The sequence below is a fragment of the Oncorhynchus mykiss genome, chromosome 3 (assembly GCF_057628025.1).
Source record: "Oncorhynchus mykiss isolate SJ-2025 chromosome 3, ASM5762802v1, whole genome shotgun sequence".
Lineage (NCBI taxonomy): Eukaryota > Metazoa > Chordata > Actinopteri > Salmoniformes > Salmonidae > Oncorhynchus > Oncorhynchus mykiss.
In genome coordinates, this window is record NC_143024.1 from 65,394,215 (window position 1) to 65,538,393 (window position 144,179).

General features: G+C 41.8%; 5 protein-coding genes across 12 annotated transcripts; 2 read left to right on the forward strand and 3 right to left on the reverse strand.

Annotated features, from left to right (window-relative positions):
* The first annotated feature begins 13,841 nt into the window (after positions 1-13,841).
* Positions 13,842-18,055, forward strand: LOC110520196 (B-cell receptor CD22). Of its 3 annotated transcripts, XM_090229926.1 has the most exons (8): positions 13,845-13,908; positions 14,140-14,213; positions 14,403-14,488; positions 14,669-14,926; positions 15,023-15,286; positions 15,360-15,450; positions 15,564-15,627; positions 15,745-18,055. In XM_090229926.1, the coding sequence occupies exons 6-8, from the start codon at positions 15,440-15,442 to the stop codon at positions 16,018-16,020; spliced, it is 351 nt and encodes a 116-aa protein (XP_090086052.1). In that variant the 5' UTR covers positions 13,845-13,908; positions 14,140-14,213; positions 14,403-14,488; positions 14,669-14,926; positions 15,023-15,286; positions 15,360-15,439; the 3' UTR covers positions 16,021-18,055. The 3 variants fall into 3 exon arrangements, with proteins under 3 accessions (XP_090086050.1, XP_090086052.1, XP_090086051.1); XM_090229924.1 differs by having other exon boundaries at positions 13,842-13,908; positions 14,140-14,488; XM_090229925.1 differs by lacking the exon at positions 15,360-15,450 and having other exon boundaries at positions 14,140-14,488; positions 15,745-17,802.
* A 1,146-nt stretch (positions 18,056-19,201) lies between these two features.
* Positions 19,202-39,167, forward strand: parp14rs3 (poly(ADP-ribose) polymerase family member 14-related sequence 3). 5 transcript variants are annotated; one of them, XM_090229920.1, is made up of 27 exons: positions 19,270-19,448; positions 19,579-19,704; positions 20,005-20,198; positions 20,294-20,318; positions 20,434-20,613; positions 21,066-21,305; positions 21,423-21,665; positions 21,766-23,834; positions 24,037-24,169; positions 26,594-26,698; positions 26,811-26,885; positions 27,092-27,268; positions 27,398-27,582; positions 27,671-27,725; positions 27,873-27,977; positions 28,110-28,172; positions 28,280-28,456; positions 28,623-28,798; positions 29,809-29,926; positions 30,022-30,141; positions 30,251-30,313; positions 30,437-30,613; positions 30,743-30,925; positions 31,031-31,672; positions 31,885-32,048; positions 32,721-32,895; positions 33,119-39,167. In XM_090229920.1, the coding sequence occupies exons 7-27, from the start codon at positions 21,470-21,472 to the stop codon at positions 33,412-33,414; spliced, it is 5,454 nt and encodes a 1,817-aa protein (XP_090086046.1). In that variant the 5' UTR covers positions 19,270-19,448; positions 19,579-19,704; positions 20,005-20,198; positions 20,294-20,318; positions 20,434-20,613; positions 21,066-21,305; positions 21,423-21,469; the 3' UTR covers positions 33,415-39,167. The 5 variants fall into 5 exon arrangements, 4 of the variants coding, with proteins under 4 accessions (XP_021453022.3, XP_021453023.3, XP_090086046.1 ...); XM_090229921.1 differs by having other exon boundaries at positions 19,314-19,448; positions 20,297-20,318; XM_021597347.3 differs by having other exon boundaries at positions 19,202-19,704.
* A 2,354-nt stretch (positions 39,168-41,521) lies between these two features.
* LOC149984649 (UBX domain-containing protein 4-like) lies at positions 41,522-48,719 on the reverse strand. Of its 2 annotated transcripts, none has more exons than XM_090229923.1 (11): positions 48,587-48,719; positions 47,990-48,108; positions 47,595-47,778; positions 47,252-47,390; positions 47,112-47,166; positions 45,588-45,740; positions 45,287-45,414; positions 45,048-45,150; positions 44,778-44,909; positions 42,748-42,962; positions 41,522-42,290 (listed from the first exon to the last, which is right to left on the reverse strand). In XM_090229923.1, exons 2-11 carry the CDS (start codon positions 48,014-48,016, stop codon positions 42,152-42,154), a joined length of 1,275 nt encoding a protein of 424 aa, XP_090086049.1. In that variant the 5' UTR covers positions 48,017-48,108; positions 48,587-48,719; the 3' UTR covers positions 41,522-42,151. The 2 variants fall into 2 exon arrangements, with proteins under 2 accessions (XP_090086049.1, XP_090086048.1); XM_090229922.1 differs by having other exon boundaries at positions 45,588-45,752.
* ubxd2 (UBX domain-containing protein 2) lies at positions 48,269-51,143 on the reverse strand. Its single transcript, NM_001160552.1, is given in 4 exon segments — positions 48,269-48,888; positions 50,271-50,299; positions 50,421-50,523; positions 51,017-51,143. Coding segments are annotated over 4 exon segments (255 nt in total). The 5' UTR covers positions 51,099-51,143; the 3' UTR covers positions 48,269-48,847.
* Positions 51,144-57,041: 5,898 nt separating this feature from the next.
* LOC110520198 (R3H domain-containing protein 1-like) lies at positions 57,042-92,406 on the reverse strand. The gene is given in 28 exon segments (XM_090229927.1): positions 57,042-59,842; positions 59,845-59,991; positions 60,293-60,386; positions 60,687-60,781; positions 61,061-61,214; positions 61,495-61,664; positions 64,866-64,972; positions 65,928-66,088; positions 66,316-66,467; positions 70,219-70,342; positions 70,712-70,960; positions 72,120-72,242; positions 73,428-73,615; positions 75,612-75,908; positions 77,534-77,751; positions 77,904-77,986; positions 78,070-78,165; positions 78,589-78,697; positions 79,019-79,159; positions 79,665-79,724; positions 79,961-80,039; positions 80,418-80,550; positions 82,582-82,665; positions 83,132-83,167; positions 84,741-84,947; positions 85,103-85,116; positions 85,872-86,120; positions 92,183-92,406. Coding segments are annotated over 27 exon segments (3,690 nt in total). The 5' UTR covers positions 86,047-86,120; positions 92,183-92,406; the 3' UTR covers positions 57,042-59,648.
* Positions 92,407-144,179: the final 51,773 nt, after the last annotated feature.

The following is a 144,179-nucleotide window of genomic DNA, read 5'->3' on the forward strand; positions in this document are numbered from 1 at the left end:
TGCAGGCCAATAACGGACAATAACACAGCATGCGTAAGCAAGTGATGACTCGCCAAAGAATATTGTGCCTAAATCAGAAATATTTCTCAGTCAAACATAATTTGTGTGTTTAAGGGACATCCTTGGCATTATGTCGTCAGCTGTGCATGTGCAACATAAACTTTTTATTGTCCCATTCCACAAGAAAAATTAATGCCAAATTGATACTGCTGGCAAAGACGTCAATATGTAGCCCAAACTCAATCATCAGAGACGGCCACAGACAGACCTTAACCAATCTCATTTCATTCTCTCATTAAGAGAGAGAGTAGCTGACAAAAACATTGTTTTGTAACTGTGCGATGTTGGTGCAATGGGGCGCAAGGAGGCAGCTTCAGGGTGGAAAAAGAAGGAAAGTTGCCAGGTAATGCATTGCACACCTCATTTGCATCTAAATCACTATTTTAAATATTCATGCTGAGGACGGTGATACGGCATTGGCAAGATGAGAGGAGACACTGCTTGCGTCCCAAATGGCAACTTATTCCCTGTATAGAGAGCCCTGTTTAAAAGTAGTGCACTATATTGGGAATAGGGTACCATTTGGGATGCAACCATACTGTACCACCACTGACTTCATCAGAACCTTGTCCAAATATATTTAGCGAATGCATTGTGTATTTCTTCAGGGTCATGTTTAGGATCATATTTTTGCATTGTGTATATTTAAGTGCCATAGTCAGTTTTTTTCTGTCACAGTAGAGTCTCAGACTGATGGAATTTAAAGCACACTACTTATCCTTGAAGAAAAAGGTTTCCAGTGTTTTGGTTTTGTGTGTTGAAATTATAGGGTGTGCGATGGAAATTGCACTATTTCAAAAGATTGTCTGGTCTGCTCAGAAGAATGTGATGGGAAGTTAATCATCCTTCTAGAATAGTCCTGTGGTTTTAACTACTGGCTGAGTCATGTTGCTAAATCCGGAATTCATTTATTTTGAGTATTTCTGGAGGGTTTCGATGGTCGAGAGAACATTAAAATTAGTTGGTCCAAATTATACAATGAAATAACTTTTAGCAACTATTGTACATACCAGAGACGGCCTTCACAAGCTAGTATATGGAAATGGCTGCAAACCATAACTGTGGAGGTTATCGGCTCCAGGACAAAGCTTGGTAAACCCTGGGCTAGGTTATACTCCTCCCGATCCACTCAGTGCCATAGGGTCAATACAAAAGGTGAAAGCATACATCAACCTTGCACTTCATGTCAATGGAATGGCTTTGGGGAAGACAAAGCAGTCGACATTGTTTATTCACCAGCACATCTCAAGCTAATCCTCTACCTTCATTGCTTCCTGTCATACAGACAGACCATTATCGATCTACCAATAATATCTATGATCTGATATTTAGGTTTAGCCAGGGGCTAATCGGAGCTGTGACCTTTGCATGTGTGTCAACAGTAGAAAACATCTACTAATGATGGACTGTGTTTTCTTTCTCGCTTTCCTCCATCGGGCACGTCTTGTCTGGGTCTTTAATCTGGATCGTGTTTATTTTTCCTGAGTGTCCAATTATTGCCTTCACCTGAACTGACAGGAAAGGGTCAAAGACCAATCAGGAAGCCCCCCTCCCCTCCTGCGGCCAATCCAAACAAAGTGTCAACCATGTGAGGGACTGCGTGACCTGCCTCCAAATGTCAACGTGAATGGAATGTAGAAATGAGTCTATCCCCAAAGCCCTCGATTACAACAGATGGATTTACCCCCAACTACATGCAATGTGTATGTACACAACAATGAGTTGAATACATGCTCACAATCATACATGTGAAGAATACATCTCCAGGAGCAGTCTTATGGCATGAGCAGCAATGTGAAAGTGATACATAAAGATTACACTGTGTCACCAAGGTGTGAGACACTGAGGTGTGACAGAATAACAACATCAATCTGTCTGCACCGCTTCCACTGAGCTTCGAGCCCACCCACACAGCCCAATATGCCCTTGCTGACATCCTTACAAGTCATGCCCTGCCCTGTGTCCTTACAATGGTGGAAACGTAGTCCCAACCCTCGTTTGCTATGGTAGTTATAACATCTCAGGGACCAGGCAGTGTGAGCAGGTCCATGGGGTCCATGCATGTGATAAGGTGCCTTGTCAGGAGTCGTCACTAGTGATGGGAAGTTCGGCTCTTTTTACTGACCCCGATCATTTCGACTCGTTCAATCAAAAGAACAAATCTTTCGACTCATTTCGTGAATTTTTTATTAACTTATATTTATTCAGGGGCACCCAAATTGAGAGCAGTGTCTCATTTACAATGGTGTCCTGACGACAATGTGATTCAGTAATGCCCAGAGCAGGCACGACCCCCTACCGGTGAACGATGAACTGAAAACTCAAGAGTCATGATTCTACAAGCCTCTCGTTCACCATGGAGGGCTTTATTGGTGCTGTAATTTGTGACTGAGACGTGTGCTTTAAACAATGTACATTTGTTGATTGCTTGGCATACTAATAAGAATATCTTGATACATTTGAAATGAGGTCAAATTGTGCAGGTTGGAATGTAATTGTCATGAATCTTGCGCTTGAGGCATCTCTGCAGTGGTCAATAGCTGGAACAGCCACAGTCATAAAAACAGATTTTATAGCTAACCCTAACCTTAACCACACTGTTAACCCTAATGCCTAATCCTAACCTTAAATTAAGGCCAAGAGCATTTAAAAAAAAATATGAATTGTTACAATACAGCCAATTTTGACTTTGCAGCTGGCCCATCGAGCAGAAATAACTATGTTTTGCCTCCAGAGCAAGATTATTTTATATTTTGTTGTATTTTTATAATTTAACCTTCATTTAACTAGGCAAGTCAGTCAAGAACAAATTCTTATTTACAATGACGGCCTACCCTGGCCAAACCCGGACGACGCTGGGCCAATTGTGCGCCGCCCTATGGGACTCCCAATCACGGCCGGCTGTGATGCAGCCTAGATCATGACAATAACTGTCAACCTGCTCTAGGCAGTTGTGGCCGCAACCGGACTAGATAGTCATCAATTCTTGGCGAAATGCATTGCTTGGTTCGTGAACTGCAGCCCCCCAAACAATTCGTTCTCGAGTTTGAGTTTGTTGAGCAGAGGCTGTGTATGTTTTAGTTCTATAAAGCTCATCATAACATTCAATAATAATTTCATTGCATGTATCAATCCTGCTGTAGGACTCAATGAGGCCAGCAGGTCGAACCACTAAAAACAAATCCCTAATGAACTCAGAAAAACAAACTATGACTCTGGAGTCTGTAAAAAAAGTTGTTCAAAAAGAACGAATCTGCACATCACTAGTTGATACGCTCACTCATTCTGACAATACCTTGACATTCCCGTTCCACCATCCACCTCAATCCACCTCCATCCACTCTATACCTCAAACCAGGGTGGGGGAGGAAGGAGAGGACATCCATCAAGTTCAGCACAGGTGATAGAGCCTCCAACTTCCCCCCCAGGACCTTGGACCCCCAACCCTACTAACCCCTCCATCACAACCCCCCTATTCCCCCCTTTCCTCCGGGGCCTGTTTTAGGGCTGCCATGGGGTCCTGTCTGGCTGGACCGGATATGCATTCCAGGACCCAGGGACGGCCTAGCACCATCTGTCTTCCAGCTAACAGGGGGACTGGCTGGGCTGGGCCACCATTGTGTCTGAGGCCTGGAGCTTCCACCCTCCACAGCTAGGCCCAGGTCTGGTTGCGTCCCAAATTGCACCCTATTCCCAATCTAGTGCACTACTTTTGATCAGGACCCATCCATAGGCCTCTGGTCTAAAGGAGTACACTATATAGAGAATAGGGTGCCATTTGGGACGTAGTACAGATTTGGCATGCCAAGGTCACAGAGCCCTGGCTGCTGGTGACATTGACTGCCATTTGGTGGGTTTTCCAACTGACCTGCAATTTCCTCATGACAAATTAAAGCCCCTGATCACAGGCTGCAAATGCTTTTAATTTCCATTCAGCCAAAAACTATAATGCATGTGAAACAACACAGCATGTGAAAAAATGGTGTGTGTTTACAAAGAAAGTATACAGAGGAAGTATGCCATGTCATTCTAATAATTTCATTTATTTTCTCTATTATGGGCTGCTTAAGCAAAGAGTACTGGTTAAATGCAGAATACTTCCATGAGCTTACATGGGCTTACATTTCCAGACAAGGTGTGTTTATAGAGTCAATCTGATTCTAATGTGTCAACACATAATTTACTCTGCTCTGCACATTTTTAAAACAGAGGTCTGATTTCAGGAAACCAACATAAATGACTGACTTAGCTAGCCCTGAAGGTCAGAGCCAGCCAGACAGACATCTGCAACAGCATCAGAAAACCCATTGGCACATTTGCTCCTTTACTATTTAGTACGGGGGGGGGGGGGTCAGGGGTACCATTTGGTAGCCATTACTGTTGAAGAAGGAAATCAGGGGAGGCGCAATGGTGCAGAGGAGGGAGCGAAACAGGAAGCAGTCCATATGCAAACCATTACCCTGGCTCTTATCAGACAGCCTCAATATCATAACCCTGGCATAAAATACAGGAGAGATTTAATACACACATCTGAAACGCAATGCGGATCTTTAATGCCTGTTGCTTTTTAATGAGCTAAACACCATGCTCAAGAGATCGATGTATCCTTCTACTGCATGTGTCTGTTTTTTTTCTCTCTAGGCACCATTGCTTGAAATAGCGTGTGTGTGTGTGTGTGTGTGTGTGTGTGTGTGTGTGTGTGTGTGTGTGTGTGTTTACGCGGTCTAGGATTCAGTTAGATGGTCTGACAATGTTTAATGTGGTGTGAGCGCAATTACCGCAGCAGTTCTGTCTGTGCTAGTGTGCCCTGTTACACCCGTCACTGGCTCCAGGTGTTGCTGTAAACACTACACCCTCTCTAAGTGTTTGGAATACCACAGCCCTCACCGTCTCCTCCCACTCTCCAGATGTCTATAACTGTGGGTATGTATTAATTAATAGAACAGAACATGTATGAAATATGAATGAGCTTGTATATGAGATGTAAGTGGTGAAAAATATGCATGTTCATATCTTTATGTATCTAAGTGTGAGGTTTCAGGCATGGGTAAATAGTCATCCATGTTATAGAGCAAGCACAGATCAACCTGTTGGCCTTGTGCTTCAATAACTCATTGCCATTTGCCTAATTCACTTTCACAATAGTTTATCCCCAATTTCTAAGACAGGAGGAGACGTCTGCACTTTGTACAACAGAGGAAGGGACGCTCAGGGCAGATATGCTGCCAAATACAGGGATGACACATGGATGACACAGCACGGATGCTCGGGGTCTCCACAGTGACCTGTCCCGTCCCGCTAGGGACATTGAAACAACGTACCATAGCAGATGAATCCTCTTTATCTCTGAGCAGTCAGCAGTTGAAACACTTTATTATCATACACTGTGACACTGCCAGGGCAACCAATGAAACGAGGCATAGAATGGAAACGAAGTGGACAGAAATGAAGTTTTCAGATAAAAGAAACAGCAGCGAGAGTCTATTGTTTTCAGACACTTCATACATCTGTACCTCTGCCATTTGTCTCATGAATCAGCTAACCAAGCACCAAGCTTTAGGTTCTATCTGATTATCTGCATAATCATTATTATCATTCTATGCAGCGCACCAAAGGGCCAAAAGTTCCCCACCCTAAAACTTTTGGGTCCCTCATTTTTCAAACCTTGATTGCGTTTGAAAAGTTTCCTCTAACGAGGCCCTCTCCTGTCTCCTGGCTGGTCGGTGGCAGTCCATGCAGTGAAGTCACTGTTATTCCAAAATCAGCTCTGGAGCCTCCAGGCCTACCATCCAGACCTGAACTAATGAGATGGAGCAGTCACATACAATGAGTGTCTGATAAGCCAACACATTGTTTCTACGTCCCAAATGGCACACTTTCCCTATAAAGTGCACTACTTTTGACCAGAGCCCTGGATAGGGTGGCGGCTAGATGGAGCATCAGTGCTGGAAGTTGAAGAGGAGTCAGATTCCATATTAAACTTGAAGGAATGGAGTGTATTTATTTTGGAAGAGCCTTAGGAGGGCAATGAAGCTGCAAATACTCATATAACGCCAATGAGGCAATGCTTTTTAGGATTAGATTTTAGCATTAATCTCTTCATTAAAATATAATTTCACCATAGCTGATTTTTAACACGGGATCCAATTTTCTAAATGTCACAAAGCGCTAGTCTTTCTCCACCACATGCCAGCAGTTTGAAATCTTAAAATCTTAATCGTGCATTCAAAAGAATGATCCTATTCTTGGGGAAAACTATAGTATTCAACTGAAAAGTTGTCTAAAAATAGATAGCTTAATCAGTGTGTGTGGCTCAGCGGTTTATCCAAAAGAGATGCTCATTACTTGACACTTTTGATGTTTCAATGAAATGCCAAGTGTAACAATAATGAGTCCAATCTCATTCATTTCAGTGTCGCAGTGCTAGACTACCGTCTTTCTACATCTCAACTCACATTGCAAAAAAATAGGGAAACATTTGAAGTGCAGAGTCTGTGTGAAACAAACAGAATGACAGTGTCTGGTCACTCGAGACAATTTTGTAGTCCTTTTTTATCATTTCTGTCTATCAATTTATAAATCATTCAAGCCTGTCCAACATAGCCAGTCTCTTCAGTACTAGGACTGTATAATGAAGATCAAAAGGAATGAGGATATTACGTGTGACTCTAGATATTCCCCCAGGGACTGGCATGATGGCATCCACCATCTACAAAACATCATCACCTCAGAGCACCGCAACCTTTACCCCTATCGGACAAATCCTGGCATATCGCCAAAGCATATTTAAACAGGATGGATTTCTAGAAGTCATGTATTACATTTTTACCATTTATTTTGACAGGTAAGTTGACTGGGAACAAATTCTCTTTTACAGCAACAAGCTGGGAAAGAGTTGCAGGGGGGAGGAATGATTCAACTGGAAGCTGTGGATGATTAGGTGGTGGCCAGGACATGGAGATTAGCACACCTACTCTTACGATAAGTGCCATGGGACACCCATTTTACCGTCCCACCCAAAAGACAACACACTACGCAGGATAATGTCTCCCTAACTACCCTGGGATCTCCTGAGACCAGAGTGCCCCCTACTGGACCTCCAACAGTTTTTCCAGCAGCATCTGGTCTCCCATCCAGTGGACCGACCCTGCATGGCGTCATAGGGAAGCCAGCAGTGGGATGCAGTGTGGTATGCTGCTGGCTAAACATATTGACAGACTTGGCAATGTTCTTTCTCGCTGCAATATGCTGTATGTCTACGCACCAAAGAAGACTTGAGGAGGGATCGATATCTAATACCTCTCCTCTCTCAAGAGCTCTTTAAAAATATAATTAATTTTTGTTTTCTTAGATTACAGTCATTCCTAAGAGGATAAACTAGAACAGCAGTATGAGAGAGAGAGAGAGAGAGAGAGAGAGAGAGAGAGACGCTCTCGCTCTCCCCCATAACATCTGTATGTTTTGTGTAGCTTGTTTCAAATCAGAACGGTCAGAATGTGTTCGCATTCTAAAAGATTCGGGGAGGAAAGCAAATGCTGACTCAACGTGGAGAAGAAACACTTGTGGGTGTGGCTTTTGGCCAGAGCGATGTGGATGGGTATTCAGGCTACAGTGGGTATATCACTAATCAATACTCTGAGTAGTCTGTACACAATGTGACAGCGTCAGACAGAAACGAGACAGAAGATGGATATTGAAGGGATGAATGTGACTGTTCTGTCACAGAGGGATGGATGTCACCTAGATCTCTGAAGGTCGGAGTTGTTCATCCTCAGTCACGATCTGTCGTTAAGAGGACCCCTACACCTGTGTCCAGTGTGGTGACTGACTTGTGAGAATAAGTGGGCCTCAAAGAATCATAAATCCATCTGATGTTCAGCCGAATCCCTATCTGTGACCTTAGAGGAATTAGTAGCTGACCCCAGCACATTGGGGTTCTCTAGTCATTCAATCACACCCCTCTGTCGTCCTAACAGACTGCACTGCTCAGACAGTGTCTCCCTTCTTGGGCCCTTCGCTCTCCCTTCATTTGTGCATCCATCAGCTCATTTGGCGGGTAAAGAACAACACAGTCTGAGCCGAGGGAGCAAGATTAGATAGCTCCCTATTTTAGGGCGCCCAATATGTTGCCATGACACTGGTGGAGTAATTGATCTGGTTAAGTCCTGTTTTCCAATCCTCATCAGTACCCGGACTCCAAAGATGTATGCATCAAATGGGCCAGTAAGTGGTTTTGTATCAGCCGGTTGGCCCAGCTAAATTGGCCCTGCAGACCACTTCAGTCATACATTATTCACTATGGGGAGACATTAATCTTATTTGAATGACTGAGTGGAGGCTAAATAATCCACGGCAGGAAATGTATTTGGCTTATTTTGGCTCCATTCAGGGTGCCAGCGGCTTGTCTTGGCAAAATGAGATAACAAACGTTTTAATGAGGAATATCCTTTACAACCCAAACAAGGGGAATCTAATCAGGGTTGGTGATGTGCTGTTTGGAAGAACTTCAATTGTCACACTGTCTTTCAATTTCTCTCCCTGTTTCACACTTTTCAGCATCTTACCCTGTCACAGTGCAAATCTCTCTTAAATTCAACTCGAGGGCATCAATCACATCACCACCTAAAATGTTTGTTAAAGGGGTAATTTTTACCTTTTTATTAAACTAGGCAAATCAGCTAAGAACAAATTCAAATTTACAATGAGGGCTTTCCCCGGACAAACCCGGACGACGCTGGGCCAATTGTGTGCCGCCCTATGGGACTCCCAATCACGGCCGGATGTGACACCGCCTGTAGAACCAATGACTGTAGTGACGCCTCTTGCACTCTAGCACTGAGATGCAGTGTCTTAGACTGCTGCGCCACTCGGGAGCCCCCAAATGGAAGAATAAAAATGTCACGCTCAAAGTCCGGCTTCATCCTTCCTATCCCCCAAGATATCCCCTGTAGAGATTTGGACAAATGCATCTATTCTGACATTCTTAACTCACACTGGCATGCGACATGGATCATACTGTATCGAATCCAGGGGTGTAGGGACAAGCAGTCACCATTCAACCAATTAGGCGCTGTAGTAGAGGAGAGGCTGGGGGAGGCAGAAGGAGGCACTGAGGCAGGCAGGGAGGTTGGGGGGAGGCAGGAGAGGGGAGGCAGGCGGAGGTGAGCAAGAGAGAGGAGTCTCTCTCTCTCTCTCTCTCTGAGGCACCTGCCTGCCTGCAGTGACAGACGGGTTAAATCATTAAGGGATCTTTCCTCCCCATTTCACTTTCCAATTATGGTACAAGACAGTCTCCCTAGCATGACTTACTACCGTCTCACAGTACATACACAGCCTCAATGTCTCGTACTGTAGATGTTCATTACTGTACCTCCCTCAGAGTCAGCCAGGGCTGGAAGATAGATTTAAAGTGACTAATGATCTTGCCAGGGTGTAAGGTTATACTGGGCATTGTTTTGGGTCCTCAATGGTGTTCAATTCAATGGAACAGCACACACGAAAGCTTAGACTGCCATAACAGTGTTTCCCCTAGGATTTTTTTCAGCAGTGACAAAGTTGGGTGGGGGAGAGGTTTCAGAGGCCTTCTTGGCCACAGAGGTAAAATGTTGCTGTTTTATTAAAGCTAATTTCCTCCAATTCTACACGTTGCCATGGGGCGGAGAAAACATTTACAGTTGTAAAGCTGATTTTCTGCAATTCTACACATTTGGTCATGGGTCTAAGATAAAAATAAAAGTTTCAAAGCTAAGTTCCTGCAATTCAACACAACTAGCCATGACTTATGTTATCTGAGTGACTCAAACATAACAAAATGAATGTGGTCCCCATGTCCTTTTTTAACATTTGGATTCTCCCTGACCGTCTATTTTTTATATTTTGGTGAATTGTTGCTTTGTCGCAGTGGCGGCCACGATTTAGCAGCGGCGGTGCTTTCATACCTCCATATTCACATCAGGGATTGATTTACAGTCAGGGTTAAGTCAGGGAAAATCTAAAAATATTACAAATAGCCATACTTCTTGACTTATGACATGGCATGCTGTGATTGGAGGCGATAACTGCAGTTGTAGGGCGTTCAATGATGAAAAAAACCTTGAATGGCCACTGCGAGATGTATGAGTGCCAATAACAGAGAATAAATAGCACCCTATTCACTTTAAATAGTGGTCTCCTTTAGACCAGAGCACTGTAAGAGGGGCACTATATATGGAATAGAGTGCCAATTGGGATGTGTTCAATGTATCCTACATGTTTCTTAGATGCTGTGCATTTCTGATGATGCCATTTCTAATCAAATTATCAGCATTATGGGATGTTTGTAGCCCTCCTATGCTGACGTAACAAATAGCTTATTGCCTGAAATAGCCCATTCAAGGTCAGTTTATGATGCATGGCTAAATTGGTAAAGATTTGTAATCTCGTGTTTGATGAAGGTTGGAATAATGACAAGGCCCTGCCATCTAGTGGCCTTCAGCAGTCATTATGAGCTGAGCGGTACAGTACCTTAGACCAGGTATTCCCAAACTGGGGTACACGCAATGCCACCTGGGGTACGCCAAATAAAAATGTGATTCACGTTTTTTTTTAAATATATATATGTAAATAATCTTCACATTTTCAAACAGTCCATTTACATTTTCCAAAGTGCCTATACATTTGGGTGAGGTTTTTCTCTCTCCTGATTAGCCTCGTTTCACTGCCAAAAATAAAATTAAACCATCTAGTGTTCAGCGAAATAACAAGACCATGTCAAATACAGGTATCCTAGTCAAATAATTAACATCCAATCACATTAACCGTTACTCTCTCATGGGAATTCCACTTAAGGTCCGTATGTAGCCAAACGTAGCTGATGCTCATGTTGGTATCTGTACTGCTGACACAAAAGCCATGACAGGGAGACATAGTGGAGTGGTAATGCGTGTGCAAGCAGTTGCTCCCATGCCACTTGGGTACACTGCAGCATCCACGAGAGGCTCTTGCTGCCAAGGGAATGCCTGACAGCTTGAAAGATGTTTTGGACACTACAGTGAAAATGGTTAACTTTGTTAAAGCAAGGCCCCTGAACTCTCGTGTATTTTCTGCACTATGCAATGATATGGGCAGCGACCATGTAACGCTCATTTAACATGATTATCAAGGGGCAAAGTATTGACATGTTTTTTTTATTGAGAGACGAGCTTAAAGTTTTCTTTACTGTCTATAATTTTCACTTGTCTGTCCGCTTGCATGATGACGAGTTTCTCACACAACTGGCCTTCATGGGTGATGTTTTTTCTCGCCTGAATGATCTGAATCTAGGATTAGAGGGACTTTCCACAACTATATTCAGTGTGCGGGACAAAATTGAGGCTATGATTAAGAAGTTGGAGCTCTTCTCCGTCTGCATTAACAAGGACAACACACAGGTCTTTCCATCATTGTATGATTGTGTGCAAATGAACTCAAGCTTAAGGACAATGTCAAACGTGATATAGCGAAGCACCTGACTGAGCTGGGTGCGCAATTACGGAGGTACTGTCCCGAAACGGATGACACAAACAACTGGATTCGTTATTCCTTTCATGCCCTGCCTCCAGTCCACTTACTAATATCTGAACAAGAGAGCCTCATCGAAAGCCACTGCCAGATTTCTGGATTGGGCTGTGCTCAGTATATCCTGCCTTGGCAAATAGAGCTGTTAAGACACAAATGCCCTTTGCAACCACGTACCTATGTGAGTGTGGATTCTGAGCCCTCACTGGCATGATGACGAAATGCATGCAGAGTGTCAGTGTGGAACATGACTTAATACTGAGACTCTATCCAATACAACCCAACATTACAGAGTTATGTGCATCCTTTCAAGCACACCCTTCTCATTAACCTGTGGTGATTTTTTTCACAATTTTCGATGAACAAATACAGTTTTATATGTAAGATGGCTAAATAAAGAGCAAAATTATTGATTATAATTATTTTATTATTTGTGCCCTGGTCCTAATAAGAGCTCTTTGTCACTTCCCACGAGCCAGGTTGTGACAAAATCACACTCATTCTTATGTTTAATAAATGTATCGTATAGTATGTGTGTGGCAGGCTTACAATGATGGCAAAAAATGACATTTGAGAGTGCACTGACCCTGATGCTAGAGGGGGTACGCAGCTGGAGGTTGAATGTTTGAAGGGGTACGGGACTATAACACATTTGGGAACCACTGCCTTAGACAATACAATTCTCAAATGTATCACGGTTTTAATACTGATCAATAAGGTTACCCATCAAATATATTGATGACTAATTTCTTGATGACAGATTAAAATCCTTGGTTTGAAGTTGAGCATAACAAATGTGTCCTTGATTCATACCAAAGATGCTTGGCACAAAAAAAAAGAGACATAGTGTCCTTAGATGTAAACAACAGTATTGTGCATTTTTATTTGCATCAGGCTTAGGTATTCACCAGTTATAAAGTGTGTTTAAGTTGTCTACCTTTTGTGTTTCTAAGACTGCAGGGAGGGAGATGCAACAAAGGACAGCAGACAATGGACAGGTGAGTTCAGATCAAATAGTATTTGTTTTCTATCAGATGATCGACATTATATTACTGTTATTATTTTACTTTAATCGTCTTATCAAGGTAAAATAGCTTTAGCTTGTTAAGAAAAAAACAAGAAAAAAAGTAATTATCAGTCAATAAAGGATATTTAGGCTTGCTTCCTTTTTGCAACTTGATAATAGCTTGTTCCGTGTGATTGTACTGCATTTGATGATTTGTTCTGCACATGAATCTCATTGTAAAACGTTTTGATTTGCATTACTGTTTCCATATGTGGTATGTACTAGCATGTAATACAACATTAGTCTCATTGCCTGATACCTCCTAATTGCAGTATCAGGTGCAATCTATTCTTCATCATAGTAACCATATTTCTTCTATCATGTTCTATTCAATCTGCTCTGTTAACAGATCTGTAGGCCTAAGTGACATCATCAGTTGTTCTGCTTCTAGCGTCTCTGGGTCTTTGAAAAGTGCCATATAAGTCTGTTGTGGTGTTCTGATTATTATAATGATCATAATGAGGATGATTGTAATTATCATTATTGGGTAGAATGCATCTGTCACATCTGCTCCTGCTGCGCCCTCTGGTGGTTGTCCGGTGTCTCCTTTACCTCCAGTTCTTTCCCTGTGTTCTCTCTCTCCCTCTCCCTCTCTGTTTAATTGTGTGATTGAAGACAGGTGTGCTGGAGTCAGAGCAGATCCCTACCAGCTGCAACTCATCCATAAATTAAGATCTCTACATATACCCACCCATTCCTGCCACTTCCACTCTGCCAGAACGTAATCTCTGCTCAATCAGTTATTATTCTAGCCTTTTGTCTTTTCACAAGATCCTGTTGCTCTGCTGTGCTTGTTTCCCTGCCTTAAACCATTTTTTGTCCTCTCCTTACAGTACCGCTCTGTTTCTGGCTCCTGTCTCCTGTTCCACATCTCACCACCTTGCTCTGGATTTCACTCCCCACCATTACATTGGATTCCCCTCAGGACCTGTTTCCCTGTCCTGCTCAGGCAACTCCAACCTCATTCTACACTCCTGTTTTTTTTTGCACTCATCTGAGCTACCCCAGTTCTGCACTTCATATTTCTCTGTGTTCAATAAACACATTCATCCCGACTTCCTCTTCTGAGTCCGCTCTTGGGTTCCCCACCTTCGCTCCTCGTAACAGCATCATCTATGTTAATGTCTAAAGTGGAAGGACAGCTCTGTATCAGCTAATTTCAATATGTGCCAACCACACTGTTAGTTCCTGTTTCCACACACTGCTAGTCAGTTGATTTACTGTACAAGTCCTTTCCACTTCACTCTGTAAGTACGTGTGACAATATCTAATAACATTGTGTTTAATTTGATGTTTTTAGTAATAAACAATATATTGTGATAATGATAGGATCTTTGGCCTTAATGATATGGTCAGAATTAGAGGGGGAAATGTATTTAGAGCAATACATATATATAATACCGTTGTGTGCTAAGTATCAAAGTGCAGTTATTCACCAGTTATAAAGTGTGTTTTAGTTGTCTACCGTTCTGTTTAAGACTGCATGGAGATGCAACAATGGCATTGAGAACAGCAGGAAGTGTGTTGATGGTCTTTATCTGGTCTGAGACAGGTATGGTCTCATTCCTAACCTTTCAGTAACCATCCTTTTCCTATCCTTTGCTATTCAATCTATAGACATTTCTAAACAATTCTAACAATTCACAATAAGTTGCTTCTCAATGTTCATTTGTTGTAAATTATTAATTTCCTTGTTAATATTTAGATTTGCTCCTCACACCTCACACTGTTTTACATTCAGGACTCAGATCATACAAGGTTATGTCTTTCAAAGTGTGAGAAGTGAGAGCTATTCTGGCAGTCCTGGAGTCAGGCTGTCCGTCACAGGTACACTATTTTGTAATACTTTATCAGTTTACATTCAAGTCTTTGGAAATCTGTTTTAATTTGATATTATACAGTACATTAGGAATGACAGTCTGTATATAATATGGACGTCTTGTGTAATTTGCTTACAATGGTTGTTGGGTAAGTTGATAAGGTTATAATGTTTGTTTTTAATCACAGGCCTGGAGGCAAAATTTCTAACTATAGTGACAGAGGGAGAGCCTGTGACACTGACCTGTAGCACCACCTGTACTCTGACTGACAACCCCAACCCCACCTACATCTGGAAGAAGAACAGACAACGTCTCACAAACCCAAAGACCAAAAGTAACTACCTGTACCTAGATCCAGTCAGCAGTGAGGATACAGGCAGATACTCCTGTGCTGTAAACGGCCATGAGAATCTCCCCTCTGCTGAAGAGACTCTCACTGTCAGATGTGAGTACAATAAATATATAGAATCTAACCAATTTAATTCTAGTATTATACTTTGGTTACACTGTGTGTTCATTTGTATGTCATTCCCAACACTAGATGGCCCAAAGAGAGTGTCAGTATCAGTCAGTCCTTCTGGTAAAATAGTGGAGGGCTGTTCAGTGACTCTGACCTGCAGCAGTGATGCCAACCCACCTGTGGTCAAATACACCTGGTACAAGAAGAACATAACCTCACCAAAAGCATCAGGACAGAGTTACAGCATCACTAACATCAGTTCTGAGGACAGTGGAGAATACTACTGTGAGGCTGAGAATACAATTGGAGCCCAGATATCTACACCTCAATTGATCATTGTAGCCGGTAAGATTGTGTTTTTATTTTAAATTTCAAGTTACACTATCAGATAACATTCACATCATTCTTTATGCTTTAGAGAAACAAGCTTCTGTGAAGAATGCATCTATAGGAATCATAGTGGTTGTTCTGGTTCTCATCCTCTGTCTCTCTGTCCTTATGTGGTTCAGGTGAGTGAATAATTTACCTCTTTTTTTACATTGTGTTTTTTATAATTGATCTTGATTGATTTGAATTGATTCATCCATTCATATGTTCATTCATTCTTTAATTTACAAAACAGGAAGAAAGCCTCCAAATCCACCTCCGACACAAGAGACAGAAGAGACACAGTAGACAATGGACAGGTGAGTGTTGGAATCAGTTGACTGAGAACTAAAGTGGTCTTTGAAGAGATGGACTCAATGTCTGTGGTATTACTTTATTTTTCAACTCTCATGTTGTCTGCCCTCTCTCCTCATCAGCAAGACTCTAGTCCCGTGTATGACAACATCTCAGGCATGGCCATAACCCATACTGCAGCACCGACAGCGGACACAGACAACCAGGATAACGTTCAATACGCCAGCATTCAACACAGAAACCAGGAAGTGCCTGAATACTCCACTGCCCAACCGTCTCAACCCCAGAAACAGGAGGAGGATGTCCAGTACGCTGCTGTGAAATTTAACCACACCAGTGCTGTTGACATTCCAGTAGAGACCACTGTGGTACAGTACACTGGAAACACCAGGTTTTAGTGTAGCTGGTGAGACATACAAAAGTAAAGAGAAATAAGCCAATTGTTATGGACGAATTGTAGGGATATTTTCCAACTATTCTTCTTGTATAATATGTTTGCTCCAAAAATGCATTTCTTGTAGAACTTCACTGACGTTTTGGTAGTTAGAAAGAGGCCTCATGAAGACAGGACGTCAGCTCTGCATCCCAATTTTAGTCCCTCAGTACTTCTAGTTGGTGTCAACCACAGACATCACATTATTATTATTTCAGTCAGTAGGTCCCCTTCCACACCTGGTGATATTAATTTGCTACATCACTACACCCTAGTTACACCTCCACACCTGGTGACATTAACCAGGGTGTAGTGCTGTAGTAAATGAATGTCACCAGGTGTTGAGATGGAGGTGTAACCAGGGTGTAGTGCTGTAGTAAATTAATGTCACCAGGTGTGAAGGTGGAGGTGTAACCAGGATGTAGTAATGTAGTAAATGAATGTCACCAGGTGTGGAGGTGTAACCAGGGTGTAGTGATGTAGTAAACACTGTCTGTGTGGGTGGACCATTTCAGTTTGTCCGTGATGTGCACGGCGAGGAACTTAAAACTTTCCACCTTCTCCACTGCTGTCCCGTCGATGTGGAAAGGGGGCTGCTCCCTCGGCTGTTTCCTGAAATCCACGATCATCTCCTTTGTTTTGTTGACATTGAGTGTGAGGTTATTTTACTGACACCACACTCTGAGGGCTCTCACCTCCTCAATGTAGGCAGTCTTGTCGTTGTTGGTAATCAAGCCTACCACTGTAGTGTCGTCTGCAAATTTGATGATTGAGTTGGAGGCGTGCATGGCCATGCAGTCTTGGGTGAACAGGGAGTACAGGAGAGGGCTGAGAACGCACCCTTGTGGGGCCCCAGTGTTGAGGATCAGTGGGGTGGAGATGTTGTTTTCTACAGGAAAACAACAACTTCTACAGGAAGTCCAGGACCCAGTTGCACAGGGCGGGGTCGAGACCCAGGGTCTCGAGCTTAATGACAAGTTTGGAGGGTACTATGGTGTTAAATGCTGAGCTTTAGTCGATTCCTCTTGTCCAGATGGGTTAGGACAGTGTGCAGTGTGAGTGAACATGCACACACACACACTAATGATTAATATAATAGATCTACTGTACCTCCAGTGTTGAGGAAGGTGATTTTTCATTTCCCAGAGTACATGTCATAGTCCAACCTCTCCACCTCTCCTCCCCCTCAACTGGGCTTGGAGAAGCTAATCTCCAGACAATCTCTCATTTGCTCCTCAGGCATTGGGGGCTGGGCATTGATGAAGTTGACTGTCTTTGTGGAGACATCAAGGTGCACCTGCACAGCGACAGCCACAAACCTTGTTCACAATGTGTCACCTTGTCAACAGTACAGCACTAAATCAGCCATAAAATAAGTAATGGTGGACAAGTGCCAGGCGAATGGCATAATTTTCTTGAACGTACCCCAACTCCTAACTCAAAATAGATTGGAACATGCCTTTACACTTTGTAGTAAAGACGGTTATTCCCTAGCCTAGCACACACACAGACTCCTTGGTAAATGAAATCATTATCGGGTGTAGGAGATTGTCTTTTAAGGGCCACTAAACACACCGATTGGCACGTGTGTTTTTCTGTTGCTCATTAGAAAAACGAGATTTCAGTCTTGGAGGTGTGTTTCATCCCCGTTTGGTTTTTGACGTTTGTCCCCCATGAGACACTGTAGGCACAGAATAAAATAACCATGATGATGTTTTTGCCAAGGATGTTTTAGTTTTACATCTAACTAAGGTGTTTGGTGCATTATTTCTCAAGTAAGAAAATGTGCAATGTTTTGTCTTATGAAAACAAAGTTGGAGGTGCTGGTCAGGTTTGTCTCACTGTCTATGCTATTGGATAAAGAGCAATCACTGCAGCTGTTCACCCCATGTTAGTGTGCAAATGGACATCATCGAATCAAAACCCAACCTTCATTTACCCGTTGTGATGCACAGATGTTCCAAACTCCGTTTTAGAAGAGACTGACTTTATGACCAAAATTAACCTATTTACACTTTGTAGTCAATTTTGACAGTAGAATAACTGTTTCTGACTCGAATCGATGCCACATCGTCCATTTTTAAAGGGATTTGTTGCTTTTTAAAGGCAGTCACTCTTTAATGTCTTCAAGGTACTTAAATATAACATTAATTGTGTGAACTACTGTACCTCAAGCTTCACAGAGGGGTCAAGTGTAAGGCTTTTAGGCTTCACATACACTTTGTCTTTGTCATAGGACACAGTGCACTTGGCCATCTTCAGGATCTGTGCTGCCACTAGGGAAAAAAGGGGAATCCCAGTATTACACATACAATGAACATAGATAACTCTGGAATAGGATCAAATCTGATTTGTACCATACATTACTATACATTCATTTGTCCTTTATCAAGCCACAAAAGTAAGTGATCTATCCTATTATATATCAAAGGCTAATCCAAAATGAGAAGACATGGTCCCTTTGTCTGTTCATATCTGGCCGCCCTGATTCCTGTACCTTTTTCCTTGATGCACTGACCGCTGTCATCACTGCCCTCGTTCTCCTTACTGGTAAACTTCACATTCTTCTCAGGGATCTGGGCATAGATCTGAAGCTAGCAGAGTCAATACTGTGAGTGTTTGTTTCTTTTTAGTTCCCTCATATTAAGTTCATATCAAAGCAATATGTTGTTACAGCCTGCTGGTCAAATTGACAGAGGGGTGGACATTCTGAACCTTGTTTGAGGTCAGTAGGTCACATGACCAAGGAGCTATTGAAATTAGAAACATTGAAAAACATTGAAAAATTGCATGAGATGAAAATAGACAAACTAAAGGGTCTGCAATGTGTAGGCCCACTGAGTGGACATTCTGAACCTTGTTTGAGTCAAATAGGTCACATGACCAAGGAGCTATTGAAATTCGAATGTAGAAAAAGTTTCAACTTTGTTTACGCTCCCTAACTAATTAATCTAGGAATACAAAATGCTGCTTGCTCACATTTCCACATGTTTATTAGCTTTGGAAAGCGAATGAATGTCCAAATCGTGAAAATAAGACCTGTGCAATGTTGTGCGCAATTTGTCCAAAATCATGATACTTATTTGGAGTCTGTGGCTCAAGTGGTTTGAAAGCGCGAATATCCAATTTAAAACTGGTTTTACCTCGGTGGAGAACCGATTCACTTTCTTGTTCACTAATAATTCAAGTTCCTTGAAGTCACGAGGTTAAAATCAAAAGTGAAAGTTATTTTATGCACTATACAGGGCGCAACCATCTGGGCTCAACACAACATATTAGCACGGATTTTCCATAATAACCGAAATAAAAAAAGACACTGTAGCACGATTTCAGAGTGTGGAATCTCAGAATCCTCGTTCCTCTGAGACACGAACTGTCACTTCAACAGGACAGGTGAGCAATCAAAGTTTCTGAAATAAGAGTCATACAAGTATGATCACGCTTCAATCAATATAGGTCGACCTAATTTTCTGAATAATGACGGAAAAAACACTGATTTTGGAGGGTCTGCCTGTCGACCTAGACAAAATTAGATCCAAGTTGGATTTGTACTTCAAAAACAAAAGGAGGTCTGGAGGAGAGGTATTACAAATTCAAGACTATCCTGGGGACAAGAAGAAGGCTCTGCTCGTTTACCTCGAAGATGCATGTAATTATAAAATTATTTTGAAATCAAAATATTTACATACTGTCAATTTAGACACAAAATCTGATTGTGAATAAATTAGCCTAATTATACAGTTTATCTATTTTGCTCAGGCCTATATCTGAAGTATTGTGATAAACAGTTAATGTAAAGTATTTTGACAAACATCTGAGGCACCAAGATTGTGTTCAGTAATGTAATGTCTTAGGAGCCAAAACAGCAGAATCTGGTTTTGTACAATGGGTTAATTAGGCAGAGACTACATATACTGTACCTAATGATGGTATTTTATCATTTTCCCAGCTCTGCAGAAAGTGTTGGCTAAAAGAGATCATAAGATAGATTTTAAAAAACCCATTGGGGTGGTTGAGCTTCAAGTGAAACTGAAGGAGAATGGCGGTGAAACAAAAGTGAAGAATGTTAAACCACCTCTCTTACCAAAAAGAGACAACAATCTGACTCTTGTGGGAAAATCTGCACTCAACACTGAAGAGAAGGTGATTCTTTGTTTATTTGTTATATTGCATCAAGTTTGCCATATTACAATATTTTGACATGTGTTTTTCTGTGCTTGTCCTTATCTGTGATGTAGCAGCCAGTGTCAGACAGTCAAGCAGGTAAGACTGATATTCATAAAGACACTTATTCATCAATGTATAACATCAGTATGGGAATCATATTCATGTTAATGCTCTCTCTCTCTCTCTCTCTGTGTTTCTGTTTATTTTTCAGATTCAGTGGAGGATAAGGATATTAAAGCAAACACACATACACTGCTTGTTAGAACCACAAAGGAACTTGAAAAGGAGCTCCTTAAATTGTATTTTGACCAGTTTGCATCAGAAGAAGAAGGGGTCAGCATTACAAGACATGGCAATAATAGCTGGATCCTCAAACTGTCCTTTCAGTCAGGTAAGGAGTTTTTTTTTACATAGACTTATATAATTTAAATATTCTTTCCTCCAATTAATATTATATGATTTACTGTACTGTATATGATTTACTGTATTATTAACCACACACTTGGATTTATTTTACTGTAATCAGTGTACATTTCCACTTTGTACCTGTTGGAATAAACACTGTAATTAGATCTGCCATACTTGTTTATCATTCAGAAGTTACTTTGCTATGACTGTAAAATGGAATGTCTCATCACAGCTGGGAATAGGGGTCATGAGGAAATGCTTCCTTCCCAGTCACAAGAACACAATGGCTGCTATTTGAGTCTTTGCATTTTAGAGAATTTACATTGTTACATTACATGTCATCTACTTATATCAACAGGTGAACATCATATTAGTTTATTTCTTGAGTCTGTTTGGACAATCATGCCCACCAATAAATTATTTACCTCCTGTCAGATGCAGAGAAAGTCCTTGCCAAGAAGGAGCATCAGTATGACATTTCTGTGGAGGTGTACAATGAGTCTGCTGTGGAAGGGAAACTGGACAACAGGCGCTTCGTCCTGACTGGGTTTAATGAGAGCTGCAAGTGCGACATCATCTCTCTGTTCATCGGCAGCTGCAGCCAAGGGGCTGAGCATGCCTGGGAGACCCTGGACGATGGAGACAGAATAGTGGTCAGTTTCAAACAGAACATTGGTGGGTCCACAGATACATCAAAAACATGTATACACAATATCTCTAATATTACGCCATTAAGTGACCAAAAAACGGCATACAATACTAATCTAACTATTAACATTTGATGTTACGCAGACGTAAAGTCCTTCCTTAGGAAATGTTCATCGAAGAAGTACCAGGGCATGGAGATCGGGTCGTGTCGTTTAGAGCTGACAGACTCTGTGCTTGTCCAGGGGGACATGAGCCAAATCAAAGGAGGAGTGGAGGAGGCCCTCAATCTCTACTTCTCCAGCAAAAGGAGCAAAGGAGGAGATATCAAGTCCCAGATCTGGGTTACCAAGGGCAAGAGCATGGTCATCACCTTTGAAGACTGTCATGGTAGGCCCCTTTTCAATTACATTATCCTCTAGAAATAGGATGACGTTTTAAGCTAAACCTGTTCAGTAAATAATTCTGCCCTCTGTTCACCTTATTTCAGTTGCCTATCAGGTTGCGGAACACAAGCATAATTTCGGTGGGGTGGACCTCATAGCTCAGCTATTCTACTCCAGTCTGCAGAAGGCGTTAACAGGGCAAACAGCCCTCCCATCAGACATCCCTTCTAACATAGCCCTTTGTCTCAGTTCAGCACTTTTCGACTTCATTAAATGTGATGAAGCCCGCAAGCAGGATTTAACAACTGGACTACGTAAGGTCAATGCTAGCGTCTCCTTCAATATGATCACAGAACCCCCACAGATGGAGCTGGATATGACCATGGAGAAGGAGTCCTTGGGCATGCTCAGACTGGGCCCTAAATGGGGAAGAATTGCCCAGAGAGAGGCTCTGGCCTTGCTAGAGAAATACAAAGAGGTTCAGCTACCCACAGCGGTGGAGGTCTGGGAAAGGGTTGAGAATAGTTGTCTTGGTTTCAAATCCTCTGATGCCAGCATCTCTTACAAGAAGAGCAATGGTGAGATTGTGGTGGTAGGAGTGCAGAATGAGGTGAAGACCCTTGTGGAGAAGATTGAGCACATGGTGAAGAAGGTCAGTGATGAGCTTCAGATGGAGAGGAACACAATAGTAAGAAAAATCTCACTGGACTCCAAAGAGAAGTTTGAGATCATCTGGGATCTTGTCTCTGGCAAACTAGTGGACGTGGAGTTGTCCAAAGATGAAGAAAGCTTCATCATATGTCTAAAGGGTTTGGAGAACAAGGTGAGTACCGCAGAAGGTGTTGTCCATGAGGCAATGGGGAATGTTGAAACCAGACTGCTTAATAATGTATCAGTGCCTTTGATGGAGTTCTTGAAATCTCTGGACCTGAAAAAGTTTGAGAGGAAGCATTTTGCCCAGAACCACATATCGTCTGTATTCCTCCTTAGTGATGGTTCCATCCAGATCCTTGCAGAAAGAGCTGACATCCAGAGAGCTGAAGACACATTACATGAGGTCATCAAAGAGGAAGTCATCAAACTCACACCAGACCAAGCCCATGTGACCAATGGCGAACAATGGGCACAGTTCTTTGCCATACTTAATGGAGACCTCAAATTCACCAAGAACAACCACAATGTCAGAATCTCCGTAACACAGGAGAAGATTGGAGTCTGTGGATTCTCCAGTGTGGTGGCAGATGTGGCAGGGAAGTTGAGGGGATACCTGGACAACAAGAAGCCGGAAACAGTGGATGTCTCTCTCAAATCAGTCCAGGAAGTAGAGTTTGTGGCCTCTTGCATGAACCTCTCAGAGGTCCCTGAAATCAAGGCTCTGGGCGTGACTATACTGCCATGCAAAACACTAGGATCTCCTTGTCTGAAGATCACGGCAGCGAGTGATAAAATCAAAGAGGCCGTAGATGCAGTGAAACAGCAGGTCAGTACAATTACAACGGAGAGGTACACATACTCCAAGGCCGGGGAGTCCAAAGTCCTAGAGAAAAACCAAGCGGATCTGCAGGCCAAGTTCAAGGATTTAGGGTGCAAACTCTACCTATCACCAGTGATTACCCACTGTCAGAAATACAGATACAACATTGAAGGTTGCGTCACTTTAACTGTTGGTCAGGGTAACATCTCCCAACATGCTGCAGATGCTTTGATCTGCCCTCTGAGCAGCAGTCTGTCCTTTGATACTCCGATCGCTAAGCAGTTCCTTCAGATTGGTGGGCCTGATATCAGGAAGGTGTTTGACAAGTTCCTGAAGGAGAGGCAGACTCTACAGCCAGGAGATGTGGTCTTGTCCAACCCAGGCACCCTTGGAGCTCAGCACCTCATCTATGCAGTGCTTCCAGTATGGGGGAAGGACACCTCAACTCTTAGAAATATCAATCTACAGTCGACGGTCCAGGACAGTTTACTGAAAGCAGACATCAAGAAGTGCGTCTCCATATGGATGCCAGCGATGGGGTGCGGTACCTTTGGTTTTCCTGTCACAGAGAGCTGTGCAGCAGTTATCAAGGGAGTCCTCGGTTTCATTAAACAGAAACCCCAACACCTGAGGAACATATTTGTGATAGACTCCGATGCCAAGATAGTGGGGGAGTTCCAGTCAGCCATTGAAGGAGAGGTAAGTCCGCTTCTCAACATTCCATTCGGTGTTTAGTGTTCCTTTTATAATGCCACCTGGCTATATCTGTGATTAACATACCATGTCAAACCTTGGTACATGCTTAGGTTTGATTAAGGAGGAAATGTGCAGTGTTATTGTAAATGGGGTCAAGTATTCCCGTTGAAAGTCAAACCTCTTCTTGTCCTACTTCATTCAACAGGGTTATCGTCGACAACAAATAACCAACAAAACAGCAACAGGCACAACTCCAACTGCTCCCTCTGCAGCCACTGCCCCACATAACACACATCCACCACCACCCCTAGTGGCTAAGCCAGGCTCAGACATCAAAGGTTAGTTCCTTCAACCATACTTTTTGTATAATCATACCATATGGTTGAATACTGCAGGAAACCTAAAGCGTGCCCTGTCCTCACAAATTGATTTGTGTTTGAAGTGTTTGAAGTTTTTAGTATAAGGTTTTTCAAGATGAGTGATGAGAAGAGAATCATCCAGCCCAATGCTTATCTCACTACACCACCTTATGAAATATGCAGACCGATGGATTAAAAGTATGTTTTCCTTGTAATTTTTCTGACAGCCAACTTTCTAGCTCTGCCCATAACTTTTGGACTTTATAGCATTCCCAGAAAGCATGGATAATTGGGTAATTGTTAGTTTTACACTTAAGACATTATGACCGTTATGCTGTAGAATTTGTGAATTTTGTCTTTTGTATAATAAATTATATACATTAGTTTATACTGAATTAAGCATACATTTTAGTTACCTTTAATTTCATTAGTTATGCTCCAACATTCCCTCCATATTGTGCCAACATCAATTCTTTTTAAGTCTTGGTTCCAATAGTTTATTTATTTTTTCTGAGATTGTCAGTTGGATATGTTCTCTGCAAGGTTTTGTATATCTTACCTATCATATGAGCATCATTTTCTGACTCAATGTCCAAAAGATTTTAAATCAAAATGTTGTGATATCTAACTTTTAAGTTTGAAAATATCTTCATTGGTCAGTCCAAAACTAAATGTATTTCCTGTTACCAAATAATTACAGTTTCTGTGCCTTTAATTTTCCAGTTGGACCAATTTATCGGTGAATTCTGAAAAGCCATCCAAGGTGTTCCTAATGTCTGGTATACTCAGTGTATATTTCGCAAGTAAAAACATTGGGTAGCGAGTTGATACAAATGATCATCTAGAAGGTTAAAACCACCCTCAGGCTTGAGCAGGCTTGAGCCTGTTTCTTATGCTGAGGTCTATAAAGCATTGAAGGCAATAGACACTAAAATGTCTGCAGGTCCAGACAACCTGGACCCTACCGCTTAATAATAGCAGCTGGTGTTATTACTGAAGTCTATGAATCCCTAGTGAACTCAGTTAATAACAACTTCTTCATTAAAAATAACATACTGAGCAGAGTTCAGTCTGGCTTTAGATCGGGGCACATCACCACAACTGCAGCTATGGCAGTGGCAAATTACATCATTAATGCACTTGATAAAAAGCAACATTGTGCTGCTCTGTTTGTGGATTTATCAAAGGCATTTCATTCAGTTGACCATAAATTGTTGCTAGGATGACTCAGTAACATTGGTCTCAGTGAAGGGGCAATAAATTGGTTTAGGAACTATTTTTCTGACAGAACGCAATGTGTACATACTGACAATCACAAGTTTAGCTTTCTTGAGATGAATAAAGGTGTGCCCCAGGGTTCCATTTTAGCTCCTGTGTCCTCAATTTCTATTAATGATTTGGGAAGTGGGATGCAACCAGCAAAGTTACATCTAAATGTAGATGATACAGTCATATACTCATGTTCTCCTTCTCTGGTTCAGGTTGTTCAAGAGCTCTAGACTGCTTTTCAGTCTCTGCGGTCCTCCCTTTATGGTCTCAAACTGGTCTTGAATGTACAACAAACTAAATTCATGACCTTTACCAGAGCTCAAACTCTGCCAGAGAAGGTTAGCATTTGGTGGTTTATCCATTGAAAGAGTGTCATCCTACAAATACCTAGGTATATGGTTGGATGACAAGTTGTCCTTTAAAGTTCATTTAGATAATCTTGTGAGGAAGCTTCAATTGAAATTGGGTCTTTATTTTCGTATTAAGGCGTGCTTCCCGCTTATTGCTAGAAAGAAGCTTGTTCAGGCCACTTTTCTCTCTGTAATTGATAATGGTGACTTGTTGTATATGCATGCAACCTCCTCCGTCTTACAGAGACTGGACTCTGTTTATCATGCATCCTTGAGCTTTATTACAAATGCCAAGTCACTCACTCACCATTGCACCTTGTACCGAATGGTAGGTTGGACCTCACTTTATATGCGCAGGAAGCTACATTTGTATGTGTTCATCTACAAAGCCCTTTTGGGTAAACTCCATCTTTACCTCTGCAGTCTGGTTTCTTTCACCACCAGCAGTTACCATACCCGTTCTGTAAGGTGGTTGCCACTCAAAGTCCCCACGACATTCACAGTATTAGGCAAGACTGCCTTCTCTTCTTGTGCACCAGATGCATGGAATAGTCTACAATCTATGCTTCATCTAGATATGTTAGTGCCACTGAATTAATTTAAAATATTGATGGGAGACTCTTATGGAGGAGTGTAAAATGCTTTTTTTAGGCTGGATAATGTTGTGTGTTTTAATTCTGTAATGTATTGATTGTTGCTGCGTACTTTTTTAAAGAATGTCTTCGGTGGGGTAATTGTTCCATTTGAATTAGATCTGCTTTCTTAATTTTTCTTCTATTAACAGTGATTATTAGTGGAGTGTCAGTGTTCCTGAAGAAGGGAGACATCACCAAAGAGACAGTGGATGTCATAGTGAATTCCAACAACCATCATCTGAATCTTAAGTCTGGCAAGTGTGTTTAATTCTTTTTAATGGCATGTTCACACAGTTTGTTTTCAGTTTGTTTTCATTTGACGGTGTACGGTAAGTCTCTAACTTAATGTATGTCTTATCTCAACAGGTGTGTCTGGAGCCATCCTAAAGGAAGCTGGGAAATCAGTAGTGGATGAATGCAGAAGAATGGTACAATCACTTGGTAAGGCATACTTTTTTATTCAACCTTAATTTATCCAGGAAGTCCCATTTACAAGAGGACTAAGTCAAGCGATAATACTTGATATGATAAGATTAGGTTATAAAATCAACATTTCCAGAAATAATATAGTATTCAGCTTGCTACCAGACCATTAGTGTTGAACCTTAATCACAGAATACTGATTTGTTTTGTCCCAATTTCCCCAGGTGTCCTGAAGGACAATGATGTTGTGTTCTCATGTGGTGGGAAACTGAACTGTAAGAACATAGCTCAGATAGTTGGGCCCAAGAATGCTGCAAATATCACTACCTCCATAGAGAAGGTCCTTAATCTGTCTGAGCACAGGAAGGCAGTCACAATGTCCATTCCTACTATTGGCACAGGTGATTCAACTGAAATATATTATAAAAATAAATGTTCCATTCCAGTGTCACTTGTACTGATTAATCAATCAATTTATTTGTTTCAATTGATCTTTTTCTCACTTTGGATGCTGATGCCTTGTGCTTCAGGGAAAGGTGGCATTGAGCCCAAAGATTCCATCAAGGCCATACTAAAAGGACTGGAGAGTCACATATCACAGATGCCTTCATCCAGCATCAAAATCATCTTCATAGTGGCCTTTGAGCAAAAGATCTTTGACCTCTTGAGAGATTACTTTAACGAAAGGAACCTGGGCCCACACAAAATCGAGCAGGTAGATTTAATCCACCTAACGCTCATTTGAAAATGTTTTGTTGTTTTGTTGATGAGTGTGATGACTAGAGGTTATGGGTTTTATTTAGGCAAAGGCTGCATCACCATCTACACCTTCTCAGTCCAGTCTTCCCCCAAATCAAGGTCTGACTTTGATACTTTGTTTGAATTTGAAATGAATTCATATTTGTTTACATTTTAAATTAATTCATGGTGTCCTATTTTAAAATGTGCATTGGTATCATTATCACAATATGTGAGTGTGAAATGTTGACCTTTTCCCTCCCCTAGTTAAAATCCTTGGTGTCAGAATTGAAGTGAGGAGAGGCGACATCACTCAAGAAACTGTCAGAGGTATCGTGAATACCACCAACTCAAGAATCAGCTTAACAAGAGGTCTGTATACTGGAAAAAAACGGCAAAAAATGTTACATTGTTAGCGCACTCCGGAAAATATGATTTATTCTGTTAATATAACTTTCATCCTACCTACTGGATACAACCTCATTTTAAACATGTTCTCTTCAGGAGTTAGTGCTGCGATTCTCAAAGCAGCTGGGAGCGCAGTTGAACAGGAGTGCAAAACCATTTGTGAGTGTCTCCCATCTAAGGAAAAATATAACCAGTGGTGTATCTCAGCCATTCAGTCTGACTCTTTTCTCTCTCTCTGTCGTGTGTCATCTGCTTTATTTCTCCAGGCCCTCTGAGGGCTGATGCAGCAGGGGTGACCAGTGGAGGGGCCCTGCAGTGTGACTTCATCCTCCACATGCTGGGGCCCCACTCTGTGGCTGACACTACACTACGAGTCACCAAGGTGTTGAAGTGCTGTGAGGACAAACAGATCACAACCGTGTCCTTCCCTGCTGTGGGCACTGGTAGGAAATGGTTTATTAGTGGTTCAGTGTTATTACAGGTTATTATAAACAGTTGTTATTGTAGACTCCCAACATGCAGGCATTTTAATTTGTTGAGTTATCCACAGCTATTGTCCTATTTTTCAGCTACAGCTTCAGCTATTTTTTTTAAATGTTCTCATTGTAGGAGGTGGCGGCCTTAATGGTGCCGACTCCATTGGTGCCATCCTCCAGGGCATCCAGGATCATCTATCACAGTGCCTCGTTCCTACCATCATCAAACTGATCTACATTGTCATCTACGAGGACAAGGTCCTGCAGGAGTGTCAGCTGGGGCTCAACCAGTGGAAGACTAGACAGATGGTATGTTAAAGCTAGAATCCTTAATTGAAACGATAACAAAGCCCCTGTTTCGCTAAAAAGCTAAGGGGTAGGGCTGGAGAACCACTCTCAGATCTATAGACAGAGCTATGGATGCAAGGACTGGCCATCGATGATTCAAATGATAGTTTTAAACATGTTTTGAGGATAGTGTTTGTTTATGTTGTTTCTAAACATTGGAGTAAAACAAGCTTATAATTTGGGTTCTGGTGGGGTGCAACATTTCAACTAAGCTCATGAGGCATTTATAAGTTATATTCTTCAAGAATCAATGGGTACATATCATTCATTTTATAAGTCCAAAAATGTATGTAGCTAAGGATTCTAGCTTTAAAGAAATATTGAAAATGTACTAACTTTGTAATAATAATGTCATAACTGCCATTGTTAATAGAACTTAACTTCAGACATACTGTGGATGTATAGTATACTTACACTGAGTGTACAACACATTAGGAACACCTGCTCTTTCCATGACAGACTGACCAGGTGAATCCATGTGTAAGCTATGATCCCTTACTGATGTCACTTGTTAAATCCACTTCAATAAGTGTAGATGAAGGGGAGGAGACAGGTTAAAGAAGGATTTTTAAGCCTTGAGACAATTGTGACATGGATTGTGTATGTGTGCCATTCAGAGGGTGAATGGGAAAGACAAAGATTTGAAGTGTCTTTTAATAGGGTATGGTAGTAGGTGCCAGGCGCACCGGTTTGAGTGTGTCAAGAACTGCAACACTGCTGAGTTTTTCGTGCTCAACAGTTTCCTGTGTGTGTATCAAGAATGGTCCACCACCCAAAGGACATCCAATCAATTTGACACAACTGTGGGAAGCATTGCAGTCAACATGGGCCAGCAGCCCTGTGGAACGCTTTCCACGGGGATGGGGGGTGCAACTAAATATTAGGAATGGGTTCCTAATGTTTTGTACACTCAGTGTACATTACTGTGTATAGTTATTGTTTTTAAACCCATTCTTTGGATTCTCAACCAGGATAAAGATGATCTTTGTAGTGATGATGATGATGATGATGAAGACAGTGACTCTGAGGATGATATTTATGATGATGACACCAGCTCTGGGGAAGGAGAGGGCAGCAGTGGCCAGACAGGTTTGTACAGTTCCAATGTATTACGGCATGTGATGTTATGCGAGAGTGGATGTCTGCTACCTATTCTTCCTCTGTAACCTTTTCCCTTTATCCAGGAAACACCATTGAAGCAGTAATTGGGCCAGTGAAGGTCAAGGTGGTATGTGGGGACATCACTAAGGAGAAAACCGACGCCATCGTCAGCAGTACAAACTCAAGCCTCGATCTGAACTCAGGCAAGATCCCTATTCCAACTTTCAGATCAGCTGAACATATCTGATATTCTTTCATCAGAAAGGTCTTCAAGTGAAGATATTTACACTCATGTTGTTCCTCACTGTGTAGGTGTTTCAGGAGCCATTCTAAAAGCTGCTGGACAGTCGGTTGTGGACGAGTGCAAAGCTTTAGGCATGAGTCTTCCATAAATACACACAAAGTAAACGAGAATTGAAATATGGGTAGCTGGGATAAAAAAAAGTGGTGTTTGTGTAAGAAGTTAGACATGCTAATGCCTTTCTTTTCTGACCCCAGGGACCCAACCCAATGATGGTGTTGTCATGACCAAACCTGGAAACATCCAGGCCAAGCACATCATTCACATGGTGGGGCAGACCAAGGAAGAGGAGATCACCAGCTCCATGCTCAAGGTGTTGAAGATGTGTGAAGACAAGAAAATCCAGTCGGTCTCCATCCCAGCACTTGGAACAGGTAGGCGTGATAACATTGTAGTATCATTGTTAAAAACCTAAAAAGTGGCATTTATTATTTGCTTTGCATGTACTGTAATGACAAAGAAATACAGGCACCAAAAACACAAATGTTTATGCTCCTGTACAGGTGCTGGTAACCTGGGAGCAGTGGAGGTTGGGAATGCAATGTTGCACGCAATAACTGAGCTACAGAAAACCATCGGAAACCCATCAGTTAAAACTATTCACATTGTTATATTCCAAACCAAGATGATGAAGGACTTTGATGAGGTTATGAAAAAGTTCAAAAAGGTGACACCCAAGACTGCTGGTTAGTAGTAACCTAATCGTAACCCAAGTGTTTAATCTTTTTCCACAAGTATTACTATGCATGTTTCTCATACATTATTTCTGTATTTATTTACTTCTACAACAGCCAAAAAGTTATCAAAAACGGTCCAACAAACCACACCAACCCAGCCTGCTCCTACCAAACCAGCCTTGTGTTTGGCCAGCGCCACAGCAGCGGTGGTCTTCCCCAGTATGGAGGCTGAGGTGTACGGGTCCTCCCCTGCCAGCCTGGCTCAGGTGAAGAAACTTCTGGACGAGCTGGTCTCTGAGGAGTGCGTTAGCCAGGACCTGCCCTCCAGCCACTTGCCCCTGCTGCTGGAGCCGCAGAAACAGGCCATCGTGGCCCTGAGCCAGAATAACCAGGTCCGTGTCCTGGTAGCATCCCCAAACAAAGTCACTGTCTCTGGGAAGAAAGACAATGTTTTTTCCGCTGTCCTCCAGATTAGGGACTATCTGCTGGGGGCGAGGGACAGGGATAACCGGGAGGGAGAGGAGAAGAGGATGAGGGAGACAGTGCGCTGGGAGGCCGGAGAGGGAGAGGTCTGGGGAGAGCTGGGTCAGAGTCTCAGCTATGACCTGGAGCTGGCCTGCCACAGGAAAGACAAGAGTTTTAAATATAACCACCAGGGGGAGACATTCACTGTAGATCTGAGCCGAATGCAGCAGACTGACAGCAAAGGGACCATCACCAGGGTCAAAAGGAGCCTTGTGGCAGATTCTGACACAGGTAATACCTTGGTTATATGTTTAGGAAAAAGCTTTATAGTCAAGCATCATTTATAGTTCATACAAATATATAGTTTATCAAAAGTGTATAATACAGAACATCAAAAGAATATGAATTGAAATAATAAACATTTATTTGATACTAACTAATTGATCCTGAGTTTTTACATTGATGATCTGTTCAATGGTTTCCTCTGTGCTTCTGTTTTTCAGCTGTCATTCAGTTCCCACGTAGCTGGACCAGAATGGATGGCAAGGATCTGGAGATAGTCACTCTGGCTCCTAACTCAGGGGAGTACCAGAGCATAGAGAAGGAATTTGTTGCAACCTCCAAGAAACCAAATACTAAAACACAATCAACCGTTCAGATTGTCCAGGTAAATTAACTATTACTGATATGATATACACTGAACAAAAGTTTCATCAGCTGTCCAGGTGGCTGTTCTCAGACGATCCCGCAGGTGAAGAAGCCAGATGTGGAGGTCCTGGCTGGGCTGGCGTAGTTACACATGGTCTGCGGTTGTGAGGCCGGTTGGACTTACTGCCAAATTCTCTAAAATGGTGTTGGACGCGGCTTATGATAGAGAAATTAACATTCAATTATTAGGCAACGGCTCTGGTGGATGTTCCTGCAGTCAGCATACCAATTGTACGCTCCCTCAAAACTTGAGACATCTGTGACATTGTGTTGTGTGTCAAAACTGCACATTTTAGAGTGGCCTTTTATTGTTCCCAGCACAAGGTGCACCTTTGGAATGATCATGTTGTTTAATCAGCTTCTTGATATTCCACACATGTCAGATTCATGGATAATCTTGTCAAAGGAGAAATGCTCACTAACAGGTGTAATCAAATTTGTGCACAACATTTTAGAGGAATAAGCTTTTTGTGTGTATGGAACATTTCTGGGATCTTTTATTTCACCTCATGAAACGTGACCAACACTATACATATTGCTTTTATATTTGTGTTCAGTGTAGATTATATACAACCAGGAGAGGAATGTAGTGCTTGTATCACTGACAATATCTATAATGCTTTATCTACAGATCCAGAGGATACAGAGCAAGGACCAGTGGCAGAGGTACGCAGTGAAGAAACAGGCATTGGATAAGAAGTATCCTAGAAACAAGAATGAGCTGAACCTTTACCATGGCACCACCAAAGACATCTGTCAGAAAATCAATGCCTGTGGTTTCAATAGGAGCTTCTGTGGGAGAAACGGTAAAGAACATTCTTTATCAACTCATACACTGTCCTCTCCATTATCATAACAGTAATGCTCTGTAGAGCTTAATCAAACAAAGATTCAAACACATTTTCACTTAAACTGTCTCGTCATTATAGATTCCTGTAGTGAACCCCTCCATTTCATTTCATTTTTAACTTCTTGAACTTTCTTGAATCATTCGGTTTCTCGAATCTTTTGGATTTTCTTTGGTTTCAGCTACTGTTTACGGGGATGGGACCTACTTTGCCAAAGAGACGTGGTACTCGTGCCAGGATGCCTACTCCAACCCAGACGCCAGTGGGCTAAAGTACATGTACCGTGCCAGGGTGCTAGTGGGTAATCCCTGCCTAGGGGTGAGGGGCATGAAGGAGCCGAACCCTCTGAACCCTACTGATCTCCATCAGGGCCTGCATGACTGTGCTGTCAATGACCTGCAGAATCCCTTTATCTATGTGGTGTTCTGTGATGCAGGGGCCTACCCCGACTACCTCATCAGTTTCAAGACTGTCTGAGAGAGACAGTGAGGCGCATGTTGGCCTTTCTTTTTTTTTAAGAATACAGAACTGAAACGCCAATACTGCAAAATGTAACATTTGCACTCTGTAGAAACTACACTATATATACAAAAGTATGTGGACACCCCTTGAAATTAGTAGATTTGCGCTTTCAGCCACACCCATTGCTGACAGGTGTATAAAATCGAGAACACCGCCATGCAATCTCCATAGACAAACATTGGCAGTAGAATGGCTTTATTCAAGAGCTCAGTGACTTTCAATGTGGCACCGTCATAGGATGCCACCTTTCCAACAAGTCAGTTAGTCACATTGCTTCCCTGCTAGAGCTGTTCCGGTCAACTGTTAGTGCTGCTTATTGTGAAGTGAAAACATCTAGGAGGAACAAAGGCTCAGCCGCCAAACAATCAAGGCCAAAAGAGTTGGCAGAACGGGACCACCGAGCGCTGAAGCGCGTAGCACGCAAAAATAGTCTGTCCTTGGTAGCAACACTCACTACCGAGTTCCAAACTGCGTTTGGAAGCAATGTCAGCACAATAACTGTTTGTCGGGAGCTTCATGAAAGGAGTTTCCATGGCCGCACACAAGCCTAAGATCACCATGCTCAATGCCAAGCATCAGCTGGAGTGGTGTTAAGCTCGCCGCCATTGGACTCTGGAGCGGTGGAAACGCATTATCTGGAGTGATGAATCACGCTTCACCAACTGGTGAATCTGGACGAATCTGGGTTTGGCGGATGCCAGGAGAATGCTACCTGCCCCAATGCATAGTGACAACTGTAAAGTTTGGTGAAGGAGAAATAATGGTCTGGTGCTGTTTTTCATGCTAGGCTAAGCCCCTTTGTTACAGTTAAGGGAAATCTTAACGCTACAGCATACAATTCCATTTTAGACGATTCTATACTTCCAACTTTGTGGCAACAGTTTGGGGAATGCCATTTCCTTTTTCTGCATGACAATGCCCCTGTGCACAAAGTGAGGTCCATACAGAAATGGCTTGTTGAGATCGGTGTGGAAGAACTTGACTGGCCTGAACAGAGCCCTGACCTCAACTCCATTGAACACATTTGCGATGAATTGGAACGTGACTACGAGCCAGGCCTAATTGCCCAACATCAGTGCCTGACCACACTAATGCTCTTTTGGCTGAATGGAAGCAAGTCCCTGCAGCAATATCCCAATGTCTAGTGGAAATCCTTCCCAGATGAGTGGAGGCTGTTATAGCAGCAAGAGAGGACCAACTCCATATTAATACCCAGTGTTGTCTTACTCAAGACCTGTCTCAGTCTTGAGTCCGGTCTGGAGATCACATATTGAGTGTCTTGGTCTTGTCTCGCTGTCGGTCTTGTCTCAGACATGGAGGACTAGTCATTTCTTCTCCAGACCAGAAAAATGTTTGCAGTCAGAGTGCAGTATAACTGTAGTTAGAGTCAGTATAACTCCAGTATACTGCATCCAAAATGTAAGAAATTTACTGCAGTAATTTTGCAGTGTGACTGCAGTTACAGTGCAGTATAACTGCAGTAATTCTGCAATTACTGTGTCCGAAATACCAGTCGACTGCAGTTTCAAAACTGCTATCTTTTTTTGTAAGGGGAGTAAAAAAGCTCATTATCAGCTTCCATTCAGTCAGCACATAAAACCGCATCGCCAGGCCAAATATATACACACCTTTCTTGAAACTTTAATATCTTAACATCATCTATTATAGACATGTTTGCACAGTGGTGAACCTTTTGAAAGGCCTTCAGTGTGTGACCAGTTTGTGATTCTGAAAGGCTAGCAACCGTAATAACAGCACATTCATGTAGGAGATTGCACTTTTTGTAAAACACAAAGGATCAGTAGTGTAGTGGAGGGTATACGCAGGTATAAACCATACAACCACCTTTTTATACTCACTTCTTGTAGAGGAGGTACGATTTATCAATAATATAGTACAATAGAGAAATCATGCACAAAGTAGCCTACACAATCGCAAAGCAGTGAAATAAATGCACATGGTGCCGCTCATATAGCCTAGTTTCAGCGGAATATCATCTGCAGGCAGAAGTGTGCAGCTGACCACTTGCGCAATGTAGCAGCTTACGGGTATTCTTCAACATAAATACGTAAAACTACGTCACAATGCTGTAGACACCTTGGAGAATACGTAGAAAAAGTAATCTGGTTGATAGCCCATTCACTGCATAATAGGGACGCATTGGAACACAGAGCTTTCAAATCATGAGGCACTTCCGGATTGGATTTTTCTCAAGCTTTCGCCTGCAATATCAGTTCTGTTATACTCACAGACAATATTTTTACAGTTTTGGAAACTTTAGAGTATTTTCTATCCTAAGCTGTCAATTATATGCATATTCTAGCATCTTGTCCTGACAAAATATCCCGTTTAATATGGGAACGTTATTTTTCCAAAAATGAAAATACTGCCCCCTAGTCACTTTGCAGCTATGAACAAACAGACAATCATAATATAATATCTGTCAAAAATATCAAGTTCTGCTACAAAACCAACTTCATAAGAGGTTTTAAAAATAGGTTCTATTTGATTTTATTATAAATATCTAAATTATTATTTGCTATAAAATGTGATTTATATTACAAAGTATGTCATTGCTCTTTAAGACATTGCCCCTTTAAGAACTGTTACACAGCTGCATCTAAGACAACTTATGCTTGATCTGAAAATGCTAAAAATAACACTATCCATAAGTTAAACATTGATGGTGTTATTACAGATGACCAAAAATGAATCGCTAATTACTGTAGCAATTTTTACAGAACATTTTATAGCTCTACATATTGTCAGGAATCCACAAATGTGTTTTTTAACTCACTGAATAATTTTCACTCTATCAGTGATATAGAATCTAAACAGTGTGATGAACCCATCAAAGTTGAAGAGATTATAGAGTATCAAACATCTAAAGAACAATAAATCACCAGGTGTTGATGGAATTACATCAGAATTTTACAAATTATTTTCTGAACAAGTTCCTATTTGAAGTCTTAGAGAGTATTAGAGAGTATTGTATTAGAGAGTATTGAAAACAATGTTCTCCCTCCCTCAATGAGTCAGGGGTTAATAACACTGATACCTAAGCCTAAAAAATAAGTGCTGCTCATCGATAACTGGCGTTCAATCTGTCTTCTTAATAATGACTATAAGATATTAGCCTTACTACTTGCAAAAATAATTAAAGAAGTCCTGGATGCAATCATTGATGAAACACAGTCTGGCTTCGTGAGGAACAGACATATTTCTAACAATGTCAGACTAGTATTAGACGTACTTGACTACTCAGACCTAATAACTGAGGATAGCTTCATATTATTTTTAGATTTTTATAAAGCATTTGACACAGTAGAGCATCAGTTTCTCTTCCACTCCCTTGAGAGACTTGGCTTTGGGGATTTTCTGTAAGGCTATTAAGACTCTCTATGCAAATAACAGCTCTATCAAATTGAAATATGGCACCTCACCTAGATTTGAGTTAAAGAGAGGAATTAGGCAAGGTTGTCCTATCTCTCCGTACCTGTTTTTATTAATCACCCCAAACTTTTTATAATAGTCCTGTACAAGGTATTTCCATAGCTGGTAAAGAAATTATTATAAGCCAGTTGGCTGATGATACTACACTTTTTCTGAAAGACGCTAACCAAATTCCCATATCGATCAATGTGATACAATCCTTTTCCAAAGCGTCTGGTCTATATCTTAACATTAATAAATGTGAACTCATGTCAAAGATTGTGACACCTTCATATTATGGTATTCCAGTAAAATAAGAACTTACATATTTAGGCATAACCATTACAAAGGATCAGAAGTCTAGAGGCTTACTAAATTTGAACCCTCTTATTAAAAAAACAGAAGAAGCTAATTATTAAAAAAACAGAAGTAGCTAAATCAATGGCTAGAGAGGGACTTATCTTTAAAAGGTAGAGTCCTAATAACCAAGGCTGAAGGTATCTCTAGACTAACATATGATGCTCTATCTTTATATCTGGACAGTAAAATAAGCAAGGAGATAGACCAGATGCTTTTCAACTTTCTTTGGAGAAACCGTACCCATTACATTAGGAAAACTGTTGTAATGAACACTTATGAGAATGGTGGACTGAATTTTCTGGACTTTACTACTTTAAATAATACTTTTAAGATCAATTGGATAAAACAATCCCTAAGAAGACCCACTTCTATCTGGAATGTTCTTCCTCATCATGTCTTCTCTACTTTTGGTGGCCTTAACTTCATGTTGTTTTGCAATTATAATATTGACAAAGTTCCACTGAAACTTTCTGCTTTTCATCGGCAGGGTTTCTTGTCATGGTCCTTAATATATAAACACAATTTTCTCCACACAGATATAATATATAAAAGGCAAATTAATTACTTAAAAATCATACAATGTGATTTTCTGGATTTTTGTTTTAGATTCTGTCTCTCACAGTTGAAGTGTACCTATGATATAAATTACAGACCTCTACATGCTTTGTAAGTAGTAAAACCTGCAAAATCGTCAGTGTATCAAATACTTGTTCTCCCCACTGTATGTCCCCTCTTGATACTCCCCATCCCGGATCTGGAAGCGTAATCATCGACTGACACTAATTAGCATAACGCAACGGACATAAATGTTACTAGAAAATATTCCTATTCATGAAAATCACAAGTGAAATATATTAAGACACAGCTTAGCCTTTTGTTAATCACCCTGTCATCTCATAATTTCAAAATATGCTTTACAGCCAAAGCAAGACAAGCATTTGTTTAAGTTTATCGATAGCCTAGCGTAGCATTATGTCCAGCTAGCAGCAGGTAACTTGGTCACGAAAATCAGAAAAGCAATCAAATTAAATTGTTTACCTTTGATGAGCTTCGGATGTTTTCACTCACGAGACTCCCAGTTAGATAGCCAATGTTCCTTTTTTCCAAAAATATTATTTTTGTAGGCGAAATAGCTCCGTTTGTTCTTCACGTTTGGCTGAGAAATCGACCGGAAATTGCAGTCACAAAAACGCTGAAAAATATTCCAAATTAGCTGCATAATATTGACAGAAACATGGCAAACGTTGTTTAGAATCAATCCTCAAGGTGTTTTTCAAATATCTATTCGATAATATATCCACCGGGACAATTGGTTTTTCAGTAGGACCGATTGGAAAAATGGCTACCTCTGTATTTTACGCGAGAATCACTCTGAGAGCCATCAGGTGACAATGTAGCTGCTTACGGGTAATCTTCAACATAAATGCGTAAAACTACGTCACAATGCTGTAGACACCTTGGGGAATACGTAGAAAAGGTAATCTGGTTGATAACCCATTCACTGCTCAATAGGGACGCATTGGAACGCAGAGCTTTCAAATCATGAGGCACTTCCGGATTGGATTTTTCTCAGGCTGTCGCCTGCAATATCAGTTCTGTTATACTCACAGACAATATTTTTACAGTTTTGGAAACTTTAGAGTGTGTTCTATCCTAAGCTGTCAATTGTATGCATATTCTAGTATCTTGTCCTGACAAAATATCCCGTTTACTTTGGGTAAGTTATTTTTCCAAAAATGAAAATACTGCCCCCTAGTCACAACAGGATATTATAATTAAGGTCCTTGTGTAATTGTAATGTGATATTGTACCCCCTAGCTCGATTGTCCATTGTTTGTCATCTATGTATGCTCGTGTTCCCTCATGTGCTTTATGTATTGATTTGTTGTTAATAAAAAAATAAAAAAATCTGAAAATGTAGTCGGAGGCGCCGTAAGGAGTGTGTGACGCAATTGTTGAGCCTCCAGAGTTATGCCGAGGTCAAATTGAACTTTGTACTTCATCGCCGTGCTCCACCCAAATGTATCAATGCGGAAAGCTCCTTATAGCTCCACATTGATATGATTGGTTGACGGTAGGTGGGGCGGGAGGTCCTGTATAAACACAAACTCACTTCCCTTGACAACAGCTCTGCTACGTGAAGCAGAACATGTAGGAATGCCCCATAAGTGCTAGAAACTCTGGTAGTAAAATGTGTATTCTGACCTTGAATTTAAGCATGAAGAATAGCTGTTCACCCCGCCATTCGTTCAAAGTGGAGTTCTAAGAAATGAAGGTGTGTCTACAAATACTGTATTCTGACCTTGACTTCATTCCCTAATAATTCCACCACCTTTACAAGGAAACCATGAATAAATGCTATCCAACCTACCAGTTCCAAGTGGGAAAAGCATCTACTTTTTATATATTTATTATAGAAATAACAGCATTCTCCATGCACTGTAATTTCTGAATGTGTAAGAGCTATTGATAAGAGCTAGGTACACATAGCAATTGTTTTAGGTGATTTGTCCTTATGATCCCTGGTGAGTGGAGATGATTGTTAAACCAGCCATATGAAGGCAAACTGAAAATCATATCAACATGACATGTATTGTGGACCCTTTTCCACTGTGAAATAGGCTATATATTGCTGCACCATTACTCAGATGTGTTTTGTGTATCAATATATTTAGTGCGTAAAGGCTCTCCAGGTTGTTTTTTTATGATTCATACTTTCCTAACCCTAAAATGTGCCTAAATAATCTACAAGATTGGAATATGTTTAATTCTACCAGTTGGCGCTGAAATGGAGACGAAGGTGCATAGATGGCATTCTTTCATTGATCCCTATTTTCTGAACCCCTTCTCTCAATGTATTCTAGTCTGTCGACAAACGTCTAATTAAAGGTATACCATATTTAAAGGGATGGCTTAAGATAAATGTAATAAACTACATGAGCAAATCTGTTGGCCAGCAAGTAGGAAGGTTCAACAGTTGAATTCCATGTATGCGTGCACAAGGGACCCACGCCTGCAAAGCCCATTATGCACCTTCAAAGGTGATTCTAACATGTCAGGGAGGTGAATAGTTATGTAAATGAGATATTTCTGTATTTAGTTTCCAATACATTTGCAAAAATCACTAAAAACATGTTTTCACTGTCATTATGGGGTATTGTGTATCGATGAGTGAGAAAAATAAATAAGAAATGTTGAATTCAGGCTGTAACAAAACGTGGAATAAGTCAAGGGGTATGTGCATTTGGGAAGTATTCAAATTCCCTTGACCTTTTCCACACTTTTTTACATTACAGCCTTATTCTAAAATGGATTAAAAAAACATTTTTCTTTCATCAATCTACACACAACCCATAATGACAAAGCAAAAAAAAAAAAATATTGTAGCAAATGTATTATAAACTCACAAGTATTCAGACCCTTTACTCAGTACTTTGTTGAAGAACCTTTGGTATCACGCTGCAAGCTTGGCACACTTGTATTTGGGGAGTTTCTCGCAGATCCTCTCAAGCTCTGTCAAGTTGGTTGGGGAGCGTCGCTGCACAGCTATTTTCAGGTCTCTCCGGAGATGTTAGATCGGTTTCAAGTCCGGGCTCTGGCAGGGCCACTCAAGGACAATCAGAGACTTGTCCCAAAGCCACTTCTGTGTTGTGTGCTTGGTGTTTTAGTCCTGTTGGAAGGTGAACCTTCTCCCCAGTCTGAGGTCCTGAGTAGGATTTCATCAAGGGTCTCTCTGTACTTTGCTCTGATCACCTTTCCCTCGATCCTGACTCATCTCCCACTCCCTGCCGCTGAATAATATTTCCACACATGATAATGCCACCACCATGCTTCACCGTAGGGATGGTGCCAGGTTTCCTCCAGACATGACGCTTGGCATTCAGGCCAGAGTTCAATCTTAGTTTCATTAGAGCAGAGAATGTTGTTTCTGAGAGCCTTTAGGTGCCTTTTACTGAGGAGTAGCTTCTGTCTGGCCACTAACAGGATGCACCTGAGCTCAAGTTCGAGTCAGAGCAAAGGGTCTGAATACTTATGTAAATAAGATTTCATTTTTGTACATTTGCAAACATTTCTAAAACCTGTTTCTGCTTTGTCATTATGCTGGTTGTTGTGTGTAGATAATTGTTATTTATTCAATTTTTTCTTTCTTAATGCACTGCAGGAGTCTTTACTAATGTACAAGCAACAAAGATCTTAGGTTCACTGTGATATCACTGCATGACATAAAAGACCTGGCTTCCACTTAAGGCACAAAAATCACACAAAGGTATAGAGCCAGCCAAATGCTTGTTTATTGAAAAACATGTATTTTTATTCCCATAGTTAAATGAGAGCGGTACAGTGGTTTCCCATGTTCAACTAGTAGTAGAAACAACTAATTCTACTGCCGAAGGAGGCAGGTTATGCCAAGGGGGCCACAGCCTTGGTATAAAAACACGCAGCCACACACACAGCCCCTTCCACCAGACCAGAGAGAGCCCTCATACATTTTCATTAAGTAGAGTTGTGTCATCTGGGTTACTGACTTGTTAATAATGCAGCTGTCAACATATCCTTTAGACAAGAACTTCAATCAACACCTCTGTCTCAACCCTTCAACCCACAGTACAGTAGACATGTTTAGAACACTGAAGGAACCCCTGGCCAGTCGTATTCTAAGAGGCTGAATTCATCAAATAACAGTTTCAACACAAATCATGTCTGTTCCAAGCCCAACGGTCAGGAGGTTAACTTGATTACATCTACCCATGCAAGGGAGGAGCAGAGTACAGGCTTGGACAAGAGAAACATAAACATCATAGCCCTAATATCAGCATTATCCTCCGTTAGACCGACTGACACGCACTCAGGAAACTCACCAGGTCAGATAGGGAGGACAGAGTGAGACAGTGTTATTGCACTACATCTGCTGGGTAGAGTTGCCGTTCCAAGTGTTATTCTCATCCTCACTGTCCTCGTGATTCCGTAGCCTGTGGATTTTTCCGTCTTGTTTGAAGTCTGCTGGTTGCTTCTCCAGTGTGCGTTTGCGAAGGGTTTCTCTGAGAAAGTGGAAATGGATGTGAAATAACCCAACTAGGCCTTAAATGTTTTATTGGTATGTAACTTATGAAAGTTGTATTGTCAATTTTGTATTTAAAACGCCACTTTAAACATGTACATGACACTGCAACAAAATGTCCCCATGGGGACAATAAAGTCAGTAAGTAAGTAGGCTTTAGAGCACCCAGCCACACTGCTCAATCAAACCCCTACATTCATTCTCCAAATTCTTTGCACTCTGGTTACAACAAATCATGTTAAATGTGGCTGTTATGACCCCTGACAACAATTAACCTGGACCAGTAGACCAGCTTAACCATTCAATTACATTGTAACAATCTGGCAACGTTGTGTTACTAACTCCTAACCATAATGTACCACCACAGCAATCTCAGCTACTCTTAAAAATATGCCTGTACACCATGAGTACATAGACTCTGCTGGATGGGGCCTTACCTCTTTGGTTCACCAGATGAGGAGCCAGAGGCAGTGTTGGGCCGCTGGCCTGGGCCTCTGGGGCCTGCTGCTCCAGGGATAGGGGGGCTGGTGAAGAGGAAGCCACTCAGGAACCTCCACACAGCCAGCAGAGGGTAGAGGATGGTACCCAGTACAGCCCAGATACCCCCTCCAGAGGTCGACTGGACTACCATGTTGCTTGGCCGTCCCGTTTGCTGGAAGGATTTAGAAGGAGATAAACACTGTATTCTCAATGCCATCATTCTACTGGGGAAACCAGAGAAAAAGATGGGAAAACAAGCAAAAAGTCCCCAAAACAAACATTGGGAGCTAGATAACATTCGGAAAGTATTCAGACCCCTTCCCTTTTTCCACATTTTGTTACGCTACAGCCTTATTCTGAAATAGATTAAATAATTTTCTTCCCCTCAATCTACACACAATACCCCATAATAACAAAGCGAAAACAGGTTGACATTTTTGCAAAAAATAAATAAATAATTTAGATAAGTATCGAGACCCTTTGCTATGTATGAGACTTGAAATTGAGCTCAGGTGCATCCTGTTTCCATTGATCATCCTTGACATGTTTCTGCAACTTGATTGGAGTCCACCTGTGGTAAATTCAATTGATTGGACATGATCTGGAAAGGCATACACCTGTCTATATAAAGTCCCACAGTTGACAATGCATGTCAGAGCAAAAAAAAAGCTAGAGCTCCGAGACAGGATTGTGTCAAGGCACAGATCTGGGGAAGGGTACCAAACAATGGCTGCAGCATTGAAGGTCCCCAAGAAGACAGTGTCCTCCATAAACTTAAATGGAAGTTGTGAACTTCCTAGAGCTGGCCACCCAGCCAAAACTGAGCAATAGGGGAAGAATGGCCTTGGTCAGGGAGGTGACCAAGAACACAATGGTCACTCTGACAAAGCTCGAGAGTTCCTCTGTGGAGATGGTTGTCCTTCAGGAAGTTTATCCCATCCCTGCAGCACTCCACCAATCAGGCTTTTATGGTAGTGGCCAGGCGGAAGCCACTCCTCACTAAAAGGCACGACAGCCCACTTGGAGTTTTCCAAAGGCACCTAAAGGACTCTCAGACCATGAGAAACAAGATTCTCTGGTCTGATGAAACAAGGATTGAACTCTTTGGCCTGAATGCCAAGCGTCACATCTGGAGGAAAGCTGGCACCATCCCAATGGTGAAGCATGGTGGTGGCAGCATCATGCTGTGGGGATGTTTTTCAGCGGCAGGGAATGTGAGTCTAATCAGGATCGAGGGAAAGATGTACGGAGCAAAGTACAGAGAGATCATTGATGAAAACCTGCTCCAGAGCACTCAGGACCTCAGACTGGGGGCGAAGCTTCCAACAGGACAATGACCCTAAGCACACAGCCAGGACAACGCAGGAGTGGTTTTGGGGCAAGTCTCTGAATGTCCTTGAGTGGCCCAGCCAGAGCCCGGACTTGAACCTGATCGAACATCTTTGGAGAGACCTGAAAATAGTGGTGCACCAACACTCCCCATCCAACTTGACAGACCTTGAGAGAGAAGACTGGGAGAAACTCCCCAAATACAGGTGTGCCAAGCTTGTAGTGTCATACCGGAGAAGACTCAATGCTGAAATCGCTGCCAAATATGATTTAACAAAGTACTGAGTAAAGTGTCTGAATACCTATGTGGATGTGAAAGTTTTTTATTTTTAATAAATTTGCAAAAATTTCAACACAACTGTTTTTGCTTCGTCATTATGGGATATTGTTTGTAGGTTGATGAGCGGGGAAAAAACAATTTCATGCATTTTAGAATAAGGCTAACGTAATAAAATGTGGAAAAAGTCAAGGGGTCTGAATACTTTCCGAATGCACTGTACACAAAGAAACCTAAGAGGTGTAAATATAACTGTGCTGCGATTCTATGACACTGTCTTGTTGTGAATTCTCAAAATGGGAGATGTAGCTATGGATTCTAGATACCAGTAGTCATCAATATTAGCAGAAGTTTACAGAGAGAAATAGGGAGCTCACTCACAGGCAGCAGCACTATTGAGGCACTGGGGGCCAGCTCAAGCGCCAGAAGAGTCTTGTCCAGGTCGTCGGCGGTAAACTCTCTGCGAGGGAACACGGTTGCCAGGGAGAAGTTGCCATACCTATTTCCCACTTCCTGAGAGGAAAAATAAACTCTTAAGTGACAGCCAGCATTATGATATTTAATATCATATTCCAACAAAGAGGATGAACGTGTTCTTAATAGTCACTTGTCCAAATCTTGAATTATATTGAGTTAGAAAAAGTATCTTACATTGACAGCGAACTGCCGAGCTTCCTGCAGTCTGGCCTCTGAGGGGAACTGGTTGGTGAAAAATGACCCATCTGGTAGACGGAACTGTATTCTGGCTATGGCGCTGGAGGACAGTAACACACAGTTTGATGACAATCTAGAATTACATTAGTAGTGACATACAAGTGACTGCTTTAAAACTTCCTCATAGATATATAACCCCCCCCCCCCAGCCCTGTGACTGTAGAATAGCTCCATACCTCCTCTCCCTTTGTGCATTCTCCTTCTTGGCCTCTGTCTCTGCCTGTCTGGCCTGCAGTGCTGCCAGCCGGGCTGCCTCCACCTCATCCTTGTTGTTGGCATAGCGGGCAGCTCTGTCAGCACGGTCCTGTGGGGATAAAGGTGCATCAGCCAGCCACTACCCTCCTCCCACAACAAACAATGGCTATTTCATCAAACTCTGCAGTGCTCATTTAGGCCACTAGAGGGAGTTATGAAAGTTCAATCAGAGAGGCCCAACCAGGGATTAGTTATGAGTGAAAGTGTGATGTGTTTGTTTACCAGGGCGATCTGTGCTTTGACACGCTCCCTGGCAGCCTTCTCCTCTGCCTTATCCCGGTTTCGCTCATCCATAATGCGTTTGGTCTTCTCATCCTCATTCTTCCTCTTGAAGTCAAGCATCTCCTTCCCCATCTTCCTCCTCTCCATCTCCTTCTTTATTTCACCCTGACCATCATCACACAGAAATAGATACAGGCGCACACAAGCATTAACACCAGAATCGCCATAGGCCAATGACGTTTGATTTTGTAAGTAAAAGGAATCGGCCCAAAAAAGAAGCAACGTCCAGCTCCTCGACTTTCCTTCAAATGTTTGTCTTTTACATTGCTCAGTTATCAGAATGTTTTAATCACAAAGAGTAAAGTGTTAATTAAGGGCTTTTTTTCACCTATTCCCACCTTAACAGCCAGGGCAAATGTGCGGTAGGACGTTGGTACCCAGCCATGTGCGTCTCTCTCCTCACTGAATTAATTACATAGGCTAAATGGATGAATGGTTGATAGAAACTGATCATTATGCACATTACTTCACAAATGTATTTAAATTAGGCCTAACTGACTGATGAGGGAGAAGAGGGTGATTTAATTGTGTGTAATGATGAAGAATTGTGGCCATTGTGACTGACATCGAGAGCGTCGAGTAGAGAAGACGAGATTGATTCATGCGTAAAAGGCACGGTTGGGGAACAATACAGAGTCCGATACAATCAGAAACTAATTCCACACATAAGAGTTAGCCTAAAGACAAGACTAAATTGACAATAGTATGATGAGTGACAATATTATCAGTTGTCAAATTGTACATGACGATGGGAACATCTTGGAATTGACAGAGAAAGGAGCACCACTTTATCAAATTTTCCTTCAGAGTCTCATTCACGTAAAACTCTTTGATTGTATCAGCAATAGCATATTCTGCAGTTTCTAAGACACTTTTGTCAAATAACTCAATTCAAGAGCTGCAGCTCTATTTCCAAATATTACTTTTTCAAACCATAACCGCGCTTTCCTTGGGGCAGCATTGCTCAGGATGCTAAGCAAAGACTAGTAACACAATAAACATAAAATATGCTATTCTGTCTATTTTTAAATAAATGTTATTATTTCCACAATGTTTTTTTGGGCATTCCAACAACAAAAAAAATGGCTTTCTTTGTGATGGATTTAACTCTTGAACTAGTGGTTTTTCATTTCTACTTATAGCCTAGAGTAACAAACTAATGAAAATTGCATTATGTTCTTTGAAATAGCTTTTTTCATATTCTAATGTTACCTAAGACCTTCATAAACACAACCACATGATTATTCTTCCCATAGCATATATGAAATGTATTTATTAGACTGTTAGAATGTTGACCCATCATTGGTTGGGAGGGGGATCCAACGAGGCCGGGCATATGCTTATGGAGCCGCAAGACAACGTTCTCTAATGGATACTTATAGGCTGAAAGGCCAGGCGATTCTATTATTATTATTATTACTGTGGTGTCAATATGGGACACCAATGTCTACAGTTATTCTTTACCTCCTCCTCTCCTTTCTTTTTCTGCTCCCGTCTTTCCTCCAGTTTCTTTGTTAACCTACAGAAGGAAAGGTTTCAGTTTGAAAAGAAAGCAATTCTCTACTTTTTATCCCACCTCCGTTGTGTGTGTATATAGGTCCTACCTCTCCACCTTGGCATCGAGGCCTTCGTCAGGCTGAGAGCTGGTTGACACGTCCTCTGATGATGCGCTCCTGTCATCCCCAAGGGTCACAACCTCTGAGGCCGAGGGGCCGCCTTCTTCTGCTGGCCTGGACAGGGATTCTGGGTTGGACCACATCAAAGCAATCATTATCAGCAATCATGACAGTGTCTCAACTTCAATTTCTCAATCAACAGGACACATATCAAATAACACGCACAGACATGCATTTACATATAGCGCAAGTACTTGTAATTTCGTTGCATTGCTTTTCAGTAAAATTACTTTTCATCAACATTCCAAAGTGACCCCTCACACAAACATACCTTTAGACATTGCTGGTGCTGCTGCACTGTCTGTGTCTGCTGGTGGTGTGTGGCTGGGTTGGAGCTCCTGTGAGGTTGAGGGGGTCTGTGCTGGGGCTGGCTCTGAGGCTACCGTGGCTCGTGGGAGCCCCTCCATGGGAGCCCCTGCATCCGCTCCCTCGCCTGCCATCTGCTGAGCGTGCATCTGTTAGGCACAAGAAATGCATGTTAAGTGTGACACGCTCTAGGCTGGCTGATGCGCAACGCACATGACTACACAGCGAGCTGGAGACTTCGAGAGCAGGTGTCAGGCAAACTAGATACCCTCTACCTTACATCTATCTCAGTGCTCTTGGAGACCATTTACTGATGTTGTTTAAGTGTTTTCGGTGTTATATTTGGCTATCATACCATACCTGTTTGACTTTGTTGATTCTTTTCATGAGTTCCTCTGCAGAGACACTCCCGGCAACAACTTCGAGGGGGATTCCATTCTCTCCGATAAAGAAACTGGACGGGATGCACACCACTGGGTCTTTTGCAGAAAGTTAAAGGCAAACCAACCATGCTCATAAAAATAATTTTAAAAAATGGGATTGGACTTAATTGCATGATGTCGAACAGGTATTCCCAAACTGGGGTACGCCAAATAAAAATGGGATTCACATTTTTTTTAAATAACAATTTTTTCTTCTTCGCATTTCCATCAGTACATTTATATTTTCCAACGGGGCTATACATTTGGGTGGGTTTTTTCCCCCTTGCCTGAGTAGTCTCATCTCGGCAGTTTAATTAAACCATCTATTGTTCAACGAAATAACACAATGTCAAATACAGGTAGCCTAGTCAAATAATTAAAATGCAATCACATTAACCGTTACTCTCTCACGGGAAACCATCACTCTTGAGCAGACATTTAGAAACATGACAATTTGAAAAATAATCAACGGGAGTTTTTGGAGCAAGAATAAAGACGACTTTCGAGAAGTAATATGTATAAAAGCAACAGATACCATTAATAAGAAGGGGATAGAAGCATCTTTAATGGTGAGCTACCAAGTGGGTAGGACAGGCAAGCCCCATACTATTGTGGAGGACTTAACTCTTCCTGCTGCCACAATGCTGGGGGAAAAAGAAGAAAAAAAACTACACAGACAATGCCTTCATCCAACAACACTGTTTCATGACGCATCAGTGACACGGCAGGAAAGGTTTTGAAACAATTACTGCTTCGCATACAAGACAGTGCATTACATGCGTTACAGCTGGATGAATCAACAGACGTGGCAGGCCTGGCACAGCTCCTGGTATATGTCTGTTACGTTTATGTGGGGTCAATTAAGGAAGACATCCTCTTCTGCAAACCAATGGAAACCAGGACAACATGAGAAAAGCAATGGCAATGGCCCTGGTTATCAAGAGGCAAAGTATTGACTTTTTTTTTTTTTAATTGAGAGACGAGCTTAAAGTTTTCTTGACTGACCATAATTTTCACTTGTCTGACCGCTTGCATGATGACGAGTTTCTCACACAACTGGCCTACCTGGGTGATGTTTTTTCTCGCCTGAATGATCTGAATCTAGCATTACAGGGACTCTCCGCAACTATATTCAATGTGCGGGACAAAATTGAGGATATGATTAAGAAGTTGGAGATATTTTCTGTCTGCATTAAGGACAACACACGTTTTTCCATCATTGTATGATTTTTGTGTACAAATTAACTCAAGCTTACGAACAATATCAAATGTGATAACGAAGTATCTGAGTGAGCTGGGTGCTCATTTACGCAGGTACTTTCCCGAAACGGACGACAACTGGATTCGTTATCCCTTTCATGCCCTGCCTCCAGTCCACTTAACGATATTGCGGTTCTGTGAAAATGTAATTTAATCAGAAGCCACTGACAGATTTCTGGATAGGGCTGCGCTCAGAGTTTCTTGTCTTGGCAAATTGCGCTGTTAAGACACTGATGCCCTCTGAAACCACGTACCTATGTGAGAGTGGATTCTCGGCCCTCACTAGCATGACAACTAAATACAGGCAGAGACCGTATGGGAAATTATTTAAGACTGAGAATCTCTCCAATACAAACCAACATTGCAGAGTTATGTGCATCCTTTCAAGCACAGCCTTCTCATGGCCTATTTATTGCCTACCTCCTCATGCCTTTTGCACACACTGTATATAGACTTTATTTTTTCTACTGTGTCATTGACTTGTTTATTGTGTTATTGGCTTGTTTATTCCATGTGTACCTCTGTGTTGTTTTCTGTGTCACACTGTTTTGCTTTCTTGGCCAGGTCGCAGTTGTAAATGAGAACTTGTTCTCAACTAGCCTACCTGGATAAATAAAGGTGAAATAAACATACACTCATTCTTATGTTTAATAAATGTATTGTATAGTGTGTGTGTGTGTGTGTGTGTGTGTGTGTGTGTGTGTGTGTAGTAGGCTTACAATGGCAAAAAACAACATTTGAGATTGCGCCAACCCTGGTGCTAGAGGGGATACGCAGCTGGAGGTTGAATGTTTGAAGGAGTACGGACTATAAAAACTTTGGGAACCACTGATCTAGAATGTCTGAAAGACAAAGCTTGGTGAATAATTTAAAGGAAATCAAGCCTTAGGGACCACAAACACAACAGTCTAACTCTAAGATAAGGATAAGGATAAGAACCCTTTGGAGAAGAAGGATACAGATTTGGGAGAACTGTGTGCATGTCTCACTGCAAGAAAAGAAAAACATAAAATGCATCACATTTGTTAGCATTTCCATTTTGATAGTGCTGTACAGAAAGTGTACATCATATCCACAAAAGTGTAGGAGGATTCCATTATAAAGGCTACCTCTTGGAATCAACCTTGATTGCAACACAGCAGTTATAGGAGGCCTCAGCCACTCTGTCGTCCTCCCAACTGGACATCATTTGTCCTGACACCTCATCGTCGCCTAGTAGAGAATAAGAATGTCAGATTCAGAAGTGGTGAATCACTCGTCCTACGACACTCAATGCCCAGTTCCCACAATAAAAGTCTGTGCTGTTGGTGTAGCGGACTAAACTCCATTACATGGTGAAGGAAGGAGTTTAGTCCGCTAGTGTTGGTGGTGACAGTCGCCATCCAGAATAATTGCGACTCGTCATCTAACGATTAACACACTAACGTTAGTAGGAAGCTAGCCAGAGCGAACTAACGTTAGTTAGCTGCGATTTGACAGCTGTCATTCCTTTTCGTTTTTACAAGTTAGCATTGGCTACATCGACACTTCGAGTTTCATGTTGTTGACATGCATAGCTAGCTAAATAGCTGACTGACAATGACAGGGCTCGTTTGCTCTCCCGAGCTTGACACAGTTTTATTCGCTACTATGGCGAATCTTTCGACTGGTTAAGGTTAGCTTTGCTAGCATTCAAAACTGCGCTAGCTAATCTACAAAACAATACCTGTTATTACGACGACGAAGATGGAGCTCTGTTGTTTTGCGGAGATGATGGCTGCTGGAATAGAGCCTTCAAACCAAATCATTTTTATAAAATGTGTTGGCTTTTCCTGTTTAATCGTTTCAATCCTGTAAATGCCTAGAACGTTCAAGCTCGTCACAGGAACTAACGGAGAATGATGGAAGTTGTAGTCCATAGATACGTATCGTGCTTATGGGACTTGAAGTCTGTTCATTATGTTACCAAATGAACAGTAGATGGCGCTGTGGTACTGAAAGTAATTGGTGCAGATAACTAACTGTCCACCACGATGAACTCTGAGGGGGGGAGACTGGATCTCGCTCAGTCCGTTTGTACATAGTTAGTCACACGAGATCTCAGTCACCACAGGTACGATTTTGACAAAATGTTGGTGAATGATGCGTCTTGCCATAGAGATCCGGCATTTACAAAATGAAAGACTATATATTATGACACTAAAACAATGGAAATAAAGTACCACAGTATTAGTCATAATACCCTTAAAACCTAGAGGTCAAACAAGGAAATGGTTCCAATCGTTTTGCACCATTCATTCTTCCCATAGGGGTTCTTAAATACACTTAAAATAAGGGCTGTGTTTCGTGTAGGCTTACTCTGGCGTGACGTTTTGATAACTGTGTAAATCTCTCTAGGACTTTTATCAATATATTCACCTTTATTTATGCCACAAAAAATAAACGCTAATCTGCTGATAATGAGGCTATCCTAAAGAACTAGAAATACCATGATAATCTGGACAAGACTGCCGAATCGAGGCAAAGGTAAGAATCTCTGAAATTAACTAATGTTAGATAAATGTAGTAATTAATAAATTGGCTACATCTCTTTAAATGGGCAATTCTGTGAACTGTGTCTTGTGCAATTTTTAAATGGACAAAATACCTGTTAGCAAAGGTGTCAATTAGAGATGATGCGCAGGAGCCTGCAGGCATTTGCATGATGTTTGTTTTGATGCTATTTCATATTTTCGAATCAGAGTAAATATAGCCGAATATATTGATGTCACCTTGTCCGACATAAATGTACATGGTTATCAAAACGTCACACCAGGGTAAGCCTACACGAAACAAAGCCCTTATTTTAAGTGTTTCTAAAAATAAAAAAAAATGGGTAGAATGAATGTTGGAAAAATGATTGAAACCATTTCCCTGTTTGACCGCTGGGTTTTATGGGTATTATGACACCTCCACTGTGGTGCTCTATACATGTCCTCAAAGATGGAAGGCAGGCGGGAGGCGAGATCAGGTGGGACCATTCTAGCCCATGAGAGGGCAGATACGTGTGTGAACATACCATAGCGATAGATAGACTCATTTTTGTATCTGTGCCATTATAGCGTCTGTAACACATGGGCAGTGCCATTAAGGCTATCTCCATTTTAAAGTAGTACATTTTCTTCTTCATTGGCTGATTGCTCCCAACTTGTAGATATCCCCATCGAGTCGACTACTTTAAAATGGTGGAAGCCCTCAATGGCATTGTCCATTTGGATTTGAAATCAAATATGAGGTTAAAGTGCAGACTGTCAGCTTTAATTTAAGGGTATTTCCATCCATTTCGGGCAAACTGTTTAGAATTTACAGCACGTTTTGTACATAGTCCCCCACATTTTAGGGGAGCAAAAGTATTGGAACAAATTCACTTATGTGTATTTAAGTATTCAAAAGTTAGGTATTTGTTCCGGTAGCATGCAATGACTACATCAAGCTTGTGACTCAACAAATTTGTTGGATGCATTTGCTGTTTGTTTTGGTTGAGTTTCAGATTATTTTGTGTCCAGTAGAAATGAATGGTAAATAATGTACTGTCATTTCGGATGAAAAATCCAAACTTGGAGTATAGACCCAAAAGAAGAACAAATGCTTCACTGTCCCAGTAATTACGGAGGGCACTGTATATCAGTGGTGGAAAAATACCCAATGGTCATACTTGAGTAAAGATACCTAGAAATACTGTGACTCAAGTAAGAGAAAGTCCTCCAGTAAAAGTACTACTTGAATAAAAGTCTAAAAGTATTTGGTTTTAAATATACTTAAGTATAAAGTATAAATTATTTCAATGTGCTTATATTAAGCAAACCAGACAGCACCATTTAATATATACATACACACTGCTCAAAAAAATAAAGGGAACACTAAAATAACACATCCTAGATCTGAATGAATGAAATATTCTTATTAAATACTTTTTTCTTTACGTAGTTGAATATGCTGACAACAAAATCACACAAAAATGATCAATGGAAATCAAATTTATCAACCCATGGAGGTCTGGATTTGGAGTCACACTCAAAATTAGTGGAAATCCACACTACAGGCTGACCCAACTTTGACGTAATGTCCTTTAAACAAGTCAAAATGAGGTTCAGTAGTGTGTGTGGCCTCCACGTGCCTGTATGACCTCCCTACAACGCCTGGGCATGCTCCTGATGAGGTGGCGGATGGTCTCCTGAGGGATCTCCTCCCAGACCTGGACTAAAGCATCCGCCAACTCCTGGACAGTCTGTGGTGCAACGTGGCGTTGGTGGATGGAGCGAGACATGATGTCCCAGATGTGCTCAATTGGATTCAGGTCTGGGGAACTCTTGCAGAAACTGCTGACACACTCCAGCCACATGAGGTCTAGCATTGTCTTGCATTAGGAGGAACCCAGGGCCAACCGCACCAGCATATGGTCTCACAAGGGGTCTGAGGATATCATCTCGGTACCTAATGGCAGTCAGGCTACCTCTGGCGAGCACATGGAGGGCTGTGCAGCCCCCCAAAGAAATGCCACCCCACACCATGAGCTGCACTACCTGAGCCACTTGTGTGGGTTGTAGACTCCGTCTCATGCTACCACTCGAGTGAAAGCACCGCCAGCATTCAAAAATGACCAAAACATCAGCCAGGAAGCATAGGAACTGAGAAGTGGCCTGCAGAACCACTCCTTTATTAGGGGTGTCTTGCTAATTGCCTATAATTTCCACCTGTTGTCTATGCCATTTGCACAACAGCATGTGAAATGTATTGTCAATCAGTGTTGCTTCCTAAGTGGACAGTTTGATTTCACAGAAGTGTGATTGACCTGGAGTTACATTGTGTTGTTTAAGTGTTCCCTTTATTTTTTTGAGCAGTGTATATAACAGATAGCCAGGGGCACACTACATGTAACAGTACTTTTGGGTGTCAGGGAAAATGTATCGAGTAAAAAGTACATTATTTTCTTTCGGAATGTTGTGAAGTAAAAGTTGTCAAAAATATCAACCATAAAGTACAGATACTACTTAAGTAGCAGCCCCTCATGAGCTACATGTTTCCCATAAGGACATAAACTACGCCCATTAGATGTTCAGCAAATTACTAGTTTTGTCCCGCAAGAAACATATTATTTTTCGGTGAACATTTTTTTTTATTATAATATTTTTTTCACACTGTCGGATCAAGCATAAATAGTATTTCATGGTCAATATGGCTTCTGTATTGGCCCTACAGCATTTACGGAGATGCATCCTTTGCAGTAGTCCGGTAAATCATACTTATTGCGACTCGTGGAGGTATTTTCAGCATACCCCTATCTGTCGTGAAGGAAGTTATCAAGGAAGGGATTTTCTGTTTATACAGGACGTATCGCCTCCACCTACGGTCAAACAATTATCTCAATGCGGAGCTACATGTATATAGAGCCCTCCGCATCATTTGTGGGGGACGACATGTTTACTGTTGCATTGTAACTATGGAGCTTTGATTAATAACAAGACCCTCTAAAAAATACACGGGTGTGGTAGCTCACCAAACTCAACACATAATAGAACATTGCATTTTATTAGTGCTAATAGATCAGCCTCCACTACATTACTTTGTAATGCCATATTAAGATAGTATGGGTTAAAATACGTGCACTATTTGTATTCTTACTCTTTACGGGAAGAAAAAAAATTCACATAAGGCAAATAGTCACAAAATGTCTGTTTTAGCATGTCAAACATCCCAGTGCTTTTCCTATTGATCATTTCCCCACACTCTAGAAGGCTCTGTATGGTTACTGTGATGGTCTCTGCAGAAGTCAACGCATTCATACTTCTTGCAATTCGTGGAGCAGAGCAGCGCTGTTGTCAATAAAGTGAGTTTGTGTTTATGCTGGACCTCCCGCCCCCACCTAGCGTCACCCACTCATGTCAATGCGGGGCTAATGATAACAATTCACTAGCTTCGATTGCAGTCCGAGACCAATGTGTCGCAGGGGGGAGACTATACATTTTCACCACTAGTTTGCTTTCTCTATCAATAAGATTAGCATTTCAGTGACATGCATTCTTTATCAGGTTGATAAAGAAAATCTTATTTGATAGTCACCATGTCTTTATTACTTTCAAAACGACAGATGAGAATTCAATCTAACCTTGTTCTTCCTTAGGTTGGTTGTGGTCCCCAGATGCCAGATACTCAAACAAGTAAATCCTGAACAAACATTTACCCACATCAACCTAGATTCAGCATACCCCTCTCTATCCAAGCACCTATTCCTATGGTCACAATGCTTTCCCTATCTTATTGCTGAACCATCAGTTTTAAAACAATCAAAACGACCACCTGTACTGTCAGGGCCTTAGGGCCAGTTTCCTGTCCCAAAAGCCTAGTCCTGGACTTAAAAAGCTTGTTCAATGGCAATTCTCCATTTAAAGTGCTTTTTAGCCCAGGACTAGGACTCATCTGTCAAGGAAACAAGCCCTCTGTGTTTATAGTTTAATAAAGGCGTGAAAACCTCCACCACCCCATTTTAATAGTAGGAATACAACCGAATTGGCACAGCTATTAAAGCTGTCTGTAACCTTATCTACTGTCTATGGAGCCCTTTCCAACCTGCCCTAATTTTAGCTTTACTCCTACTGTGTCTGAGCTGACCAAGTCATACAACAGTGGAGAGGGTAATGGCAGCAGGTTGTCACCCGTCTAACAGTGGGAAGGGCTGTTTCATAGCACCGGGTGCTTCACTACACATCAGAGAAAAGGACCATTCTCAGTAAGAACTATGAGCACCTTTCACAGAGAACAGGGTTGTATGTAATTTCCTTTCATGGAAAACATACCCCTGCTCACAGCTTTCATTCAATGATTTATGCATGTCTGGGACTATACTGGAGGTGCTAGTGAGTGCAGCTTTGTTCAATTGGTTTTGTACAGACTTACCATCAATTCTCCATGGTCTTCAGTGCATGTATACATTATAGAGCAACATTTATTAATATTACATTTGCTGCTTGAAATAACTTCACAATGCATTAATATGCTTGATATCAATCCCTGTGCTAGACGTCAACCCCTGGGCAGAAAAAGAGGGTAATTTATTGCTGAGAGAATTTCCTCAATAAGGCTCCATTTCACCAGCCTTGGCTGCAACACTGAGCTAGGTCCTCCAGATGTTGGCTTAATTATCTGTTAATAATCTCACTGTCAGTATGGAGATCCTTAATGCCATGACCGGACACCTAACAGGCTCCTTCACATAACAGATAACGCAGATATTAAGCCATCCATTTAAAACGGTTTCTGGCTTCACTAGCTTCCCCAGGCTCTAGATGAGACATGGGGCAGGTGGTTAGATTTTTCTTGCGGTAAATTGCTTTATTGTTATTGGAAAGGAAAAATATGACAGTGGAGGAAGGAACTGTGTGGCATTGGGTGAGATGAGGTTGGTGGGAGGTTAATGTAGCAGACAAATTACCCTATAAAACCTGGATTGAGATGAATAGCACCAACCAAAGACCAAATTAGATAATGCCAAGTATAAAACCCACATCCCCACCAATAGCAAAATAAACCACTATCTGCTTACACTGACATCTGAGGTAGGACTATACTTAGTGTTGATGAAAAATAATGATTTTATCATAAGTTTAAACATCATGAGAGGCCATCCAAAGCGGTTCGGTGATGGACAGAGAAAGAGAAACCCAGAGGACCCTCATCCATTTCAAAGGACTTCTTGTGATCTGAAAAAGCACATATTTTGGTGTAAACATTTATTGGTTTCAAACTGAAATAAAAATGACTTGCACCAGCACTGAACAGCCTTTCAGAATCCACACATTTTTATCTTTCGAGAGAAATAAAAAGGAAATATATATATCTCGTACCAGTCAAAAGATATGGTACCAGTCAAAAGTTTGGACACACTCATTCCAATGTTTTTCTTTATTTTTGTTATTTTCTACATAGTAGAATAATAGTGAAGACAAACTATGAAATAACACATGGAATCATGTAACCAAAAAAAGCATTAAACAAATCAAAATATATTTTATGAGATTATTCAAAGTAGCGACACTTTGCCTTGACAGCTTTGAACATTCTCTCAACCAGCTTCATGAGTTAGGTACCTGGAATGCATTTCAATTAACAGGTGTGCCTCAATTTGTGGAATTTCTTTCCCTCGTAATGCTTCTGAGCCAATCAGTTGTGTTGTGACAGGTCAGGGGTAGTATACAGAAGATAACCCTCTTTGGTAAAAGACCAAGTCCATATTATGTCAAGAACAACTCAAATAAGCAAAGAGAAACGACACTCCATTACTTTAAGACATGAAAGTCAGTCAATACAGAACATTTCCTTCAAGTGCAGTCGCAAAAATCATCAAGCGCTATGATGAAACTGGCTCTCATGAAGACTGCCACAGGAAAGGAAGACCCACAGTTACCTCTACTGCAGGAGATACGTTCACTAGAGTTACCAGCCTCAGAAATTGCAGCCCAAATAAATGCGTCAGAGTTCAAGTAACAGACATCTCAACATCAACTGTTCAGAGGAGACTGTATGAATCAGGCCTTCATGGTTGAATTGCTGCAAAGAAACCACTACTAAAGGACACCAATAAGAAGAGACTCGCTTGGGCCAAGAAACACAAGCAATGAACATTAGACTGATGGAAAGCTGTCCTTTGGTCTGGAGTCAAAAGTTGAGATTTTTGGTTCCAAACGCCGTGTCTTTGTGAAACACAAAGTAGGTGAACGAATGACCTCCGCATGTGTGGTTCCCACCGTGATGCATGGAGTTGGTGTGATGGTGCTTTGCTGGTGACACTGTTGGTGATTTATTTAGAATTCAAGGCACACTTAACCAGCATGGCTACCACAGCATTCTGCAGCAATACGCCATCCCATCTGGTTTTGTGCTTAATGGAACTATCATTTGTTTTTCAACAGGACAATGACCCAACACACCTCCCGGCTGTGTAAGGGCTAATTGACCAAGGAGAGTGATGGATTGCTGCATCAGATGACCTGGCCTCCACAATCACCCGACCTCAACCCAATTGAGATGGTTTGGGATGAGTTGGACCACAGAACCACAGGTGAAACTCGTTGAGAGAATGCAACGCTGTCATCAAGGCAAAGGTTGGCTACTTTGAAGAAACTAAAATATATTTTGATTTGTTTAACACTTTTTTGGTTACTACATGATTCCATGTATTATTTCATAGTTTTGATGTCTTCAATATTATTCTACAATGTAGAAAATATTTTTAAAAATAAATGAAAGTAAAACCCTTGAATGAGTAGGTGTCCAAACTTTTGACGGGTACTGTGTATTCAGTTGTATAAATGTGCAAACTGTCTTTTTTCCCCAGTGACCCAGTAGGTATATCATTTAAAAATACCTAATGAAAGATTTTAAACCATTGGCCTTGTAGGAGGAGAGGAGAAAGAGGGAGAACAGTGTGGTGGAGAGAGGCCCTCCAAGCAGAGGATTGCTAAAATATGCAGTTGCAGTGGAGGAGTGTCATTTTTATCTCGACTTTTAAATTAAGTTAAAAACTAGGTGTGTCAAACAAAAGCCTTTCTTTGCTGCACTCATCTGTGCCCGCCTGTGACCAACACATACAGACCATTCACTGTGAAATGACAAGTGATTGAGATATTTAATTACCAATCCTATATAAATTATTTACAAGGTGCAGGCAGGTCTTTTCATTTAACAATAGACTGACTGGGGTGTCATTTTGTGTTTCTTGGAGAATAAATCAGTAGACTCTCAAGAGAAAGGCACAAGAGACCCATTGTGTAGCTAAGGGCGACTCCATGATGTACTGGCCACAATATGGGGCAAGTGGCTGGTGGCAGGGTGGCCGATAATCAGCTACCCTGGGGTGTGGGGAGGCTTTGGTTGAGTTAAACGGAACCAGGACAGACACTGCAACTGGGCTGGGGAATAATAATGAGCTTTGGGTCTGACTCAAGATTTCAACTATTCAACTATAAAACAAATTAAAAAATAAAACAAAAATACAGACTGCCCTTTTGATATGTTCCGGCCGGTTCTCAAAACAGAGAGCAGACGGGTTTATAATATTTGGAACTCCAATAATCGTGGTTTTTAAATGTTTGTTCACGTCAGATCAGTGTTACGTTTCGCTCTTTTGTTCCTTTTCATCAAATCGTTAGTAAGAACATTACAAAGTACAACACAATCCCCCTAAGCAAGTCTCTAGTGGAAAAACAACCCTTAACAACAAGCCAACTTAGTGAGGAGTGGGGCTGGGGGGAGTGATGGCAACAGGAAGTGACTGGCGGTGCTGGTGAGGGGTGAAAGGTCAAGCCAGGGGTCCTTAGCGCCCTCTACTGGGAGCTGGCCCTCTCCAGGGGGTGTCTGTGGCCCCTGCTCACTGTGAGTCTGAAGGAGGCTTGGGGGCCATTGTGGTGGAGGAGGGCGTCCTGCGCAGTGTATCCGGAAGGGAACATGGCCAGGATGGTGTAGACGAAGGCTGGGTCAGCAGGGGCTTGACCATGGGTTTGGGTGGGGGACACCGTTAGCCCCCCGACTGCCAATCTCGGAGGCTGTGGTGCTCTGGGAGCCATCCGACTACAGCCCGGGCTCTGGAGAGCTCACCTAGCAGAGAGTCCGCCTCGGTCCTGCTGATCTCTCCCGGCAGGTCAGTCACCTCCAGGACTTGCCCACTCACTGTCACAGACAGAGCAGCGAGACAGAGCAGCGAGAGACAGAGCAGCCAGAGGGGGGGAGCAAGAGAGAAACTGTCAAAACCAACTTGGAGACAACCTTAGGCCCATGACCCAATTAGTGTTAATGGTACAGACTAACCCTAGCGTCATTTGCAATCAGTTTTGTTCAATGTACAAATCTGTGGGAATTCAAATCAAAGAAAAATATAAGATAGATCTAAGAGTGAGATATGAGGGTTTTTTTAGGCTTGGAGGTCCACATCTCTGTCCTCTAACAGACAGAGGGTGTTCCCTACCATTACCTGGATCACCTACACTGAGATCTGTAGACAGAGCTTTCCTTGTCTGCTTCCTCCCTCTGCCCCCTCCACCGCTGTGCCGCATCCCCATGGGTACCTGGGTGCAGAAAGAAGGACAAAAGCATGTTCAGATTACCATCTCTCGCAACTATACTTTCTTTGGACTCCAGCTTAAGGTATCGGAATGATAATGATTCAATTGGAAGACCAATGAGGAACAAAAGAATCAGAGACCAATGTTTGACTTCATCTTTTGTTTTATTTGCACAGTACTAAAGATATGTTTCCAGGCTTTGCCAAGCATTTCAGAAGGGTATATCGAAATCCCCACATAATTCCTCCTATAAACAATAGGTAGCTTCAACTTAAGTGGATGATCTGTATTGTGTAGACTCACCTGATGGTTGGGGACCATGGGTGGAGCGTGGAGAGGAGGACGGATCTGGGGGTTGTACTGGAGGGGCTGCCCTAGTAACGGGTACCGCACATCTCCTGGGAAACACAGAGATGACAACACACTTAGTTTGACTCAATTTCATTAGGGTTAAAATTTTCCATAAAGATGGAGCAACTGAGCTGTCCTCAGGGACCCTGAGCATTCCACACATTTGTTGAATTTAGTACTAGCACACCTGATTCTTCTAGTCAACTAATGACTGCAAGCCCTTGGGATATCATATTCCTATATAATTGGAATAGATTAAATATGTAGAAATATCTGGTTGAAGGTCCACCAGGACTGGGTAGAAAAACACTGGGTGTCTCCCTCACCTTGCCCTGGCATAAAGGGTCTGGAGAACTGGGGCATCATGGGTACGGGGGCGAGGCCTGGACGGATGCTCTTCACATTGGTTAGGTGGTGTGGGTGGGAGGGAGTTGGCGACTGGGCGGGGGAAGTTGAGGGACTGCCCAGCTGGGGAATGCTCTGTACGGACAGTTGGAGAGGACAGGGGATAGTTAGTGCGTGAACACGGAGCTCACAGACACCATTACATTTCGTCTCAGGGATACTCCCTTCTTAGAAAATTACAGACCATGGTCACGACTGTCCACATCATCAAGCCAAACCTCATTACTACATTTACACTCAGCATGTGATACTGATAAATATATATTTTTTTTTAATTAAATTGTTTTTGTTCATATATATATATATATTTTGATCTGCAGGTTCTCTCTAGGCTCAGCTGGGTCCCTGCACTCACCTGTGAGGTGTCTAGGGTGGAGAGCTCTGTGGACTTCTGTCCTCTCGTGTGGTCCAGACTGTAGTACTTGCTGTGTTTCCACTGCGGGGGCGAGTGAGGCCGTGGTTGCTGGCCGGGGGGCAACGTCAGCTGCATCATCACCATCCCACCGCCTGGGGGAGGGGGAACGCCTAGGGGGGCACAAAGACATCAAGGACAGACATTAGAATCTCATATTAAATAAACGTTTATTCATCCCCTCAGGGGCAATTAAAGATTTAATGTGTATAAACATCTTGTCCGCCTGTTAACGTGGGAATTCCATTATGTTCATCCTGTGTGTAGCAGGTTTACCTTAAAGATATTTATCAAGTTCAATAGGATCAGCATACGTCAGTGTGACTTAAATTATTTCCTTCTGTTTGTATTTCATTAGTGCATTAGAAAAAATAAAAATGTCCACGTTCACTGTCTCACCGTTAGAATCCTTTGTAATCTATTTGTGTGACGTTAACCTCCACTCATTTGATATGTAATATGTTATTAGTAACTAAATTCCATGTTTGAACAAAGTGTTTGTTGATATGCGTATTATTCTTGTCTGGTCGCGACTTTCAGCGTGTCTTCTTTCCAAGGACAGCGCCAACCACTAATACATAATCATATCTAAAACCTTCAGCCGTCAAGCATCCATTTAAAGTTGTTTGCCCAACAATGAAGGCTTAGGGAATTTACTAGACCTGCACTTGGCCTTATTAAAAGAAGAGTTCTGACTGCACTTAGCCTGTCTAATGATTTTTGGCAGTGGTTTAAAAGTAAACAGTGTCTATATAATGCTCTTATCCTGACAGGGTGTAAACCACTGTATATGGCTAACTCATGCTTGAAGAAAAAAAGTCTTCAAACAAAGTGTGCCAAAAAATCTGTACTTGTAATAGAAAACCAGGCAAAATATTAAATATTTAGGCCCGTCTTGGTGCAATATGATGCAGTTTATTGGGATTTAAATTGCAAATTAAGAAGCTTAAGGACCAAAACACAATTCCACATTTAAAGAAAGAGAATGCCATTATAATTTTGTACTAAGGACTTATCTAACTCCTCGTAAGCTGTTTAATATAAACATTTTGAATGATGCATCCTGTACACTGTGCCCTCTTAATGAACCAGTTACCTTTATACACATGGTTTAGGAATTCCCTCGTATCTCTACTGAACAAAAATATAAACACAACATGTAACAATTTAAGATTTTACTGAGTTTGTTCATTGAAGGAAATAATTCAATTGAAATAAATAAATTAGGCCCTAATATATGAATTTCACATGATTGTGCGGGCATCACCCACCAGGCCCAGTCAATCAGAATGAGTTTGTTTTTACAAACAAAAAAACTCCTCAGCAGAACTTTCCCCCCTTAGATGATCCCGCAGGTGAAGGAGCCGGATGTGGAGGTCTTGGGCTGGCCTGTTTACACGTGGTCTGCAGTTGTGCCAAATTCTCTAAAACAACATTGGAGGCGGCTTATGGTAGCGAAATGAACATTACATTCTCTGGCAACAGCTTTAGTGGACATTCCTGCCTGCAGTCAGCATGCCAAATTGTACACTCCCTAAAAAATGGACACATCTGTGGTATTGTGTTGTGTTACAAAATTGCACATTTTAGAGTTGCCTTAATGTCCACAACACGAGGTGCACCTGTGTAGCCAGCATGCTGTTTAATCAGCTTCTTGATATGACACACCTGTCAGGTGGATGGATTATCTCGGCAAAGGAGAAATGCTCACTAACAGGGATCTAAACAAATTTGTGCCCAAATTTGAGAGAAATTTCCGGGATCTTTTATTTCAGTTCATTGAACATGGGACCAACACTTTACATGTTGCGTTTTATATTTTGATTTAGTATATATTCTGAGATGAAGTAGCTTTGATCTTGTCCACTGATGTCCGAAAATATTCCTGCATCTCCTTTCGTTTTACTTTTAAATTATTTCTCTGTACTTCATTTCTTTGTCAGTGGCACATTCTTCTTGCTGGCCTAACGGCTGCAAAGAAAATGATTGCCGTATGATGGAAGCCTCCACACACTATCTGGCAATGGATCCTCACTTTTTTGGATGTAATTTATATGGAGCTGTCTACCTCTCGCATTCATGGAGCTAAAGAAGTCACTTTGAACCAATGGTTCTTGCCGCTGAAACACTTTGTGATGTGTTGCTTTGAGTTTCTCTTTTCCTATCATTTATTTTGATCCATGTATGTTTATTTAATTTGATACCTTAGGTCCTCGGATGGGATTCGGATGGGGGAGGTGTAACTTAATTTTGTATGTATGTATTCATGTTTGCTGACTATTATTACTAAATTTAAAAAACATTTGATAAAAAAAATAAACAGAACGCAACAAAATACATATTTTAATTTGATAGTATTTGCCACAAAAAAAAATGAAGGGAATTATTTTTCACTTGGTAATCCCTGCATGAAATTAAAACATTTACCACCTCACTTCTGAACGGAGCAAAATCTAATTTCAGGATTTGAAAGAACATTTCCCTTTCCATTTTAATTAGATATTCAAGGAGAAAAGACAAAAAGAGAGGGAGAGATGGAAAGGAGAGAGAGAGAGATGGGGTGACTGACGATGGCTATACTGATTCACAGGGGCTTCGCCACAGAGAGGAAATTCACATTAACTGAAATTAGAACACCCATGAAAGCCCTTACTTTTTTAAGATGGCCATAACTGGGAACAAAGCAGCAGAGGAATTACTTTTTAATTACCAGCCTATATCTGTTCAATAATTAGATCGTTAAGACTTGGAGTGTCATTTCAATTAGCACCTTAACGCTTCACAGCTAACAATCGAGGGGGGGGCTGGCAGGGTGTTAAGGCGTCTACATGACTACCTTTCTTTTGTTGTTGCCACGCCGTATAATTATAGCTTTGGCCCTGGGAGATGAGAATGCTGCCTGCCTGTCTGTGCCCCCTCACCCTTTTAGAATCGATTCAATCCATTTTGAATTGCCAGAGAATTCAGTCTGAAGTAATTTCTCCTGATGACACCTGCCTCTGTTAAGTGGGGTTCTAATTCCAGGGTTTGGTGAAAGGTTATTTTAGGCTATTACACTCCAGTGTTTCGCACAGGGGGGATTGGATTGAAGAGAGTATTAAAGAACAAAAAAGTACAGGTAGCAGAAAGGTTTAAAACAGGGTGCGAAGAGAAAGTCGTACAGGGAAGCTAGTGATCTGTGGGTTTTGTTCCAGAGACGACCTATACGGCAGCTAATTTTATTGACGGTGATTGATATTTCATTCCTAGTTGAGACCTGGTTGTAATGGATGCTGTGGCTCAGGCTGGATCTGTGCTGTGACTGGGCTGTGTACCTGAGCACTGCTGTGCCTGATGGAGGGGCTGCTGGGAGCTGCAGGGAGAGGACGGCCGAGGGAACTGCATCTGCTCTGTTCCAGGAGGCAAGAACCCAACAGAAGAGCTGCAGAGAGAGAAACACACACACATACTTTTTAAAGCTGAGCAGCAGAGAGGCAAAGCTCTGGCAGCGCTTCACTCAATGTAATCAGAATTTGGCTCATCAGTTTAAAATGGGCTAAATTACTGAAGTGGAACAATGTACACAGGGGCATTAGAACTACCACTAATATCCTCAATCGGAAACGAGTAAAGGCTGGCAATCGCTACGGACCTCATTTTCTACCAAATCAAAACAAATCAAGGGCAATCATCATTTTTTACTGTGTCTCCGTAACCAAATTGTGGTTGCAGTGTGGAACTTTGGGTTTTCTGCTTTCCAGGCTCTTCTTTCGCTCATTTCAGTTGTGATTTAATAAGGATAAAAGCAAAGCGAAGGCAGGCAGGAGGCAGGGTGATGCGTCAGCCCAAAGCACAGAGGCAGGCAGCTGCTGCTGGAGACAGTCGGCTCTTCGCTCCGCTCGGCACCCTGAGGAATAGTGTGCGTCTGCACAGCGGACCAGAGGGCTGGGCATGAAGGATGGTGTAGAGAGAGCAGCTCACCACATGGGACCAGCAATGTTATATTAAGACTCAGTAGATATCTGGCCTTATAAATCATCTTGAACATGGCCTACTAAAGAAGAGGCCCCATGAGGGGGAGGGAAGAGGGGGGTGGAAAGTGACCCCTTTCTTTGCCATGCATAGCCCAGTGTGAAGCATCACAGAGACGGGCTAGTTATCGGTTAAAACTAAAAACGTCTCACTGTAAAATAAGGAATATATTAACGGTCTGTAATATTGTAATTCGTCTATAATCAGAGTATGTTCACATTAAAACATTGTGATTTCCTACATGGTGTTTTGTTAAACTGGGAATACATTTAGAACCGGAATTCAACAATGTAATGGGTCTACAATAAGCGTAATAATTGGTATAGGTATTTCCATGTTAAAACAGTGTGGTGATGATGTCCAACCTCATAGTGTTCTGTTGATTGGGTGTGATAACACTGTAGTAGACCTGGACACCAGAGCCAGGCATGGGCCCCTGGTTGGACTGGTTGTGGTTGGGGATGATGATAGGCTGCTGATATGTCTGCTGTGGCACACCCTGTGAGCCTTGGGGCTGCATGGATACCTGCCAAGACAGACCCAAATTACACATGGTCAACATGGGATGCCAAAAAATATACAATATCGTTATTGTAAAAGTGAATGGTTCTTAACTTCCAAGATACTTGGCTAAATAAAGGTTTAAATAAATATACTTTTTTTTAACGTCTTAATAATGTTCATCATTGACAATTGTGTTTTGACATTATAGACTTACACTGACTTAGTGTTGGTGAAATGCCAAGTACCCACCTGATAAGATGGCATGGAGGGATACTGGACCATCATGCCTTGCATCTGATTTCCCATATTGCTATGCAGGCCACTGACAGTGTTCTGACTCTGTGGCACTCCAATCATACTCTGATAGCTCTGTGGCTGATTTGGCATCACAGTTTGGTAACCTGGAGAAATAAAGAGAGCAAGTTGAAGTTGATACAATCAAAAAGTGGACACAAATGACTTGAGGATCTTAGATTTCAGCAGACTTGCATTGAAATTAAATGCAAAGTTCCTTGGCACAGGACAGGCTGTGTGCTTATTTATTTGAAAAATGATCAATGATTCAATGAAGTCAACATTAAAATGGCTCGGTGAATAAACAACCTTTAAGAGCCCAAGTCATTTCAATAGGATTTATCCTCTGCTGGTAAGATTATGGGAGACGAGAAGAGAGAGAGAAAAAAAACTTCATAGAGTTTGTTAGAGAAATTATCCTCTTTTTTTTCACTGGGTAAAATACATCAGTGTCAAGGTTACCAGAGTGTGTGTAAAGCTCTGAGAACGCCATTGAAAAACCCTCCAAAGCAGGCGCCCTGAGGAGAGGTATGGGGGGATGGAGGGGAGAAAACTGCAGGAGGTAAAAAGGAGGAAGGGAGTGAGGTGGGGGGCTGGGCAATTTTCAATTTCTCCTGGCTTTTGGCCAGAGCGACAGCAATCAATTTGGTCCAGATGAGAAGAGAAGTGGGACAAAAGGAATGGATGGCCCCCGGCAGGGAATGAAGGAGAGGCAAGCGATGAGAGAGGCTGGTCGCTATTTTTAGTGCCATTCTCTCGCCTCCACTTACAAACTGAGCATGAAGCGAATATAATATTAAACACTCTCTGCTTCAGCTGACTGAGCAGAGGAAGGTGAGGAGAAAGGAGACGCATTGCACTATGGTACCACCCAGACTCTGAACCTGGACATAGGGACTCAAAAGGATTGAATCGCTTGCTGCTTGCAGACAGTTTTGCCTGCCTGGTTAAAAAGGTACTGACTGTCAGGCGGCTATAGCAGATAAGATGAAACGGGCACGCCACCCCTCTCCTTGTTACAGCAGATAAACTGAGGCTTCCGCTGCCTTTCTCAAGTTCAAAAGCTTAATCTTTGCTTACAAGAATAAGGGAAAGGACTAGGCTTTCTCAGACGCCTGGGGAAAGGAGTTTTCAGACGGTACTGGTGTCCTTCAACTCAGATCTACCACAACATTTTTCTTCCTCCCTCTTTTCACCAAAAAACATTTTCCTTCAGCTTTATTTGACCACATGTGGAGAAGTAATAGTACATGTTCACAGACAATGTCCAGTTTCAGCTGACATTAAGAATTCTGCTAATATTTTATGATTACAACAATTATGAATATAATACTTTGTCTTCATAATTGCAGTTGAGACTCTTGCACAAGCCTTTTATAGTTAACAGAATCAGCTAATATTGAGCAGTATAATATATGTTAACAGAATCTGATTTTATTATGAAATAATTATAGAAGTGGAGCACACAAAAAAGTCGAAGCCTGATGTAGAAGTCAAAACCAAAATGGAGGGCACTTTTTATGGCAAGAACATTGAGGATAAAAACCTAAATACACAGAGTCTTCACAAATATTCACAGCGAGATGCATTTAAAGTCTCAGTCAAGTCAGAAGGCCTTCTGATTTGATAGTCAATAATCAAGAATGCCCAGAAGACAGGAGGGCTTTAACGTGCGAGTTTTACAGCAGTTTGATTTATTGCGTAATCGTTCGTGCCGAGCGATTAAACAACATTTCTGTTATTTTTCATTTTTTAAAACAACTATTGTCCAACATTGGTTCAATTATTTGGATTCCATTTCATTCAGGGTTTTTTTGCGAGCTCAATGCAAATTATATCATTGCAGATTCTCTAAAGACAAATCAGATCAACCCTGAACTGTGCGATGTAGTAGGGAGTTATAGTTTCAACAGGCCAATATTCTATAGTTTAGCGCAGTGTTTCCCAATCCTGGTCCTCGAGTACCCCTGTTGTAACCCTTGACAGACACACCTCATTCAACTCATTAAGGGCCTTACTTTTTATTTTATTTAACTAGGCAAGTCAGGTAAGAACAAATTCTTATTTACAATGACGGCCTACCCTGACCAAACCCTAACCTGGATGACACTGGGCCAATTGTGCACCGCCCTATGGGACTCCCAATCACGGGCAGTTACGATACAGCTTGGAATCGAACGAGGGTCTGTAGTGACGCCTCTAGCACTGAGATGCAGTGCCTTAGACCATTGTGCCACTTGGGAGCCTGATGATTAGTTGACAAGTTGAATCAGGTGTGCTTGAGGACCAGGGTTGAGAAACACTGGTTTAGCGCAGAAAACACAGCAATTAACTACAATGACCATAATCCATTGCACGCCTACTTGTCCGGAGACAACGCATGATGGAGAGGGATAAAGAGCAGTTGCTTTGCGAGGCACTGTATCTCTACCTGAAAATACATGATCTAACGGATTAATAGTTGGTATTCAGCAGTCAAAAGTATGCCTTATTTACTTTGATGAACAAATCAAATTTAGATTTTGTCAGACAGCATAGACAGCCACTCTAGAGATGAGATGACTAGGAATTAAATAAAGTAATCAAATAAAACAAATGTAATATACACAACTGAAATATTAAATTAAATTAAAGTAATGTGAATAAAAGATGGGTAATAAGTGATAAGCAGTAATTGGTAGTCACTACCATCATGGGACTTTTATTAATTATTTTATTCTGTGTTACAGCATAATGCAGTGTGCTTCTGCTGCCTTTCATTAAAAATGTCTACAAAAATTCTGTAAACTGAAACCGACCTCAAAAAGCACTGATTGCTCAGCACTACTAGCGGTAGGATGTGGTTGGCGAACAGTTCTGTCTGAAGAGGTGAGAGTGAGGGGCTGGAAAAGAGACCGGTTCACTGTGAGAATCATAGGCCTCTCAGACAGTGCCCCGGCCCCGTATCCTGAGCCTCTGGTTTTACCATGGAGGGCCAATACCTGGTTCCACCCATGGAGGGTCTAGATCCACCAGTATCCAGGACAGGCCTTTCGGTTCTAACCCAGTCTGGAGGGCTGATATCCAGGTAGGAAACCCATCTAAACACCTGACTTTGGACCCACAGGCATATAAACGTTCTGACATTTCCCTGCTGGAATTCACCATCATTTAATCATTTTCCCATTTGAAATCCCCATCCTTTTCTCCACTGCCAACCTGCATGACAGATGCATGTACAAAGGCTGGCAGGTAATTAAAACAAAATTCCCCATTTCCTTTCAGAGATCAGATTGGCTTCTGGATTTCAGTGGTGCAGCGGAGCATCTGTTTCTCTAGACAGGCCAGTGAATAATGCCTCAGCGATACACAGAGGGGGGAGGGAAACAATGCTAATAGTGTATTTGATTGGGAATTGTTATTATGGGGTAAAAGGGTAAGGCAAAACAATGGCCAAAACTGCAGAGAAAAGCATTCCAACACAGTAGCTTTTCGCTCTGCCCCAGGGGCACTGTCTAATTTCCCCTCTGCAGTTTACTTAAATTAGCCTATTGTGTACCCGCCATAAAAGCAGATAACCGGAGAGAAGAAAGTGCTGAGTGTAATAGAAAAGAAGTGTGAAAAGGGAGGGAGGAGCGGTAACAGCCATCTCCCCGCAGCTTGATATTAACTGTATTAAAATAAACACACAAGGAGGTGTGGTATGGGGTATTTTACCCCCCATGTAGATACCTTCAATGCAAACCACTCCACTGATGGTATTACATATATTACACCAGAGAAATAACACACCTGAAAGTAACACCTGTTTTTAATAGAAGAACTTGGCAGCTGAGATGGATGGTTGAGTTACTGGTTCAGCCTGTGCTAGATACCTACCTGTCTGTTGTGTGGGCGGGGGCATTGGCTGACTCTGTGGGGCGCTGAACTGCACTGTGCCCACAGGCCTGTACTGCTGGTTGGACAGGGGGTACTGGCCTGGCGCACAGTAACATGCTGGCATCTGTAGGCAGAGATAGAGCAGTCTAAAATGGCATACCATTAATACCAACACAGCTATCCATCTCTCTGAGGTCTCTGAACATACAGTACAGTACCTCTGCTGGTGTGAGGTATATAGTTACCAAGTGCCATTTAAATGCTATTTTAAGTAGAGAGAGAAACTATTTATGAACAAATGTATTGTACATGTCTCTCTCAGATAGTATTGATGGAACATTACAATCATGTAGTTGAGGGAACAAAGATACTGGCCAGGCATTGATTAAGATAGTCAGTTAGATGGAACAAAAGTATATTAGTACTAATGTAACAGAATAGTGTAAAGACTAAGAGGAGTAAACCAGGTTAGGCTCGGATGTACAGAAACTACCTGCTGCTGCATGTAGCCCTGTTGCTGCAAGACCGGCTGGTTGACAGGCGGAGGGGCGGGGGTGTTGTAGGCCTGGGGTGCCGGGACGGGCTGGACTGGAGGGGCCACCATGTAGCCCTGCTGCTGAGGGGGGGTCTGGAGCACGACGGAGGAGGGGTACATGGCAATGTGGGTGTCCCGACCTGGGCCCTCTCCAGAGACCTGCCGGGCCAAGCTCATGTGGCTGAACTGGGCTCCCAGGTTATTTTGCTGTGGGAGCATACAGAAACGTGTTAAATTGCTACATTACATTATTACATGTCTTTTATATATTTATTAATATAATGGGAGTTCAGTAATGGCTCTACTTGAACTACAACAGAACATTGTATATAATTAATAATACATCATACTTTTATATAGCGATTTTCTGAAACCCAAAGACTTCTATAGAAAACTATAGGCTAGTACTAACGAATGACTACTGCTGGATACAGCCACCCATGCAAATCAAAAATCTGAAGGCCCTAAAACTGAATTCCTCCTGACCTGTTTAAGTGTGGTTTGGTTTACTTTACAGGGTGGCGGGTGGTTAGGGACTTTCAGCATTGCTAGTCATAGAACATAAAATTCCATCATCTGCTGTGAAATTAATTATTCAAAGCAGCCTTCCACAAATGTAAAAAATGTAATTAGTTATTAAGGGATGTTTATTGGTAGAGGGAGGTCAGGAAAGAGGTTAACGGAACACATGATTTGCATCAATGGATGGAGTGGGGTAGAAATACATAACACATGAAAATAAAACTGATTCCATTTAGCATTAATTGGCATATTAAGTCTTACTAAGGGGGAAAAACACTAACCATTGACTAACTGCATTCGATTAGCTTCGAGAAGTAACGCTAAGCAATGCCTGACACTAGTGAATATAAGTTCATTAAGGAACTTTTGCAAGTCTTGTTTGAAATTCTGTCCTTGTGTGTATTATTTCATGAATATTAGCCTACATGTTACATTCAGAACTTAATGTGGGCATATAGCAAGAACAGAACATTAGCTCCATTCATTTTGCTGTAGAGAATTTCTATATTTTATTAATCACAGTCATCTATCATATAGCTGGAAAATGACCCTATAATATTCCCATTTAGCAGTCTCAGGCACCTACAGTAGCAAACACCAGTTTGGCTCTGTACTAAGTTCACTATGTATTTACAAAAAGTATCAACAGATTCTATGGCTTTGTACTAAGTTCACTATGTATTTACAAAAAGTATCAACAGATTCTATGGCTTTGTACTAAGTTCACTACACATTTACAGATTTTTTTAAACAAGCCATAAGAGGGAAGATGGGATAGAACCCAAATATTGAGGTTGAAGGAGGAGGTGAATGAAGGAAGAGTAAAGAGATGAAAGTCAAGTACCACAGTGTATTGTTGGTTAGGGGAGACGGAGAGCAGCTGAGGTGGGTAAGAGACAGATGAGTACTGGACAGGCTGAGCAGAAGGCTGGAGGGGCCGGACCGGCTGAGGAAGGGATAGAACAGACTGAGAAGAGGAGGAGAGGAAAAGAGGTAGAGGAGAAGAAGAGGTAGAGGAGGAGAGAAGAAGAGGTAAAAAGGCAGAAAAGACAAGAGGAAGATTAAAGGAGAGAAGTAGGTGTAGAAGGTGAAGAGGAGAGGTAGGAGGAGAGAAGTACAGGAGAGGAGAAGAGGAGGAGAAGCGGTAGAGGGCAATGGGTTTAGTCAAAGACATTAGGCAGAAGATGCAAACACTGCAAGAGGAGAAAGCATTGCCATCTCATAAACAAAATAATTACAGTAGGGGAAAAGGATATTAGTTTAGTGCTAGCTCCTGGGGAAATACAACTAAACAGTAATGAAGTTAATTAAGACAAAGAGCTCAGTCAATAGATGACCATGGATATGAATATCCTCTATCTTCTACCAAGGTTGACTGGTGGAAATCAATTACAAGACATAAATATGAACACCATGGGACAGCTCTTAGTTCAAAATAAATATCCTCCAATTTGCAAACCCCTCATCAGCCTTATCCCCTGTGTCTATAATGATGTCTTTATTAGAAAGGGACATTGCTGCTTCGCGTCATTGGAAAGGCATCCTTGTCCTGCCCCTGGGTTGTGCACCCACACTATCAGAGGTCAACTCATTTTCCTGCCCTGGTATTTTCACTAATGAAGCTCAACCCCTCTGGCTCCGGTTTATTTTTTTAAAGGACCTCTCCATGACAGGTTGTGTTGATGGGGATCTTGCTATTAGAGATTGCTATTCCTACCACCGAGGGCCTGTATAAATTCTAATGATTACCGTTTGGGCTGTGTGCTGCACTAGGGTCACAGTGTTTAGCCGACACTCTGAACTCAATTCATTTACTCTGACAGGGGTGGCGACTAAGGAGAACGGCAGGTTGCAAAATTTCCTCAATGAATTACACCGTACCAATGTCAAGCACCGCCATGGTAATGTTTTGAAATGGGGGCCATGTCAATCACCAGGGTGTTTTAGGATGACTGAGTAAGAATTGAACATGTACATCAGTTGTTTTCCTACTTTCCCTTGCCCTGCTAGGAATTAAACAAGCACGTTAATGGTTTGTAATGTGTAAATGTTATGAATAAGCCGGTGACATCTACATTTTCTCCTATGCTTCAATTGAATTGAATTAAATCTCAAATTAAATTCAGTGCCCTGCTAAAGGGTGTTAGCGGACCTGTGAGAGTACGTGGTTGTGATTGGTGGGCTGGTGTTGGTGGCGGCCAGGAGGGTGTGGAGGAGGGAGCATGGGCTGCTGGGTCCTGCCCTGCTGATTATGATGCTGATGATGTTGATGCTGAGGAGCCATGCTGTGGTTGGGGTTGTATACCACAGCACTGCCATCCGGGTTCACAAAGGGCTGGCCTGTAGGTAGAGAGGAAGGGCTGAAACGCACTGGAAAACCACCAGCACTGGTATCTCTATTAACACATTAATGATCAGAATTTTCAGCATTATAATCAACACGAACCATCTTTTTAAATCACATCAACCATTATTGTCAACATTCTCTTCATCCCTATTGATATTGGCCCCATTATCAACATTAAACATATTCTTCAACGCTTTGATATGAATTTGCCAAATTGTTAGGTATCCAGAAATGTAATTTGGCTAGCATTATCCTTACAGCAGTTGTAGACAGTATAGTGTCCAAAAGGCTTCATTTACATAGCCTATTTCTGAATTCACACAGTGAAGTGAGTAAATATTTATAATAAATGTGTACCTTTGCATGAGCAGGAAAAAGACGAAGAATATTGTGTGCGGAGGCACCTTGTGTAGAGAGAATATGAAAGAAACATCTAGGATAGATTTCTGCCCTCATTCTTTCCTAGGGCTCATTTCTCCTCTGAATCGCAGGTGAAAAATGCATTGATGGTTCTGAGGGTTCACTGTGAAATAGGCTGGCTCCGAATGCCGAATATCCTTTTGTGAAGGTATTTTTTAATGCAGAAAGGAGGTTATTGCCACGGAGCAGTGCAGACACTCAGCTCCAGTGTATGGCTTATATATCACATTACCTGGTAAAATCTTGGGTGTTTTTTCCTTACATTTGTATTCTACACACGTCTAATGAAGTGCCTGTTGGTAATATACATTGTCATAAGGACAAGGTTTCACACTCCACAGACATGTTTGCTTTGTGAGCTCTACAGTTACTCATATACTACGAGGATTAGAGAGGGTTTGGCCATGCTCTTATTTTACTAAATCTAATATCGGTGAGTATCTACTATATTAGCATTTTTTTTTTTTTTTTTTCTCCTACACATTTGGAGTCATAATAAATTATTGAGAAGAAAATATATAGGCTATACATTTGCACTCTGGGCTCATTTGCCAGTGGTGAGAGGATGGGTTTTCCTCAACTTTTTGCACGTGTGACGCACACATGGACCTGAAAATAACTCCTCTTGAGTTTTGAACTATCAGGTGGCTAAATTAATTCATGGGTGCTACACAAGACATTTCCAAGTCCTTAAGAAAGGTCAATAAGCAATTACACACCCCTGACTGGCTCTTGAAAAACATATTAGTGCCAGCTCCATATACCCGGGCTTATCAGCCAGACCCATGCATATTTAAGAACTAACCTTCTCTATGTCGGCCGCTGAACGAGCAGACTGAAGAAGAATGCATTATACATCAGAGCGCCGACTTACTCTCTAGTTTTTCTATATTCAACACCGTACAGTATGGCTCCATTATCCCTTGTCTCAGCAACACTTTAGGGAATTTGTTTTGACCAACGTCGGGAAATATTGATCTTGCGAGCGTGCTATCGTTTTTCAAAGTGCTTCTGTTCTGACCTCATCTGCGGGCAGCAGAGAGACGGATCCTCATTTGAATGCAAGCCGCCTCAGACAGCAACTCCCGTGTCAAATCTAAATAATTTGAGGAAAGTGATACACATTCTGTCGGTTGGGTTTACTATTTAAAAGGACAATCAAAGCGAGTTCTAATTTTCACCTCCCCCAAAATACTCAGAACTCAAATACATCATAAATAATGCATGAAGAAATGCCTTGTGTTCTGCTGTGGCGTTCCACCACTTTTCTTCCAGATACCCACCCCACCCGAGATACATCACCCTCCCCAGCTGGCTCCAACGTTACAAACTACAGTACGCTGTCTGTCTCTCTATGCACCACAAGAAGAAGAAAGCAGTCAAGGAATAAGCAGCAAGTTGTGAGAGTTTGTGAGTCGTGTTAGTTTGAAGAAGAAGATATCGGTTTGTGAAAGAAACCCAATGGCAGGACACAAGACACATTTTACATCCCCCACGCAAGCCCCCGTACTGTACAACTAACTTATTCCTAACCAACCTGGTCCAATGGTAGGGTTAGAGGGTACCAACCTGTGTGTGGGTTGACCAGGATACTCCCTGGCGGTATCCCTGTGGCTTCCAGGGGAAGCAAATAGTAGCTAGTGTTAGCTGTATTTGCTGGTGGTGGCGGCACCGGGCCGCTCCTGCCTCCCGCCTCATAAGTCACAGTACTACTAGTGCAGGTGGCTGGGTAAGCCACTGGGCAGGGGGGCACGGTGTGGTTGTGAGGGTGGCCAGCCTGGGTTAGAGCTGGGACGGTGAGGGGCAGCTGGGAGCGAGAGAGCGAACCCGTGGAGGACCCTACACTACTAGAAGACTCTAGTGAACCTAGGGAAGGAAGGAAGGAAGGAAGGAAGGAAGGAAGGAAGGAAGGAAGGAAGGAAGGAAGGAAGGAAGGAAGGAAGGAAGGAAGGAAGGAAGGAAGGAAGGAAGGAAAAGGAAAGCCTTAACCTACAGACACAGCAGAGTTAACACACCATGCTTAGAGTTGTTATATGGGGATGGAAAGGGAGTCAGTCGTAAGATGCATGCCAAGGGTCAAAGGAGATACTGATGGTATCTACTGGAGAAGCTGCTTGAATTCATTGGATATTTATATTAGTCTGGCTTAGACAATCACCTTTAACTGTATAATGCATCAATGGTTGAGGCCATTGCCATAATAATCTTTAGTTGACCCAAGTAGAAATCTAATGTTTTTCATTAAGAAACGCACTACTTTGAAAGGTCAATTTTGAAATTCCAAACCTACACAACCAATGATCTATTCTAATTACCTGTGGGACTGATGCGGTCATAAAATAGAAAGAGGATGATGATATCGTCAGCAGCTCTAAATGACAATTCAATAAATTTCTTGATTAACGTCTTCATTTAGCTATTCACTTTGTGTGTCCAAGCACCACCACCATGTCCATGGTGGGCAGAACAGAACACAACACTTAATGAAACTAATAGATTCTTGAACTGTACATAATTAGATCATTAAGACTAGAATCTAATCACTGTCAGGTAAACAAAATAAAACATGATTGACTAAGACATTCTACTACAATTCTAAAAGAATGGCAAACCACTGATAGCATATTACCATAACATTTGTAGAACTATGGTTCAAAGAAAGGAAGAGAAAATGCATAAATGCTAAAATAATGCTTTGTTGAATTGGCTAGCTACTTCACCTATTAAACTGACCATTGTATGTTTGAGATGGGGCTCTTCTTTTTGTGAACGTAATAACCAATGAATTCACACTCCAGATACCAAATGGTTGTAATAAAATGAGAGAGGAGGAGCGGCAAATGTAATAAGAGGAGAAAGTATGCTGGAAAGGCACGCATTAGAAAGCACACTGTCAAAAATGTACACACTGTCAATATGTGAGTGGTATGTTAAATGCCAGCAAGGTGTGACAATGCACTAAGACCTGCATCACTGTTGCCAAAAAGAAAAATGCTCCGTCAATATCTTGATCAAATCAAATGGGGGGGGCACACAAAAAGCATCCTATATCAACGCAAGGAGACAGGAGATGAAATGTGCATGGTTTGGTTTTCCTCATCTGCCGACATCTGTTTGAGAATACACCTACAGCACAAGACCACACAGTGAAGCACCCATTTCACATGGCAGGAGTCGTCATAGGGAATTTGTCTCTTTAAAGACTGAAAGCATTCAAACCCTTTGATAGAATGATGGGCATTATTCTAGAATCTGCCTTTGTCATGTCACATGGCTTCTCTAATTGGACGCTCCTCTAATGGACAGGCCGTTTTGACAGGTGCTGCACTGCTGATTGGCCAATATAAAAGGTGGAGATTTAGAGTGAAGTGAACTGTGGTTGGTGGTTAGTTTGGTTAAACCAGACTGAACACTGCACTCACCATGGAGGGTGGCATTCAGTCTGGTTTAACCAGGCTAGTTGATAGTGGAAGTAGTGGTTATTTATTTACCAGTCTTAGAGAGGCGACCCATGCTCTTGCTGCTGCCCGAGCTGTCTCCCCTGATGAGGACAGAGATGCCGCTGAAGCTGCTGGCCTTGGTCATGGCTGGCCTCAGGTTACGGTTGGAGCTGTCAGAGTCTGTGCTGCTCCACGGCCGAGGGTCAGAGTACTTGGGTTCGTTCTCAGAGCTGCTCTGGCGACTGTTGGCCGGGCGGCCATCTTTTAACCTGAGGAAGGAGCCATTTTAAACCATTATGGGATTATACATTTATTAGCTATTATAAGAGATATAAACTAATTAATCGCATAACCATTTCCTAAGCAGAGAGTAAGAGATTGGTGAATTTGTCATGGCTATGTTATGGTGAGAGATAATTACCTAAACATTTGCCGCCTTTGCTGAGTACTGTTACAAGCATCATCCTCCTGTTTCCTTTTTTCAAGAGCCAAGCCATCTGGACCCTGGAATAAAATAAGCTCTGTTCGCTACTTGTATTTACTGACTCAAACTATATATTAAGGGAATTCTATGGGATGGTTCTTACATCTTGAGCAAATATCCTGTCTCTGGCCCTCTGGTACTCCTCCTCTCGTTCCTCTATAGACTTACTCCTCCGGTCGTCCTTCAGCCGCATCCGCATCTAGACACGTCAACACAATGCTTTAGCACTAACATCTGACACATACATCCAATGTCTCCTTTAGCAATGGTTTGTTAGTTAACAGTAACAAAGGGCTAAGGGAATATACTCTAAGAAACGCTGAACAAATCACCATTAATACCATTTGTCCATTGACTACTGCTTTTACTTTGTGCATGGAGGAAAAACATTCTGAGCTGTGCTAGTAGTGAAGACACCATTAATACCATTTGGCCATTGACTACGCTTGGCGCATCAAGGAAATACACTCTTCAAAATGGGGTTTTGTCTTTTTAAAACTTTACTGGCTTTCATGGAGAAAAGCAAATAATTTATTTTCACATTTTAACTTTCTTTCTTGGAAGCTAATTGATCATAATGAGGTCTAGTATTGGGGAGCCTCACATCAAATGACTATCTTACCATGTTGTCATCTTTGTCTGAGCCGGAGTTGTCCCTTTTGAGAATGTAGCGCTTTTGGAAGTCGTCAGTTTTGTCGTCTTTGATGTGTTCTGAAAACTTTTGATCAGGGCTACAGAGAGAGAGATATGGGGGGGAAGAGAAAAAAAAAAATGGAAACTTGAGTTGTAGTACTAATTCGTTCCAAGAAACCTGAGATGTTTACACCATCTCCCTTCCGCCTCAAACGCTGTTGCTCTCCTCCTAACTTTCATCACCCAATATTGAAAACGCAGATAATTACGTTTCCCCAAAAACTCATTTCGAGGGCTGCAAAGGAAAATCTCTTTTGCCTTGGCAGAACATTTCTGCAGGCTTAGCCATTTGAATTAAGAGTAGGGATGAACATTTAAATTATTGGTTGTGGCAGAGAGGGACGAGAGAGATTACTCACATTCTTGTATTGCTAGTTTTGTTGATGATTACAGATTTCCCGGTTTGGTCGACGTTGTGGTCTAGGCCGAAGTAGGCGGCGACGCGGTGCAGCAGCATTCTGTGGTAGGAGGTCATTGGAGGGAACTTTCTCTTCTGGCTTCTGAGGAGGCGGATGAGGAGAGGACAGGACAGGGAGGAGAGAGGATAGAGGACAGGGGGAGAGGACAGGAAGTGGGAGAGGATGGGAAAAGAGTAGGAGAGGACAGGGAGAGAGGAGGATGGAGGAGAGGACAGGGAGAGAGGAGGATGGAGGAGAGGACAGGGAGAGAGGAGTATGGAGGAGAGGACAGAGAGAAGAGGGCGAGGGGCGAGTACAGGGGACCAAATCAATAATTCAAAGAGGGACTACAGGACAATTAGGAACAGTCGTTCTGTGCAAAACGGTCCAACATAGCCTGGAGTGAAATCTCATTAGTTCTCCCCAGGCAGAGAGAGACATCACACGAAATTATGCATGAGGCTTAATAAATGAACAGAAACAGCTTATTCTGTTTAAATGAACCACCCCCCCCCCCCCCAAAATCCTCAACAAATCGAGACACAAGAGACTCGTAAATTCAGTTGAAATGCACCCAGAAAAAACTTGACTCAGCTGAGCTACTCACTCGTTATTACTGATAAAGTCGAGAATGTCCTGTTCCAACTTCAGCAGCATCATTCTGTCCCTGTGAATATAATGGATTGAACATGGAGAGAATTAGTTTGGAGTCTGTTTAGTCATTTGAGCATCCATCTCATTACCTCAGGGTATGAAAAAAACTGCAACTGATGACTGATGAAGATGCCAAGTGTTCAAACCTTTTAGAGAATGAGTCTTTGCTTATTCACCAGTGAAAGAGAACAACAGCTGGGCTTGTGGGAACAGACTAAATATTTTCAAATGACTAGCATGGGTACACACCTGGGGTTGTTTTTCAATGTGTTTACTAAGAATTCATGGATATCGATCCCGGTAGAATCTGTGTACTCCTGACTGGAATCTGGAGGGGAAAAATAGGCATTAAAGAAAAACTTTTCTATTGTGTCTCCTCATTTCGCAGAAACTTCGCAAAAGTTAGAGCATTAATGAGCAAGAAATATTTTTTTTTTTAAAGTAAGCTGAACTTGTAGGACATAAGACCATCCATTGCTTTTTCACTTAATTTTACAGAAATGTTGAAGGTTCATTGAGTGCTGACTGAGAAAGCTGTTATTGTGGTTTATTTTAAATCAACTTTACAACGTCTGAGAAACCTCTGATTCCAGACAATAGCCGGTGCTTACCCACACAGGATGATGTGTGTCCCAAATGGAAACCTATTTTGTATTTAGTGCACTTATTTGGACCAGGGCCCATAGGGGACGCAGACAATGCCTACCTCTGGACAGCATCTTCCTGGGCATCCTCTCAGTCTTCTCTAGCAGCTTCTCCACACCTTTGTCCTCCTCATCCTTGATGGGTGGCACCTCCTCTTTGTCAAATGACTGGGAGACCTGGATCTCAACTTCATCCTTCAAAATAAAAGACTGTTGGAGTCACCTTTTATAATGAAACAAATGGGATTAGGTGATTTATCTTCCTTAAGGAGCTATCCATCAGGATAATGATAACGACCCCACCAACTTTCCAAATGTACAGATTAGGTAGCTAGTAGGGTGGCATGGTAGGAAAGCCCATGTGTCCTAAAGGTTATCAGTTTAATGCTATGATCTTGAGCATTCACACCCTACAGAGTAGCCCAGCCTACTCTTTCTCTGATTAAGAATCTGAAGCACCCAGAAAGGCTTTCATTTAATCTTTTGGTCAATACAAAAGTAGAAGTAAAACAAGCACACAACGAGGCCGAGGGACAGCAAATGTTTTTATTTTTTATTTAATTTTTTTAAATGGGGAAATCTGCTATGTTTACATTGGAAGAAGAAAAAAAATGCCCCTGTAAAAAGTACTAGCCTAGGGGAGTTACAGCTTGCTAACAACGCTTTGATGCTGCACAGACTGAGTGAAAGCGAGAGAGCGAAGGATAGTGAATAGAGTGGGGGGAAAAACTCCTGGGAAAGGAAATCTCAATCACACACCAGTTCAAGGGCATAAATCTGACTGAATGAGTCTTCGTGACACCCTGCCAAGCGTATTCTTTCACAGGTGGGAGATAATTTGACAAGCATTTGTTTAATTCACTCACACAGTCAGGGAGTTTCCATACTGCTCCTGATTTAGGGTTTTTATACAGTAAACCAGTTAAACGAGACACTATTTCTATTATGGAATGGGTGGAATGAAAGAAAGTTGGCCTAACACCTAATAAAACAAACGTGTTCTACAGAAGCTTGCATTCAAATAATTCAACAGATTTGAACCCCTGCTGTCAGATTAAAACCAATTATTTTAATAGGCTAATTCTAGTATGACCTTTTGGGTCTTAAAAAAAAAATCTGATTTCATGTTGAACAAAAAAATGTGAGAATCTAGACCACAGCTAACACGGAACCCAAACCGGCTGCGCACGTGCGCCATCGTGCACTATCGTGCATAAATTTATTTTGTACCCCTACACCAAACGCGATCACGACACGCAGGTTAAAATATCAAAACAAACTCTGAACCAATGACATTAATTTGGGGACAGGTCAAAAAGCATTAAACATGTATGGCAATTTAGCTAGTTAGCTTGCACTTGCTAGCTAATTTGTCCTATTTAGCTAGCTTGCTGTTGCTAGCTAATTTGTCCAGGGATATAAACATTGAGTTGTTATTTTACCTGAAATGCACAAGGTCCTCTACTCCGACAATTAATCCACACATAAAACGGCCAACCGAATCGTTTCTAGTCATCTCTCCTCCTTCCAGGCTTTTTCATCTTTGAACTTAAATGGTGATTGGCATCTACACTTTCATAGAATTACCACGACAACCGGCAAAACATTTAGTCTTTCAATCACCCACGTGGGTATAGCCAATGAGGAGATGGCATGTGGGTACCTGCTTCTATAAACCAATGAGGAAATGGGAGAGGCAGGACTTGCAGCACGATCTGCGTCAGAAATAGAAAGGAGTTCTATTTTAGCCCTTGGCAACACAGACGCTCGTTGGCGCGCCCGAGCAGTGTGGGTGCAATAATTGAATAACATTGATTTCTACATTTATTTTGCGACGCTTGCGCACGCGACGTGTCCGGTCTGGTCAGCATGTAAAGCTAAATATGAATCATGTGATGAGTGACCTGAAACAAGGTAGGTGCTTCAATAGTCAAAAATCATTTCAAGCAACTGGAAACGTCGTGTTATTCAAACAAATTCCTTTCTGAAGCTTTTGTTGCGGGGAAAATGTTGTTCTGGAAGCTGAAGATAACCAAAGAGGGGAACTGTTGGTGAGGTGTGGAAACTACAGGAATTTCTTGTGAACCTCTTTCTTGACGTTTCACTATTAAAAGAGATGCACTTGTGGGGTATAAATATGCAATGAAATTATGGTTGACACCAGCTGATGGTTTGGGGAGGGGCAGTGAATTGTCATAGGAGGGGCGTGGGGGATTTGCAGTTTACCTTGTGTTCTCGAGGCAGATCAGTGGTAATAGGGGGAGGAGGAGAGGACTCTTCGCAAACAGCCAGGCTCCGAACTAACTTTAACTTTGAGTTAGACAGGGGATTGGAGAGTGGTGAGGGTTAAGAAGAGAGTCAGGATGGGACAAATACGGTGCAGGCAGAGTTTGAAAACACACCACAAACCAAGCGCATGGAGGGAGGGGTATCAGAAGGAACATTTTTAAAAGAATCCAGAATTCCCATGCAAGCACGGCACACACTGGCATGGCAACCCAAGCTCAAGACAACACCATGCACACGGTCACCTAGGTTAGATTGACCATTAACTGGTCACTGGTTAGATCACTCGTCATGATTCTAATGCATTAGAATTTACACTTGAATAACTGAAAATCACAAGCTTAAAAAAAGCGTAAAAAATATATACTACACAAAATGGGGGGGGGTGCAGGCAGTGTAAATTAAAAGGGAAAAACAACTCATTGTCAGCTATTAGATGGTGGGGTTCATCAAGCAAACACTGTTACAGACATGCCTCTTGCCACTGTACCTTGGGCCTTTTTCCCATCTGTCCCGGTGTTTGCCGCTGTACGGTAGGCAATGAGACAAAATGGATCACATGAGACAAGGGTCTCATTGTCTGTAAGCCCTGGGATGAGTCCCCTTAATAACAAAATGACTGAGGACAATTACATAGTAAAGATGAGAATCTGCTCTTGAAACCATTTAATCCATCTCTACAAAAACAGATCCATTAAATGTTTTTGTAATGAAGAAATATTAAGATGCAACCTTTTCTTTTGCCTAAATATCCAACAGATTCTAACCCTTATTTATTAATGGTTGATGCACAATAACATTTTAATTTGTTTGCCCTAATGCATCAGGCTAAATTATACCCAAGTCTAAATAAGTCACTGTGGTAGAGGATTTGGAAAGAAAGTGTTCCTTGCCCTCCATGCTACTCTGAATTCTAGACTTGGAAGAACGGCCGCGGGGAATTGTAAAATAACTGTTCTCTCCTGCACACACATCTAAAACAGCACCTTGTGTGCAGTGAGGCGCCTCGATCTGCAAAGTGGAGGAGACAGATGGCAGTAAAGGCATTTGTTCCGCCTCCCCATCCCCCTAGGGGTGATACAGGAGAAGTTTGTGGATAAACTGGGATTTGAGATCGAGATTATCTGCTTTTCCGCTCTTGCATGGATCTCCTCAGCAGACTGACTGCATGGCTCCTGGCCTTTCCATTCCCTTACAGGTATATCCCCCCCTCCCCCTTATCTCAACTGCCTTTAGTACTATACAACCACCTTTACAAGGGGGGGGGGCAGCCAGGCTAAGATACAACTGAAGTGGCAATCTTTTCCATATAAAGTGCACTACTTTTGACCAGAGCCCTATAGGCCCTAATCGAAAATAGTGCACTATATAGTAAATAGGGTGCCATTTCAAACACAGCTCTCCTCTGACTGCTGTAATACCATATATAACCACCTATACACATGGAGACAGGTTGAGAGAAGACTGGTGGTGCTGAGATATGAAAAGGGTCAAGGCTTTTCAGAAAGGGGGATAGCATGAGGGAAATGTTACAGCATGAAAGGAGACTAGCCTAGCTGTTCAAATCTTTCACGCACTACCTGTCAGAGGATGGGAGAGAAAAAACGATATAGGCCGCCTGCCATATAAAACCTCCACAAGGTTAACCTTCAAGCGTATGATAACTGAGTAGTGGTTTTGCGGTACACCGCTTCTGCGGGTTCTCACAACTCAATTATCTGACAATTGATTGGTTGTGCTTTGCCAGGGACTCCCCAGGGCCCCTGAGCCTGTGCTGTATCAGAAAGCAATTATTTCTCCCCGCTCTGCTAACCATTACAAAGCCCACCGATACCCCCAACCCTCACACGTCTGTCTCACTAGTCCCCTACCATTTCTCGCTGCATATACATTTAGTGTAGTCCTCTGGTACATAACCCAACCCCGTCAACGGACATGCCATACTTTGATACGGAAATTGTGTTGGGAAGGATGGTTGATTTTGTGGGGAGGGGGGGTTGCAGGCATTGGTAAAAAAAAAAAATGTAAAAGGCTGACTGGTACGGGACGGTGTGGGGCCCAGGTGGTAAGATACAACCCTGCTCTGTGATGAGATTTACCTGAGTTTCGTTCTTGTCTTGGCAGCAGCTCTCTGGTTGAATCTCGGGTTGGAGCTGGGTTTGAGCTTTGGCCTGTGGCGGGGTCTCTGCCTGCTCCCTGCCGTTTGTCTTGGTCAGGCTTGGTTCTTCTCCCCCCGCTGGTGTCGGTGTGGCACTGGCATGGTGGCTCTCCTCCGTCTCCACACCTCTCATAGTGGCGCTAGTCTCCTTTACAGTGACAGTATCAGACATCCTCATTAGAGAAGGCTACTTGGAGCTTCGTCTACCAAGAGCTCGAGACCTAGAGAGCAGAAAGAGATGGACAACACACGACACGGTTCCTTCGGTCAGCCTCAGCCACTGCCTGTCCTCCCCGAGGCTACTGTTTCAGCAGCAGCTATTTGTACTAACAGATCAATGAAGTTTCCTCAATGACAAATCACCCAATATTATAGCCAACTGTGTAATAATGCATAATTTTAAACTCTTAACCTCTCCCCCTTTCCCTACACCCCTAAATTGATGAAAACCGTGTCCCTGAGAGTGTGAGCAGCACCTGGCCCTCAGGAGAGCCCAGCCAGCTCAAAGGTGCTAATGAGAATCAGTGGCTTCTGAAGCGCTTCCATTAACACTATAGAGGGTGAGATGTGCTCTACTCCTGTGTGTGTGACGCTCCTCTACTCACACCGTGGTCCTGCCTGACAGTGCGTGCCTGGTGCCAGGGCGGACGTCAGCATGGCCAGATGGTGCAGCGAGCTGTGACTGCTCTGCCTGCCAGGCTGCCTGCCTCGCAGGGAGGAAAGACACGGTGGTGGTGACACTCCCATATGTGGGCCTGTAGAGACTGCAAGCAGCACTGAGGCCTCCAGGGATCCCGATCTTCCTTATCGTGAAAACGGGAGAAGCAATCTCCCTGCGTTATCTCCTATCTGGCAACCTGTCACCACACTGGCATCCTATTCTCTCCCACCCAGTCTCTCTGGCTGTCACTGCCCGCTCTACCCTGCCTATCCAGTCTGCCATCTCTAGTCTGAAATGGACTGCCTTTTTAATGCTTTGTCCTGAGACATGGGCTGTGACTATTACTGCAGAGGCTGTAATGTCTGTGATGCGAGTGATGTCTGATTGTGTGTGTGTGTATTTACCGGCTGCGGTGCTTGGCCTGCAGGTCAGTGGCAGCGCCGAAGAGAAGGGCGAGACCCACTGAGGCGGGGTCCCTCTGCGTGCTGCTGCCGTTGGTGTCTGGGTGGTGCTGGACCAGTTGGTGGCTGAGGCTCTGACTTGTGTGGAGCTGGGTCGTGCTGGAAGCCCTGAGGAAGAGGCCCATGTCCCCGTCACCAGCACTGGGTCCGGCAAGCAACAGCGCTGGCCTCCGACAAGGCTCTCATGCCCCTCAGTGACCTGGGGAGCGGGAGAGAGACAGGTGGAGGGAGGAAGAGAGAGAATGGTTTGTTAGTATGTGTGTTCACTGGTGATTTATGTATTTAAATGTAAACTCATCTTTAACATATTTGTAGAACAGGGTGTTGAAGTTATCAGTTGCATACACACTCACAGAGTAGGAGTGATACTAAAACAATCATTTTAAATCAACTCTATTTGGCTGACCGAACGGCCACTGTCTAGCTGAGAAGACGTGGATTTGTTGCTTCTCTGATTCTTTACTCTCCTGTGGTTGGAGGCCAAACTGCAGTGCAGGAGGCTGTCACAGAGAGCTAACGTTTCCATCTCTCAGCTCCCTCAGAGCTCCGCCACGCTCTAACCCCGCTAAACTCTGCTCTCTTCTGGGTTAAGAAGCTGCGTGGAGGAAGTCCCAGTCAGAGGGGTTGGCCAGGAGGTCAAGTGGATTTCCAGCTCGCTCCATAATCCAGTTAACAATGGCTCCAACTCACCTCATAGCCCTACGGAGCCCCAGGTAACCGGGCACTGTGTCACCTCGTAGAGGTTGCCATGGGCACCAAGAAGCATGGCGTCATGGTAGCTAGTTCATCCTAAATCTAGTCTCTCTCTTCAGTCCAGTTTACTGAACAGTTATCTGATCTGCTCTACACTGGACAGATGACTCTGTTGGTGCTTCTCAATTCACATTTTTAGCAGAATTCAGCAGTGGAAATACCAGTCCAAATAGAGGCCTGAGATCATTGGGACGTGTTGACTTGAGAATGGCAGGGTACAGCTAAGCAAACACTTGCTGTGTACCTGACTGACAACGTAGCACATTTATCAGGCTAATGGAGGTAGCGCAGAGCTGAAGCAGAGGCTGCTGCATTATTTAATCCTCCGATGGCCTCGCCTGATTGGGATTCATGAGATCTGTAGCCCAGGGCTGGTGGGGGGCTGTCAGTAGAGAGGACAGGTGTGTGCGCGTGTCTGGTTGACTTTTAGTGTCTCACACACACACTTACGGTCACACAAATGCTTGTCAACACACACACACCCCCGTCTGTCGGTGTGCGGCAGCCTCCTGTCTGTCAACAGGGCGTGTGGTGTCTGTCACAAGTCCCTCTGCTCAGTCTCTTTCCCCAGGCCTCCTGCTGTCTGGGCTGCCTGCCCTGTGCTTTTTGGGAGTGACAGCCTGCCATAAGCCCTCCACATCTCAACTACGCAAGCTGCGCTGTGGGGGGGGTCACAGGGACCAGACGTCGGCGAGGGGCTGAACGAGACACTCTGCATATTTTCCCACCTCTTCTCTAAGCGGACTCACACTCAAGGACAATTATGCTTTTAATGCGACCAGACAAGAGCAGTTCTGGAATTCATGAGAGCTCAGTAGTTCACCACCCCACCCCCTCCCGTTTTTTCCGCAGCACATCCAGCGTCAGGAGAGCAAGGAGAGCATGCCTGGCCAACCTTTTCCCTCCCACGCCCCTGCTCTGGAGTGGCCACAGATGGAGGCTCCCCCGGGCTGAGAGAAGGGGTGGGCTGGTGGTGGAGGGCTGGTGGTAGAGAGGAGAGTACAGTACCGTCTCTTCTAGTGGGAGGACCAGTGCTGCCTGACTGAGGCCCCATGAGGATCAACCTCCATTAAACAAGTTTGTGGTGCGTGCAGTGGAACAGCTAAGAAGCAGGTCTTTCTTGACCCTGGATGTTGAGCCTTGTAGTCACATGACTCTTCTGGGACTTCTGGTCTCAGCCGGAGCAATGACTGGACGTTCCGTAGAATTTTCGGTGTCTGTCCATATGCTTGTGGTTTGTGTTTTCTTATGAATTTATGAGTGCATCATTTCTACGGCAGATGCTTGTTCACCTCACAAGGTGACTTGGTTCACACAAATGCTTTTGTGGATGACAGATGGACAATATTAAAGAGGCAAAGGGCATCCCCTCCCCCCCTCCCCCTTGGAGACGCAAAAGGTCCAATTCATGGAGCTTCATGGATCTTCCTCCAGGGGCTTGTATTTTGTTACTTTTCCTTCTTTCCTCTTCAATGGGGGGGTCTGAGTCCACATTTCACACTAATTGGCCAGGGTGTTCTATCCGAGCAGCTAGCCGGAGCCAGACAGAGACAGCACCGGCCATCTCTTCTCCTCACAGTTGACTCGAGGAATGCTTAGGTTGTTAAGGATTTACATCGAGCTGCTCAACCAACTGTGGCCGACCAGTGAGCAGAGGGAAAACTAAGAGTACAAATAAGGTTGGAAGTGGCGAGTTTGTGAGTGATTGTAACGTGCGTTTGTGTGTGTGCATGCCTCTCTCTTTCCGATCGGTCATCCAGTCGGCGAATGGATGTTGGAGATATAAATGAGATCTGTGTTGGTGTCAACAAGTGACAGCTAAGAGTGGAAACGGTATTGATTTTGTCAGGCTGGATAAATAAGCTGTTTGCTGCTTCCTCATCCCTGCTGTGTACAAAACAAGAGGCAGGGTAGCATCCCAAATGGCACCTTACTCCTGTATAGTGCACTACTTCTGACCAGGGCCTGTCCAAAGTAGTGCACTAATATAGGGAATAGGGTGCCATTTGGGACCCATGCAGGGAGGTGTCCTATAGACTTAAATAGTGACGAAGCATGGCACGAACATGGGCAGGAGGAGAGGAAAGCGGGAGCAGTCCGCTACGGTCGATCTGCAAGTTGACACCGTAATAAACCACAGAGACAAATGGACTGATCTGTCTGTGACAGTCCAATCATGTGTTAACTAACCATGAACATACAATTTTATTTTCCAGAATATAAACTAGGTAAACAATATTTCCTTCTTATGAAAGCATGTGACTCACCAAAAATACATTTTACCCTTTATCTGTGGGGAAAGCATTTATGACAATGCAACAAGGAAACATTTTTGGGGTCAAGAATAAAATAGTAAATTTATATAATTCTGCAAGATTAGAATACTTTGTGATATTGAAATAAGAACTGAGGGAGATGAAAACTTTAATTAAATTCCTTCCTTTCAACCTTTGTTATCTTTTAAGCACATAGACCTGGAGAGAGTTTCTCTTTTTTTTCTTTCTTTTTTTTAACCACCCACACACAGGGGGATGGCGTCCTTATTAATAATCCCCATCAGCACTGGGTGAACTATTTTTTCATAGCCAATTATATTTACGGATGATTGACAGTTGGCTGACGTCAGAACGAAATATAAATTGCAAGAAGAGGGGGGCAGGGGGGGTGCTCTGAAGCCTGACACAACTGTGCCTTAACTACACACACACATTTAAAACACAAAATTAAAAGAAAAATACCATAGTGATGCCAACTCCGTAACTGCCCCGTTTTACTCCCACCGTGACCCCTTCCCTTACATACAGCACCATCTGAAATATGTAATTCCCTGGCTTCCGTTTGGAACTGCGCCAAGAAGTACAACGTTCCATTGACAGACTCTAAGATTCCTGTGCATTCAACACTCAGAAGGCTCAAAAGACAGTCCACCTCTAGCCCCAGGGTGCTTTCTTTAATGACGCTCTCTGAGTTAGGGGAGTTTTTTTTTTTTAAATGCCCCCGAGGCGGGAGGTTCAACTCTCAGACCCCAGTGGTGCTGTTCATTTCCATCTGCTTAAACACAAAGCCGTGATCAAAAGCAGAGTCTTGCCGGCCAAACATTTTTTTTTATTGAATGCAGGAATAAAGAAGTCTATATCTATGTCCGAGCCAGGGCTATCAAAAATGAGATGGGAGAATTCCCAGTAGTGCGGGGCAATATGGACAAAAATCCATATCACCATAAATGCAATGAAATTACCACGATAACGATACATTGAACGATAAGTTTAACATTAATGTGCACCAATTACTTTTTATTATATTACCCTTAAAACTACTACTTTAAATGTGTCTATCATTGTCCCGTTAGCAATAGCCCCTTTTAGCAGACTTATTTTATTTCAAACTTCACATTCCTCTAGTAAAGGCTACTTATCGTTCTTATTAATATCAGTAAAAATGTCCTCGATAAATGGTCGGTATTGATACATTTTGATTGATCGTCCCAGCTCTAATTTACAGTACATCGAGCTACACTTATGACTTCAATAGCAAATCACAATATCCACTATCCATCATCTCATCCAGCAGAGAGAGGAGACATGGTGAATCTCTCACCTGCTGTGTGAGTTTCCTAATAGATGGGCCAGGTGACTTCAGGGCTGCCGTCAGAGGTGAGGCTACCTCTAGCTTCCTTTCAATTACCAACGGGGGAGAAAGAGGAGAAAGAATGAATGAAACATAAGGGAAGGAAGGATGGATAAGGATCAAAATCTTGGTGCAGTTCTTTCCTTTGCTGGACGGCAGCAGCCGACACTCAGCACACAAAGGAGCGCTACTTTTCACTAATGAGGACTTCCTGCGGAGGTTAGAGCGCAGTGCGCCGGGCTACGCTCCCTCCCCGGCTACATCCATATAGCAATTACACCACTTAATTGCCTTCATGAGCCAGATATTCCCCTGCCTTTTGCCCCAATCATAATGCAATTACGCCAGGTTTCTGGGCAATGTTAAACGCCATCTCTGGAGTGCATCTCTGGGGCATTGTGGCTTGCAGTAGCATTGGGTTCCGTTATGTTATTAATTTCAACCCCCTCTTAGAGTGAGGCTGGAGGAGACTGAACTGAATCATTAGCCAGACTCTGAAAACGACCCTTGTCGCCTCGCTCCGGCCGTCTGGGACTGTGATGGGAGCCAAAGCTCACTGATGGCAAGTGACATTTGGGCTAGGCATCAAATTAGAATCCTTCGCTTGTCCCCTTCATTAGATGTCCGATCAGTAGAGATAAAAGGATATGAGTTGAAGACTGGAGGGGAATTGATGAGAATGGCTGACTCAGAGTAGCCGTTAGGTGTGCGCTGCCAGTGGTGGTCTGACGGACTCCATTCCCATCGTAACCTTGTCCCACTTTACCAGAACTCTGATTGCCCCATTTAACAGAAATTAGATGCATAGTATTCAGGGAAACTAAATACAAGTGGCCCCACTCTACCAATTACGACACAGTTCGCACACACTTAGCATAAAAATAATTTGCTAACAGTCCCCTAAGGTATCATATGGGGAAATGGAATAAGAGCAATTACCAGTGAACTATTAGCAAATAAAGCCAAGCTCGTAACGCTATAGAATAATCTATGACAGGGATAATAACCAATTCATCAGCCAGCCAGAGGACGATTGAGGAAACAAACACACCTGGAGACACAGAAATGAGCATGAAAATGCTGACAGAGGCACAAGACAAAAACAGCAAACCTCTACACTTCTAAATGGCTTATGAGCTGATTGAGCACTTACTAGTAGAATTGCAAAAATTACAGAATAAAAATAGTAAGCGCACTCCTACCAGACAATGTAATAATATTCAGAGTTGCAAAAGATCTGCATATTCCACGCCCCATTAGACTCAACAACTTTTCCGGTGTGAAAAAAGCCACCGTGTCACAAATTGACAACGCCATTGAAGGAGAGAGATGGAGACTGTCTTACTGTTGCATGCATTTCCCTCCTGGTCCAAGCATGGCACAGCGAGTAAGGTTTTAGAGAGGGACTGAGCAGCTTGGGTCCGAGTGTCGTGGTGCTATTCAGCACACATCAAAAGATCTCAGCAGGGGTTCAAGCGCACCGCTTCCTTCCCCCTCTCCATCCTAAGGGAAAAAGCCCTTTGGGAAAGAAACAACGTCGCAGCAGCGCAAATAACAATATTTTCAAAGGGGAAGTTAATGGGACTATGGCCAAATACAACCTTGGTGCAAAAAACTCACAAAGCTCCAGACAGCTAATCATATTCCTCCTTTTTCGAACGCAAAGCTTGTGAACTTCTAGAAAAGCCGCAGCATTTCCCCGGCAAACTCTGCTCTCTCACTACAAATTGCTGAATACTACAGCCATGCTCAAACAGTCTCAGGTTTATTTCTCTATGTACAAAGACAATACCCACTTACACAGGGTGCTCATATATTGGACATTGTTCTGGTAGGTACTTGCACCTCTCGAGCGGAGCGTGCACAGCACATATCACTCACCTGCCACATTGTAGCCACCATTATTTCCATTGGTCAGGGGTTTAGTTTCCATAGTACCAGAGGCTGCATTGGCTGTGAAAGTTGCTGCTCAGAGAATTGTCCCCGAGACAGCCCCCTTCTTTCTTCCTTTCTTCCTCTCTTTGCAGCGCAATCTCGCTCTGTCTGTGCCGGGCTGCCTAAGTGCCAGAGCCCATGGTTGGGTTGAGACTCTCACTCCGAAGCCTCGGAGACAGAGCCAAATCAACGACTGGGCTGTATGATGTCAGAGCCGGGCTCAGCCACTCAGGTGGCTCGGCTGAGCTCGCGGCACGTCACTGGCTAAATTGAGCTCTTTATTAGCGATACAGCCCGAGCCCACGGCGTTGAGAGGAGCCAAGGGATGTTTACCTACCCCCCCCCATCCCTCCCACTTCATAACCAACCCCCCCCCCCCCCCCCCCCCCCCCCCCCGCAATAAAATCACAACCCAACCAGAGTGTGTGTGTAGGTGTTTGTGTAGGAGTGAGTGTGTGGGAAAGGTGGGGGTATGTTGGACCACAGTACATGCCTTACAGAGGAATAGTGTAAAGAGGTAGTGCGATGTAAAGAAAGCTTGAGAGAATTCTACTGTCTAGGTGTATTTGATTGATTGACCGTAGCAGTCAATTAAGGGGGAGAAACAAGGTTTTGACCCGTCTCTTCTGCAAGTCTTTTAGTGAACAAAATGTGTTTCTAAAGAGATAGTTACGACAAGATAAAATATTTGATGCATTATGCATTAGTGATGAAGAATTGTTTATCAAGGAATGCTTGGCCTAATCAACCAAATAGGACAACATACAGATAGATGCTCAAGCTTACGCATGGCTGCGCCCCTGCCCAGTCATGTGAAATCCAAAGATTAGGGCCTAATTAATTCATTTAAATGGACTTATTTCCTTATATGAACTGTAACGCAGTAAAATCATTGAAATTGTTGGCTATTGCGGTTATATTCCTGTTCAGTATAGTTCTGTACGATGGCGAGTGGTGGGGTCGATAAACCAGGACGATTCTCCAACGTTTAAATCTCCAGTTAGGGAACATTTTGGCTTCACAGTAGACTGCAACGGCGATGGAAAGAGTGGGTATGTTGCCACTTCTTAATGAGAATAGCCTACGCAGCTGCCAACACCTCAAACATGTTGACACATTTACACCAACACCACCCACGTGTACATTGTACCTCAATTACCTCAACATCGGTGCACCCCCCGCACATTGACTCTGTACCGGTACGCCCAGTATATAGCCCCGCTATTGATATTTACTGCTGTTCTTTAACTATTTGTTATTCTTATCTCTTACTTACATATTTTTTTTGGGGGGGGGGCTGCCTAAGTGCAAACTGCATTGTTGGTTAAAACTTCTTATGGCTGCAGGGGCAGTATTGAGTAGCTTGGATGAAAGGTGCCCAGAGGTGCCCAGAGTAAACGGCCTGCTCGTCAGTCTCAGTTGCTGATATATGCATATTATTATTAGTATTGGATAGAAAACACTCTGAAGTTTCTAAAACGGTTTGAATGATGTATGTGAGTATAACAGAACTCATATGGCAGGCAAAAACCTGAGAAGAAATCCAAACAGGAAGTGAGAAATCTGAGGTTGGTCGATTTTCAACCCAGGCCCTATTGAATTCACATTGGGATATGGATGAAGTTGCACTTTCTAGGGCTTCCACTAGATGTCAACCGTCTTTAGAAACTTGAATGAGGCTTCTACTGTGTTGTGGGCCTGAATAAGAGCTGAATGAGTCAGGTTACTGCCAGAGAGCCATTTCCTGGTCAGGCGCATTCCACATGATATCGACCTGCGTTCCATTGCTTCTCTAGACACAAAGGAATTCTCCGGTTGGAACTTTATTGAAGATTTATGATAACACCCTAAAGATTGATTCTATACTTAGTTTGAAATGTTTCTTCGACCTGTAATATAACTTTTTGACCGACGTTCGGCTGGACCTGCACGAGCGTTTGGATATGTGTACCTAACGCGCTAACAAAAGTAGCGACTTGGACATAAATAATGGACATTATCGAACATATCAAGCATTTACTGTGGAATATTTCTGTTGAATCGATGTGGCTATGCAAAATCACTGGATGTTTTTGGAACTAGTGAACGTAACGCGCCAATGTAAACTGAGATTATTTTCTATAAATATGAACTTTATCAAACAAAACATACATGTATTGTGTAAAACGAAGTCCTATGAGTGTCATCTGATGAAGATCATCAAAGGTTAGTGATTCATTTTCTCTATTTCTGCTTTTTGTGACTCCTCTCTTTGGCTGGAAAAATGGCTGTGTTTTTTAGTGGCTTGGTGGTGACCTAACAATCGTTTGTAGTGCTTTCGCTGTGGTGGGATTAACAACAAGATTACCTTTAAAACGGTATAAGATGTAAGTATGTAAGTAAGTAAGTATGTATGTAAATAAGTAAGTAAGTATGTTTGAGGAATTTAAATTATGATATTTCTGTTGTTTTGAATTTGGCGCCCTGCACTTTCACTGGCTGTTGTCATATCATTCCGTTAACGGGATTGCAGCCCTAAGAAGTTAAGGGCTTGTAAGTAAGCATTTCTGTTGTATTCGGCGCATGTGACGGCAGATAGCCTAGTGGTTAGAGTGTTGCACTAGTAACCGAAAGGTTGCAAGATTTAATCTGACAAGGTAAAAAAAATCTGTTGTTCTGCCCATGAACAAGGCAGTTAACCCACTATTCCTAGGCCATCATTGAAAATAAGAATTTGTTCTTAACTGACTTGCCTAGTTAAATAAAAAGGTTAAAAAAAATTAAAAGACCAAAAAAAATTGACAAATAAAATTAGATTTGAGTATTCCTACCAGCGAAGCAAGACGGTAAGGCAAAAAAAAAAAAAAACTCCCACACCTCTGCATTCAAGCAGCCGTTTGCAGGGGATTCTGACCAGGCCAAATAAATAACAAGAGCGATAGTTATGTTAATAGCTGGGGATATGCGCCCATTCTCAGTGGTTGAGAAGAATAACCGATTTCAGCACCTTGTGAAAGTGCTATAGCTACGTTATTAACTTTGCCCTCTCCAACCCATTTGAGAAAACGGTTAGTACCAGCTCTATATAAGCAAGCTAAAGCCAAAGTTGTCAATGAACTGGCCAACGCACCCTGTGTTGCAATGACAACAGATGGAAGGAGCTCAAGGGCTACAGAGATAGCCCATCACATTACCTCGGAGTGGGAAATTAGAAGTAACCTGCTACAGACATTGGTGCGCATGTTTTTCTCTTTGTAAGAAAACATGGCATAGGCCTATATAATGTCTGAGCCATTTTTACATATTGATTTCATACACATAATGCACTGTGTTTTAATGTTACAGAGTAATCGTGTATTAATTTCAGAAAATACAAAGTGATGTTATTCCTGATTGTGCTCTCATCAGGCATTATATGACTCATGATCATATATGGAATCAGGAATACCAACACTTTGTATTTTCTGAAATAAACAAAAATCAACTACAGTACCAAAACCGAACAGTTACCCCAAAACAACAATACTACTGAACCGTGAGTTTGGTGAACCTTTACATACCTACTAAACAAGTAATTAAAATCTATATGGTATTAAAATAAACAATAGCATTTCTCTCAAGGATAGGGCACAGGCAGCGAAATCCTTTCTTACCCCTCTGCCATTGATCTACGTGGGGTCCTCACAACCCCCCCGGGCAAACACACCGACACCTAAAAAAAACATCCAATAAACAATTACTGCACATGAGTGCGGCACCCTGCCTCTACTGTAAACAAATGTGATTCTCACACCTTCAGAATTATACAGTTCTAGCAGGGAATGAATGCTTACTTCCTCCATCCTCCTCCAATAACATACTACAGATCCATGTCATCAACCATCAGGAGTCTGTGTTCATTAAATGTGTTTACATTATACTGCAACGACATGGGGAGTTGAGCCCAAAGTGATGGTGTTTGGCAATAACAGACGCTTTGAATGCCTCAGTAAGAAGCAGATGAGAAAGTTTGAGACAATTGGAGGGAGAGGGAAAGTTAGTAAAAAAAAAATGTTACCAAGTGTTTGTTTTTGCAAGCATTTCCCTGAAACCTTGTTGCATTATCCCTGGCAGGCTCGAGTCCTAGATTAAAACATGTCCCTGGGTGTCCCTGACAATATTCATATTTGATGATGGCTCCTGAAATGATTGAAACTGCAAGTGCACACACCTTCCCTAAACTGTAGGAAAAATATAAATTTGGCTATGGCTTAAATTATCTTGAAAGATAAATTCTGCTGAAAGAGAGAAGAGGCTACTCCTGTATATCCAACCCATTAGACTTTACTCTGTAGTTGGAAGAAAACTGCACCCCTGAAACCTGTGCGGACAAACAATTATTTCAGAGAAATAATGACATAAGGTATAATTAACTAAATTGGTCAAAGAGCCTGTTTTTTTAAGCATCACACCATTGAGCTGCAAAGTTTCACCGTCACCTCTGGGTGGACGACTATAAGTGGAGGTGCGAGGGATATAGTTGTCATCACTCTTGAATGCTAGAGCAGGTCTGGTTGGGCGAACTGTGACAGGCTCACAGGGCTATTTGCATACACACCAACAGGCTACACAAGTACACACAAAAGCTATACTTACAGGCACACACGCTCACAGCATGGTGCGGTGGTGATGGAAACATCTAGGCACACAGGTGCTGGTGCCCTCAGCATTTCATACTTCACCAGTGATTGGAAGAAATTGAGTTACATACCGCAATATTATTTTTGGCAATATTATATTGATATTTTTTATACTATTTCCTCCTGCTCTCTCGTCTTTCTGTAGCCGACATATAGTGAGCAATATGTTTGTAATATCAAATCTTAATACATATAGAATCTCAACACATCGTTTTGGCACCTAAGAATTGTGATATCGTATTGTGAGTATCTGGCAATTCCCAGCCTTTCAGCTGAATAGATTGGTTAACAAAAGATAAAATCCACCCGGTGCACTACACAACACACCCCTGGCAAATAAGGTAGTTCCTTTCGCCGCTGTAATTGGAGAATATTCACTCATACTAATTAACTGAATGCATTGCAAAGCAAGCTGGGGTTGGAAATGGATTCAGATTAGGGCTGGCGATATGACCAAAATATCATATTACAATATTTCTCACATTTTTTTCAGTATTTTATGTTTTTGAATAATAAAAGTTGGACATTTGCTTTATGAGTAGCGCTTGTCCCTAGGGTGGCAACACATACATTCTAAGTGATTTCAAAATGGGGCTTTCTATTCTGATAGTTTTATACTGTTCAATTAAACTTCAACCAAAAATGTTTTTCAGCATTATCAATTTCCTGCACTCATTTCAGACCACACTGCCACTTAGGGCTGTACGGATGGGCAAAAAATCTAGACCTTATTTTAACTAAATATTGCAATTGACTTGTGATTTAGATCAAAACACTTAAGCTGTAAGAAACTGTTGGAATCATGGAAATAGAACAATTATTCTCATAAGTGGGCACCACCTAACGTGAGATTAGCATTAGCAGTTTACATAATTTGGCAACAAACTAGCTGTTTATAGACAGTAAGAAACAAACAGTGCAATTATAGAATGCTTGTGGATTTAAATTAAGGAGCAAAGTGGAAACAGCATCGTCGTCATCATTTTGTTGCATGTGCCCCATTGACCATGCAGACTGAACGCAAGTGTTCTCGTGGTCGAGTAACATCTGCGATCCTTGAGCTTGAGTGACAAGGGACGGGCAAGGTCTGTGTGGAAAGCGGCAGGGAGAGGAGAGAGACGACTCAAGTAGCAAAGTAAACTATAAAAATGGACATTACACGCGGCTGAGTAGCGCATCACATTTAAACAAACCAAACATTGAAATAAGGTTATAGAAGGTAAAGTAAAAACCTAAACCGGTCCTTGCATCAATACCGGTATATAGTAAAAAAATGTATACCTCCCAGCCCTAATTCAGATTAGCACTGATTTAGTTCAAACTGACAAGTGTGGTAGTGGAGACAATGTATTTACAAAGAGCAACCAACCCATGAGTGACTAATTCTAGTAGTGCAATACATCCTGCAGTCAATTTAACATGAGGAACATACAGGTAACTGTGAAATTTAAGGAAACACCAACATAAGTGTCTTAATAGGGCACTGGGCCTTCATGAGCCAGAACAGCATCAATGCACTTTGGCATAAATTCTACAAGTGTCTGCAACTCTATTGGAGGGATGGGACACCATATTTTCAAACAAGAAATTCCCTAATTTTATGTTTTGTTGATGGTGGTGGATGGGGGCATTGTCATCCTATGCAGGGATAGCCATGGGAGCCAAATCAATAGCCAAAATAATGGCCTGCTGTAAGGGTGGATGGTAGGCCCCTTACTTAATCTGGTGAGCAAGGAGAGGCAGGAAGCAGAAGATCCCGTGCACTGTATTTATTTAAGGCTCTTGGAGCAGGTGCAGGTATTTACAAAATCTATAAATCATCCAACAAGATGGTGGACCAGGCTCAAAGTAAATAATAAACTGAAACTAGCCAAATGAATATAAAGACGGAAGATCAAACAACTCTACAGTAACAGTTGAGATACTATAACCTGTACGATACAGAAATATATATAGAATATATAGAGCAGAAACTCTCCCCCCCAATTAGTAATGGAGTGCTCCTTCTTAATGAGCAGACCATGACCACGCCAAACATTTGTGGAGACAAATCTCACACAAAAAAATGTGTAAGTAATGCTTCAGACTAGCAACATAAAGTTTATTAGTTATCTAATTTAAAGTTTTGAAATTATTTGGACTAGATCAAAACACATGAAACTTGTAACTTAACCAAAACGAATGTTTGGTGATATGACGAAGCAATTATATATCACTGTGTATACTGTGAAATGGGACCAGTGAGAAAGCACAACTAGCTTTCTCACACCTGCCCAACATTTTTATACATGGCTATAAGCATGATGAGATGTTAATCGCTTAATTAACCACATCTGTGTTTAAGAAACTGCTTTCAGCATACTTTGTATCTCTTATTTATTCAAGGGGTTCCATTATGGAGGCCGTTACCTGTACATGTAGCGGTAGCAAATGAGAAAAATACGGTCTACAAGGCAACGTCACGTATACTCACTCCCTCTCTGGCACTCGAGGTCACCAGGCTGCTCATTATTACACACACCTGTCACCATCGTTACGCTCACCAGCGCCTCAGACTCCATCACCTGCCTGATTACGCTCTCATGATATATATATATATATATATATATAGATATATATATATATATATATATATATATATATATATATAGATATATATATATAGATATATATATATATAGATATATATATATATAGATATTATATAGATATATATATATAGATATATATATAGATATATATATATAGATATATATATATATAGATAGATATCTATATATATATATATAGATATATATATATATATATATAGATATATATCTATATATATATCTATATATATATATATATATATATATATCTATATATATATCTATATATATATATATATATATATCTATATATATATATAGATATATATATATATATATATATATATATCTATATATATATATAGATATATATCTATATATCTCTCTATATATATATATATATATATTATATATAGATATAGATATATATATATCTCTATATATATATATATATATCTCAAGTCAATCACACTTCTGTGAAATCAAACTGTCCACTTAGGAAGCAACACTGATTGACAATACATTTCACATGCTGTTGTGCAAATGGAATAGACAACAGGTGGAAGTGATAGGCAATTAGCAAGACACCCCCAATAAAGGAGTGGTTCTGCAGGTGATAACCACAGACCACTTCTCAGTTCCTATGCTTCCTGGCTTATGTTTTGGTCACTTTTGAATGCTGGCGGTGCTTTCACTCTAGTAGTAGCATGAGACGGAGTATACAACCCACACAAGTGGCTCAGGTAGTGCAGCTCATCCAGGATGGCACATCAATGCGAGCTGTGGCAAGAAGGTTTGCTGTGTCTGTCAGCGTAGTGTCCAGAGCATGGAGGCGCTACCAGGAGACAGGCCAGTACATCAGGAGACGTGGAGGAGGCTGTAGGAGGGCAACAACCCAGCAGCAGCACCGCTACCTCTGCCTTAGTGCAAGGGGGAGCACTGCCAGAGCCCTGCAAAATGACCTCCAGCAGGCCACAAATGTGCATGTGTTGCCTCAAACGGTCAGAAACAGACTCCATGAGGGTGGTATGAGGGCCCGACGTCCACAGGTGGGGGTTGTGCTTACAGCCCAACACCATGCAGGACGTTTGGCATTTGCCAGAGAACACCAAGATTGGAAAATTTGCCACTGGCGCCCTGTGCTCTTCACAAATGAAAGCAGGTTCACACTGAGCACTTGTGACAGACGTGACAGTCTGGAGAAGCCGTGGAGAACGTTCTGCTGCCTGCAACGTCCTCCAGCATGACCGGTTTGGTGGTGGGTTAGTCATGGTGTGGGGTGGCATTTCTTTGGGGGGCCGCACAGCCCTACATGTGCTCGCCAGAGGTAGCCTGACTGCCATTAGGTACCGAGATGAGATGATCCTCAGACCCCTTGTGAGACCATATGCTGGTGCGGTTGGCCCTGGGTTCCTCCTAATGCAAGACAATGTGGCTGGAGTGTGTCAGCAGTTCCTGCAAGAGGAAGGCATTGATGCTATGGACTGGCCCGCCCGTTCCCCAGACCTGAATCCAATTGAGCACATCTGGGACATCATGTCTCGCTCCATCCACCAACGCCACGTTGCACGCCACGATGCTTTAGTCCGGGTCTGGGAGGAGATCCCTCAGGAGACCATCCGCCACCTCATCAGGAGCATGCCCAGGCGTTGTAGGGAGGTCATACAGGCACGTGGAGGCCACACACACTACTGAGCCTCATTTTGACTTGTTTTAAGGACATTACGTTAAAGTTGGGTCAGCCTGTAGTGTGGATTTCCACTTTCATTTTGAGTGTGACTCCAAATCCAGACCTCCATGGGTTGATACATTTGATTTCCATTGATCATTTTTGTGTGATTTTGTTGTCAGCACATTCAACTATGTAAAGAAAAAAGTATTTAATAAGAATATTTCATTCATTCAGATCTAGGATGTGTTATTTTAGTGTTCCCTTTATTTTTTTGAGCAGTGTATATACAGTGGGGCAAAAAAGTATTTAGTCAGCCACCAATTGTGCAAGTTCTCCCACTTAAAAAGATGAGGCCTGTAATTTTCATCATAGGTACACTTCAAATATGACAGACAAAATGAGAAAATAAAAAATCCAGAAAATCACATTGTAGGATTTTTTTATGAATTTATTTGCAAATTATGGTGGAAAATAAGTATTTGGTCAATAACAAAAGTTTATCTCGATACTTTGTTACATACCCTTTGTTGGCAATGACAGAGGTCAAAAGTTTTCTGCAAGTCTTCACAAGGTTTTCACACACGGTTGCTGGTATTTTGGCCCAATCCTCCATGCAGATCTCCTCTAGAGCAGTGATGTTTTGGGGCTTTTGCTGGGCAACACGGACTTTTAACTCCATCCAAATATATTCTATGGGGTTGAGAACTGGAGACTGGCTAGGCCACTCCAGGACCTTGAAATGCTTCTTACGAAGCCACTCCTTCGTTGCCCGGGCGGTGTGTTTGGGATCATTGTCATGCTGAAAGACCCAGCCACGTTTCATCTTCATTGCCCTTGCTGATGGAAGGAGGTTTTCACTCAAAATCTCACGATACATGGCCCCATTCATTCTTTCCTTTACACGGATCAGTCGTCCTGGTCCATTTGCAGAAAAACAGCCGCAAAGCATGATGTTTCTACCCCCATGCTTATTGCTTGGAGCCCCAGATCGAGGGAGATTATCAGTGGTCTTGTATGTCTTCAATTTCCTAATAATTGCTCCCACAGTTGATTTCTTCAAACCAAGCTGCTTACCTATTGCAGATTCAGTCTTCCCAGCCTGGCGCAGGTCTACAATTTTGTTTCTGGTGTCCTTTGACAACTCTTTGGTCTTGGCCATAGTGGAGTTTGGAGTGTGACTGTTTGAGGTTGTGGACAGGTGTCTTTTATACGGATAACAAGTTCAAACAGGTACCATTAATACAGGTAACGAGTGGAGGACAGAGGAGCCTCTTAAAGAAGTTGTTACAGGTCTGTGAGAGCCAGAAATCTTGTTTGTTTGTTTGTAGGTGACCAAATACTTATTTTCCACCATAATTTGCAAATAAATTCATTAAAAATCCTACAATGTGAATTTCTGGATTTTTTTATTTCTAATTTTGTCTGTCATAGTTGAAGTGTACCTATGATGAATTTACAGGCCTCTCATCTTTTTAAGTGGGAGAACTTGCACAATTGGTGGCTGACTAAATACTGTTTTGCCCCACTGTGTGTGTGTGTGTGTGTGTGTGTGTGTGTGTGTGTGTGTGTGTGTGTGTGTGTGTGTGTGTGTGTATATATATATATATATATATATATATATATATATACACACACACACAGTGCCTTGCGAAAGTATTCGGCCCCCTTGAACTTTGCGACCTTTTGCCACATTTCAGGCTTCAAACATAAAGATATAAAACTGTATTTTTTTTGTGAAGAATCAACAACAAGTGGGACACAATCATGAAGTGGAACGACATTTATTGGATATTTCAAACTTCTTTAACAAATCAAAAACTGAAAAATTGGGCGTGCAAAATTATTCAGCCCCTTTACTTTCAGTGCAGCAAACTCTCTCCAGAAGTTCAGTGAGGATCTCTGAATGATCCAATGTTGACCTAAATGACTAATGATGATAAATACAATCCACCTGTGTGTAATCAAGTCTCTGTATAAATGCACCTGCACTGTGATAGTCTCAGAGGTCCGTCAAAAGCGCAGAGAGCATCATGAAGAACAAGGAACACACCAGGCAGGTCCGAGATACTGTTGTGAAGAAGTTTAAAGCCGGATTTGGATACAAAAAGATTTCCCAAGCTTTAAACATCCCAAGGAGCACTGTGCAAGCGATAATATTGAAATGGAAGGTGATCAGACCACTGCAAATCTACCAAGACCTGGCCGTCCCTCTAAACTTTCAGCTCATACAAGGAGAAGACTGATCAGAGATGCAGCCAAGAGGCCCATGATCACTCTGGATGAACTGCAGAGATCTACAGCTGAGGTGGGAGACTCTGTCCATAGGACAACAATCAGACGTATATTGCACAAATCTGGCCTTTATGGAAGAGTGGCAAGAAGAAAGCCATTTCTTAAAGATATCCATAAAAAGTGTCGTTTAAAGTTTGCCACAAGCCACCTGGGAGACACACCAAACATGTGGAAGAAGGTGCTCTGGTCAGATGAAACCAAAATTGAACTTTTTGGCAACAATGCAAAACGTTATGTTTGGCGTAAAAGCAACACAGCTGAACACACCATCCCCACTGTCAAACATGGTGGTGGCAGCATCATGGTTTGGGCCTGCTTTTCTTCAGCAGGGACAGGGAAGATGGTTAAAATTGATGGGAAGATGGATGGAGCCAAATACAGGACCATTCTGGAAGAAAACCTGATGGAGTCTGCAAAAGACCTGAGACTGGGACGGAGATTTCTCTTCCAACAAGACAATGATCCAAAACATAAAGCAAAATCTACAATGGAATGGTTCAAAAATAAACATATCCAGGTGTTAGAATGGCCAAGTCAAAGTCCAGACCTGAATCCAATCGAGAATCTGTGGAAAGAACTGAAAACTGCTGTTCACAAATGCTCTCCATCCAACCTCACTGAGCTCGAGCTGTTTTGCAAGGAGGAATGGGAAAAAATGTCAGTCTCTCGATGTGCAAAACTGATAGAGACATACCCCAAGCGACTTACAGCTGTAATCGCAGCAAAAGGTGGCGCTACAAAGTATTACCTTAAGGGGGCTGAATAATTTTGCACGCCCAATTTTTCAGTTTTTGATTTGTTAAAAAAGTTTGAAATATCCAATAAATGTCATTCCACTTCATGATTGTGTCCCACTTGTTGTTGATTCTTCACAAAAAAATACAGTTTTGTATCTTTATGTTTGAAGCCTGAAATGTGGCAAAAGGTCGCAAAGTTCAAGGGGGCTGAATACTTTCGCAAGGCACTGTATATATATATTTCCCTAGGCGTTATGATTTCTGTTTCAGCGTTTCATGTCTGTACGCTACTCGTGTTTCTTGTTTTGTTCCTTGTGTTATTTATTATTAACATCACTCCCTGTTCTTGCTTGCCAACTCCCAGCGTACACGTTACAGGCTCCTTCACTTCGGCTGTGTCTGACAAAGTTACTTGAGGTCAAATCCTTGCTTTCGTTCTTGTTTCTATCAATTCTTTTCAAATCTCATTTTGGGAGTGAAACATGGATGGAAGAAGCAAGAGCTTGACGCCAGCAAGTAAAGTTTTCAGACACAGCCTTGGAGTTGATCAGAGAGACAATAAGTGGAAGAAATAGACAAAACAAATGCCCTTTCTTCATCCAGGCTCCGCCATCTAATTGCCCCTCGCCTTCTTTCACCCAGATGAAAATTATCCCCCCCTCCGTTATTCAATTAGAAAGAACATATGTCACGGGCAACTCAGCATTGGCAAATTATAATCCTTCTGACCATAAATCAGAAGTAGCGTCACTGCACTGCTAATTACAGACACTCCAGAGGTTCGGAGAGTCAACCACACCGTGCCACCCTACTTCAAAATAATGAATGGACGGACACTATGCACACTCACTGGTTCATCAGGATTCTATAATCCCATGGAAAGAACAAGAACATTTGGGGGAAATAAACGGCTGGAAAATTGTGAGTCATTCTTGACAGAGGGTCGCTTATAATGGCCAACAGTAACACAATCACAATGCTTCCTGGACCCCGACCTATCAACCCATTTCCCAAGATGTCTACAGTGACAACTGGGTGTTGAGGTCCAACAAAATAAATTGAATAATATTCAGGCGTGCATGCACACACACAATCAAAGTGATAGAAACCTCATCTCTCAAATGCCAACCCAACACTTAAATAGCAATAGTTAATAAATCCAATGTGAAAAAAAATCTCTCTCTCTGAATCACACCTGTAACATCAGTAGCTACAGTAGAATATGCATGCACACACACAGGCAAAGATGTTAGGCTGGTAGTCTCTGGAATAAGTTTGAGAGACAGTGAGGGCTTTGTTGCATTTTTTGTGGGACTGAAAAATCCAAGAACGTTAAAGTTATTAACTGGTTTCCATGCTTTAAAAATAGCAGTGCTGTTCCGGAACATTATAGTCCACTTTTGTTCTCGGTTCTGTTCCTCACAAAAATATATTTTCCAGTTTTCGCTACCGTTCCCTGAACTAGTTCCAACCCCAGTTGGAAAAATGATTTACATTTTTGGAAATCGGGTTAAAAAAATATTCACATGCATAATAAAGAGATACTGTATGTGATCATATACAAGTTTAAATTAAAAATCTGTTTGGGCTTCTTGCAGTCAACAATTTTTTTTTTTTTTATGTTCCGCTCTCCTGACCATGCCCACAAGAGAAAAAAAATGTCCCACAGCTGAATCAAGTCGAGATTACCTTGGGTTATTGGCTCAGCAGGATATATACATTTTTCTTTGATGGTCGTTCGAGGCAAATTAGCTTGCATTACTTTGCAGTGATTTACAATGTTAAGAAGAGCATACCTTTTGCCAACCAGACAAGAGTCAGATTCCAATGGCAGGGTTTTTCATGCCTATTTGTACAGTTATAAAATGCATTGTATATCTATTAAATTACATTGCTCCCCACAGTGATATGCTGCTGGCCATTATTCTGTATACTTTCACAGTGAAAAGCCCAATCAAAAACAGAAAAGAGGTCTCATTGAAGTGACTAGATCAAAATCCTCCCAATTGACGTCAATCCAAATTACACAGGGGAGTGGGTCTTCAACATCAAGCCATTTCAAGTATGAGTTTTGGAATGAGGGGGTTCTTCTAAGCAATAAATGCACTTTAAGTGACTTGGCAGAGCTGAATGCGCTGGCTCAGCTTGGGAAAGGAGAGCAAACGGAGAGGCAGATCTAACAATGTTGTCACACCCACTATTCCCAGTGTCTCCTTTTCACAGAGATTTTGAGATTGAGCCATTAACAGATGGTATTCTCAATATAAAGCAGTAAAATCAAACGTTTTATCATTTGACTCCATCCAAAACATTTAATGAGGACAGACCACCAGCCAACTATATTCCTGCCTGCCTTCTGTAGTTTAATAAGCTGTTCTCAGGTCCATTCTTCCACTGCCCATGCAATGGATCCACCATCAGATGTGGAGGTTTGTGGCTGGCCTGGTCAGGTGGTGGAGGTTTGTGGGTTTATGAAAAGGAGGAGATGAACTGGAGAAGGCGTGTCAGGGAGCCCCAATCTCCCTATAAAAAAAGGTTTCAATATTAAATGACTGATAACACCTGCAGGCTATTCAGCACTGCAGTTTTCAGGCACATTGCACTCTGGATTTATGAGTATCAATTTCCACGTTTGGCAAAGATGGTTTCCCGGGAAAAGGGCAGAGAGCGAGAGGGTTCCTGAATAACTGAATGCTGAACAGCAGTCTGTCCAATACGCACTCGACAGCCACCACTATGCACCCAAACTGTAACAAAGGATACTAAAGTAGCCCGTCACTCATGTCTTTCCAGCACTATAGCTGGAAAAACTGAGGAAAAACTAATCTGTCAAATAATTATAGCTTGTCCTATGATTTCACAGTGCAGTTGTCTTTTTGATTCTTTCACATGCAAAAAATAGTCCCCGGCATTCAGCTTGGAAACACCTGGCACGGGGCTTGTGAGACAACACTTCCAAACCGCTCGACCAATTCATTTGCATAATAAAGAAAGCGTAATGGCAGCGTTTACTAATTAAGCCTCAAATTGCAATTTGCTCCCAAGAAAGAGGACGAGAGAGAAAAAATAAGAGGGAGGAGATGGAAGTGACAAATGCGTTTATTAAAAATTTTCCCCAAGGACATACTGATTCCTGCACATTCTAGGAAGGCAAAAAAAAAACTTTCTAATGAGGTCCCTTGGCGTGTAGGGAGAGCCTTCCTGCTCTCCCGCTCTCTCTCCTCCCTCTCTCTCATTCCCTCTTTCTCCCCCTCTCTAACGTGACAGACCTCCTGTGGACACGGTTCTATCCTTAGAGCACAGGCAGAAACCGGGGCTGCAGACACTATAGGTTCCGCATATGTCAGACGGTGACACGTCCTCACACCGTGAAATGCTTGTGCAGAGACAAGAGGGCTGGTGGTGGTGGAGGGGCAGCAGTGCGAATACGTAATGGATTCTGACAGCCCAAACCAACGTTAGCGTACATTAGATTTCCAGTGCGCTCTAGCCAATAGAATAATATTGGCTTAAACTTTGATTGGCTGGGTCAATTCAGGCAACTCGCAATTATTGCATGTCAACAACGGCATACAACTGCAAAGTTGTAAATTCCTTTAAACAATGAAAATTCTGTGTTTGCAGAACACAGGTCTGGGGTGGTTTGTGATGGCAAACCTTGATCCTCAAATGACGACCTCTGGTACACATCTATTGATCTGAAGAGCACGGTTTCCTCTGGGCTTTTTATAGGACACCGTGTTTCTTAGCAACCGTTACATCATTGTTTTTCTTTACCCAAGCCGGCGGAGCAAAGCCCTAAAATGATTATGCGACTCCAGACAGTTTCCCAAGCCCAGACTTCATAAACAAACACAGCATATTAATGCAGGAGGCGACAGATCACTGCTCACATTTATTGATTCCCAGAGCGGAAGGCAGGCAGTATGATGCACATATCCAGATTGGCATCTTCATACACACACAGTGCAGAGCGTCAGTCTCCTCCACAGTTGCTTACGGTAATAATCTCCATGCAACCCCCCCCCCAGTGATTGACCTTTTCTATTGAATAGAGGTATACAGAGCAGCAGAGAATCCACTCCAGGGAAAGGGCAACAGTGTTTGTAGAGCAATATTAAACCCCTATAAGGACCAAACCGCAACGTTTCTCTACATCGCTCCTGCTCTATCCACAATCTGCAAATATGTGTGAGAAAAATTGCTAGGGGAGAAAAAAATAATTAGAAACACACGGGACAGATCCATAGCAATTAGAGGGGAGGTCGTCAGCTGTGAACCTCTACTTGCAACAGTGGCTCTGCAGCTCTGCCGTGCAGAGATGACAGGGTGAGCTCTCTGCCCGCCTGATCTCCCTCTATCCCTTTCTTCCCCGCTCTCTGGCGGCCCTGAGTGTCGGTGGAAAATATGCAGGACTACGGGCAACCACAGAACATTTATCCGGGGGGCGCGGAAGAAAAAGCGGATAAGCAGGGTTTCGACGGGCATATGTTCTTCCTAGGTCAACCCTCGTCCTACTAGTCGACCTCTACCTTGATTTTACAGAACCAGGTGCTGGTGGACCCCCGCCTGGCTCGCAGACTGCAGGGGGAGGGACTAGAGGGAGGGAGAAACATCAAAGGGGAGGGTATCGTTCAAGCCCAGGCAAAGGACTACCAGACAGCAAAACAAAAATAGATTACCGTCTGGCGAGAGCAAAAGTTTACAAAAACGGGTTTCCACCCTGGCTTTCAGTGCTTTATCGCTTGTATGTTGCAATTGCAAGCTTGCTTACAGGGAACTGAATGCAATATAAATACCTGACATTGTCCGGGAGAAGTCCTCATGCTGTGTAGAATGATATACATCGCTAGCCAGCCATCGCAGGTTATTCCATAATTTTGTGGCAATTTAATTGGCTCTGGGACACTTTTCTGACGACAGACAACTCCGGATTTGGAGAGCATTCAATCAGAGTCTAATGGCTTAAAAGAAAGCACTTGGGTCACTGCAAAGGTGGATAGATGAAACTGCTGTCTGCCTGCCTCAAAGGAAAAGCTCCAACAAATCTTGAGAGTCAGGTATTTCACATTTGGGTGTTTTCCAAATAGGACATTATATGTATTTTTGGGCAGGAGTACCGGCGCCTCAAATGGTCTTCTGCTTGCGCTACTGCATCGCCATAGAATATTAGCTCAAAATTATTGAGTTCCTGCACACAAAGTCAACCACTGGCCTAGACATGCATACACTATCAAATATAATTCATAGCAGGCAGTAGGGAGGGAGTGGGACGAAAGGTATATACACTACATGACGAACAATATGTGGACACCTGCTCGTCGAACCTCTCATTCAAAATTCATTGGCATTAATATGGAGTTGGTCCTCCTTTGCTGCTATAACAGCCTCCACTCTTCTGGGAAGAACATTCCACTAGATCAGTGGTTCCCAAACTTTTTATAGTCCCGTACCCCTTCAAACATTCAACCTCCAGCTACGTACCCCCTCTAGCAATCTCAAATGTTGGTTTTTGCCATCATTGTAAGCCTGCCACCCACACACTATATGATACATTTATTAAACATAAGAACGAGTGTGAGTTTGTCACTTCCCACGAGCCAGGTTGTGACAAAGAGCTCTTATAGGACCAGGACACAAATTAAAATAATAATTAATTCTGCTCTTTATATAACCATCTTACATATAAAACCTTATTTGTTAATCGAAATTAATTAATCGTTGTTGCAAAGGGAATCAGTGTATTAACAGCGCGATTTGCCAAGGCAGAATACTCGGAGCGCAACCTGATCCAGAAATCGGTCAGCGGCTTCTGATTAAATAAAAAATTTCACAGAACCGCTTGTTGCAATTTCGATTAGGCTCTGTTTCAGATATCGGTAAGTGGACTGGAGGCAGGGCATGAAAGGGATAAGAATCCAGGTGTTTGTGTCATCCGTTTCAGGAATGTACCTGCGTAATTGCGCACCCAGCTCAGTCAGGTGCTTCGCTATATCACATTTGATATTGTCCGAAAGCTTGAGTTCATTTGCACACAAATAAATCATACAATGATGGAAAGACCTGTGTGTTGTCCTTGTTAATGCAGACACAAGAGCTCCAACTTCTTAATCATAGCCTCAATTGTGTCCCGCACAATGAATATAGTTGTGAAGAGTCCCTGTAATCCTAGATTCAGATCATTCAGGCGAGAAAAAAACATAACCCAGATAGGTCAGTCGTGTGAGAAACTCGTCATCATGCAAGCGGTCAGACAAGTGAAAATTATGGTCAGTAAAGAAAACTAAGCTCATCTCTCAATTAAAACAAAATGTGTCAATACTTCGCCCCTTGATAATCAGCACACTTTCTTTTTTTTACCCCCTTTTTTCTCCCCAATTTCGTGGAATCCAATTGGTAGTAGATACAGTCTTGTCTCATCGCTGCAACTCCCGTACGGACTCGGGAGAGGAGAAGGTCGAGAGCCGTGCGTCCTCCGAAACACAACACAACCCAACCTAGCCGCACTGCTTCTTGAAACAACGCACATCCAACCCGGAAGCCAGCCGCACCAATGTGTCGGAGGAAACACCGTACACCTAGCGACCTGGTCAGCGTGCACTGCGCCCAGCCCGTCACAGGAGTTGCGCGATGAGACAAGGATATCCTTGCCGGCCAAACCCTCCCTAACTCGGACGACGCTGGGCCAATTGTGCGTCCCCCATGGACCTCCCGGTCGCGGCCGGGTGCGACAGAGCCTGGGCTCGAACCCAGAATCTCTGGTGGCACTGCGATGCGCCACCCGGAAGGCATCAGCGCACTTCTGTATGTTGTAAAAGCGGTACATGGTCGCTGGCCATATCGTTGCATAGTGCAGAAAATATACAAGAGTTCAGGGCCTTGCTTTAACCAAGTTAACCATTTTCACTGTAGTGTCCAAAACTTATTTCAAGCTGTCAGGCATTCACTTGGCAGCAAGAGCCTCTCGGTGGATGCTGCAGTATACCCAAGTGACGTCGGGAGCAACTGCTTGCACGCGAGTTACCACTCCACTATGTCTCCCTGTCATGGCTTTTACGCCATCAGTACAGATAACATAAGCAGCAGCTACGTTTGGCTACATAGTGGAATTCCCGCAAGAGAGTAACGGTTAATGTGATCAATGTCAATTATTTGACTAGGCTACCTGTATGTGACATTGTGTTGTCATTTCGCTGAACACTAGATGGTTTTATTTTTGGAGGTGAAATGAGGCTACTCAGGCGAGAAAAAAATATTGCGGGCTGCTGCAGCATTCTGTGGCACGTTATCTATTTGTCAGCCATTTTTTTTGTTAATGCAAGTTATTGCTAGTTTGACCACCAGAAGGCATCTTTGAGAAGCATTTGATAGACTTCCGTATTTGTCATTTTGGTATTTTATTAGGATCCCCATTAGCTGTCGCAAAAGCAGCAGCTACTCTTCCTGGGGTCCACACAAAACGACATAATACAGAACATCATTAGACAAGAACAGCTCACCATACATTTTTAAAAAGGCACATGTAGCCTTCATATCAATGCATACACACAAACTATCTAGGTCAAATAGGGGTGAGGTGTTGTGCCACGAGATGTTGCTTTATCTGTTTTTTGAAAATCAGGTTTGCAGTTTATTTGAGCAATATGAGATGGAAGGAAGTTCCATGCAATAAGGGCTTTATATAATACTGTATGTGTTCTTGAATTTGTTTTGGATTTGAAACGATGAAAAGACCCCTGGTGGCATGTCTGGTGGGATAAGTGTGTGTGTCAGAGCTGTGTGTAAATTGACTATGCAAACAATTTGGGATATTAACTTCTTTGGGATAGGGGGCAGCATTTTCACATTTGGATGAATAGTGTGCCCAGAGTGAACTGCCTCCTACTCAGTCCTAGATGCTAATATATGCATATTATTATTAGTATTGGATAGAAAACACTCTGAAGTTTCTAAAACTGTTTGAATGATGTCTGTGAGTACGACAGGCAAAAACTTGAGAAAAAATCCAAACAGAAAGTGGGAAATCTGAGGTTTGTAGTTTTTGAACTCAGCCCCAATCGAATTCACAGTGGGATATGGGTTATTTTGCACTTACTAAGGCTTCCACTAGATGTCAACCGTCTTTGGATTGTTGTTTCAGGCTTCTCGTGTGAAGGGGGCCCGGATGGGAGCTGTTTGACTAAGGGGTCTGCCAGCAGCCTCGTTCTCAGTCACGCGCATTTCACATGAGAGGGATCTCTCGTTCCATTGCTTTTCTACAGACAATGGAATTCTACGGTTGGAACATTATTGAACATTTTTTATAAAAACATCCTAAAGATTGATTCTATACTTAGTTTGACAAGTTTCTTCGACCTGTAATATAACTTTTTGACTTTTCGTCCGACTGGACCTGAACGCGATTTTGGATTTGTTTACCAAAATGCCCTAACAAAAGAAGATATTTGGACATAAATGATGGACATTATCGAACAAAACAAACATTTATTGTGGAACTGTGATTCCTGTGAGTACATTCTGATGAAGATCATCAAAAGGTAAGTGAATATTTGTAATGCTATTTAAGACTAATGCTGACTGCGCAACATGGCAAATATTTATTTTGGCTGGTTTGGGCTCAAGGCGCCGTTCTCAGATTATGCTTTTTCCGTAAAGTTTTTTTTAATTCTGACACAGCGGTTGCATTAAGGAGAAGTTTATCTAAAGTTCCATGCATAACACTTTAATTTTCATCAAAGTTTATAATGAGTATTTCTGTGAATTCATGTGGCTCTCTGCAATATCACTGCATGTTTTGGAACTCCTGAACATAACATGCCAATGTAAAATAAGATATTTGGATATAAATATGAACTTTACCGAACAAAACATACATGTATTGTGTAACATGAAGTCCTATGAGTGTCATCTGATGAAAATCATCAAAGGTTAGTGATACATTTTATCTCTATTTGTGCTTTTTGTGACTCCTCTCTTTGGCTGTAAAAATGTCTGGGTTTTTCTGTGAATTTGTGGTGACCTAACATAATTGTTTGTGGAGCTTTCAATGTAAAGCATTTTTTAAATGAGACACTGCGGCTGGATTAACGAGAATTCTATCTTTCAAATGGTGCCTAATACTTGTATGTTTGAGAAATTTGATTTATGAGATTTCTGTTGATTTGTATTTGGCGCCCTGCAATTTCACTGGCTGTTGGTGAGGGTTCCGCGGTTAACCTTTTGTGACTAGGGGACAGTATTTTCATTTTTGGGGAAAAAACTTTGTCAGGACAAGATGCTAGAATATGCATATAATTGACAGCTTAGGATAGAAAACTCAAAAGTTTCCAAAACTGTAAAAATATTGTCTGAGTATAACAGAACTGATGTTGTAGGCGAAAGCATGAGAAAAATCCAATCCGGAAGTGCCTCATGTTTTGAAAGCGCTGCGTTCCAATGTGTCCCTATTGAGCAGTGAATGGGCTATCAACCAGATTACTCTTTCTCCGTATTCCCGAAGATGTCTACAGCATTGTGACGTAGTTTTACGCATTTATGTTGAAGAATACCCGTAAGCGGCTACATTGAGCAACTGGTCACCTGATGGCTCCCATAGTGATTCTTGAGTAAAATACAGAGGTAGCCATTATTCCAACCGGTCCTACTGAAAAACCAATTGCCCCGGTGGATATATTATCGAATAGATATTTGAAAAACACCTTGAGGATTGATTATAAACAACGTTTGCCATGTTTCTGTCGATATTATGGAGCTAATTTGGAATATTTTTCGCCGTTTTCGTGACTGCAATTTCCGGGCGATTTCTCAGCCAAAAGTGAAGAACAAACGGAGCCATTTCGCCTACAAAAAATTATATTTTTGGAAAAAAGGAACATTTGCTATCTAACTGGGAGTCTCGTGAGTGAAAACATCCGAAGCTCATCAAAGGTAAACTATTTAATTTGATTGCTTTTCTGATTTCCCAGACCAAGTTACCTGCTGCTAGCTGGACAAAATGCTATGTTAGGCTATCGATAAACTTACACAAATGCTTGTCTAGCTATGGCTGTAAAGCATATTTTGAAAATCTGAGATGACAGGGTGATTAACAAAAGGCTAAGCTGTGTCTCAATATATTTCACTTGTGGTTTTCATGAATAGGAATATTTTCTCGTTAAATAAAAGGTTACACTAAGAGCATAACATTTCTGCACCCTAATTTTCCCTATACTTGCCTCAGAGCAGCGCAAAACGGTGCTAAAATAGTTGTAGGCTTTTGCTTCTAACCTCAATATGCTCTTTAAATAAATAAGACCCACACCATTTTTAACAGCACATTAACTCAACACTTGTGAGACTCATTTCGCCTTATGGTAGGCCTACAGTAAATTGAAAAATATTTTTTTCACTGATAATTAATAATTACATTTAGAGGATTAGAGGACTCTAAATTAGTATCTAAGGGGCATTTTCCATTAGATATTCTCAGATATTGTCACAGATCCTACAGGGCTTTTATAAAATTATAAATTAATTAATAATAATAGCTTTGTTTAAAAATAATATTTGACATTTTGTTTTCATTTAACTTAGAGCGAGAAAAAGGCTATTCTTGAACATGGGGTATCGCACTCATTTGTAAATAAAGTCAGTTTGTTACTTAGAATGTTTTATTTATTTAGAAACCAAACTAGATTATTTTACAGACATCACTTGCTTATATTCATGAAGATGATAAAGGCAATCGAATCTGCTAAATACACGGCATGACATCGCTCTAATTACAGTCAGAAGACAGTTGAAGAAACTAGCATGGACTTATGGAAAGGCTCAGTAAGAAATGTTACATATATTTTTTTATATCAGAACACTAACCGTGTGTTCACTTGTTTTGAACTGTTCTGTAGTTTCGTCCCAATAATTAATCTGACAAACAAAGCATCAAACATGGCCCTTGAGCAATTTGCTCAAAATCGCTACAGAAAAAAAGAAGAAGATCAAGCAAGCCGAGTCCCAAGCATCTGCTCAAACTCCATGTGTGGGGGGGGTAATATCTCGCCAGGGACCAGGCCCATATTAGATTTTTTGACATAAAATACTGTAGCATACACCTCACGGACTGTTATGTGTTCCACAATAATTCACTCTTGCCTCCTTTTTCAGGTATCATCCTTGAGATTTATTTGAGGAAGATATCAAGAGATCTCTGACATAGGGTCCAGCATAAGTGTTTCTGGGTACACACCGTTTATTTCAAGGTAGAATTATAGCAATATTTTGTTAGGCCTAAACCTATTTACATGTATAGTTATATTATTGTACCTCATTTTGGTTGTTAGGCTAAATGTATTTTTTTCTTCTCCAAATGCAGACAATGACCCAAAACACACTACCAACCGGGTTTCCATTGCAAATGAGGGCATAAACTGGGTCAAGATGCCAGCAAAGACAGTAGACCTTTATGTTGTAAAATAAAGGTTAAATAAAAAATAAATAAAATACCTACAACACCTTCGGTAGGCCTACAGTATATATAAAATATATATATAATTCTCTCTACATGTAGGTCTCATGATTTAAACCCGATCTAACTTGTTTGGCATCAACTGAAAACATTAATCCGTAACTCTGCCAAGCCAACAGGAAAAGATGAACTGGTCAAAGCCATCAAGATGTTTTGGCTAGAGAAATTGACGATACAACAATGGAAGAAATACATTGATCATCTCAGCAAGGTTTTACCTGTGGTCGTGTAGCTGTGTGGAAGTGCGACTAAAATGTAGTTAATTAAACATCTGCATTTGAATGTTTTTTTTCTCTTTATTTTATTAACGAAAGCATAAAGATGTTGAAAAAATACTGTACTGCTGTTTTGAGTTAGAAATGTAACACTTTAGAGTATTTAAGCATCGAATAAATTACGAGTTGAGGGACTTCCAAAACAGTAACCAGGTTATAAGAAAAGTCTATTGTCCTGCTAATAGGAAACATTTGCATGATGGGCTACACCTGCTACAGTTGTGATGTCTTCACTATTATTCTACAATGTAGAAAATAGTAAACATATAGAAAAATCCTGGAATGAGTAGGTGTCCCCATACATTTGACTGGTAATTAATTAATTAGATTAGATTAATATCATGGTGTTTATATTCCATGTAACACGAAAAACCCTCCGTTTCTGTTAGGATGGAATGGAAAATATGGCGCGGTACAACGTGAAGGTTAAAAGTAAAGTACTGGGCTATTTAGCTAAAGAATCCCTGTGTCGCGCGGACAGGAGACCGGTTGTAATTGTAAGTAGGCCTAATAAATAAATAAAAATATGACTTCTATTAGGCCGTTAAGCCTCATAACTGGATGAGGTAGGCAAAGTTATTTTATATATGTCTAGGCTCCGAAGAAAGACTCCAATTAAGCCCTCTTGTTGTTTGTAAAGTCAAATTAAAATTAAGATGAATGTTGAAATGAATTGCTCGACTGGTGTAGGTTCTCTCTTTGTTGGTGTGCAACACTCGCATAGCAAGTTCGCTATATTTTTCAGCACCAGCCACTGTTCAGCTCGGTCACAACTTGCAGACTTGTTTTCGAGTTGCTGTGCGTTTTGTTGCCAACCTGTTTTGCTACCTGACAAATTTACGGTTTTTACTTTTTAATTACCGTTTATTTTTAGTTTTTTTTCCCTCAACTTTTTCACTCCGGACGCTTTATCTGGACACGATTCGTCAGGACCTCCAACAGCCGAAGCTAAGTAGTAACATTAACATGATGCCTTCTAATTGCAGTCGCTGTACTCGCCTTACGGCGAGGATAGCTGTGCTACAAGCCCAGCTTCAGACGCAATCGCTAGGCAAGGGTAATTTCAGTGTAGGAAAGGATGAAACAGCGTCTGTGCCACCAGTAAGTACAGATAGTAGTATAAATCCCCTGGCACAGTCCCCGCAGCCGGACAACTTTCTCACGGTTTCTGGAAGGAAATGCTGTAGGAACGCTCAACCGGTGTCGCTCATTCAGCCGACAGAAACTTTCAACCGGTTTTCCCCATTAAGCAGCGGGTCGGAGTCAGAGGCCGAGTCTTCTCTGGTCTCTACTCCTCCCGTTACGGGGTCTGAGACGCCGAAGCTTCCCACCATTAGCTCTGACAAATTGAAAACTCTAGTCATTGGCGACTCCATTACCCGCAGTATTAGACTTAAAACGAATCATCCAGCGATCATACACTGTTTACCGGGGGGCAGGGCTACCGACGTTAAGGCTAATCTGAAGATGGTGCTGGCTAAAGCTAAAACTGGCGAGTGTAGAGAGTATAGAGACATTGTTATCCACGTCGGCACCAACGATGTTAGGATGAAACAGTCAGATCACCAAGCGCAACATAGCTTCTGCGTGTAAATCAGCTAGAAAGATGTGTCGGCATCGAGTAATTGTCTCTGGCCCCCTCCCAGTTAGGGGGAGTGATGAGCTCTACAGCAGAGTCTCACAACTCAATCGCTGGTTGAAAACTGTTTTCTGCCCCTCCCAAAAGATAGAATTTGTAGATAATTGGCCCTCTTTCTGGGACTCACCCACAAACAGGACCACGCCTGACCTGCTGAGGAGTGACGGACTCCATCCTAGCTGGAGGGGTGCTCTCATTTTATCTACCAACATAGACAGGGCTCTAACTCCTCTAGCTCCACAATGAAATAGGGTGCAGGCCAGGCAGCAGGCTGTTAGCCAGCCTGCCAGCATAGTGGAGTCTGCCACTAGCACAGTCAGTGTAGTCAGCTCAGCTATCACCATTGAGACCGTGTCTGTGCCTCGACCTAGGTTGGGCAAAACTAAACATGGCGGTGTTCGCCTTAGCAATCTCACTAGGATAAAGACCACCTCCATTCCTGTCATTATTGAAAGAGATCATGATACCTCACATCTCAAAATAGGGCTACTTAATGTTAGATCCCTTACTTCAAAGGCAATTATTGTCAATGAACTAATCACTGATCATAATCTTGATGTGATTGGCCTGACTGAAACATGGCTTAAGCCTGATGAATTTACTGTGTTAAATGAGGCCTCACCTCCTGGCTACACTAGTGACCATATCCCCGACGCATCCCGCAAAGGCGGAGGTGTTGCTAACATTTACGATAGCAAAATTCAATTTACAACAAAAAAAATAACGTTTTCGTCTTTTGAGCTTCTAGTCATGAAATCTATGCAGCCTACTCAATCACTTTTTATAGCTACTGTTTACAGGCCTCCTGGGCCATATACAGCGTTCCTCACTGAGTTCCCTGAATTCCTATCGGACCTTGTAGTCATAGCAGATAATATTCTCATCTTTGGTGACTTTAATATTCACATGGAAAAGTCCACAGACCCACTCCAAAAGGCTTTCGGAGCCATCATCGACTCAGTGGGTTTTGTCCAACATGTCTCTGGACCCACTCACTGTCACAGTCATACGCTGGACCTAGTTTTGTCCCATGGAATAAATGTTGTGGATCTTAATGTTTTTCCTCATAATCCTGGACTATCGAACCACCATTTTATTACGTTTGCAATTGCAACAAATAATCTGCTCAGACCCTAACCAAGGATCATCAAAAGTCGTGCTATAAATTCACAGACAACACAAAGATTCCTTGATGTCCTTCTAGATTCCCTCTGTCTACCCAAGGACGCCAGAGGACAAAAATCAGTTAACCACCTAACTGAGGAACTCAATTTAACCTTGCGCAATACCCTAGATGCAGTTGCACCCCTAAAAACATTTCTCATAAGAAACTAGCTCCCTGGTACACAGAAAATACCCGAGCTCTGAAGCAAGCTTCCAGAAAATTGGAACGGAAATGGCGCCACACCAAACTGGAAGTCTTCCGACTAGCTTGGAAAGACAGTACCGTGCAGTACCGAAGAGCCCTTACTGCTGCTCGATCATCCTATTTTTCTAACTTAATTGAGGAAAATAAGAACAATCAGAAATTCCTTTTTGATACTGTCGCAAAGCTAACTAAAAAGCAGCATTCCCCAAGAGAGGATGACTTTCACTTTAGCAGTGATAAATTAATGAACTTCTTTGAGGAAAATATTAGGATTATTAGAAAGCAAATTACAGACTCCTCCTTAAATCTGCATATTCCTTCAAAGCTCAGTTGTCCTGAGTCTGCACAACTCTGCCAGGACCTAGGATCAAGAGAGACGCTCAAGTGTTTTAGTACTATATCTCTTGACACAATGATGAAAATAATCATGGCCTCTAAACCTTCAAGCTGCATACTGGACCCTATTCCAACTAAACTACTGAAAGAGCTGCTTCCTGTGCTTGGTCCTCCTATGTTGAACATAATAAACGGCTCTCTATCCACCGGATGTGTACCAAACTCACTAAAAGTGGCAGTAATAAAGCCTCTCTTGAAAAAGCCAAACCTTGACCCAGAAAATATAAAAAACTATCGGCCTATATCGAATCTTCCATTCCTCTCAAAAATTTTAGAAAAGGCTGTTGCGCAACAACTCACTGCCTTCCTGAAGACAAACAATGTATACGTAATGCTTCAGTATGGTTTTAGACCCCATCATAGCACTGAGACAGCACTTGTGAAGGTGGTAAATGACATTTTAATAGCATCGGACCGAGGCTCTGCATCTGTCCTCGTGCTCCTAGACCTTAGTGCTGCTTTTGATACCATCGATCACCACATTATTTTGGAGAGATTGGAAACCCAAATTGGTCTACACGGACAAGTTCTGGCCTGGTTTAGATCTTATCTGTCGGAAAGATATCAGTTTGTCTCTGTGAATGGTTTGTCCTCTGAAAAATCAACTGTAAATTTCGGTGTTCCTCAAGGTTCCGTTTTAGGAACACTATTGTTTTCACTATATATTTTACCTCTTGGGGATGTTATTCGAAAACATAATGTTAACTTTCACTGCTTTGCGGATGACACACAGCTGTACATTTCAATGAAACATGGTGAAGCCCCAAAATTGCCCTTGCTAGAAGCATGTGTTTCAGACATAAGGAAGTGGATGGCTGCAAACGTTCTACTTTTAAACTCGGACAAAACAGAGATGCTTGTTCTAGGTCCCAAGAAAAAAATCCCTGCTGCAGTGTGTGCAAACCTGGTCAAGAACTACAGGAAACGTATGATCTCTGTAATTGCAAACAAAGGTTTCTGTACCAAATATTAAGTTCTGTTTTTCTGATGTATCAAATACTTATGTCATGCAATAAAATGCAAATTAATTACTTAAAAATCATACAATGTGATTTTCTGGATTTTTGTTTTAGATTCCGTCTCTCACAGTTGAAGTGTACCTATGATAAAAATTACAGACTTCTACATGCTTTGTAAGTAGGAAAACCTGCAAAATCGGCAATGTATCAAATACTTGTTCTCCCCACTGTATGTTTGCATGTATATATTTTTCCTCCCCCCAGAACATTAACCGTGTGTAGGTAGATGTGGAAAGATCGATACAAATGATTTGTTGCAAGTTGGGGGGTTTCACATCTAGCTTGGCTATTAGACAATTCTTTAGTAAAGGTTGAATATTGTTCAGCTAATAGCCATCCTGCTACGCTTGTGAAAAACAAATAAATATACTTTTTCCCCTTTCCACATGTTAAAGGTTCCAATTGATAAAGTGTTTCTAGCTACAATCAGCCCCCAATTAATACATTTGGGGACAGTTGATTGCGTGCTGGACTTCGTGCTAGAATGTTGAGGGTTCAAAACCTCCTCCATGCTTGTTTCATTATTTTATTATGCCTGTCTCAGAGCAAATAGCCTGGATTGTTACTCCCATCTCGGTCCTGCACTCTTCCACATGTCATTCTCCGCCTGAGTGGTTCACTTGTGGGAGTACTGGCAGAATGTACTGTTTTTATATTCTGTATATAAGAATTACAAATCAGCCTTTACTTAAATCATGTTTCTCGTAAATTGTATAGTTTGAGTTTGAAAATCATTGATGTCCCTTGAGCAGGGGTGGTACACTGTTGACGTGTATAATTGTAATATATACATGCAGACACAGCATCATTCAAAGAATGGAGTTTGATACACCTGGTATTGGAAATGACTGAAAAAAAATATTGCTAATTTTCATAAATTAACTTCATGACAAAAAAATGTGCAATCATTTATCTCTACATTAACAATGTTTTTGCTTGACTCGTTATGACGTTATAATTACTTCAATTAGCTTCACTGTAATGTTTTGTCAGTCATCTTTGCTGAAGAAAGTCACAAGAGACTGGTGGCTCGTGTCAAATTCGTCATTGGAACCACTCAATATGATTGGTCATATAAAAACCTTGGGACCCAAATGCATAATGAGAGCTCTAACTCCCCCTTGCGGTGGTCTGGAGTAGAGGTTGACCGATTATAATTTTTCAACGCCGAAACCAATTATTGGAGGACCAATAAATAAATAAATAAATAAATAAATAAATAAATATAGTAATAATGACAATTACAACAATATTGAATGAACACTTACTTTAACTTAATATAAAACATAAAAATCTATTTAGTCTCAAATAAATCATGTAAAAACAGTGTTGGAGAAGAAAGTAAAAGTGCAACACAGTTGAAGTGGAAGTTTACATACCACTCCACAAATTTCTTGTTAATAACAAACTATAGTGTTGGCAAGTCAGTTAGGACATCTACTTTGTGCATGACACAAGTAATTTCGCCAACAATTGTTTACAGACAGATTATTTCACTGTATCACAAGTCCAGTGGGTCAAAAGTTTACATACACTAAGTTGACTGTGCCATTAAACAGCTTGAAGACATAAACAGCGCTGTGCTTCAAGCATTGCTAAGAGCTGCTGGCGAACGCAGTAAAGTGCTGTTTGAAGGAATGCTTACGAGCCTGCTGCTGCCTACCACCGCTCAGTCAGACTGCTCTATCAAATATCAAATCATATACTTAATTATAATAAAAACACAGAAATATGAGCCTTAGATCATTAATATGGTCAAATACAACTGAGGACAGATGATTTTTACATGCTACATCACTTGCTGGTCCCATTCTGTCAGCTTGTGTGGCCTACCACTTCACAGGTGATCTGTTGTTGCTCCTAGACGTTGCCACAACTTTTGTAAATATAGTGTACACTGACAATAATAATTTTAAACAACATTTTTTTTAGTAGATGTGTTTCAGGTCACTCAAGGACATCTTAAATAAAGTGTTGTTCAAAAAAATATTTAATTTAGGCCTAGGCTTATGTAATACATTTGAATAATGCTTGATCATTTACTAGGGAAGATAATTTATTTTTACATAAAAAAATAATCTGCTTATCAATTTCGAAATAATGGTTGGTTTCTGGCTAGAGGTGTGAACGTTTAAATAATGTTTGAAAAAAATTCTTAAAAGAAAAAAATCCTTGAGTGATGATTGCCAACATCATAGCATACGTATCGATGAATCGTTGAAATATGAAATACGAGTGATAGTTATTACACATTGATTACACTATGTAAAAAATGAACGAACGCGTTAAATTGTCACATGTCACATGTCCTGATTGGTCAACAAGCTTATTTGACACGTCAAATAGTGTTATTTGACATGTATCTTTTTTGACACGCAAAAGATCCAAACGGTGTTCCATACAAATCCTGGTTGAGAATGAAACGACTGAACAAATGAACAACAAAACAGAACAGCAAGTAAGTAGAATAAATAAGTTTTGATTATGTTTTACTGGTAATAGGGACAAACGTAAATGCCAACAAAATAACTTTTTGGTCAGCGTGGTGTGTAACCTTTATTTAACTAGGCAAGTCATTTAAGAAAAAATTCATATTTACAATGACGGCCCGGACAACGCTGGGCCAATTGTGTGCCCTATTGGACTCCCAATCACAGCTGGATGTGATACAGCCTTCGATTCGAACCAGGGACTGTTGTTAAACTTCTTGCACTGCGATGCAGTGCCTTAGACTTCTGCATCCATGTGTGTATGTTAACCGTACTATAATGCTTAAAATGCCGCTAAAATTTTAAATAATCGGTATCGCTTTTTTTGGGCAAGGAAAATATCAGTTATCGCTATCGACCAAAAATGTCATATCGGTGCATCACTAGTCTGAATACACTGTATATGAAAATAGGGTATTTACATTGACAGTAAATACATGATCCTATAACTTTCAAGAATTTAATTTAATTGGATATAGAACTTTGATCCTATGCTTCTTTGCCCATGCACTATAGTTGGGCCCTATAGGCTATTGATCATTTAATCGATATCCCACAATACATTCTAGGCGCAGTTGAACTCCCGCGCCCAGCAGAGAATGGAACTCGGCTTGCATTTTGACTCAGTGATTTTGACTAAGAAAAGGTTGGTGACCACTGTTCTAGTCTATATAGGCTATGGCTGCCTATTGTGATATATTACTGTTATATTAGGGCATTATGTCCTAGTCTCAGTCTAATTATAGGCCTATGATTTATTATGTGTAGCCCTGTGTGAATCACGTTTTAAATGCAAGAGTCACGGATTTTATGTAGGCCTACAAGACTATTTGGTCAGTAATGCGAAATCACTTTAGATGGTTAGTTGTGTGCGATTGATTACATTAGGGTATAGGGTAGGCATTTATGATAATTGAGTGATGATTTGAATACCCACAATTTGGCACACCTACATTTTTGCTGGCCCTGCCATCAACAGATTGCTGCCTAAGCCACTAGATTGGAGATGGGAAGATGGGATGTTTTGATGAAAGCCACACGAAAAAGGTGAAGGTAAACTAGGGAACCATATGGTGCTTCAACTTCTACACAAGGTATTGAAAATTCAGAATTCTGCCATTCACATTTCCATAAAAAAAATTGAAGGAACAGAAGACAGAGAGAGAGGGATAGGAAAATAAATGGCAAAAAAAAAAAAAGATAAGAAAAAAAGGCACAGGTTGTCTGTGGAGGAAAGATTGCTACGAGCTACTGTACTACAACAAGATCAGAACAAGGTTGTTCTGAAATGCATGTATACACATACTGTGTCATGGCTGTATTTCAGTTTCAAGACAACAGAAAGAGAATAAAAAGTTAGGACTTTATGAGCTTAACAAAAATCACTGACATTTTTTCCTGTCTAAGTGCAGGTACAAGCTCCATTTCTCTTTCCTCTGGGTTTACAGGTCCCTGCAATGCAGCAGTTTCCCTAGGAGAATTAAACTAGCAATAATCCATGCCAAACATTTGAGCTGTACCATTTCCATAAACCATATCAATAAACCAAAAGGGACAAATTAGTCAGATACTCTATTTGTATGATTAATGAACGAGTACAAATTACAAAATACGATTCAATTAGCCAGTCAGTCACACAATGATGATAGGCTAGGCTAGAGCTCAAAAGCAAGGACACTATTCATCAGTCCCTCTGTCCTACAGTCTCATCCCAGAGGGGATGGGAGTTTTGTCATCCTTCTAGAACCTGGGGCCTTGTTACCTCAGTGCTCCATTCTCATCACAAGGAAGTGTAATTTAGCTGCAGCACCCGTGACCATAGGTGTGGTAAAGAGATAAATCGAACTCAAACAAAACAATGGAAATGCCATGGCAACACCACTCAAGTGTCCCACCGAAGGGGACAAGATTCAGAATCTCCACATTGCCCCCCATCAAAATTAACCTACATTTAGGCTATTGTTTATATGTGTATTTATATGATCTATTATGACTGTATGGAAGACTCCTGAACTACTATTTTAGTGTGTGTGCGCTTTCTAGTGCCCGTGACTACCATAGTATCACCCAAGTGGGTGCTGCATTTTGGTAGTAACGAAGAGTAGTTGGCTAGCTACTAATCCATTGGCTAGTATGGAAGCCTAACTTCATCTGACTGAGTTCTACTATGAAGCCACAGATGGCAATACACAGGGTTGACAGCGTGCTGCCTGCTCTCCCCTTTGACCACCTCCTCCATCCTCTGACCTCACTCAAGCAATGAACTTCCTCCACCTTCAGTATCTTGACTGTCGATCTACCCATGATGATTAATGTTGTTTATTGTTGTTGCTTTACAGCACAGATTTATTTATGTAATGAATAGTGCTAAAAAAAGTTTCATTACTAATATTTCACACTATTTTGGGGTAAAAATCTGAGTATAATGTTTGTATGGGATGTCAAGCCCAATACATGTTCATGTCATCACCAATCAAACATATTACACCACCAATTTCTATATATGCTAGCTATGCTACCAGCTTATACAGACGGGAGTTAGAATTTACCATAAATGTTTTCTAAGCACAAAAAGGCCCATTTGTAAATATTATGCAGCAAAAACAGCCAAATGTATCCAAATTTGATTTTAGTAAGGAAATTGTGGGCCTATTAGAACACAAAAATCATGACGCATTTGACGAATATCCACTTTGCAAGATCATATTTTTTGTATGTGTGCCAATGACAGTGTCCTTGTTCTTTCCCCCACAGTCTGTGTTCCATTGATCTCTTTAAGGCATGCATAGGGACCCAAAGGGCAGCCACCAAACAGATGGGCTAACTCTTGACTTGCAACTTGGCAGCGTACCGTATGTGTCGCAGGTAAACTACTCCATTCAACATCACAGAGCCTGCTTGCCCCGCCCATAATACCACTTAAAGCTTTTCAAAACAACATGATTAGAGAACATGACATTTTATGTACAATATAAGATATATAAAATACATGTTTAGCTTCCAGCTGATCAGTGGGGAAAGTGAAATTATGAGGTCATTCACAACATGCAGGTCAATAAAAAGGCAGGCTGTATGCTAAAACAACAAGGATAATGCATCCTAAAGTGTGTTTGTTTGAAGTTGGGCAATGCTACCTTATTGCTGTGTTTCCAAACACGAGCTGTGCAAAGCCAGGCAGTTACTCAGGTGGGAGCCTCCTGGGGCCTAATGGAGACTGACGTTTGTTTCTGTTTCTCATTCCGCAGGAGCCCATATGGGCTAAGTCGCAAATGGCACCCTATTCCCTATGTAGTGCACTCTTTTGGACCAGGCCCTGAAGCAAGCAACTCATGCATCACATCCCCTCAGTCCCATTAATATCCCCCTGACAGATACAGGCCAGGGAAAAAGAGACCATTGCCAAACAATACTGAGACTGACATTAGCTGTAATGCAATTAGACAGCCTGACAAACCTCGACCAGAGAACATTACAGTCAGGGACGTAGCCTATCTGGAGGAAGGTGAGACTCATCGGGTGGTTCTTTCTCCTTTCAGTGTTTTTTTTTTTCACCTGACAGATAATCATGTTCTCTCGATAAGGCAAGGCATCGTCCTGACCGCATGGCACACGGCAAAGCGGCTGCTCTGTGCTTTGTCCAGCTTCACTTCAGTTGCCACTAGAGGACCGACTTATGATCACACTTGTTTGAACACCTTGTCTTGGTGGAGTGCTTTGCAAATTGGCATAATGCCCTCGAGTAAATGGATGTCCTGGTGGATTAGTGTGTGTGACCTAACCCTGAGAAACAGACAGAAACGGACTGTCAAACTGCTGAACCATGAGTGTAGCATTGCTGAAAACCCACATGTATCTATTATGAACCACTCAAAGGCAGACAGGTGTATTAACACTGAGGTGCCGCTGGGCAGCCCTGATTAAAACGAGCCAATAATGTGGTTTGGAAAATTGCAGTAGTTGCTGGACCCGGAGAAGAGAGGAAGATCTTCCCTCAGGTGATCAACTATTTATTGCTTTGGAGCATGTGCCATTTCCCATCATGTGTAATATTCTGTAACCACGTTCCCACCCCCAGTTTTTATGCGAGTAAAGTCATACGGTATAAAAAAAATAATGACAGCTGTGATGGAAACAGAAGTTGTATTCTTATTTTTGGGGGGGTAAATAAGCTTTAATATTGCAAATAGGATTGTGGCTTCCATCAATGCAATTGTCTGAATCATTTCCAGTCCCCCATATACAGTACATTTGGAAATTATTCAGACCCCTTGACTTTATCCACATTTTGTTACATTCCAGCCTTATTATATATACTTTTTTATCCTCAATCTACACACTTTACTTTGTTGAAGCACCTTTGGCAGCTTTTAGAGCCTTGAGTGTTCTTGGGTATGACACTTCAAGCTTGGCACAACTGTATTTGGGGAGTTTCTCCCATTCTTCAGATCCTATCAAGCTCTGCCAGGTTGGATGGGAAGTGTTGCTGCACAGCTATTTTCAGGTCTCTCCACAGATGTTCGATCGGGATCAAGTCCGAGCTCGGGCTGGGCCACTCAAGGACATTCAGAGACTTGTCTCGAAGCAAATCCGACCTGGTCTTGGCTGTGTGCTTTGAGGTCGTTGTCCTATTGGAAGGTGAACCAGTGTCTCATTCTAAGGGCCTGAGTGCTCTGGAGCCGGTTTTCAACAAGGATCTCTCTGTACTTTGCTCTGTTCATCTTTCCCTCGATCCTGACTAGCCCCTACCGCTGAAAAACATCCCCACAGCATGATGCTGCCACCACCATGCTTGACCGTAGGGATGGTGCTAGGTTTCCTCCAGACGTGACGCTTGACATTCAGGCCAAAAAGTTCAATCTTGGTTTTATCAGATCCGAGAATCATGATTCTCATGGTCAGAGTCTTTAGGTGGCGTTTGGTAAACTCAAAGTGGGCTGCACTATTGGTTAGAGCCTGTAAGTAAGCATTTCACTGTACGGTCTACAGCTGAAGTATTCGGCGCAAGTGATAAATAAACTTTGATTTGATTTGTGCCTTTACTGAGGAGTGGTTTCCGTCTGGCCACTCTACCTTAAAGGCCTAATTGGTGGAGTGCTGCAGAGATGGGAGAACCTTCCAGAAGGAAAACTATCTCCAAAGGAACTCTGGAGCTCTGTAAGAGTGACCTTTGAGTTCTTGTTCAACTCGCTGACCAAGGCCCTTCTCCCACGATTTCTCAGTTTGGCCAGGCGGCCAGCTCTAGGAAGAGTCATGGTGGTTCCAAGCTTCTTATGGAGGCCACTGTGTTCTTGGGGACCTTCAATGCTGCAGAAATGTTTTGGCTACCCTTCCCCAGATCTGTGCCTCGACACAATCCTGTCTCAGAGCTTTACAGACAATTCCTTTGACCTCATGGCTTGGTTTTTGCTCTGACATGCACTGTCAACAGTGGGACCTTATATAGACACGGGTGTGCCTTTCCATATCATGTCCAATCAATTGAATTTACCACAGGTGGACTCCAATAAAGTTGTAGAAACATCTGAAGGATGAGAAATGGAAAGATGATCCACCGGAGCTCAATTTCAAGTCTCATAGCAAACAGTTCTGAATACCTATGTAAATCGGGTATTTCTGTTTTATACATTTGCAAAAATGTCTAAAAAAAACGTTTTCACTTAGTCATTATGGGGTATTGTGTGTAGATTGATTATTTAAATAAATTTTAGAACAAAGCTGTAATATAACAAAATGAGGAAAAAGGGGTCTGAAAAATATATTGCATTCGGAAAGTTTTCGTAAATATATCTATATATTTTTTAATATATTTTCCTTTATTATTTTCCCCTACCCCTACCACCACTCCTCTAATTGGTGTAAACCAAATGGCAAAAAAAAACCTAAGCTTCTACTTCAAGCTAATACATAATATACACATTTTACAGATACAGTATATTTTATAATCGTTATCTTTTGTTTGCTTTAAGTTCCATCGTTCAGCTACCCTCAACCCCCCCGATCAATCTCTGAAAACCACCCAGTTTGCCATATATTTTGAGACTGTGCGGTGATGTTTTACAAAAGTTCTGAACCTTTCTAATCTTGTAGTTTCTACAGATTATAAAATAAAACATTTCACTAAGAGTATATTATTATTGATCGTTAGCGGCCCATCGACTTTTGGGTTTGGTCGGGGTAGGCCGTCATTGTAAACAAGATTTTGTTTTTAACTGACTTGCTGTGTGCTACTCCCTTCACAGAACAGCACAAACTGGCTCTAACCAGAATAGGAGTGGGAGGGCCAAATGCACAACTGATTAAGACAACAATGTCTAGTTTGAGAAACAGACGCCTCACATATCCTCAACTGGCAGCTTCATTAAATAGTACCCGCAAAACACCAGTTGCAACGTCAACAGTGAAGAGGCGACTCCGGGATGCTGGCCTTCTAGGCAGAGTTCCTCTGTCCAGTGTTTGTGTTCTTTTGCCCATCTTATTATTTAATTTTTATTGGCCAGTCTGAGATATGGTCTTTTCTTTACACAGAGTTCCATGAGAACTTCAGTTTCTTGGCAATTTCTCACAAGGAATGGCCTTCATTAGAATAGACTGACGAGTTTCAGAAGTAAGTTCTTTGTTTCTGGCCATTTTGAGCATGTAATCAAACCCACAAATGCTGATGCTCCAGATACTCAACTAGTCTAAAGGACCGTTTTATTGCTTCTTGTGCTTCTTTAACCAGAACAACAGTTTTCACCTGTGCTAACATATTGCAAACGGGTTTTCTAATGATCAATTAGCCTTTTAAAATGATAGACTTGGATTAGCTAACACAACGTGCCATATGAACACAGGATGGCCGCTAATAATGGGCATCTGATCTGTCCGCCTATGTAGATATTCCATTAAAAATCTGCCATTTCCAACTACAATAGTCATTTACAACATTAACAATGTCTACACCGTATTTCTGATCAATTTGGTGTTATTTTAATGGCCAAAAAAATTGATTTTCTTTCCAAAACAAGGAAATGTCTAAGTGACCCCAAACTTTTGAATGGTAGTGTATATTTTAATAACTGAGCATTTTCTAAATTCAAAACGGACAAGGACATTTTATATGACTCCTGTTTCCACAAATCGAGGACAAAGACAGTATCGCCCAAGCTAAGGTTGGTCGAAAATGTTCTGTGCTACAGCAAACAGTACCTAACCTGCAACTCCCAGTATAATGGATACCAAAAATGTTTACAAAATTCCATTATCTGGTGTTACAATCTGTAGCTATAGAATTACCAGATACCCTACATTGTGTCCAACTCATTCCACGGAGGGTTGAGTGTCTGTGGGTTTTCGCTCCACCCTTGATTGTTGAATTAAGGTCACTAATTAGTAAGGAACTCCCCTCACCTGGTTGTCTAGGTCTTAATTTAAAGGGAAAAAACAAAACCTGCAGACAATTGGCCCTCCGTGGAATGAGTTTGACTGACACCTCTCCCCAACATTGACCATCCCCTACAATTAAAAACGAATACAAAAACTTGATTGTTGAAACAGGTGTTTAGTGCTGGGCTGATACAAAACCCTGCATGCCCACCAGTAGCTATTAGCAGGGTACGTTTTAGGCTGCGAGTCAGCAGGTTGTCAGCCTAAAGAATTATATTTCCAAAATTGGGGGATCCCCAAAGTAGTTAAACTATATTGTCATTATGCTAGTAGTGACAAAAGTGTATCTAGCTACTGCACATGGATATCCAGTTGGGTGATAGCTAGTTCTCACTAAACTGGCACTTGACAAAAAAAATATTTTCCACCATAAATCCTCTTGGATTACTAAAATTAGAATCTTTAGTTATCCATTTCATAATTGTTATGTATATTGATCAGAATGCATTTTAGATCATTTCCACGACTACCAATGCAAAACAATATCATTACCACAATAGTTTTGAAAGTCCCAAAAAGTAAAACAAATAAATTTACATTTTTGCTCACCTAATGAAAAGGCCTGAGTTAAAAATGTAAAACAAATATTTTAAAATGTAAAATGTCTTATTACCACAACTTTTTCTGAATCTTGTTTATCATAATTACTAGTGGATACATGTTATTTTTATGTACCCATATTTGAATAAAGAACAAAAAGGCACTATCAGATAAAACAAAAATCAAAAGTTTGGACACCTACTCATTCAAGTTAATTTGTGTAATTTCTTTCTTTCTTAATATGTTTGAGCCAATCAGTTGAGGTGTGACATGGTAGGGGTGGTATTCAGAAGATAGCCCTATTTGGTAAAAGACCAAGTCCATATTATGGCAAGAACAGCTCAAATAAGAAAAGACACGAAGGTCTGTCAATCTGGAAAATTTCAAGAACTTTGAAAGTTTCTTCAAGTGCAGTCGCATAAACCATCAAGCGCTATGATGAACCTTACTCTCATGAGGACCACCACAGGAAAGGAAGACGCAGTTACCTCCGCTGCAGAAGATCATTAGAGTTCATTAGAGTTACCAGCCTCAGAAATCGCAGACCAAATAAATGCTTCACAGAGTTCAAGTAACAGACACGTCAACATCGACTGTTCAGAGGATACTGTGTGAATCAGGCAATCATGGGCAAATTGCTGCAAAAAAAACACTAAAGGACACCATAAAGAAGGAGAGACTTGCTTGGGCCAAGAAACATGAGCAATTGGCATTAGACTCGCAGGAAATCTGTCCTTTGGTCTGATAAGTCCAAATGTTTTATTTTTGGTTCCAACCACCGTGTCTTCGTGAGACGCAGAGCAGGTGAACGAATGATCTCCGCATATGTGGTTACTACCGTGAAGCATGGAGATATGATGGTGTGGGTGTGCTTCACTGGTGATACTGTCAGTGATTTATTTAGAATTCAAGGCACACTTAACCAGCATGGCTACCACAGCATTCAGCAGCGATACACCTTCCCATCTGGTTTGCGCTTACTGGGACTATAATTTATTTTTCAACAGAACAACTATCCAACACACCTCCAGGCTGTGTAAGGGTCTATTTGACCAAGAAGGGGAGTGATGAAGTGCTGCATCAGATGACCTGGCCTCCACAATCACCCGACCTCAACCCAATTGAGATGGTTTGGGATGAGTTGGCCACCAGAGTGAAGGAAAGTGTTCAGCATGTGGGAACTCCTTCAAGATTGTTGGAAAAGCATTCCATGTGAAGCTGGTTGAGAGAATGCCAAGTGTGTAAAGCTATCATCAAGGCAAAGTGTGGCTACTTTGAAGAATCTCGACTATAAAATATATTTTTATTTGTTTAACACATTTTTGGTTACTATATGATTCCATGTTATTTCATAGTTATCATTTCTACACTATTATTTTACAATGTATAAAATAGTTGTAAAAATACAGGAAAACCCTTGAATGAATAGGTGTATCCAAACTTTTGACTGGTACAGTATATCCATAAAAATGATGCCAGCTGATACATTATTTCGACTGGTTGAGAAGCGCTGCCTGCCTGTCTGTCTGTCTGGTCCTGACACCTTCATTACTATGGGACAGCTGGAGATGGAATTTGAATATTGAAACAATGTTGCAAATGTCAGAGACAGACAGGATGGTTTATTCAAATCTCCTCTGTTGAAAACTAAAATGTTAGTCTAAGAGAAATGTGATAATGTCTAGATGCTTTTTATAGTAGAGATCAAGTTTAGAAAGTGCCTGGTTGGGCTGATAAGATAGTGGATTACGAAGTCTGATGGAACAAGGTTAATATGCATTTTAACTTCATAAATTTAGCCGGTGGTAACTTGTTGAATAGACAAAAATATAAGACACTTGTATGTACCTAAATGTTTAATATCCATCATTTTATGATTATTTACTTGAATTGCACACCCTCCAGTTTCACTCTAAGTTCAGCATTCAGGATTAGACCCACCCGTTGTATAATGTGCTTTATAAACTGGGTGATTTGAGCCCTGAATTCTGATTGGCTGACAGCTGTGGTACATCAGACCATATACCATGGGTATGGTATAAAGCATTTATTTTTTCTCTCTAATTACGTTGGTAACCAGTTTGTAATAGCAATAAGACACCTTGGATACCAAGGCTAAGGGCTGTGTATAAAAACAGCCTTTAGCTGTGGTATAAAATTGTCATATACCACACCCTCTTTAATAAACTAGGCATCTTAATCTTCAGAATGATAGTTGCATCATGGTTTTCTAACTCAATTGGTTAATGCCATGATTAAAACTGGTTTCATGAGAATCACCCAGTCAATGTTGAATGTGCCTAAACTCGGCTAGCACCGCAAACTCTCCGCCAAACATGAAAGTTACACTTAGCTATCTTTCAACGCAATACAAAATCCAACCTCACCGGCTAGCTTGCGCGAGTCAGTTTCAAAGAGCATGAACTTGTTAAAAATTTACTTTGCTAGCAACTCGACCAGGTCACATCTACCTCGACTGTTTTATTCATATACAGTATTACTGTATGCAACTAGCTGGCTAGTTAACTAACTCGTTAAGCCATTGTGCACTGACACTAGCAAGAAAAATGTGCAAACTGGTGACAAGCTCCCAAACCTAGTCACCTAACGTTACCGCCCCCTTGCCTTAGCGCCACAGAACGCGATTATGGCAGGCCTCACATGGTTAGCGAGCATTTGCTAGCCACATAGCTAGCTAACTACTTCTGTAAAATAACAGTTACATTAGCTGACTAAGTTACAAAGGTTAGTCACCAGATTAACAAAATCCATATATGTATGTATAGTCGTTATTTAAAAAAAATTAAAAGTATGCTCGCATGACACGTGCTTACAAAACAACTTGTCAGGGAGAATCCCTTGTTTTTATTCGTCAGGTTAGCTAGATGGCTATAATTAGCTAGTCTTTCTGCTAGGCCAAAGCTTCGTCAACGTTGCCTTTCTCGCCATTGGAAGCCGTTTAGCTAGCTAACTTGGATGCACTAATTACGTTCATAGAATATTCAAGAAAATAGTTACCGTTACATTTATAAACCATTAAATTGTCCTTACCGGCTGCGTTAGGTTGTTAGTTATCGGTGTGTATATTTATGTTTCTATTTCCAGTCAGTCGGCAACATGAGGGGGAGGCAGCGCGTCTGCAACTGACTGACAGATAGGGGGAGGTTGCCTAATCAGACAGACTATGATACAAATTATTGTTAAAGTCAAACAAAACTCTGCCAGAATGTTGAATAACATTTAATTTGAATGTACCGGTTGGTATTTCAGCTGGGCAACATTTAAAACAAAATATCCACAGGAAAGTATTATTTACCAAAGTTTTTAGAGTGCCAGTGGTGCAATTGAAATTTCACCTGGCACATGTGCAAAACCACGTGAACACCTGCAAGACTTCGTTGGTATGCATTCATTGCGTGCATGTACTTTTGTCTTGTACACGTACTTTAGGTCATGAGCAAATACATCGTGATTGGCATACACAGAGACCTATTTTTTTATCGGTTTAATGGTCCAATGCAACCGTTTTTTTTCTCAATATCAAATAATTGTTCGGTGACAATTAAGTACCTTGCTGTGATTGTTTTCAATTAAAATGGTCAAAAATACATTTCTCAAGCAAGGATTTTGCTGCAAATGGTCTGAGTGGGGAGGGGGAAACTGAAAACTAGCTGTTATTGGCACAGAGTTTTGGAATTCACTTTTTTATTGGTCTATAAACTATTTTACCATATGTGACCATCCCACCAAAAGAGGCTGACATTTCAGGCAGTCTTTTCAAACAGCTCTTACACTATATGGGCATCAATTTTCACAGTATTATTTCAACCTCATAGTCTGGAAATACATATAAAATACAGGAAAGTCACATTTTGACTGCACTGGGCCTTTTAATAATAGTAGAGTACTTTCAAATATAATTGTATTCAACAGTCGTGACAGAAGGCATTGCCACATTTGGGACTTTTGGGATGCAGAGTGGAACAAATGAATCTTGTCCTATCACTAACTAGCTAGCCACAAGGTGTGGGGGAAAAAATACAACTATTATAAATTGATGCTGTCATGAGGGAAGTCAACTATTTGAAACGTTTTTGTTGAAAAAGTAACTAGTCAGTTGCTCTCTGGAATCTATGGAGAGGCAGCCATGCTGAAGTGAAAACTTTTGAAAAACATTTTACATCTGTTCTAGCCAGGGCTGTTTTCAGGGTTACAGATAAGACAAGTTTCTTCAAAGTTAGCCTCAGCTGATTCTAATTCCTGTGGGGTTGTAAGTCTGCCCAGGGACACAGTAGGTATCCCAAATGGCACCCTATTGCCTATGCAATAGTTTTGACCAGGGCATTGGTCAAAAGTAAGGTACTATAAAGGGTACAGGGTGCCCTTTGGAACAAACAGAGTTGGTGGAGTAAAATCAATTCCCTGGGATGTAACAGTCGCTGCTCTGGTTAGGTCAGTCAGTCAATTGAGGGAGCAACATGGGACACAAGGGCCTGCGTTCCAATTGTCTTCTTTTTTCCCTGCTGGCTTCTCAGTGCGTTAGTAAAGATCAGGTTAGCTAAAGCCAGGCAAGGGGTATCGATTTGAGGCTGAGCACTCAAACAATGCCCTTCCTTACAGCAAATTTGTTGATGTCCTCTCTGACTTTACCTTCTGAGCCAATAAAATAATCCAATGTTTTATTGAGTGCCTGGATATTAGTGATCTCCAAATGTACAGTATATTCATGATAAACAAGAGCAAATACATAAATTACCCAGCTTTAGAGCACCACTCATTGCTCTTGCTCGTGACTCTTTTCAACCTCAACATCCCCCCCAAACAAAGCAATACACAAACAAGTGAACTTTAAAGCACCTCGTTATGTGCCGAGTACAGTATGCTCATATTCAATCAACCAGTTTTTCCACCCCTCTCTCCCTCTTTCCATGTACATAGTATATACATGGAAGTATTCAACACCCCTCTACTTTTTCCACATTTTGTTACGTTACACTTATTCTAAAATTGAATAAATCGCCCCCCCCCCCCTCAATCTACACACACTTCCCCACAAGTTTTTGAATTGTTTGGAAATGTATAAAAACTAAACGGAAATATCACATTTACATACAGTACCTGTCAAAAGTTTGGACACAGCTACTCAATTCCATTCTACATTGTAGAATAATAGAAGGCATCAAAACTATTAAATAACATATGGAATCATGTAGTAACCAAAAAAAGTGTTCAACAAATCAAAATATAAGTAGCCACCCTTTGCCTTGATGAGGAACTCTGGAGCTTGTTTTTTGGTATGCTTCCCCAGATCTGTGCATCGATAAAAGCCAGTCTTGGCGCTCTACGGACAATTCCTTTTGGACAATTCCCAAACCTCATGGCTTGGTTTTTGCTCTGACTGTCAACCGTGGGACCTTATATAGACTTGGGTGTGCCTTTCCAAATCATGTCCAATCAATTGAATTTCCCACAGGTGGACTCCAATCAAGTTGTAGAAACATCTCAAGGATGATCAATGGAAACAGGGGAGGCAGATAGCCTTGTGATTAGAGTGTTGGGCCAGTAACCGAAAGGTTGCTGGATCAAATCCCCGAGATGACAAGGGTAAAAATCTGTTGTTCTGCTCCTGAACAAGGCCGTTAACACATTGTTCCCTGGTAAGCTGTGATTGTAAATATGAATTTGTTCTTAACTGACCTGACTAGTTTAAAAAAAAAACAGGATGCACCTGATTTCAACTCTGAATACTTATGTAAAAAAGCTATTTCTGTTTTTATTTTTAGTACATTTGTCAACATTTTTTTTTTAATTGATTTTCGCTTTGATAAGGATTTTTTTTTTAAGTCCATTTTAGAATAAGGCTGTAAGGTAACACAATGTGGAAAAAGGAAGGGATCTGAATATTTTCCACATGCACTGTATCTTTATTTACCTGCATAATATCTCTCTGTTTGTCGCTGTCTGATTCGTTTATGTGGGGAATTGCTTGTAAACCTCCATGGCGTCAATGGGGCAGAGAGAATGGCCAGGTTCAGGTAAAGCAAACCCTCTCCCTGTAGCCCCAGACTGATTGATACTTTACAGAAGCCAGTTACTGTCGTTCATGTTGCCTACTTCTGTGAAGTGACAGGTTTTCTGATACCCTGTTATCTTTACATAACTGCTGTGTGGGAGGACAGGCAGCGTTCATCAAGAGGAGGGCCAGTGCCACAGCCCTGCATATGCAGCTGAGAAAGGAGAGCTCTGTTTGGAGCTGTTGAGATGTGTAGGCAGGCACCCTCAAACTGGAATCTGGCTTACTGAGGGGAGAACTAAAAATGAAATTATGTAAAACACTCCAATGAACTCATAAGACAAACCGGGGATAGAAATGGACTCTGACTTTGAATAAACAAAGTGGGGTTTAATTTGCAATCAAAAAGGATATTATGGAGTAGTTATGCATTTTCAATCTTTGCCGTATGGTTCATGAAGAACATTCCTGCCGGTAATATACTGTAGCTTTAGCAAACAATCTTATATTTAGCAGATTTAATTAGCCTGAGAACATTTATGAATTAAGATGATGAATTAAATAATGCTCAACTGGTGAAAAGTGAGACATAGCCAAGGCCTATAAAGATGCAATTTTAAATATTGTCTAATGTTGACATTAATATCAGTAAATATCAATTTAAATTTTCCCTTTGAAAGACAAGCTACTATTGTAATTAACCAACCAACAGAGGACAGGATCAGAATTACAATTAAGGTATTGTTGCCTCAATGCAAGATAGCTGAAGATTGTATTCTACATTGGCCATTCAGTGAGAAATCCCTTTAGTGGCCAGAACAATACAGTCCTCAACAAGACGTGACAGCTTTTGGCTTATCTCCCTGCCCCATGTTGATGGCTGTGCTGGCTGGCTTTACAGCTGCAGACCAATAGACTGACTCCCCAGGTGCATGCGGAGGTTATTTCCCCCTGATCCTCCACTGACAGCGCAAATCCACAGTTGTGTCCCAAATGGCACCCCATTCACTACATAGTGCACTACTTTTGACTCGGGCTCTATGGGTCCTGCTCAAAGTTGTGCACTACATTGGGAATAGGGTGCCATTTGGAACGCACTCTGTCGAGGCAGCAGGCAGTGTCCCTCGGATCCCACAACAAAACCAGACAGAGCAGATTTCGGATGCTCCATCTCCTTAAATATGGCTGCTCCCTGGGGGGTTTTGTGTCACATTTTTCAGGGTTTTTACTGTGGATAGAGTGTAACCCTCCTCACCACTCTCCGACCTGGTTATTAATCTGTAAATTGATCGCAAACCCGCTTTCCCTGGGAGGTGTTTGCTGCTGTCTCCCTGGTTTAAATGGGGGGGGGGGGGGGTATAGGCTTTAGCCCTGCTCTTATTTAGCCCAACTTTAGCCTGGTATAATGGAGCAATCTGCTCCCCTCTGAATATCCACCACCAACCCCCAGATGGGCTCTTGCCATAGTATTCATTGCTGTATTGGCTCCCTGAGACTACACTTTACTGGCCAGTTGACCCTGCCTCATTCATATTTATCCCAGTGTTGATGGGCTCCTATATCATCCCGTATTGCCTGAGTGGTTTCGATTTTATTTTTCTCCAGGGCAGTTAGACCTTAACTTAAAGTTTTTTTTCTTCCGAATTCAGGAAAATAAGGTGTTTCATTGAAGTACTGAGATTGCATTTATGCTGCGGTTGATGATCCATTTAGTCTGAATGATGCCTGCACATTTGTGTGGGTTTGCTGAGGTTTTGTTGCTCATGCTAATCGGCATCACTCCTGCACATTTTAATCATCATTATTGGAACTAGTTGTATGACGGGTTGTATCTGAAAACACACATGGCAAACCATGTTAAAAGGATTTGCTAGAAAAATGCATCAGATGATGATGCCAAGCTGTGCTGGGCCTTTGGGAAAGTCAGATCTGAACAGTGCGTGCGTCATACTATATGAAGAAAAAGAGCAACAGCCTAGCATTAAGGAGAGGAAAAAACATCCAGAAAATGTTTTATAATTGTAAGATTGTTTTTTTGAAGACCCCCCATAGGCAAGGAAGAGTTTGAGGAAGAAGAGTGAGGTGGCTCTGCTTTGTGGTGAGTGAGTGAGTGAGTGAGTGTAAGGGAGTTGAACGGCGGTGTGTGTGTATGAGCTCCACTTCAAGCTCCGCTCTGACTCACCCCAGTGGGTGAGGGCCAGGAGAACATAGGACACCCACGCCCTCAGCCCACACTCCCCACAGCTCAGCGCTCTACTGCTACTGCCCTGGAAGCTGAAGAACACAGAGGGAGGGGGAGGACAGAGATGAAGAAAATAAGAAATACATATCTCCTTTTAAACTATTAATAGTCCACAGTCATCAATGTTATGTATGTTTTCCTTCGGATGCTGTGGGGATCATAGGTGCGTGGGTAAAGTACCAGACCTAAACTGCAGATTATTAGTGGACACTGACTGAAAGGAGCGGTCTTTGAAATAAACATCAGGGTCTGAAATAGACAACGGTGTCCTGGCCATGAAAAAACTTTGGCTGATGATGGTCTTTCTTCCTGTTATATCATACACCTGAAGGAAAAAAGCCTAAAGGAAAAGTTCTAAGAAAAGAACGCTGTGGAAAGAAGAACGCTGCTTGCAGGTGACCTCCACTCCTAGTCTGCTCGCGTTGCTGGTTCTTCTGCATTGTAATCTGAGGCACAACAGTCAAACAGATGAGATCCACCTTTGTGATTTGCGATCTGTGTTTTGAAACTTGCTGGTTGTCACCATACTCACCCCCCTCATCCCCCTGACAGATTACAATCTCAGCCCCAACTGGATGCAATTCAACTGTCTGGAGAAGCTGTGCCAGGGAATTGGAAATGACATTTTCAGTAATATTGCCTAACCCCAGCCAGCTTTCATCCTACCAGCACACCAGGAACACAAGTGGATGTTGGCTTTCATGTGGCACAGATTTTTCTTTTCCAGAGATAGGCCTATAGCAAACCAGCTTCCCAGGGGGTCTGTATTGGAAGGCAATTACAGGAGGGAGAGAAGTCCCCAATACTGTGTTATTTTGCCTTTTACCCTACTGTAGGCTACTTGAATGAGACTATAGTTTCTTGTCCCAGGCACAAAGGCAAAGAGGCGCACACTCGTTTCTAATTCTTCCAACAAACAGGACCGACAGTAGCTACATGTTTCAGACACCTTTCTTCACTCCAACAAATATTAACCAGCACAATCAAAGCTCGTAATAAGACCACTGTAACAAGCATGACATGAGGCGTCATTGAACCTGAAAGGCACAAGGAAGTGGAGGTAATGCACAGCTGTGTTCACAGTAAAGATAAAAGTTACATTTGTGAAGGCCAAGGCAGGGGGAAATTATGGATGAGCGTGCAAATGCAACATTTTGTTTAGCTCCTCACACCACAAGGTAATGAAATGCACACTGAATGCAAATTAGTGCACGCTGCATTCACAAAATCATCTGTGGTTAGTGTGGTAATGCATGCAGATCACGTACCCGGTAGGGGATGCAAGGGGAGGGGAGGGAGGGAGGGTCAGTAACAATTAAGGCAGATAATTAACCCATGTCGCAAGCTGGAGTTGCCGTGGCATTGATGGCTATCTTTGTTAAGAGAGCTAATGGATTGTAACGTTTCACGTTAAGACATCAAGACGGCCCCTCATCATACATCAGACAAAAATGTGTGCGTGATGAATTGTGTGTTTATCTTATTTCCCCTGTCCTTGTTCCCTGTCAGGCCTGTCACAGCGGTGCACCAAATCCTATGTAAAAGGCTAATAAAGAAGCAAAGACTGGCACCAGGGGCGGACCACAGTTGATGCTGGTGCCACTTTTCATTTAGCATCATTACTCAGCAGCCAACTACTAAAGCACTCTGTCTCTTACAGAGCTCTGTATCAGAAGGAATAAGAGATACAGTTTAAAGCCATAAATATGCCACAGGAATTCATCATGTATCTTCCCTTCCTCAATAGGGCATGAATCATGATAAAACAAACAGAACCAAGAGCATATACAGAAACTGATTTGTATCATCTGACCAAGGAATACTGCAGAAGAAAATCTGAAAAGAAGAAAATATATAATATGAAATATGACATTTTGGACCTGAAAAGAAGCTGGGGAATTAATTATACCCCTTTAATAAATTCTCTATTCAGAGGAGGCACGATTATCTTGTATAGTTCAATTATGTCATTGTCACCAGATGGGATCCTCTGTCGTCCTTTCGGGGCTGCTTGTGCTCCAGGCCCTTGTGGATTTGGAAGATAACATTTAGGAGTTCTGCATGTTGCTGTCAGGCAACCTTCACCTAGGATGCCGTGCTGTTTGGAGCGTGAGCCCCTGAGTAGACACAGATGATTAATGCTCGGCGAGGCAGCAGGCACCTGCATGAGTCTTATCCATTGTGTGTGGAGACAGGCCAAGAGGGAGCCCCAGCAATTAAAAAAGGACACCACTGGCTATGATGATATTACTCAAATAGCTTCAACTAACTTCAAATAAACCCCAGTGTCTGCGATAGATAACTACTCTGATTAGGCCTTTCTTATTCACCAAATCAGCACTAATGCTAGTTGTGTTTTCGGCTTTGTTTATGAAGGCGACACAATTCAGTAGTCTTTTAAATAATCAGATCACCTCTGAAAAGATCTGATGTGATTGGTCAAAAGACCAATTAGTGGGGAAAAAAGATCAGAATTGGGCTGCCTGTCTAAACGCAGCCTTAGAGACACAATTGGTGTATAAGAGGATAATAAAATAGACCATCGTTATAACCTAGACAACAGAAGTCAACAACACCATCAGCATTGATTTGCACAGCTCTGCCAGATACATAATTGCTGCGCTGTAAGGGGGAAAATATAGGATTAGGAGCAAATAATGATGAAAATGATCATCTATAGTTTGCAGAGAGATTTTCATGAACGGCGAAGTGTTGATTTTAATTTGATACCCCCGGCCTCAAACTGTTGGAGCCAAGCATCACATTATACATCCATCCGCAGATGGTTCTTTGATGAGCAATCAGGTCAGATATTTCAATTGACGCACGTATCTCATGGTGTATTCAAAGTGTTAATTGTTACACTGAAGAGGAAGTGATAATTAAGAGATCTCTTGCTTTTCTTAATGGTGTCAGGATGCAACCGAGAGAGGAGGGGAAAAGGGATGGGGGTGTTTCAAAGAAAACACAATTCTTAACATCAATCATTTGTTTGGAGATGAGTTGAGAACATGCCCAGCAGCTCACTGTTATGTCTGTCTCTGACTGCTGTTTTGGAGTTTGTGTTTGGTAGAGGCATTGTCAGAAGGTTGGCTGGACCTTTCTTAACGCTGCAATATGTCACTTTTTTGGCGAGCTGACCAAATTCACATAGAAATGTGAGTTATAGATGTCATTCTCATTGAAAGCAAGTCTAAGAAACGATAGATATGTTCTATGTGCTCTATTTCTATGCTTCCGTTCTTAAGTTTTGTTCTTGCGCCTTTTACTTTTGATTTTGTACACCAGCTTCAAATAGACAAATACAATACTTTTGGTTATGGAAAATATGTTTCACATAGATGGTACAATGATTCTCTACACTATACTTGTTTGTTTTGTCACAAACTAAAATCAAGCAAACTATTAGAATTTTAGCAACCAGGAAATGGCAGAGCGATCTCTACATATTGCATCTAGATCACTTCACTTCTCCCTTTTTGTTTCCAAGCTTTTCTGCAGAAGCTTCCAACACATCTCACTTCGCAATAAAAATAAGGGGCACCAAACCCCCTCACAGGGTTGGTTAACTCTTGAGGTCCCTGGTCTCTCTACTACCAACCTAGGTAAATCAGCCTTCAGTTGTAATGCCCCTCCCACCCCACCCCTGGTGCCAATAGGGCAGTTTAGAACACTGATGAGGGATGAATTCAAATCAAAACAAAAGTATAGTTGTCACATGCACCAAATACAACAGGTGTAGTAGACCTTACAGTGAAATGCTTACTTGCAAGTCCTTAACCAACAATGCAGTTAAGAAAAATACCCCACAAAATAGTTTAAACAAATAATGTTTTGTTTTTATTTATATTTTTTTATTTGAATAATTCACTGAGGTTTGCAAGTGTTTTGGTTGATTGTAGTGCTTTATTAGGGTTGTTGAGATGTTGTGTGCCTGTATCTGCTGTATCCTGTAGTTAATACAGTTCTGTTTTATTGATTTATTTAATAATCATGTTGTGAGTTGTTTGTGATCAGGGCACCATTGTTTTGAGGCTGGAGTTGGTAATAAACTGTAACGTCTGCTTCCAACTCACACTCTCAAACACATAGATCCCCTGAACGCAGCTCACTCTCCAGATCCCAATCACCTGAATTCTGATCTACTGTTCACATAGCTGTATGTCATTTACACACACTATTTAGTTCAGTTCTTTGCACCCTATCATTGTGAGGTATTGTTTGTTTTAAAACACATTTCTATTCGGAGTGCTGGTTTTCCCGTATTAGTCCTCCTGTGTATCCTCCTGCCTCACTAACGACACCTTTTTGCCTATTCCCTGCCTGTACTTTTGCCTATTGGATTTCCTGTTATCATCCTCTTGCCTAATCTCCTGGAGTACGTTACTAGTCTTTTCCCTGCCTGTACTGTTGCCTTTTTGGACCCCCTGTGTATGACCTTCTGCCTGCCCCTGGACCCAGTTACCTGCCTCCTCCTGTGGTCCTTTACAAATATACACCTGCTGTGCCCTGTGCTTGAAACCAACTCTCTGTCTTCCATCGTATTCATTACAGAAACTTCTGTCGTTTTCTCATTAGGTTCATATGGATTATAGTCAAATTGCATGCCTGCTTCATACAGGCCGGTATTTCTGAGTTAATTTAGTTGTTACGTCCCACACTGTTTCCCTGACTGAATACGTTTCAATTGTTAGAATTATATGTTGAAAATGAAGCAAGAAATTCCGTCCCAAATTAGACTTGAAGACACGTCCTCAGCTGTCAACTTTTGTAGCTGATCAATTTATATCAGTTTCTGCAGTCTTTAATGATGAGCAAGTGTCAGTGGAGTTGGCTGTCATATGTTAATAATCATTCCTTCACAGGCCCACATTCTGTAGTTGTCCTGCTGTCGTTTGTTTGATTAATTTTGGAGGCGTCGCTCGCCTCTGAGGAAACAATAGAAGCACCGCATCCAGAAATAGTTTAACGCAACCCAGGCCTAATCTGTTCGCAATCCAAACTGATTAATCCTCATTTGACAGGTTGCCGTATTCTCTGTAATTAAGTAAAATCATTCATTAATATTCGCTCACCATCAGAG

Coding starts and splice junctions, on each gene's coding strand:
- LOC110520196 (XM_090229924.1), top strand. CDS start 14,323: ATGTTCATTTGTTGTAAATTATTAATTTCCTTGTTAATATTTAGATTT. Junction 14,489..14,668: donor AGTCAGGCTGTCCGTCACAG/GTACACTATTTT, acceptor TTTTAATCACAG/GCCTGGAGGCAAAATTTCTA. Junction 14,927..15,022: donor AGAGACTCTCACTGTCAGAT/GTGAGTACAATA, acceptor TCCCAACACTAG/ATGGCCCAAAGAGAGTGTCA.
- parp14rs3 (XM_021597347.3), top strand. CDS start 19,533: ATGACGGAAAAAACACTGATTTTGGAGGGTCTGCCTGTCGACCTAGAC. Junction 26,886..27,091: donor AAGAATGGTACAATCACTTG/GTAAGGCATACT, acceptor CAATTTCCCCAG/GTGTCCTGAAGGACAATGAT. Junction 27,269..27,397: donor CATTCCTACTATTGGCACAG/GTGATTCAACTG, acceptor CTTGTGCTTCAG/GGAAAGGTGGCATTGAGCCC.
- LOC149984649 (XM_090229922.1), bottom strand. CDS start 48,016: ATGAAAAGAATCAACAAAGTCAAACAG. Junction 47,391..47,594: donor AGCACCAGCAATGTCTAAAG/GTATGTTTGTGT, acceptor GGTCCAACCCAG/AATCCCTGTCCAGGCCAGCA. Junction 45,415..45,587: donor TCAAAGCACAGATCGCCCTG/GTAAACAAACAC, acceptor TTATCCCCACAG/GACCGTGCTGACAGAGCTGC.